Source organism: Mya arenaria, chromosome 9 (assembly GCF_026914265.1).
Source record: "Mya arenaria isolate MELC-2E11 chromosome 9, ASM2691426v1".
NCBI lineage: Eukaryota > Metazoa > Mollusca > Bivalvia > Myida > Myidae > Mya > Mya arenaria.
In genome coordinates, this window is record NC_069130.1 from 26,290,762 (window position 1) to 26,434,940 (window position 144,179).

Consider the following 144,179-nt stretch of genomic DNA (forward strand, 5'->3'; position numbering starts at 1 on the left):
CAAGCTTTAAAAATGCATATTCGCGATGTTCTTACATTACAATTTCTCAGATATCTAACAACACAAATCCTATTAAACGTTGGATTCAGCGCATTCCTGATGTTCCTACCAGTATACATAAATGCACTACATTTGGACCAAATGATAGAATATGTTGCACTTCCTTTACTCGGTGGCGGTTTGTTCGTCGGGACTCTTGCACCCTGCACCCAAGGAGAGCTGTGGTCATATGTGCTACAGGGTTAGTGGCAATGGGATCATTTATGGTTGTCACGACATTCGTACAGGGCCAAACTACACTTGTAACATTGTGTTTTCTGATTGGCGTTTCTGTTGGAACGATAGCTGGTACATTCTTTCCCATTACCGGTTTATTATTGAAACCTGAACATTTGGCAGTAGGATTCGGATACGTCTTGTTGTCCAATGGAATAGGTGATATAATTGGACCGCCCTTGGCAGGTAAATGCAGTGTGTGTGTGTGTGCGTGTGCGTGTGCGTGTGCGTGTGCGTGTGTGTGTGTGTACCACGTGATAAATGACGTCATATATGCTACGTCGTAAGACAATATTCTGCTTGAAAAACGAAGATTATAAACAAAGATATCTTTACTATTTATTTCTCATATCAAATGAAAAAATGGCGCAGTCTACGCCGCTTACGGAGCTCCGCCTTCGGTATTTTACTTGAGTTTGATAGAGAGTTTAGTTTCACTCGTAGCACTCTTTAATTATTATTTTGGAAACAGGTTTGTCGAAGTGTTTGAGGAAACGTATCACCTCATCAAACTTCGGTAATAAAACCAAGGCGTGCCTCTTTGAGCGGCATAGATCGCCCATTGTTTCATTTAAAATGGTGAAGAAAAAGAAAAGTGATCCTTGTTTTAAGTCATCATTCGAAGCAAAACATTGCCTTCCGACATAGCATTTGTGATGTGATGTATCACGTGGTGTACACACACTGAAATATGCATTTGGTATTTTTTATAACAGAAACTTTTAATGAGTCTCTAAGGCAACGTAATTATGGCGGAAGTTTATTTTAGATAAAGGTTATTCGATTATACTCGGTAAATGTGTAACTGGGTCACAAATTATGAAAAACGCAACCATGTGGATGTTTTCTTGGTACTTAAAATGTAAATACGTTAACCGACAGAGCTTAAATACACAGTTTGGTACTTTGAAAAAAAAATCAACACTATTTTGCAAGTTGTGCAAAATTCCATCAGATCTCTATGTAAAAAATGGTGTGAACTACTGACAGATTTGTTTATTGAATACTTACATATCTATTTTTCCCACTTACTTTAAGGCATAATATTTGACACCAGTGGCCAGATAACTAATTCTGTTTACTTTGCCGGAGCTGCCAACCTGTTCGGCGTCCTCTGGATAGCCCCTGAAATTATTTTCGGGTGTGTGTGACCTGTAGGTGAAGTGGATGAGATGCGTAACGAACTGAAATAATTAAATTTTATTTATATTAGTGCATTGTGTATAAAAATAGAAGGAATACATTGCAAGTTGTGACAATCAGCTGATTGTTTTGTTTTCTTTTTAAAATTAGATACTGGTTATAATGTATCTTACCTTTGTCGGTTTTTGTTATACTTTATTTGAAAACAACATGGCCCAGAGGGCAATAGTTCGCTCACCAGACATATGGTACTCTGGTCTGTTTTAAAACTATACTTCTTTGACTTGACCTAGTGTCCTACTTCTTCACCTAGGCCTAAACAATTATTGATTTGGAGAAGGATGTAACCATAACAAAACCATTTTTTGTCCCTATTCAAACTTGACATAGAGTGTTAGTGGGCAAAAAGGTTAAACAACTGCGGACTTGAACAAAAAATCAAGATGAGCTTAGCTATTTCATGTAGGACATCCATTTACAATTGTTTGACTGCGGATTTCATTCGGTCTAAATATGACATGCATGCCATAAGAAACCAACTTGCCAGAGCATTAAAACTATGATATACATCATGTGTTCATAAGCAAATTAAGTAGACCAAACTGTCCAATAATCAAACTTCACCTTATTGGTTTTAACATTCTGTGTAAGTTTTGTGTGAGAATTGTTATGTAAAAAAGTATGCTAAGAAGTGAACGTCGCGAAAAATTGCACCTTTTGGAAATCAAGGACAATAACTCTTGACATACCCGTCCAATTCGTCCCATTATGAAACCTGTCCAACCAAATACATTCCAAAAATGCTTAAAATTTGTGTAAAAATGAAGGAGCTAGAGTTTTAACAAGGTTAGATATGTATTCGTTTAAACCAAGGGCAAATAACTCGAGAATTACTAGTCAAACTTTGCCCATAATCAAGTTTGACAGCATGCTATGATCATGCGTATTAGTTTGAAGTATGATTAGAAATTGTGAATCAATGAAGGCGCTAGAGTTGTTACAATGTTTAATATGGCCCTTTTAAGGGCAGTTACTCTTGACATACTGGTCAGATTTTGACTGAGAGCTTGAGGCCCATGTCCACGTTTGATAAAGTTTGGCTCAGATTGGTTCAGAAATGTGGTTGCTATAGTGGATAAAAACTGACTAAGGACGATTTTAGAAAGACAAAAGGCGAGCACAATAGTTTACATTTAACCACATTGTGGTCGTAGTCTTTTACGAACCAAACTATTACAACTTGCATGTTGGTGTTTTAAATTATGGCCCAGTTACACAGAAGGTCGGTCCCCAATCGGTCATTTTACTCGCTGTTTTGATCGGTTGTCATGCGTGATTTTAGTTCTGGTTTTCTGTGTAACTGGCTATCGGCGATGGACAACTGTTCAATCGATTAAAAAAACATTTCATGTGTTGCTGGTAGGTGGCCAAAAGTTACTCAAACGGGGTTGGATCGGTGATAAGGATGTTTTCATCGATAAAAATGCTAAAATACTATCGGTTTTTATCGTTTGTAAATCGGAGCTAATCGGAGCTAAATCGGGCGTACCGCTGAATAATCAGTGTTTGATAGCTAGTCATCAGTGGTTTAACACTTTCCATCTGATATAGCCGGTGATTCACATGTGGTCATCTTTGTCCGATCGGCGATATCGGTAATTAATAGCTTGCATATCTCTTGATATAGGTTGCTGTCGGTTCTTTTATTAAAACAACATGTTTAAGTGATGAGAACCGATGATTTATTTGCAGTTGAGTACTTGACCGAATAACATCATGGAGAATGGCAGAGCCATCCAGCAATTCGGTGTCATATTGCAGCAGCAGGCAATTCTCAATGTCAGATATGCTATTAAACTCGTTCAGCAGCCCATAGCTGTTCATAGACGCCGCCGAAGAAGACAAAGGAGATGGTGGACCAGGCCCTGGTTAACCCAGGAGAGAAGGCTTCAATTTGGACAGTATAGCACCATTATTGCAGAGTTGCGGGAAGGGGACACCAACTCCTTCAAGAACTATATGAGGATGACACCGGAATGTTCGACGAGCTTCTGCAACGCCTCGCGCCCAGACTTCAGAAGTCGGACACCCACTGGAGAAAAGCCCTAGATCCCGGATTGAAGCTGGCGGTAACACTACGGCACCTAGCAGCAGGGGATTCCTACCCTTCCCTCTCTTATGATTTTAGGGTGGCTAGTTCAACAATTTCCCTCTTTATCCCAGAAGTCTGCGAGGCCATAGTACAATCATATAGCGAAGATGTCATCCCTATCCCCAATACACCTGAAGAATGGAGGCCAATAGCTGAAGAGTTTGAAAGGAGGTGGAATGTCCCTCATGCATGTGGAGCTCTTGATGGCAAACACATTGCTCTGAGGAAGCCCCGCAGATCCGGCTCTGAATACTACAACTATAAAGGATTTTTCTCAATTGTGCTCATGGCTCTTGTTGATGCCAACTACAGGTTTCTGTGGATAGACGTCGGAGGTCATGGGCACATGTCAGATGCCCAGATATATAACAATTCAGAGCTCAGTGAGATGCTAGAAGATGGAACCATTGGCTTACCACCTCCAGAACCTCTTCCAAATGATGACCGTGATATGCCTTACTTCATTCTTGGTGACGATGCTTTTGGGTTAAGGACCTATTTGATGAAGCCCTTTGGAAGACGCGGCCTGGAAAGGGAGAAGCTCATAACCAATTACCGGCTATCTAGAGGAAGAAGAGTGGTCGAAAATGCATTTGGCATCCTGGCGGCCAGATTCAGAGTGCTTCTCACAACTATGCAGCAAACACCGGAAATTGCTGCAACCATAGTTGAATCGTGTGTGTGCTTGCACAATCTAATGAGGATTAGGTATCCCGGCCTACAACAAGCTCAACTGGACCAAGAGGATGACCAGCATAACCTTGTTTCTGGAGCCTGGAGAACGAATGAGATGCTGACTGCAATCCAGCAAGTAAGGGGCCATAATCGTGACGCAACCGACGCCAAACAGCAGAGGGAGTACTTATCCAAGTACTTTAATAGTGCAGCCGGGTCTGTGCCTTGGCAAGACAGAATGGTAAACTAGCCACAAGATAGTTTATAGTGAGATGACAGGACAGAAACAATATTCATACCTGAAATGACATTTGATTGTAGAGATCTTTTATCATATTGTACTGTTTTGTTTGTAAGTTAACAGCTGAAACTGTTTTGTTTGCAAGTTAACAGCTGAAACTGTTTTGTGCTACTTGATTTTAATAATAAAAACACAATTTGCCATTTACGTTGTTCATAGATTGTTATATCATTTAACCTGAGCTACACTTATTTAATTAAGGAATGAAGATAAAAACTTTACGTTTTCATAGAGGTATGAAAAAAAACCTGATCACATACTATGAAACCGCAAAGCGGCTTCTTAGAATATGTGATTAGGGTGTTTTTCATACCTCGATGAAAACTAAAAAAAAATCCCTCCATTTTTTATAATTTAGCATTAATTATAGTGAATAATAAAACAATATGGTATGTTACAACGTTATTTGCAAGTCACGTTTTTCCAGCAGAACAACGTTGACGTCATCGCGCGTGCATTAATTTTGTTATGAGGTTATAAAAAAACATTCTCGATCAACACAGACAACCAATAGTGGTGAATACAAATACCTAAATTTTACAATTGTGTTATTAATTTGTGATTAATTGGGGAACTATTATAAAAACCAGGGGCCAAATAAACAGATAAAAATATACTCTCTGTACCTCAGTTTAATTGAAACAAATATATTGTTACGTGAAAAGCAAATTAAACAGTTTTCCATAAATGCAGTTACACCACCAATTACACAAACAGTCGTTCAAACATAAAAAGTACAACAAACAAAACTGCACTTCTTGTGGACTTCCTGTCCTCATGTTGTCATTCGTCTAAAGGTCTTCCGAGCCCTCCTCAGGCTGTGAGGAGACAGGGATACCAGCTGTCACCATGCTAGCTGTGAAAATGTCCTCAGGCAAGGTTTGTCGGGGAGCTGACTGTTCCTGTGACTGTGATTGTCCCTGGAGGTAACCTGGGTGTGTTTGGCGAATATAATCGCACCCCATAGAACCCCACACGCTGGCTTGAGGTGGGTTGCTGGTCCACTGTGAGGGATCAGGCTGCCACTGTGGTTGCTGGTATGACATGGGTCTGCCTATAACTGGAGCTTGAGGTTGGGGCGGAGCTTGAGTGTCACTGCGTGCATGGGCATTTCGCTGGACATCTTGCAGAACAGTCCAAATGCGGTTTGATGCCTCCATATACAGGTCCTCAGGCAGCTGTCTAAGAATGTTCGCACTCATGTCGGCAAAGTTTTGCCTCTGACGCTCCTGGGCGGTACTCTCTGGTCGGAGGTACCTTGCCAAATTGTCTCCTACCACCATTAGCTGCTGACTACAACGGACAAGAGCCTGGATACCCTCATCAGGCGCTGTATCGACTACCTTGGCTCTCTTGGGGTCACGCACAAGTGGAGGTCGCGTGCATGTGGCAGGGTCTGAAGACGCAGAGATAGGAGGAGTACTATTTGGTCGCTCTAACGAAGCATCAGCTGCAGAGACGTCCTCTTCGGCTTCTTGTGTGGGTACAACTCGGTTAGTCTGGCCCTCGTCATCAAGGTCAGGAAGTTGGACGTGAAGTCTGGCTGCTCTTTTCTGCCTAATCTGTAAAACAAAAGACAATACTTTTTTAATTTTACTTATCTGTAAAATTAAAGACAATACTTTTTAGTGTTATGTACATTTAAAAACAGGGGACCGGTGTGGCGCCCAGTGGTATGGTATCCGACTCTCAATCCCTTGGTCTCTCACCCATGTGGGTTTGAGCCTCGCAAGGGGTGAACATCTTTATGTGAGAAAGCCTTCCGGCTGACTTGCGGTAGGTCAGTGTTTTCACCAAGTTGTTTGTCTGTGCAACTCAGACGAGATTCTGGAGTCTTCCTCCACTTGTTATTAGCCGAGCGTCGCGCAATGACTGAAATACTGTCGAAGTTACGTAAAACCCAACACAAACAAAACAAAAGAGCAAACGTTTAAAAACAATGTTGGAAACTGAAAACAAATGTGAAATAAAACAAAATGTACACGTTAAAATAATGTTTATATTTTATATTTAATAACTTTTACTGAAAACAAATTGTTTCACTTACGCTGCAAACAGTTCGGGATTTCACTGCACCTATGTGCGGAAGCAGAAACTGGAAACGTTCCCACAGTCTCCTGGCCTTGTCAGTGACTCCTTCTACTTCAAAACCACTCCCAGATGGAGTGACCTTCTTGTTCTTGATTTCACTCAGCTTGGACCTTGTGGACTGATACCACTGTTTGATATCCTTGGCATCACGGCCTATAAGTTCGCTCAGCTCCTCCCACTTCCTCTCCCTGGATTGTGTATCCCTCCATTGGTCTCTGTGTTTGTCGTACAGGAAGTCATTGGCTAACAAGAACTCACGAATCTTGTCCTGATCTTCCTCGGAGATGATACTGAAAGTACACAACAAACAAAGCATTTGAAAATAATTACATAGGATGAGAACACATGCATTTTCCGTCATATCTCAACACGGGCTCGACATAATTTTTTAAATGGAATGATTAAGCAAATCACGAGCTTAACATGAATGAAAAAATGGTAGGAGTTGACATATTTTTTTAAAATTTATTTAAAATTAATTACAATGAATCAGTTTTATATTTTTAAATTAATTAGATATTGCTGAAGTGCATGTAATGCTACTAACACTATGCGATTTCTGGGCTTCTTGGTCTTTGACTTGGGTTTGGTGTTCTGAGTGACGTCTTCCTGTGTCTCTCCACCATCCGTACTGTCATGAACATCAGAGGCATCGTCATGAACAGAATCACAGGATTCTTTGCCGACTACTGTAGAATCATTCCCACTCATCATAGGAGAGACGTTACGAGGTTCAAGGACATTCACTGAGCAGTTCTCTGGGGAATGCTGCTGCTTGGATCCGCCACTACCGCTTCCGTCTTTAGCACCAACTGTACCACTGGCACCGTGGCAACAAGCACTTCCCCTGACGATGGATCTTTTTGTGATCTGTGGGACCTCATCAGAGGCAGTCATGGGGGTCTTGCATTTGTCGGATTTCTTAAATTTCTTTTTTGCAGGCATTGTCAGAGAAGTTAAGTCCAATGTGGCGCGGATTAAACTACTGCAGAAACTGGAGCAAAACTACTGGCGACTAGCCACCGATTAGTCACTCACAAAATCTGACTGGTCACCGATCAAAAGCGTCTGGCAACCGATCAACAGCCGATGAGTACGTATAAATACCGATTGGCCATTTACAAATTAAACCCACCGATGACACGATGGCGGCAATCGATCGATCACAGATTGAATCCCTATTAACCACCGATCAAAACCGACGAAATCCCGCATTTTGATTTTCATCTTTATTCTATCGGTGGTAAGTATTAGTTGATCGGTTGCCTATCGGTGGCTCATCGGTGATATCGGTTGTAGACAGGTTGTCAATCGGTAATTTGTAAACTAATTTCACCGATCGAGAATTTTAAACATGTTTAAAAATCCCAATCGGTTATTTTTCACCGATATAACTTATCTTTTCCCAATAGCAGTTGATAGGTGGAAAACAGGTGACCAATAGGTGATATCAATGTTAAATACGTTGTCATCGGTTCACTTCTAAAAAAAACCCGATCAATCACCGATGGCTGTGTGTAACTGGGGTGTTATAATTATGTCAACAAGAGCTGTCTTTGGACAGCACGCTCAATTAAATGAGGCTTTGTCTTAAAAATGATTACAATAATGATGTAATATGTGCCTGTAGAAAGCAATAAAAAGAGTCAAATTAAAATGTTAACTAGAAATGCTGCAATGCAACAAGAACTTCAGCCTTTATTGTGAGATTCAGTTTCAAATGTATTAAAACTGAAGTTATTCAGTACCAAGCATTTTCCTATTTTTAGTTACAGTGACCATGACCCTAGGGGCCCAAATATAATATGAAAAGGAAAGGAAATTTTGCCTTTAGACAGTTACTAAATGGTAAATAATATTTGACAGTTACCTATGTACATCTACATTTTAACTTTAAAAAGGTTTCCTTGACATTAAACAATCATTTGTTTTTATAAACAAGAATTTTAGCAAAACAATGTGGCGAACAGATCAAGAATCTAGGTTTAAGAAGTGACATTTCTAGAGGCTTACCATGTGTTCCAATATGTATGGAACTTAATGACAATGGTTTCATTGAATTTATACTGGCATATAGGGTAATTGTGCAATATATTTAACAGAACACTCAAAAGTACAATGAAACATTCAGGTTAGAAATAGAATGTAATTAGACAAAGTAGCCATAATTAACCAAGTCAGTATGGAAATTAACAACAGAACAAGGTAAGTAAAAAAAATATAGATTCAAAATAATAATATATGATTTGCATTCATTTCATTCAAGTTTAAAACAAACTTTTAATAATGAACTGAGCTCCATTGTTACTAAGCAAGGTGCTTTATTGCTCACATCAGAACCAGACACATTATTTGTTTCAATAATATGTTTACAAGATTTTATTCACTAAAATATGTGCCTAATTATTTACTTTTTACCTGTTATGCATTATTTGTTGAAAAGTCTTGCTGGCTAAGTTGTGATTTATGATGAGGAAACGATACCTCTATGAATAGCAATTTTTAAGGTTTTTAATATTTGACTTAGTGACTCCTGTTTCATATTACCTACATTCTTTGTTTAAGGAAAGCTTGGGAAGAGAATATGGCCTATAAAACTAGAATATAGTTTTTTTCTACTTGACCAAATTTCATTCATATAAAGTGGAACTTGAGGCCACTTTAATCAAACACATTTTGACCAATAAACAAGTTTCACCTAATCTTTTTTTAACGTTGACGAGAATAAATACTGAAAAATATCATGAAACTTAGATATATAGTTTCTGAAGCATTTACAGTTTCTATTATTAGAACAAACAACCTAGTACATGCTTTTTGTCCAACCTGAACAGTTATCAATCTCTACTAAGATTTCTTTGGTAAACATATTCTGGCCAGTATGAATAAAGACCAAAGAGAAATTGAGTCCCCATACTAAAGTGTTAACACGGTATGAAACTGTTAATAAAAATGAAGGACAGACCATGACCAATCACAATAGTTCAATATGAGCACTTTGTACTGTGTTGAGGTAAATGTTAAACATCCAACTCTATTTAAGGGTAATCTATTTTCAAATTTATAATGTATTTGGCTGTTAAAATTGGTATATCATTCCAATTTTAGTGAATCTTTATGTGACGGATGTCTTGTCCATTAAGTTGCCATCAATGAAGATTTTGAAGTCAGACTGTCTCTTGTTGGATGTGGGTTTTTTTCTGAAAGAAAAAGGAACATTAAGCAATACATAAACACAGTTCCATTGTTGGCTTCAAATATTGAACTATTAAGGAGCTTTACATTCATTTATGCCATTGGCTTTAATGTTAAAATTTGTTAGTTACCCCATATAATATTAGTATCATTTGAAAGGGCTTTGCATACTGATTACTTATATGTAAAATCAATGACAAGAACATATTTTCACCTTGAAAAGTTATTGCTGGCATACCAAAATCACATTATTGTTCATCAGCTACATTAAGTTTTTATCCATCTTGCAAAAGCTTTATGGTTGATTTTGAAATATGCTAGTTCTTATACATATTATATATCTTAATATTAAAAATTAGCCACACTTTTTGTGATATAGATTTTATATATATGCACATAAAAATATGTAACAAAAATACACAAATCTTAGTTTATTTTACATTGACAGATAGTTCATATAAACTTTGCTAAACACAGAAAGAAAATAATTGTTCCTATTACAGGATTTGAACCTGGACAATTAATTTTAATGTGAATGAGCATATTTGAGCATGATCAACTGTGCATTACAACAAAGGATAACATTGAAAACTAACAAAGGGCAACTTCTACAAAAAATACCTTGAGTTATGGTTTCTGTGCACTGCACTTCTGCTAAATGAGATCTATCTGTATATATTTGAAGTTTGAAATCAACACCTCAAAGACTTTTCAAGTTCTGCTGCAGACAAAAACTATGAAATATAACAAAGGGTTATTACAAAAAGAATTGTAAACAGAGTTATGGTCCCTTAACACTGCACTTCTCCTCAATAGGGATCTATCTGTATATGAAGTTTGAAGATAATACCTTGGGGATTTATGCTCAAGATTACATTCCGTGCACACACACACACACACGCGCACGCGCACGCGCACGCACACAAGCACACACACACACACACACACACACACACACACACACAATTACTGTATCCACTTGCCTTTTGGCAAGGGATAATCAATAGATTAGTCCTCATCATCAGGTTCTAAAACAAACATGATGAACATAATCATAGCATGCATAAAACATTTTACAGTTGTATCAAATCTGGAATAAAAACTGTACCTAGATGAATTTGTAACAGGTGGCGATCACTCATCCTGTTTCTTGTTTCCTGTTTCTCATTGTATCATTCCTGTCTCTCATTGTGTCTTATTAGATTTAGTACAACTCTGGCCTGGTCCACGATTGCAACAACTGAAAAACAACTGAACAATTAGCAAAAGAGAACATATACCTAATGTACATAATATACTGCTACTAAAAAATGACTCATACTGTCAAACACTTTTGTTTCCATGAAAAACTACAGCTTTCACCTATTGTAATAAGAGGTTTCACTGAGAGTGATGTTTGCTTTTAAGCATACAGTAACCAATTAGTAATAATTGCCAAGCACAAAATAAACATAAGAAAATAATTCTTAATATACCAAAAACAGAATAGTGTTTTGTTTAATTAAAGTAAAAAATGAAAAAAGTTATGAAGAGAAGTAAAAAATAAAAAAAAATATAAAAATAATAATCAAAGGTTTACACTCTTTGACTACCATACACAATTTAATGATTTGTATGCACGGCTATTTTTCTTATCACCTCCAATATGTGCATGAAGTTTGAAGTTAATACCTCAAAAACATAAAAAAGTGAAAGAAAAATAATCAAAGACCAACAACTCAAAAATACCATAAACAAAAATGTTTTTTGCACAGCACTTCTCCTCAACATATTTAATATGTGTTAGAAATCACAAAAGCAATTGGAATTATGGATAAAGAAGACTTGTTCAAATGAGCCCTAACCATCAAGCGGTAGTAGTATAATAGCAGAGACAAATCATATGTCTTTATATTTAATATATCAATGTATCATATATATGTTAATTGCTGATTATGATTAGAATCTCAAACAGTGGGCTGGGTGCGAAACTTTTGTCAAAAATTGTTGAATGTACATAAAACTATGGAACAAAGTTCTGTAGATCAAATGTAATTTAAACAGAATAATTATGTTAATTCTTATTTCTTGGCTTAACTCATATTTATATTGTTATACACAGAATTAATCCAAAGAGAACTTGCCATTCACTGACAAGATTTCCTCATTATACACAGGAGTATCTTCATACTTTTAGAATCTCTCCATTTTTCTTCTCCATGTGAACCGCAATACAGAACACATAAAAAAGGAAATCAAACAATTGCATTTTTCAAAACAATTTGTAGAGAAAAATAAAACATTACTTCAGACACATGCAGAATTATTTGCATTTATTTTAAGCAAGTTACAAGAGTAACTGTACCCTGTGCCATCTGAGTAAAATCTGCATGCAACAAACATGTGCATGCAAAATTGCATGGATTTTCATTTATTTGCTTAACAGTTTCAATTAAACCTAACAACCTGACCAAATACTTGAAATATCTTATACTTGAATACATTATGTTATACTAATAAATGACATTGAGTACATGTAAATATGTGTTAAAAATCTACCTTTCAAATCCAATGCTTTCTTTGCATCAAAACGTTTGTCTGTTTGCTCTTAAATTGGTCCCAAGAGTATCTGGTCTGAAATAAATATAAAATTCACCTACTTTTAAGCTAGAACTAGCTATAATACTAACTTGGCTGATCTTAGGAAAAATGAGTCTTAAAGCTGCACTCTCACAGATTGACTGTTTTGACATTATTATTATCTCAGAGAATCAATGCCTTAAATTTCTTAATGACAAGACATAAATCACAATAAAACAGATTTCATCTATTGAGAAATCTGCTCATTATTTCATTTTTCTGAAAGTGTTCGTAAAATTTAAGTCACAGAACAACAATTATGAAAGTACATATGAAAAACACTGATCTAATCTTTTTAAGCAGTTTAAATCATGGTTCGCAGACATATGCACTAGCATTGCATGCTGAAAAAAAATTGTCAGAATGGTAAATCTGTGAAAATGCAGCTTTAATAACAATCCCCAACAGTTGTCGAAGACAAGTCTTCCTCCCAAAGACTTGTTTAAAAGGGGCTGTACTCTGTTTAATGAAATAGTGAAAAAAGAAAATTGAAGAAAACTGACATAAACTTGGTATCTATGTGTACAATGCATTAAAACTTACTAACTGAAGTACCACCTAATTTACAATAAAAAAATCGCATTTTTTTCGTATTTTGCCATTAAAAAAGATTACTAGGTATGTCTAACTAGTAGAATTCAGTCCTTAAGTGTGATCGGCTAGTCAATGTTACTACGTAATATTATCAAGTTAGGTATATAGATTAAATATTCCAACTGTTTAGGGTAAGCCTCCATAGCACAGTGGATACAACACTGGACTGCAATTTTGGCGACACGGTTCCAACCCATTCTCCGACTTCATTTTTTTTTTACATTTTTTTTAACATTATGATATCAAAGAGTAAAACATTTTATTGAATAATTGTCCTGAAATTCATTACAGAACATAATAATAATTTGGTGCCAAGCTGGTGTACAGTCACTTTAAACACCCAACCCTGTTTATATTACAACTTCAGGAGTAGATTAATAAAAAAATATATAAAAGAATAAATACTGATTTAACGTTATTGAGGTGGTCAAAGTTTTCAGGCGATTTCATTTTTTTTTGTGGGGGGGGGGGGGGTCCCACCCATTTTCTGGATCCGCTAGTGTGGGTTACTCCCGTAAAATGAACTCAATTTAATTTGGTGCAAAGCTCTAATAAAAATTGGTGTATTCAATTAAATTCATATTACTAATTAGCGTAAACAAACCATTTCATTAGCAACTATCCCTGAACAACCTCTAAATGATCTTTATAGTGATTATTTTTATTTGCATGATAACTAAGAAAATATATAATAACACTTGAGTGTCCTGTATGGTATAGTCAATACTTACAACTTGCAGGAATCAGGAAGGAGTTCCATTCTACAAACTTAATACCATTCTTATTTGTCGTCTTCTTAACCGGATGCTTGAATTTTTGTAAACAAACCCATCGTTCCACTAGACTTTCTCGCTTAATATTTACGCTCGGTTGTGCATGTATCGAAGAAAATGAAGACCAGTCCAAAACATTGCGTCATTTAGTATTTAGCACGCGCGAGAGTGGTTCAAAACATCGAATTTGACCGACACTGAACAGAGGTAAATGGCTATTTTCTTTGAAAATATAACACTTTCTAGTTCAAAAGGTAATTGAATGTATGTCGATACGTAAATAATTAACAGTTTAACGAGTATATTTTATTGATAACAATTGGAGCTTATTTTTACCGGAAGTGACACAAAATAGAAGTTTTTTACCGATTTCAGGGGGCGGTCGAAAATAGGTTGTGGTCGAAAATACAGGTTGTTATAATTTAATGTAACCTTACTAAGAAAATATATTTGCTGTTAAACAATTTTATTACTATATTTACATTGTTATTGTATTTGTTTCCAAATAAACTTGATTACATAAACTTTTTGTATTTCATAAATATAATTTTGAGACAATATTATATCTTAATATAATCTCGTTATTAAAAGTACTCGGTGAGATATATTCGTTACACTGTAAGTAGGTCGTGGGGGGGTCGATTTGTTACTAACGGTTTAAGAAACAAGAGCTGTCGTAAGACAGCGCGCTCAACTACGCCGCTTTGACTTAGAAGTGAATACAATAACAATGTGATATGTGCCTGTCAACAGCAATAAAACAATCAAATTAAAAAGTAAACAAGAATCTCGAAGTGACAAAGCGGGTTTCAATGGTTCAATATTTTAACTGCTTTCTTCATTTTGTTTGTAACAGTGACCTTGATCATTTATAAGGACCCCAAAAACAATCCCATGGAAGTCCACCATAAACTCTGCCTACATATCAAGTTTGGTCACAGTATGTCAACCATAACTAAAACAGTAATCTAATTTAAGTAACAGTGACCTTGACCCTAGGAGGCAAAAAGGCAATCCAATGAAAGCTCTGCATAAACTTGTCCTATATACCAAGTTTGGTCACACTATGTCAACCCTTACTTGAGTTATTCAGTACTAACCATATTTCTATTTTTAGCAACAGTGACCTTGACCTAGACCATAACTCTTGGGGCCCAAAACACAATCTCAGGAAAGGTCTCTTTAAACTCTTCCTATATACCAAGTTTGGTCACAATATGTAGAACCTTACTTAAGTTATTAAATAACACTCTTTCTATTAATAGGAACCTTGACCTTGATCCTAGGGGCCTCAAACGCATTCGCATGAAAGGTCTCCATAAACTCTTCGTATATACCAAGCTTGGTCTCTTTATGTCAAACCTAGCTAAATTTATTCGATACATAAGGTGTCTTTGACGCTGCCCTCCCACCAGCCCGCCCGAACAATGACGCAAGTCATTCAAATAGCGTGTTTTGCCTTTATGAAAATGTGGTTAAGAATATAAAAAAGTGCCTGTCAAAAGAAATTAAAAGAAAAATTGAAAATAGAAATCAAGGGCCATAATTTGTATTTAGGGTTAAAATGGAATTACGTGACCTTATTGTAAGATAGTCGTCATTAATTGTGCGAAGTATTAAGTGCATTGAATGCAGGGTTTTATAGATACATAGATTTCTTTATTAAAATCTCAACTTGACCTAAAACTTTAACCTGCCCTAAAACTTTAACCTAAGTCAATCAGGAGCCATAACTTGTATTAAGGATAATATGGAGTTATGTAACCTATTGTGTGATAGTCCTGAACAACTGTGTGAAGTATTAAGTGAATTGAATGAAGGGTATATAAGTTATTAATAAATATCCCAACCTGTCGTAAAACTTTAACGTAAGTTCCTTAGTCAATCAGGGGCCATAACTTGTATAAAGGATAATATGGAGTTATCAAACATCATTATGTGATGGCCCTGAACAACTGTGTGAAGTGTTAAGTCAATTGAATGGAAGGTATTGGACTTATAAGTGAAAATCCCAACTTGCCCTAAAATTTTAACCGGACGCCGACGCCGACGCTGGGGCGAGTAGTAAAGCCCTCCTTACTCTTAAAATAGTCGAGCTAAAAATGCATAAAACATCATTTTTTTAACTTAAATATAGAATCTGCGATCTATTGTTTTGTCAGCAGTCTTATATAACTGGTTTCCATGCATTTTCGCAAAAATTAGCTCGTTCCAAGACAAAAAATAAAAAACAGTTGTAAAAACGTTCAATCTGTGAGAGTTCAGCTTCTCTTATAATAGTATTTCGTTGTTCATTAAAGGGTCTCTCTCATAGATTACAACTGGCACCAAATTGTGTTGTCCAGTAAAATAACATTAAAACACTTAAACAATTAATTGGACGGTGCATATTGTTCATCTCAGCCAACCATCCTAATATTTCATTTAACCAAATATCAGCACAGATCGGAAAATTCTCTTGAGCACCAGTGAGGGTGTTACCGCCCCACCCTTCCTCTCAGTATACATACATAACTATATAAATTTAGATTCCTATAATCAATACTTACACGACATAGGTGTGTCTTTGTCCAAAATACCAGAAATGTCTGTGACGTTTCCTGTGTGGTATTCAAAATGCAACTTAAGTAAATCTTATACATCATTGACTTCATTCACCGTTATTTATATCGAGCAATCAAATAAGCTACATCGTTCTTAGATTCAGTTAAGACCAATACTGAATACCACCCCTGATCCAATAACAATAAACAATTAAGAGTAGCACTGACAGTTCAACCATCATTAGATTGGTTAAATTCATCAATATCATAATATTAAAAAAGAAGATAAAACTCTGTTTGGTTTTAATTTCGCCATCTTTCTCCAAACTGTTTGCCTCTTTTTATTTTCCTTTGCTAAATGTGTTTTCATTTCTTCATATTTATGTAAATTGGATTACAAATCTACCTACATACTTTTTTCTGAGAAAAATTGACAAAAAATTAACCTTTAAGTTTACTTGCGGGCCAACTGGGGGGGGGGGACAGGCCCTATAGCCCCACCCCCCACTGAACGACCCGCCCATGGTCCACTTGGAAATAAAATAAATGAACAATATTTGCTTGCTTGGGTATATAAGTAAAAAACAACAACTGACAGTGGCATTATAAATCTGGGTACGTGAGCCCAGCTCAGATACACCCAACTGCAATTGACTAAATAATATGGTGATTTATAACCCATTTAGGAACATTGATCGTGAAATAAAATAAAAGATGAAGTTAATTTCAGTTTTTTATTGTGAAATAAAGAGAGAGTACTCGGACTTACAACCGGGAATTTACAGGAAGTAGGCGAAGATGTTATCTCCCTTGCTTGATTCGACGGAAATAAACGAAAGAAAATCCGAATCGTTAGCTCCGCCCATTCACCTTCGTTTCTTTCGGTGACATTTACCATATTAGGTATAGGCGAAATCGTCTATCCTTGTAATTCTGAACTTGTCAATTCACTTTTGTAAACTTGGACTTGTTGGACTGCAAATGTTCATTTTACGAATGCGAGTGTCGACTGTAGGATTGCAGTTTTACATATGCATGATTCGGCTTTCTAAATTACATCATCATATTGTTTAAGGCAAGTTAGACGATCTATGTTTTAGTGAGTTTATTCAGGGTAGATCTGACAAATATACATTTTGACTACTATAATGACAAATGACAAATCAATACGGAAAAACTGACGAATAGAAACAACAAATAGCACGTCTACATTGACAAATGTAAGAGATATTTAGTACGATTAAAAAGCACATTGTGTGAATGACACGTCTGGACTTTTGGCAACGAATAGCCTCCATACATCAGAACCTCTGCTGTCGACATTTATTCATCCTTTTTGGTATATCAAAACATTTGTATTACTTTTGGTAAATTTTATTTGGGAGTAAAAGTGCATCTTTAACTAGATCGTGTTCAACGCGTGCACAACGATCAAGGTAAAAACTAAATAGAGACACAACACATATTTTATAAATATTACACTGTCACTTTGTTAGCAGGGTAAGTGAAAACTCCGTAAACCGCTCAGGTTTTAAGCGAGTTTGTAAGGGCTCAACCTAACACTTTAACTGCTTTAGTTATACGGGCATACAGCAGGAAGATGTGCTATAATCATTCGTTGATACAACAATAATATGTGTTTTAGTTATGCGGGCGTACAGCCAAAAATGTGCTTTAGTCATACTTGCATTCAACAACAATACGTGCTTTAGTTATACGGGCAAACACCACTAAAATATGCTATAGTCATACGGGCAAACAACAAGAAGGCGAGCTTAAGTCATACGGGCATACAACAACAATATATGCTTATGTCATACCGGCATACAACAACAAGATGTGCTTAAGTCATACCGGCATACAACAACAAGATGTGCCTAAGTCATACGGGCATACAACAACAAGATATGCTTAGGTCATACCGGCATACAACAAGAAGATGTGCTTAAGTCATACCGGCATATAACAACAAGATGTGCTTAAGTCATACTGGCATACAACAACAAGGTGTGCTTAAGTCATACCGGCATACAACAACAATATGTGCTTTAGTCATACTTTCATTCAACAACAAGATGTGCTAAAGTCATACCGGCATACAACAAGAAGATGTGCTTTAGTCATACCGGCATACAACAACAAGATGTGCTTATGTCATACCGGCATACAACAACAAGATGTGCTTAAGTCATACCGGCATACAACAACAAGATGTGCTTAAGTCATACCGGCATACAACAAGAAGATGTGCTTTAGTCATACCGGCATACAACAACAAGATGTGCTTAAGTCATACCGGCATATAACAACAAGATGTGCTTAAGTCATACTGGCATACAACAACAAGGTGTGCTTAAGTCATACCGGCATACAACAACAATATGTGCTTTAGTCATACTTTCATTCAACAACAAGATGTGCTAAAGTCATACCGGCATACAACAACAAGATGTGCTTAAGTCATACGGGCATACAACAACAAGATGTGCTTAAGTCATACCGGCATACAACAACAAGATGTGCTTAAGTCATACCGGCATACAACAACAAGATGTGCTTAAGTCATACCGGCATACAACAACAAGATGTGCTTAAGTCATACCGGCATACAACAACAAGGTGTGCTTAAGTCATACCGGCATACAACAACAATATGTGCTTTAGTCATACTTTCATTCAAGAAAAAGATGTGCTTAAGTCATACCGGCTTACAACAACAAGATGTGCTAAAGTCATACTTTCATTTAACAACAAAATGTACTTAAGTCATACCGGCATACAACAGGAAGATGTGCTTTAGTCATACCGGCATACAACAACAAGATGTGTTTAAGTCATACCGGAATAGAACAACAAGATGTGCCTAAGTCATACGGGCATACAACAACAAGATATGCTTATACCGGCATACAACATGAAGATGTGCTTTAGTCATACCGGCATACAACAACAAGATAGGCTTTAGTCATACCGGCAAAGAACAACAAGATGTGCTTAAGTCATACCGGCAAACAACAATAAGATGTGCTTGAGTCATACGGGCATACCAACAAGATGAGCTTAAGTCATACGGGCATACAAAACAAGATGTGCTTAAGTTATACCGGCATACAACAACAAGATGTGCTTAAGTCATACGGGCATACAACAACAAGATGTGCTTTAGTCACACCGGCATACAACAACAAGATGTGCTTAGGTCATACCGGCAAACAACAACAAGATGTGCTTAGGTCATACCGGCATACAACAACAAGATGTGCTTAAGTCATACCGGCATACAACAACAAGATGTGCTTAAGTCATACCGGCATACAACAACAAGATGTGCTTAAGTCATACGGGCATTCAACAACAAGATGTGCTTTAGTCACACCGGCATAAACCAACAAGATGTGCTCATACGGGCATACAACAACAAGATGTGCTTGAGTCATACCGGCATACAACAACAAGATGTGCTTAAGTCATACCGGCATACAACAACAAGATGTACTTTAGTCATTCTTTCAATCAACAACAAGATGTGCTTAAGTCATACCGGTATACGACAACAAGATGTGCATAAGTCATACCGGCATACAACAACAAGATGTGCTTAAGTCATACTTTCATTCAACAACAAGATGTGTTTAAGTAATACCGGCATACAACAACAAGATGTGCTTGAGTCATACGGGCATTCAACAACAATATGTGCTTGAGTCATACGGACATACAGCAAAATTGGCCAAAAGGTCACAGTTTAGTTCATCTAAGGACAACATTGATATCTGTTTGCAAAACGACACAGCTGGTCTTTATTTCATTTATGTTGCTATAAAACATAAGTAAGGTCAAAAGGTCGCAGTTAAATCATCCAAGCACAACATTGATATTTGTTTTCAAAACTGTACACATGGTCCAAATTGTATTACTGGAACATAAAAAGAAAAGAAAAAAGGGGTCAAAAGGTCACAGGCAAGGTCATCCAAGGACAGCATTTGCATTTGTTTTCAAAACGGTACACATGGTCCAAATTTCATCGATGTAGCTTAAAAAAGTAAGAAGGTCAATGGGGGTGGGGCCAGTTTTAACCCAAAGGGGCATAATTCACAAAAATGGTAGAGGACCATATACTTGTGACCCCATAGTGGGGCTGGTTTTGACCATAGGGGCATGATTTGAATAAACATGAAAGAGAACTACTATATGACGGTACATACAAAATATCGAGGGTCTCGGCCTAGCAGTCTCAGATAAAAAAAAATCAAAGACTCCCCTTTAAAAATATTAAGGAAACTTTTGAACTCCAGGACGTGACCAGTTATGTCCCAAGGAGCGCGATTCGAGCAAACTTGGTGGAGAACCATTGTATGTACAACAAGATGTGCCTGAGTCATACGGGCATACAACAACAAGATATGCTTGAGTCATACGGGCATACAGCAACAAGATGTGCTTAAGTCATACCGGCATACAACAACAAGATGTACCTAAGTCATACGGGCATACAACAACAATATATGCTTAGGTCATACCGGCATACAACAAGAAGATGTGCTTTAGTCATACCGGCATACAACAACAATATGTGCTTAAGTCATACCGGCATAGAACAACAAGATGTGCTTAAGTCATACCGGCATACAACAACAAGGTGTGCTTAAGTCATACCGGCATACAACAACAATATGTGCTTTAGTCATACTTTCATTCAAGAAAAAGATGTGCTTAAGTCATACCGGCTTACAACAACAAGATGTGCTAAAGTCATACTTTCATTCAACAACAAAATGTACTTAAGTCATACCGGCATACAACAAGAAGATGTGCTTAGGTCATACCGGCATACAACAACAAGATGTGTTTAAGTCATACCGGCATAGAACAACATGATGTGCCTAAGTCATACGGGCATACAACAACAAGATATGCTTAGGTCATACCGGCATACAACAAGAAGATGTGCTTTAGTCATACCGGCATACAACAACAAGATAGGCTTTAGTCATACCGGCAAAGAACAACAAGATGTGCTTAAGTCATACCGGCAAACAACAATAAGATGTGCTTGAGTCATACGGGCATACCAACAAGATGAGCTTGAGTCATACGGGCATACAAAACAAGATGTGCTTAAGTTATACCGGCATACAACAACAAGATGTGCTTAAGTCATACGGACATGCAACAACCAGATGTGCTTATTTCATACGGGCATACACCAACAATATGTGCTTTAGTCACACCGGCATACAACAACAAGATGTGCTTAGGTCATACCGGCAAACAACAACAAGATGTGCTTAGGTCATACCGGCATACAACAACAAGATGTGCTTAAGTCATACCGGCATACAACAACAAGATGTGCTTAAGTCATACGGGCATACAACAACAATATGTGCTTAAGTCATACCGGCATAGAACAACAAGATGTGCTTAAGTCATACGGGCATTCAACAACAATATGTGCTTTAGTCACACCGGCATAAAACAACAAGATGTGCTTAGGTCATACCGGCAAACAACAACAAGATGTGCTTAGGTCATACCGGCATACAACAACAAGATGTGCTTAAGTCATACCGGCATACAACAACAAGATGTGCTTAAGTCATACGGGCATACAACAACAATATGTGCTTAAGTCATACCGGCATAGAACAACAAGATGTGCTTAAGTCATACGGGCATACAACAACAAGATGTGCTTAAGTCATACGGGCATACAACAACAAGATGTGCTTAAGTCATACGGGCATACAACAACAAGATGTGCTTTAGTCATACCGGCATACAACAACAAGATGTGCTTAAGTCATACCGGCATACAACAACAAGATGTACTTTAGTCATTATTTCATTCAACAACAAAATATGCTTGAGTCATACGGGCATACAGCAACAAGATGTGCTTAAGTCATACCGGCATACAACAACAATTTGTGCTTAAGTCATGCTTTCATTCAACAACAAGATGTGCTTAAGTAATATCGGCATACAACAACAAGATGTGCTTGAGTCATACCGGCATACAACAACAATATGTGCTTGAGTCATACGGGCATACAACAACAAGATGTACTTTAGTCATACTTTCATTCAACAACAAGATGTGCTTAAGTCATATCGGCATACAACAACAAGAGGTGCTTGAGTCATACGGGCATACAACAACAATATGTGCTTGAGTCATACGGGCATACAGCAAAATTGGCCAAAAGGTCACAGTTTAGTTCATCTAAGGACAACATTGATATCTGTTTGCAAAACGACACAGCTGGTCTATATTTCATTTATGTTGCTATGAAAAATAAGTAAGGTCAAAAGGTCGCAGTTAAATCATCCAAGCACAACATTGATATTTGTTTTCAAAACTGTACACATGGTCCAAATTGTATTACTGGAACAAAAAAAGAAAAGAAAAAAGGGGTCAAAAGGTCACAGGCAAGGTCATCCAAGGACAGCATTTGCATTTGTTTTCAAAACGGTACACATGGTCCAAATTTCATCGATGTAGCTTAAAAAAGTAAGAAGGTCAATGGGGGTGGGGCCAGTTTTAAGGGGCATAATTCACAAAAATGGTAGAGGACCATATACTTGTGACCCCATAGTGGGGCTGGTTTTGACCATAGGGGCATGATTTGAATAAACATGAAAGAGAACTACTATATGACGGTACATACAAAATATCAAGGGTCTCGGCCTAGCAGTCTCAGATAAAAAAAAAGATTTCAAAGACTCCCCTTTAAAAATATTAAGGAAACTTTTGATCTCCAGGACGTGACCAGTTATGTCCCAAGGAGCGCGATTCGAGCAAACTTGGTGGAGGACCATTGTATGTTGCTACATTCAAAATGTCAAGGGTCTGGGCTTAGCGGTTTCAGACAAAATGATTTTCAAAGTTGTTTTTATATAAAAGTCTTCGAAGCGGAGGATATGTAGTAGCAAGTGTTGACGGACGCCGGAAGGACGGACGCCGGTTTTCGAACGGTGGGCGATGGGAAAGGTCGGCCTAAGCACTACGTGTTCAGGTGAGCACTACGTGTTCATGTGAGCTAAGAAACTCCATAAAACAACATAGCCATCATGAAGTACTACTGTGATAAAGTGTTCATTCTACTGTGTCTATAAAAAGAGTTTCTATCATAATATAGGTCTGAGGCGTAAAACTCAAACATGTACAATGTATTGTGATATACCTTTTAGAGAGGTTGCTACATTGTTTTCTTTCTCAAAAATAATAAAATAATATGAACTAGGCGTCTCATACCAACACATTGTTTGAATTTGATAAGATAATAAAATTAACGTTCAAAGCTGCACTCTCACAGATTTAACATTTTTACAACTTTTATTTTTTGTCCTGGAAAGAGATTTTTTGCGTAAATTCCTGCAAGCCAGTGATATAAGACTGCTGACAAAAGATCAGATCGCAGATTTGCATATTTCCGTTCGAAAATTCATGTTTTATGGCTTAAGAAAAATGCATAAAACATTAATTTTTGAAGTTGAATATAAAAATCTGCGTTCTATTTTTTTTTGTCAGCAGTCTTGTATAACTGATTGCCATGGATTTTCGCAAACATTGGCTCGTTTCAAGACAAAAAATAAAACAGTTGTCAAAACGTTCAATCTGTGAGAGTGCTCAGAAAAATGTCATTATAAGCTTTCAGCTTCAAATTAAATTCTTAAATACTTGTATTGAAATACCAGGTACACGTTGTAATTTGAACCTCTTCATGAAATGAATTCTGTTTAAACCAAGCATGTACCATATCGGCGTTGCTGACGTTTTTGTATGTGAAAAAGTTGACAAAATCCTTGCTGTACAGCATGCGATATGACGTCACATACTCATTGTAGACTGGTGATCCTTGTGTTGTAATACCGCTTATTGATTGAATGTCACTAAACTTAACCTGCAAACAAACAAACATTATTACGATGAAAGAATTGTTACGACAAGATAGGTGCATGTAAAGTGTATTTAGTGGAATCAAAATGTTCTGTCTGCGATTTTTAAAGCTGCACTCTCACAGATTGAACGTTTTTACAACTCTTTTTTATTTTTTGTCTTGGAACGAGCCATTTTTGGCGAAAATCCATGGAAACCAGTTATATAAGACTGCTGACAAAAAATAGATTACCGATTATATTGTTTAAGTCCAAAAATTGATGTTTTATGCACTTTTCTTAAACCGTTAGTAACGGTTTAAGCCATAAAACATTAATATTCGAACGGAAATATGAAAATCTGCGATCTGATCTTTTATCAGCAATCTTTTATCATTGGTTTGCGCAAAAATTTGCTCTTTCCAAGACAAAAAATAAAAAAAAGTTGTAAAAATGGTATATCTGTGAGAGTGCAGCTTTAAAACAAATGGAGTAATGCCAAAGGTAAAAATGTAGTGAATAAGTTTCTCCAGATGAAAATCGAATACAGTAATTTTGCCACCGACGACCAGCCTTTTCTTCGAGCGCATTTTTTCATCCATTTTTCGCAACTTGTTTTCTTAGTTGTTACACAAACCATTTAAAACATTTAGAGCGCATTAACATATTGCATAAGGTGTATTTATTTTTGCAAATTAAATATTTCTTCAATTCCTGACACTCAGGAGTATGCATTCGGATTTCTTTATCTTACTAAACATTGGCGCTCACTCGTTGATAATTAGTATCTTCCAAGGCGGAGAGCGTAAGATATGTTCATTCCAATCCAATTGCGGAAAGTTGTACAGTTAATATACCAGATACCAGAAATATTTATGTTTGGTTTACCAGTATTTATAGTACAGTACTATAAATACTGGTAAACCAAACATAAATATTTCTGCGTAAACCTCCGCAGGAAGTTCTTTATTTTAAGACGCAGTCGTTTTAACCCCGATGTTATTCTCATTAAGGGCACATTTTTGGACATCATACAAACGGCTCATGCTGTCTGTAACGTCCGAAATGGCTGCATGAAGTAAAGAATATAAATGAGTGTATTAAGCACGGATAAACGGCTTTGCTTGGAATAATTATTGAACGTGTTAAATTGAATATGAAATAAATAATGTTTACTTTCTGAGATACCACCGCATTCATTTTTGTCTACACAGCTTCATGTTTATTCAATATAATGAAACTGTAGTCCCTTTTGAGCAAAAATAGGATTACTTTGAATAGAAATGTTTTCAAAACCAATAAACGTCTATTCTAATATATAAAACATATGTATTAATACCTTTCCTATTGTCAGTGTTACATATTATAAGTGTACAATTGGAGACATAAATGAAATATAAAACTAGTAACCTAGAAACTGAAGACGATGTGTTTGCTCTCAAAAGTGTTACAATGTGCCGAAAGAATACCGTTCATATATTAAGCACTTTCTTGGTTTCATTTTTGTCTGAGCATTATAGAAATCATGACGTTTCCTATGCAGCGGAATTTTTTAATAAGACTATTTAATTTGTTAACGAAAGATTTCGTCATTTTTATCCGCTACATATATAATACGACAGCAGTTCTTAGCTGTTTCAGGAACATATTAGATTGGGCGGTGTAACTGGCCTACGCCATTATTCCGAATGCGCAATGTGAACGTGCTTGGATTAACACTGACACATCTAGTTTCTTTGCAGACAAAACGATTTGTCTTTCGCTCACTGAACGCGCTTTTTGTTTGTCTGAAAGAAGCGAATGCTGATATTTTGTAACTACATGTAAGCCTCTTTCATAACTTACGTTTAAGAACAACATCATTTAATAAGCTTCATCATTGACATGTTCGGCCATTCCTTGTTCGTCCATACCCATGTAGCAGTTATGCGAGCTTTTGTTGTTGTAACTGGCGGACAAGCACGGGTTATTCCTGGCCAAACTCAGACAATGTGCAGTTGTGTAATAGACCGGTTTGTTTTACTCCAGGCATTGTGTAATAGACCGGTTTGTTTTACTCCAGGCATTGTGTAATAGACCGGTGTTTTACTCCAGGCATTGTGTAATAGACCGGTTTGTTTTACTCCAGGCATTGTGTAATAGATTCCGGTGTTTTACTACAGGCATTGTGTAATAGACCGGTTTGTTTTACTCCAGGCATTGTTTAATAGACCGGTGTTTTACTCCAGGCATTGTGTAATAGACCGGTGTTTTACTACAGGCAATGTGTAATAGACCGGTTTGTTTTACTCCAGGCATTGTGTAATAGACCGGTTTGTTTTACTCCAGGCATTGTGTAATAGACCGGTGTTTTACTCCAGGCATTGTGTAATAGACCGGTTTGTTTTACTCCAGGCATTGTTTAATAGACCGGTTTTTACTCCAGGCATTGTGTAATAGACCGGTGTTTTACTCCAGGTTCTTTTTGAAAAAGACCCTATATTTTACTCATTATTTTTGTAAAACACACCTTTATTTCAGGGTTTTAGAAAACTAACCAATGCACTATTTTTTTTATATAATCAATAACTCGAACACAAAGTATGAACAAAATTTATTAAGATTCCATTGGCAAAAATCATTTCAGTTCCAAACATATGAGAAGTGTAAAGAAAACTAACATTAAATCAAAAGTCATTACATATATATTGCCAAACAATTTTTTATACTAATTGTATATAACCTACCCATAAAGATAATAATATAAAGACATTAGAATTACTATAGAAATTAACAGTAAATTAAGTTTGATCAAAACATATTGTCTCAGATTCATATAAATTTTGTAATAGCCATTTTGGCACATTGGCACATATAAATTATTAAGAGCAGATATTAATGGGAAGATAGGGGCAATTCTATCAATGAAACGAAATATCAATACATCAGGATTTTCAGTTGAGAACTAAGGCAGTGTGAAAAATTGATATAATATTTTAACTTGTAATTTTAATTAAACCTACTAGTCAAATATTTCAAGTCTAATTTTCTTTTAAATACAACTCATTACCTGGATGAATTAACAATAAGAAAACTTAAACTAAGATACATTTGTTGATGAGTTGGTCGTGTGTTTACCCTAAAACATACCACACATTATACTATTCGGTTATGGGATTCATTAATAACAACCTTCACAACTATATCACAAATGAACACTACATTCCCATTCAATCCTTAAATGGACTCGCTCATGTTTTTGGACCAAAAATGAGTTTTCCTGGTTATACATCTGAAAACACTTATTTTACTGTTATTTTGCTCTAATATTGAATAGAAGAATTTTGGTTTTAGTGGGGTAAAGTCAAGTACAAAAAAGAGTATTGATGCCTTAATCCCTAGGCAACTAAGAATCATACAGAATTGATGGATATTTTTACCTTTTAACAACACAATGATAACATCACGTGATATGTCAAATCTACCAATCAAGCAACAACAAAGCTAAATTATTTACACTTTGAAAATTGTTGTCTTGAAAGCAATATTTGAACAAATATCAAAATTTCCTGAAGGCTTTCAGCTTTTAGTATCTTTGTTTTAACACTCATTATGATTTACCACACTTTTTTTAGTCATACAAAAAAGGTGCACTTTATAAAAACATAAGTGAGTCCATATAAGCTGTAAAACACAACAACTTATTAATTCCATTACACAAAGTTCAAGTTTTATTTAAGTCTTTATATAATGAATGGCACAAATGAAATAATTTTTTCCAGAAAAAGTAACAAAACGAAAAAGTAGTTCCATAATTTTACCACAAGAATGGAAAACTTTACAATGAAACACCTGCACCAGCTCAAGCACTTAACATGCATTTATATAAACTATCATCATAAAAAAATAATATCAACAAAACATGATAACATTTAACCTCATTCGCACATACATGTAACATATGAGTAAAGACAGAAAACATTGAGCACTTTTTTTCCAGACAAAGGATAAAAAAATAATTTTGGACCACACCTTTTGTATTGAAAAAATAAACACAATACACTTGTTTGAAAATATAACCAGACTTTGATCAAAACAAAAATAATATATTATTTCGGCACAAAAGATATTTAAAGTAAATGTAAACAATCACATGACACTGTAAACAAAGTTGCTTCATTCTCATATTTTTCTTGCAACATTGACATTAACACTCAGAACAGCAGAACAGATTACAGACATACACTTATATTAAAGGTGTATTGTGCCATAAGAATACATTAACACATTAATCATGAACAAAATTGTAAACATTTTTATGCAAATTCTATTACAACACAATTAATACAATTGAAAAACAACATCAAAACATTTAAATGTAAGATCTTAACAGAACTTCCTTAATAAAGTATTTTTTTGTCTACTGATGAGCCAGAACAATGAGAGATAAATGTTTAAAAAACATAACAAGAAACTTTGTGTGATTTTGAATATCAATTACAATACAATTACACATTTCCATGAAATCATGAGCACAACTTTACATGTTTTTATTTCAAAATCTCAATGGACATTCATGATTTGTTTGTCTCAAGTACCTTGCCCTAGCCTTGAAAAAAATAATTCATGGACTAATTTTATCTAACTTTCTGACACTCTTTGAAACAATCAAAATGCATTTCAAGTCCTACAATGTATATATACGCATTTTTATTATGCTTATTGATGAACTATCATGCAGTGAAAATACAAGTTTTGATATTTGCACCTCTGTTAAAGATTTTGTTTTCTTCACTATAGATTCTCGTGTTGCTTGACAAGTGCCGCTGAGTAAATGCCAACACATTAGGTCTGCTGTTTTTATCTCTTTAATCAAACAAGGAGAATAAGAATAACACTATTACAGCCAGAGTAATGGTCCTTGCTTAACATGAACAATTGTCTTTGGCAACAGGTATACATAGTTACATTTGAATATCTTGGAACTGTTTTTTTAATATTGACCAAGGTTGAAACATTTTCACTAAGATGCCACAAGTGAAACAATGTTTTTCTTACACTGCAATTAGACAATTTATCTGTTTTCATTAATGAGTGTTTTTCTTTTTTGAATGTCACACTTTTATGTGTTGTTGTTTTGCATGAAATTATTTTTAATTTCATTTTGGCATCGTCATTGTTAAAAAAATTCATTCGGGCTACTTGAAAAAATATCCTGTAAGATATACGACATTAGCTTGCATTACAGAACTAACTGTTCAACAACCAAACAAGAATCATAACATACAGAATATGCATTTAACACAGTTTTACTCTCATGTATCTTTAAAGAGGGTAGCAAGAGTGCCACAGAGCTCCCACACATGCTCATCTAGTTTTATTCCGCAAATCAAGGAGCATAACTTCAACATTATTACCGGGTAATTCCAGAATTATAGACCTTCGGCTTCCTTAACTCGTACCTATGGCAACATGTGTACCAACTTCAATTTGAGTATCTTCAGCTCTTTTTGCATTTTGTCCAAGATTAAAATATTTGCAGACAGCGACGACCTTAAGACTATGACAATACCTCAACAACTTATTAAGTAAAACAGTCAAACTTAAAATGACAAGAACCTGATGATATTTTAGAACATACTGTACAGCAATTAAGCCATTACCATGTCCGAGATACAATTATATGATCTACTACTAAAATATATATAACAACTAAACCTACGTAGCATTTGTGACAATTGCTACAACATCAATACTACTTAATATGAGATTCAAATTTTGCGAACAGTTCTTGTTTTCCTTTCCTATTTTTTTTCTAACACCAAGGTATTTTTTCTAATCTTAAACAAAGGTGTATTTTGATTTTATATAAGTATGAAGATGAAGTGGAGGAGTGCCTTTGTTATATTCATGCCATTTAACATTTTCCCAGCACTAAGGCGAGAAGTGCCATTCTAACGTACATCCCATTTTCAGCCTGTCTGAAGTAGGCTGCTCTTGGGTCTGTGTCAAAAACGGGGCTGAAATGAAACGTTATTCCCTATCATCTGTCATTCTATTGTAAACATAAAATAACAAGATTACCGGTATTAACATTATCAAAAAGTCCTTTTTATGGATACCACTGTGAGAATTTTTTGCATTGGAATTTCTAGTAAGACTATCAATCTGTGAATACTGTAAATACACATTGGATTCCAAGGGATTTGAATAGGGAGCTGGACTTAATACGGAAACTTTGCAATGTAAATGGGGAAACTGGCAGTATCGGCATAAAGGTCTTCTGGGTATTAACCATGCACCCCATTTTACAAACAGTATGTTCCCAATCACGTCAGGATAGACATCAATTTTAACAGTAAACAATTAAGTTTAAATGCAAAATTACCATTAATAGCAAATTAATCTTGAGTGATTCACAGCAAAATATGTCATTAGTTAAGCCAAAAGGCATATATTTGTGTATTAAAACAACATTTAACTACAAATCTAAGTATGAACATAATGTTAAGTTCATCAGGAATGATATTTAGATTATATAAATTGATCTAGCTCAACTGTAAAGACATCTTTAAGCTGATATGAAACCGAACACTTCAAACTGAATCCTAGCTGGGTAAAAACCAGTATTGGTATCTTTTATAGAGGCCCACACCCATGATAGGGCTCAAACACACCGAGGAGTCATTACAATAAAGATCTTACTTGTACATTCAAGTTATCTCAGTTTCATATTTTTCATCATTTTTTACTATGTTTCTATTTAATTGCATGAATTGAACTTAGCCAGTATTTAATTTCAAAACAAAGTTGAAGATAGAAACTAGAAATGTGTCCATAGGACACGGATGCCCCCACTTCGATTTTTTGTCACAGAAAATAAGCCATAATGATTATTCAGGATAATCTGAGGGCCCTAACTCCTAAATGATTAAAGCGATTTCCATGGCTATCGAACTTGATCAAGATATTATGGTCACAAACATGTGTTAAAAGTTTGGTGAGGATTGGACAAACAGTTTTCAAGAATTAGATCGGAAACAATCTTCGGGACGTATTTTTCAAGTCTTTTTTTGCAAATAAAGGGCCGTAACTCCTAAATGACAAAAGCGATTTCCATGGCTATCGAACTTGATCAAGATATTATGGTCACAATCATGTAAGTAAAGTTTGGTGAGGATTGGACACATACTTTTCAAGAATTAGATTGGAAACATATATTTTTGAAGTATTTTTGGCAAAAAAGGGCCGTAACTCCTAAATGACTAAAGCGATTTCCATGACTATCGAACTTGATCAAGATATTATGGTCACAAACATGTGTTTAAAGTTTGGTGAGGATTGGACAAACGGTTTTCAAGAATTAGATCGGAAACAATCTTCGGGACGTACGTACGTACGTACGTACGTACGGACAAGGGCAACCCTATATGCCGCCACTTTGTGGGGGCATAAAAAATACAATAAAATAGAGGTTAAACATCTACTAATCATGTTTAGTTAAGAATTTGGGCATGAAATTCACAAATTTCTTTTTAAGTGACATGCATAATTTAACTATTAGTTTACTAGTATACAGTTTGAGCAAAAATAAAGCGATTTCCATGGCTATCGAACTTGATCAAGATATTATGGTCACAAACATGTGTTAAAAGTTTGGTGAGGATTGGACAAACAGTTTTCAAGAATTAGATCGGAAACAATCTTCGGGACGTATTTTTCAAGTCTTTTTTTGCAAATAAAGGGCCGTAACTCCTAAATGACTAAAGCGATTTCCATGGCTATCGAACTTGATCAAGATATTATGGTCACAATCATGTATGTAAAGTTTGGTGAGGATTGGACACATACTTTTCAAGAATTAGATTGGAAACATATATTTTTGAAGTATTTTTGGCAAAAAAGGGCCGTAACTCCTAAATGACTAAAGTGATTTCCATGACTATCGAACTTGATCAAGATATTATGGTCACAAACATGTGTTTAAAGTTTGGTGAGGATTGGACAAACGGTTTTCAAGAATTAGATCGGAAACAATCTTCGGGAATTTTTGGCAAAAAAGGGCCGTAACTCCTAAATGACTAAAGCGATTTCCATGGCTATCGAACTTGATCAAGATATTATGGTCACAAACATGTGTTTAAAGTTTGGTGAGGATTGGACAAACGGTTTTCAAGAATTAGATCGGAAACAATCTTTGGGACGTACGTACGTACGTACGTACGTACGTACGTACGTACGTACGTACATACGTACGGACAAGGGCAACCCTATATGCCGCCACTTTGTGGGGGCATAAAAAATACAATAAAATAGAGGTTAAACATCTACTAATCATGTTTAGTTAAGAATTTGGGCATGAAATTCACAAATTTCTTTTTAAGTGACATGCATAATTTAACTATTAGTTTACTAGTATACAGTTTGAGCAAAAATAAAGCGATTTCCATGGCTATCGAACTTGATCAAGATATTATGGTCACAAACATGTGTTAAAAGTTTGGTGAGGATTGGACAAACAGTTTTCAAGAATTAGATCGGAAACAATCTTCGGGACGTATTTTTCAAGTCTTTTTTTGCAAATAAAGGGCCGTAACTCCTAAATGACTAAAGCGATTTCCATGGCTATCGAACTTGATCAAGATATTATGGTCACAATCATGTATGTAAAGTTTGGTGAGGATTGGACACATACTTTTCAAGAATTAGATTGGAAACATATATTTTTGAAGTATTTTTGGCAAAAAAGGGCCGTAACTCCTAAATGACTAAAGTGATTTCCATGACTATCGAACTTGATCAAAATATTATGGTCACAAACATGTGTTTAAAGTTTGGTGAGGATTGGACAAACGGTTTTCAAGAATTAGATCGGAAACAATCTTCGGGAATTTTTGGCAAAAAAGGGCCGTAACTCCTAAATGACTAAAGCGATTTCCATGGCTATCGAACTTGATCAAGATATTATGGTCACAAACATGTGTTTAAAGTTTGGTGAGGATTGGACAAACGGTTTTCAAGAATTAGATCGGAAACAATCTTCGGGACGTACGTACGTACGTACGTACGTACGGACAAGGGCAACCCTATATGCCGCCACTTTGTGGGGGCATAAAAAATCAACATGTTGGTAACATGGATGTTCCTACGTATTTGAGATTTTGGAAGTTGCATCTAAGATCCTGGAATTAAACAAGCCCCTTCAGCATGCTTCAATAAAGATCTTCATCGATTCCAGTCATTATTAGAAATCATCTTAGTGTTATTATTTTGCTAAATATTTGTGTGAATTGAACTTTAGTCAACATTGAAAATGAATACAAAGTTGAGAAAATATGAAAAATATGATGTATTGCCTTTTGCGACATTTATACAGATATAATATTATTGAAGTTAGGACTTAAAATCCTTTATTTGAACAGGCCAACTGATATTTATGGTCAGAGACAAACTCTTTTGCCAATGCTGTTTAACTGTGAAAACCAACCTGATTTCAAAGTTCCTTGGTAGAGGGTGCATGACCACCATGCGTTTCTTGGCTCTTGTCATGAGTTCAGGGGTCACAACGAACTGACCACACGCCTGAAATTAACACAAATCTTGCTGTCATTCAACCACCAATGTGACCAAAATAGAGATTATATTTTATTCATAAGAAATAGCACATCATTGTATAATTCCATGGATCACTGTGACCACCCCTGTCAAAACAACCTCCAACTTGTGACAAGGACACATGAGGCCCATCCATGTTATGTTAAATAGTAAAGCCTTTTGACTGTCAGGATATATTTACATGTATACCAAAATATAAAGTCAGACAAGAGCAATATATAGATAGATAGATAGATTTATATTCGTGCATATATATATGTCATAGTAACAAACCAAATATCTCATAAAGTTATAACACAGACTGATTAACAAAGTATTAGTGATGATATCTATACTAAAGCACAACATCATTAGAATGCTTTGGATACATACGTGCGTTAATAAAGATTTAATTCAATGTGACAAATATATAACACAGGATAACCCATTAAAGTTATTCAACTTATTTCCAATGGGGTCCTTATGACAAATATAATTATTTGCCAAGATCTCGGTTGTAAGCTGTTTAAATTAGGTTTTCTTATACAAAAATAACATGCATGTACTCTTGACCAGTTAAAAAATGATTAAATGTTTGTGATCAAACTTCTTTTACAGTTATAATGCAACCGACTGTTAAAACCATATGACACTTAAGCATAATATGACAAAAAACTGATATGCAAGATTAAATGAATAACAATTAATAAAATAGGAAATCTTCCATTTCTGCACATTTCATACCAACAATGAGATGTGATTTCACTTCTTTTTTAAAAGTATTCTTATTTTTCAATTCTTTTAACTTTATTGGAAGACTGTTCCAGTCCTGGATTGCTTGATAAAAGAAAGTATTTAATATAAAACTGTCAGCCTGTGGCACTTTAAAATTCCGAGCACTATGTCTACTGTTGTAAGAATGTGTGGATGAGATTAAAGTAAAATGTTCATGTAAGTATGATGGGCATTTGCTATTAAAGATTTTATGTACATGGTTTAGTCGTAGTTGCTTTATCCTATTTTCTATATTAAGCCATCCAATATCACTGAAAGCCGAGACTTTTAGGGAATTCTACAATCATAGCCATAAATGAATCTGACAACTTTGTTCTGAGTGACCTGTAATCTGTTCTTGAATTGTTTAGATATACCACTGTACCAAGATGTCGATGCATAGTCAAAATGACATTGTATTAAGGAGTTACAAAACAATCTTCTTAGATTCATATCTAAAAAACAATTTTGTCTATATAAAAAATTTTAACCTAGAATTAACTTTACTGACAATATTGTTAACAACAGATGCAGCACTGAGATCATTGTCCAGTATACTTCCAAGATATTTAACAGATTGTTTAGGTTTTATTATATGGCCATTGCAGTTTACATTGAAGCTATCAACTTTTGTTAGTTTCCTTTTAGACCCAAATAAAATACATTCTGTTTTTCCAAGATGCAAAGACAGTTTGTTGTCAACTAACCACTTACTACAGTTTTCAAGCTCCTTGCCGAGTACATAACTAATAACAGACGGATCTTTGTGTGAGAAAAGGATAGCACTATCATCTGCATATAGTATTAATTTACATTTTTCACTTATGCTTATACTCATATCATTGACAGCATAAAAACAGCAATGGTCCAAGTATGCTTCCTTGAGGAACACCACAAGAGATGAAGACATGAATTCAGACGTTGTATTATTTACATTGACAACTTGTTTACGTCCAGATAAATATGATAGAAACCACTCAATTGAATCCACACCAATTTCTTTTAACTTCTGACATAGAATTTTGTGATCTACGGTATCAAACGCCTTTTGAAGATCCAGCATAATCATTCCTGTATATAGACCTTTGGAATTTTGTTGTTTTATATGGTCAGTCAAATGAATTAGGAATATAATATAAGGAAGTAATACGGGTATAAAAGGGGTGCAACAAGAGTGTAAAATGGAAGTTATATGAGGTTAAAAGGGAGGTAATATGGGTGTAAAATATATTTACTTTGGGTGTTAAATGGACGTTATATGAGTGTAAAATGAAAATTCTGTGGGGATAAAAGGGCAGTAATACAGTATAAAATGGAAGAAAAAGGGAGGTAATATGAGTGTGAAACGAAGTAATATGGGGGTAAAATGGGTGTGGAATGTAAGTAATATTGGAGTAAATGGGTGATAATATGAGTGTAAATGGAAGTAATATGGTTGTGGAAAAGAGGTAATACGGTGTAGAAGTAAAGTTATACTTGTGTTAAAGGGAAATAACAACAGATTAAACGGCAGGTAATATGAGTGTACAAGGGAAATATTATGGCAATAATAGAATGTAAGAGAGCAGGTTACACATTCTATCAAATATTTGTAAAAGTAAGGTAGTATGAATGTGATATGGTAAAAGAGAGGTAAAATGATTGTAAAATGTGTTAATAAAATTGTCTAAGTGACGTTGAAAAGAGCGTTAAAGGGAGGGCATAGAAGTTAAAATATCTATTCACAATAGGAAAAAATCATTCCTTGTGTAGACTGGTCGAAAACATGACCTCAACATGCTGGGAATGTGAATAGAAATAACGTAAGTATCAAAGAGAGGTGATGTGAGTTATAAAGGGAAGCAATACCTGTTCATATTCATCTGTAGACGAGAACCTCTCCTTTTGTATACGGGTCATATACAGCACATCTGTTTCTACGAGAGCCTGTTCTAGGGAATTCATCTCCTGCTGATGGGTACCTGGGGGAAGAGGAATACAGTTCAAATTCTTGTTTTTATACAATGACTTGATATAACTATTTGGACTCATGTAGTCTCTTTTGAGGAAATGGTGACTATAAAGATATACTAATAAAACAAGAATGCACCAGAGCGAACAAATTACGGACACAACAGACCATGGACATTACTGACTAGACACAATGGACTAGACTTCCTTCCGTAATGACCATGGTCCGTAATATTCTGACACCAAGCAACAAAAATGCTCATTTGTCTTTTTAATAGAAAACAAGACGGAGGTATGGGCTTAAGTGTTTATATGAGGGTATAATCGCTGGCAACATGTGTACCAAATTATCATCAAATTTTTATGAGTAATGGCCAAGGTTGAAGTGTTCCATGCCAGCAACACCAAGGCTTTGGCAACTTACACTAACTCGTTTTCATTGAAAAACTGACCAGCTAGCTAACAAACGGCACAGTATGTTTTCTCAAAGATTTTTTTTCATACCATTACTACTCCTCATAATCACCCATTGCCCCCATTTAGCATCTATATAAATATGACAAAATTGGTCAAGAAATAAGGCAACAATTTTTTTATGGATCCATCTAAAACAAACGAAGGGATTACAGATTACTTTTCATTTAAACAATAGAGTTATCTTACTTGATTAAAGAAGAAGGTTAAATGGTTGGGAGCATGTGTGTAAAGTTTCAATGCAATGCATGATGTATTCGCTGAGGTATTGACTTAAAAGTGGTAACAAGCCAAACCTTAACCAGAATTTCTGTCTGAAAAAGGGGCCATTATTTGAATAAAATGCAAACTAGAGTTATCTTACTTGGTTAATTAAGTAGGTTGGATGGTTGAGTAACAATGTATAAAGTCTGAATGCAATACTTCAAGTAGTTGTTGAGATATTAACCTATGTGTGCTTACACGCAAAACCTTAAGCAGAATTTCTTATATAAAGGGCAATTATTTACATAAAATGCAAACAAGAGTTATCTTACTTGGTTAAATAAGTAGGTTGGATGGTTGATTAACATTGTAACGCGTCTCAATGCAATACCTCAAGTAGTTGCTGAGATATTAACCTATGTGTGCTTGCACGCAAAACCTTAACCAGAATTTCTAAGTCTAATAATAAAGGCCTATTATTTGCATTAAATGCAAATTAGAGTTTTCTAACTTGGTAAATTAAGTAGGTTGGATGGTTGAGTACCACTGTATAAAGTCTGAATGCAATACCTCAAGTAATTGCTGAGATATTAACCTATGTGTGCTTGCATGCAAAACCTTAACCAAGTTGTGACGCCGACGCTTGGGTGAGTAGTATAGCTCTCCATATTCTTCGAATAGTCGAGCTAAAAATCATACACTGGGCCTAAATCAACCACCTGATGTAAGGTTTAAGTATCATGCCCAAATATGTCTCTGAAGTGCTAAACAAAGCGCATGAGTGGTTCAGTGGTAGTGGTGTACAACTAGTGATGGCGTTATGATCATATATCATTGACTGAAATGCACTTCCAATTTATAATCCAAGAATCGATAACTGATTGTGGCTAACCATTTTAATTTTTGTTTATGACATTTGTCTCATTATCCAAGCTCTCAGGGTTTTGAGTTTTATTCCTACAAGGCCAATTATGCAACACTTTTCAAAATGGACACTAGTTCTCTTTTCTATTCAAGAAACAAATTTGAGTGTATTTCATAAAATATAAGTTGAAAGCAGGTACTATAAACCAAATGCTCAATTATCATCTAACCTTTCTGAGCGACAAAATCTACCACGTCCTGGGGCATCTTCAGGGACCTGGGTGAGACATAGTTCAACGTCACCCTGTAGTTGGTCAGCAGCCGAGCCAGTGAGTGGACAGTCCGGCCATTCTTCAGATCTCCCACCATTGTAATCTGAAGGCAAAAAGGTAACTTTATCATTATGGGTTTGGCAAAGTATAATTCTACATAATTATTCATATGGGCATATCAGGAGATATAAGTGCATATAAGAGATCATTAGATGTAGATCAATATCACCATAAAGTTTGAATGACTAGCAAGAAAGTGGACAGTGTGTCTTTTCATTAAATCACCTACTTTCAAACTGTATTAAACAAACACAAAATAGATTAAGTTAGTAGTATATAAATAATTTCCGCAGAGTTCAAGACTTCTAGATACATATTTATATAATGATCAAAACAAATTAACAGCATATTAGTGTACAAATAAAAATATATTAGCCATGATTTGGCACATTTTTAAACTGTGGAAACTGTGGCCACGAAGCTATTAATTGAACGGTGACCCCATCAATAAAGGGTAATATTTTCAAATCTGTATACTGGTTGACGGTACATTTCCGAACAGGGCACAAATCCCGAACACCAGCTAAAACACGCGTTTGTTTACTGTGATCGATTATTCGATGATCTAGATCAATACAAAGGCTTGCCTTGGTCACATTTGCGAAGTTTCATCTTGTTTTGTTGAGTATTTTTCTAAAAAAATGCCATTCAATGTTTATAACTTAAAGATCAAAATGTAGCACACCGGGGAATGACGTCGGAGGGCGCACGCGCATCTTTGGTTGTGCAGTTATGTTGACCTACATTTATGATATTTATAAATAGAAATCACTCTTTACATTTGAATTTCATGTTTTTAAAAACATCGGAAACAATAAATAACTTTGCAGCTAAGTGTTTATTTAATATAGCATGTACTTATTAATTATAATTGTATGACCATGTATTTTCGCTTTTCAAGTGTTCGGTATTTGTGCCCTCCGTAGCATAAATTTAAAGGTGATTTACTGTCTATAAAATGAACCATTTTCGACATAAAATTGATGAGATCGTGAATCTGTACTTTGACAGATGTTGTCACATTAACCAAAGATGTTTCATACGCAAATTTTAACTTGCTTCAACAAAAACTCTCCAAGATAATTGTGAAAAACCTCAAAAAGTGTTCGGATTTGTGACCTTAGCCAGTAAACAAATCATATTTTTTTTCTTTTGTTTGATTATCAATGTCAAATGAGTCCAACATAATAAAAATAGATGTTTTTTGTGTGCACCTATCTAGACTTTGTACTATTAACTCCTGTGATGGGTTATAACCTCTTTTGGAAGTAAAAACAAACTCCCACTAAAAACAACACAAAGTTAACAATTTCCTACTTACAGTGAGACCATTCACAGTGCCGATCTCTTCTCTGATGGTGAACACATCCAGCAGTGCCTGTGTTGGGTGTTCACCAGTCCCATCCCCGGCATTGATGATCGGCTTGAGGCAGTTATTGGCAGCTTGCTGTACTGCATCGGGCACCGGATGGCGGATCACCATGACATCACTATAACCGCTCATGGTCTGCACTGTGTCTGATAAAATAGGTCCGTACATAGATGGGACAATATCCAATCCTTTGTGCCAGTAATCCCTCTTGGATAAACCAGCTTGAGTTCTTACAAATATTTGGAATATTTTTTTCTTAGCAAATGCTGCTATGTAAAATCCAGAATTTAAGCAAGCCCGGAAGTAATTTTACCAGTGTAGGGCTTGCAGGCTTGTGCTAACTTCAGCAACTATTGTGCTTCCATGAGTAATAGAATGAACTACTGAGGAAATATTTTAACTTCTTAAAAGATGGTATCAATTATAAAATTCATCAAAAATGACCAGAATTTACCTAATTAATTAAAATGTAACTATCTTAGGAATTTTTTTATTTTATCTTTTTCCTTCTAAAATAAATAAAATCTATTCAGTGTTGCCTATCTAGTTTTTACTGATCACATTAAGAGTTATTAAACCTACCATCCAAAGACTCCCCTTTCTTTACAGATGACGAGCCCTCGTCAAAATGTATGACCGTGCCTCCGAGTCTCTGCATGGCGGCTGAGAAGGAACAACTGGTCCGTGTGCTCACCTCGAAGAACATGGAAGCCATGACTTTGCCCTGAAAAGGAATTTTGCTGACTGATAAGCATTGCGTGTTGTGCAAATAGCAATAGTTAGCCTTGATACACACACCTTTGCACAAAAACTGGGTTCAATTTTGGGTAACTGGACTGGCATTCACAAGACATCTTAATTCACTGATTCACTTGAAACAATTTCCCTTAAAATGTTAGTAGTGAAATTAAAATAAAAAGTATATTTTGGTAATAAACGTGTCATAATATTTAACAAAATAATTTGTATAATAAACTGGAGGTATTTCAGATATTATTAAGTTAAAATATCACATCACCAATGAGATATTTAACTTAGGAAAATGGCTTGATACAGATACAATTAATCAGCAGTTTTCTATACAATTAATCAACTGTTTTCTGTACAATTAATCAGCTTCTTTCTATACAATTTTTCAGCTTTTTTCTACGTAAATTATACAGCTGTTTTCTATACAATTAATCAGCTCTTTTGTATACTTTTTATACAAATAATCAGCATATTTCTATACAATTAATCAGCTTTTTTTCTATACAGTTCATCAGCTCATTTTCTTTACAATTATACAGCTGTTTTCTATACAATTAATCAGCTGTTTTCTAAACAATTAATCAGCCATTTTCTATAAAAACATCATTGGAAAAATTACTGTAGAAACAGGAATGCTTGATGGTTGTTTTTGTTTCCAGTCGAACAAGGGCATAACTCAACACTCATTCAAGCCAGAGTTATTGGTCTGGTTACACAACGGCATATGTTACTGTTAATATGTATACTAAGTTTGAGCATGACTGTTTCCAACTCAAGAAGGACATTTAACACTCAACATTCACACATGTGTTGTTTTGACCAATATCTGCGTCAAAGTTTTGCGAACAGACCTAGGCCTCACCAAAACACACCATCTCATCATGGTGAACCTTTATTGCAAGTTTATTGAAAAACCTATACTGCATGGCCAAGATACAGCCCTGACAAGGTTCATACCGGACAGATGCATTTCCTCACAAACACGTAACACCCATTGCGACAACTATGTCTCGCTCATAGCAGGAGGGCGAGACAACGAATTAAATTTAATAAAAAACTTTTTGTGTGGTGTCAAGGTAAGAACAATAACTATACCTGTTTTCATTTTGCTTTCTGTATGATAGCTAACATGGCACTCAAGCAAGATGATAAAAACTTACCCTAAGAATATAGTCCAGGGGCCTGTCTCTCAGTACTGCGGCACGGAAATGGTGGGCCAGGTTAAACAGCTGATGTAACTGAAATATATTGAGGTATAGTGAAAAACCTACAAAGAAAAGGTTGTTTAAAGTTTTTTAAATTTCCTGGACAATTCCAAAACATTTATTAAAATAATAAGAAGGCTTTGCTCTGATTTGTCTGAAAGTTCTATTTTAATGCTATCAACTTATATAACTGTGTCAAATAAGGTGTTTGTTTGTCCTAAAGTTGGCTTTTGAGCCAAATGTTCTGAACATAAATATTACATTTATTTTCAATTCATCTGAGTGAGTCAGTATTTTTTCCCAAATCAGGGGTTCCAGCATTGGACAAACAAATCAGGTGATGTAACAATTAGGTGTGAAAACAGATCAAAAGTCACAATCTTGAAGTCTATAAAAAATAGTTTTGAACATGAAGGCTTTAGGTTCTAAGAAGGGTTAAGCCTTAGACCCTTGTTGAATTGTTTCAAAAACTTTTTATATCCATTTGGACAATGTCCTTCCAATTATTTGTCCAGCCAAAAATAATCTTTACAACTACCATAAACAATAATCTGTAGTTGAAAGCTCTTGATTCTCATTTCAGAAATAATCCTGAACTTTAGCATCATCACACAATTAAACATTATTCAACATTTGGGGACCACTTTTTCCATCCTAAGATTAATGCTTGCGGAGTAAAGTCCTGTTTATATAATTCCGATGCAAATCACAACTTGAATCAAAGTTTTATCATTTGTCATAGGGAATTATTCACTGTGATCTGGATTCATTACCTGGTCCCTCAAGAATGAGCTGACAGTTAACACATGGTGTCCGGTGAGTCCGGGGGTGATGTGTGGCAGGGCCTCCCTTGTGTGCATGGCATGTTGAGGGGACAGCCCCATATCACGTAGCGCTGGGTCAACCCGCTGTCTGGACAGCTCCAGCTGGTCACCTCGCCCAGACTCTGGGGTTATGAAAGGAATAGAGATATTTAAAATGACTACTTAATGTTAAATTTCAAATTAAAGCTTTGTAAGGTATGAAATAAAGGTCTGCACATGATAATATAATTACATACTTTTATATGTGATATCATTGTTACATTATTTGCAGGTGGTATCATGTGATACCATTATTACATAACTCGCAAGAGAACTATTTATTACATAAATTGCAAGAGAAACATTTATTACATAAATTGCATGAGATATCATTAAAACATAATTTGCATGTGATATCATGTGATACCATTATAACATAATTTGCATGAGAAACCATTATTACATAATTTGTATGTGATATCATTATCACATAATTAGCATGTTATACCATTATTTAATTTACATAATTTGCATGTGATATCATGTTATACCATTATTACATAATTTGCATGAGATATCATTATTACAAAATTTGCATGTGAAATCATTATTACATAATTTACATGTGATATCATTATTACAAAATTTGCATGTGATATTATTACAAAAATTGCATGTTATATCATTATTACAAAATTTGCATGTAATTCCATTATTACATAATTTTCATGTGATATCATTATTACATAATTTGCATGTGATATCATTATTACAAAAATTGCAAGTGATATCATTATTACATAATTTACATGTGATATCATTATGTAATTTACATAATTTGCATGTGATATCATTATTAGATAATTTGCAATCATAAAAATATCAATGTAATACTATCAATACCATCTTGCAGGTGACATTTTGAACTGTGTTTGCATGTTATAATACCAAATTTTTCATTTGATATTATCATATTTTATTTGTTATGAGTATCTGATTAATATTTAACAGTAGAATTTGAAACACATTTTAATCAGTGTTATTTAAATGCAAAACAAATTATCAAATTCAAGTGCATTCAAAAACAATTGAAAATATATTTCATATTTACCAAATAAGGCATGCTGATTAGCAAAAGCAAGCTTTTAGCATTTAACATTCATTTAACTTTGTTAACAAGAAAACCTTTTGTTGGCGAGTTTGAGAAGTCAGACCCGTGCCTGAATGGAGCTATGAAGGAATAAAAGCATGAAAGGAACATGAATTACGATGAGTAGATTCCAGTTAAGCGATTCAGTTCATAGCAAGTAGATTTTCATTAATTGGATATGTCTCCTGTCCAGAGTTCCTTCATTGTCGAACACAATCTTATACCCATTTGAATTAAAAGGGTCACAATGACCATGACCTTTGGCATGCTGATTGCAAAATCAATTGGGGTCGATCTGTTCTTGATAGACTGAGCAGATTAATTTTGTACAGCGGTTACTTCCCTTTGCTGTACAGTCATAACTGTTACCATGCATATCTCATGATGGCGTTAAACCACTGTGCCTTCCTCCACATGATTATAATATTACCTCTGGCAACATGTGTACTTTTGAATATCATATTCAGTTCGTGCATTTTTTAAGATATGGCCAAAAAACAAAGTTATAGCACACTACTATACCATTAATACAACACTTCAATATTTCAAATGAGTTTTACAAACCCTGCACACATATATTATAGCACATATGTTACATAATGTACAACACAAGCATGTAATATACTTCAAACAAAGGGGAAACATCGGAAAACCTATACATTGCATATTAAAGAGTTTATCTAGCATTATATGCAATTGTATTATCCTTAGGATACATAAATTATTTGTCAGATTTTCATCCTCGTCTGTACCCTCTTTTTTCCGCCGTCCTTTTAATTTTATTGACTAAAAAAATGTTGAACTAGGGGTCTGTATTAACGTATCGGTCTATGTTGAACTAGGGGTCTGTATTAACGTATCGGTCCATGTTGAACTAGGGGTCTGTATTAACGTATCGGTCTATGTTGAACTAGGGGTCTGTATTAACGTATCGGTCTATGTTGAACTAGGGGTCTGTATTAACGTATCGGTCCATGTTGAACTAGGGGTCTGTATTAACGTATCGGTCTATGTTGAACTAGGGGTCTGTATTAACGTATTGGTCCATGTTGAACTAGGGGTCTGTATTAACGTATCGGTCTATGTTGAACTAGGGGTCTGTATTAACGTATCGGTCTATGTTGAACTAGGGGTCTGTATTAACGTATCGGTCCATGTTGAACTAGGGGTCTGTATTAACGTATCGGTCCATGTTGAACTAGGGGTCTGTATTAACGTATCGGTCTATGTTGAACTAGGGGTCTGTATTAACGTATCGGTCCATGTTGAACTAGGGGTCTGTATTAACGTATCGGTCTATGTTGAACTAGGGGTCTGTATTAACGTATCGGTCCATGTTGAACTAGGGGTCTGTATTAACGTATCGGTCCATGTTGAACTAGGGGTCTGTATTAACGTATCGGTCTATGTTGAACTAGGGGTCTGTATTAACGTATCGGTCTATGTTGAACTAGGGGTCTGTATTAACGTATCGGTCTATGTTGAACTAGGGGTCTGTATTAACGTATCGGTCCATGTTGAACTAGGGGTCTGTATTAACTTATCGGTCCATGTTGAACTAGGGGTCTGTATTAACGTATCGGTCCATGTTGAACTAGGGGTCTGTATTAACGTATCGGTCCATGTTGAACTAGGGGTCTGTATTAACGTATCGGTCCATGTTGAACTAGGGGTCTGTATTAACGTATCGGTCCATGTTGAACTAGGGGTCTGTATTAACGTATCGGTCTATGTTGAACTAGGGGTCTGTATTAACGTATCGGTCTATGTTGAACTAGGGGTCTGTATTAACGTATCGGTCCATGTTGAACTAGGGGTCTGTATTAACGTATCGGTCCATGTTGAACTAGGGGTCTGTATTAACGTATCGGTCCATGTTGAACTAGGGGTCTGTATTAACGTATCGGTCTATGTTGAACTAGGGGTCTGTATTAACGTATCGGTCTATGTTGAACTAGGGGTCTGTATTAACGTATCGGTCTATGTTGAACTAGGGGTCTGTATTAACGTATCGGTCCATGTTGAACTAGGGGTCTGTATTAACGTATCGGTCCATGTTGAACTAGGGGTCTGTATTAACGTATCGGTCTATGTTGAACTAGGGGTCTGTATTAACGTATCGGTCTATGTTGAACTAGGGGTCTGTATTAACGTATCGGTCTATGTTGAACTAGGGGTCTGTATTAACGTATCGGTCCATGTTGAACTAGGGGTCTGTATTAACGTATCGGTCTATGTTGAACTAGGGGTCTGTATTAACGTATCGGTCTATGTTGAACTAGGGGTCTGTATTAACGTATCGGTCTATGTTGAACTAGGGGTCTGTATTAACGTATCGGTCTATGTTGAACTAGGGGTCTGTATTAACGTATCGGTCCATGTTGAACTAGGGGTCTGCATTAACGTATCGGTCCATGTTGAACTAGGGGTCTGTATTAACGTATCGGTCCATGTTGAACTAGGGGTCTGTATTAACGTATCGGTCTATGTTGAACTAGGGGTCTGTATTAACGTATCGGTCTATGTTGAACTAGGGGTCTGTATTAACGTATCGGTCCATGTTGAACTAGGGGTCTGTATTAACGTATCGGTCTATGTTGAACTAGGGGTCTGTATTAACGTATCGGTCCATGTTGAACTAGGGGTCTGTATTAACGTATCGGTCCATGTTGAACTAGGGGTCTGTATTAACGTATCGGTCCATGTTGAACTAGGGGTCTGTATTAACGTATCGGTCCAGTCTGGAAACGGCATTTATTCATACCTACAGTGTCGATGTATAATTTTCACAGGTAAAAAACAGACTTGTTTTGATCGTGTGCATGGTTCCTGTTCTAGAAACACATGTTTATGGTCCCTTATGCAATAAGAAAGAGAATGAAAACATAATCAACAGTTAAACTGTCATATAAGAAGTATAATAAATAAAATGCCCCCCCCCCCCCCTATCCCATTTAAAAAAAAATTTGGATGAAAATCTAGCAATTAATTTATAATGGCCTTATATACAGAAAAAAAGAAGGTTATAATTATAATGTAGCACCATAAGATATGCCAGTCAGTCATCAATTAATGAACACTGAAATCACAAACCCAAAAGCTCAAGGGAAGAATATGAGTACATTCAACAGGTAACTGGGTTGCGATAAAAAAATCTGCCCAGAGGTCGTGCTCTGAAGCCAGTTAACATGGCTTGCCATTTTACCGACCATGCAGCTCAGTCGAGTGTTCGATTTTTTAATACGCTCCACAACATGTGAATGATACTTTTTCTTGCATACCTAAAACTGGTGATTTACATTATATGCTGTTTTTATACATTTCTTGAAATGACATAGGCGCCATAGTTTACTGATAGCAACGTCATTACATGCAGTCAAAGTCAACATCAGATCATTTTTCACAAAAATTATTCTTGAAACGTTTTAAAATAACTAAAAATGATAACTATATATTCCAACAGAGTCCTTTAAAAATTACACACTTAATCAAGTATCATAATCAATAAAACTATTATACTGAAAAGGCGTGCTGTTGAACACAAGTCTTATCCAGGGTCAGAGGAAGGCAGAGGTTTCCAGGCCCAGTTAGAACGCAAAAACACATAATATTATTTCGTATGCAGAAAAACATTTCTAAGCTGGTAACATTCTAGCTGATGAGAATTCTGGCATATGGGGAAGACAAGGTTATTAAAAGGCCACAATGGTCCACTCCATCTCACCTCTGTTGAGCATGATCTTTGCTGTTAAATGTACAGTACGTTTTAAATACGTTTATAATGACACAGTTGAGAAACAGTGGCTCGAGCTCTTTTAGAAAACAAGAGCCGTCATAAGACAGCGCCCTCGACTACGCCGCTTTGACTTAGAGGTGAATACAATAACGATGTAATATTACCATGTTTGGTCTCTTTGTGTCAAACCTAACTAAAATTATTCGATACATAAGGTGACTTTGATGCTGCCCTCCCACCAGCCCGCCCGAACAATGACGCAAGTCATTCAAATAACTTGATTTCCCATTATGAAAATGTGGTAAAGAATATAAAAATATGCCTTTCAAAAGAAATTAAAAAAAAAAAAAAAAAAAAATCAAGGGCCACAATTTGTATTTAGGGTAAAATGGAGTTATGTTTCTTGTTGTAAGATGGTCGTACATAATTTTGAATTTTATTAAGTGCATTGAATGAACGGTATAGAAGTTTTTTTTATTAAAATCCCAACTTTTTTTTTTAATTCAAATTTATATTACAGTAATATGTTGTGCAGAAGAACATCAATATGTACATTTCTTAAAGAAAAAGATAATTGATTAGATGGATATTCGAAAACTTATTAGCTATTCATTTATCAAAAAAGGGCAATTGAGCATTTCACAATAAATTTTTCATAATCATTGGATAACTAAATAATATGAAAAAATTTGAAATATGTAGAACATAGTTTATCATAGTTTATTCTGTGTTTTTTTTTATATAAGAAAAGAGAATTATGAACACAAAAATGGGGGATTTGGGCAGGTGATGATTAAGACTGATTAATATTAGAACGGATGTAAAACCATTTATTATCATGCTGCTTCCTTTTATCATTTATCAAGGCAATTTCTTTCTCTATATTATGTCTAATTATCATGAATTTCCTGTACTGAGTGAATTGAGGCATTGTTTTTCTATACTTTGAACCGAACCTTAACTTTTACTTGCCTAAAACTTTAACCTAAGTCAATCAGGGGCCATAACTTATATTAAGGATATGGAGTTATGTAACCTCATTGGGTAACGGTCCTGAACAATTGTGTGAAGTATTAAGTCAATTGAATGAAGGGTATAGAAGTAATTAATAAATATCCCAACCTGCCCTAAAACTTTAACCTAAGTTTCATAGTCAATCAGGGGCCATAATTTGTATAAAAGATAATATGGAGTTATCTAATCTCATTATGTGATGGCTCTGAACAACTGTGTGAAGTAATAAGTCAATTGATGGGGTATTGCACTTATAAGTGAAAATCCCAACTTGCCCTAAAACTTTAACCTGCCCGAAAACTTTAACCTAAGTCAATCAGGGGCCATAACTTGTATTAAGGATAATATGGGGTTATGTAACCTCATTGTGTGATGGTCCTGAACAACTGTGTGAAGTATTAAGTCAATTGAACAAAGGATATAGAAGTTATTAATAAATATCCCAACCTGACCTAAAACTTTAACCTAAGTTCCATAGTCAATCAGGGGCCATAATCTGTGTAAAGAATAATATGGAGTTATCTATCCTCATCATGTGATGGCCCTGAACAACTGTGTGAAGTATTAAGTCAATTGAATGAAGGGTTTTGGACTTATAAGTGAAAATCCCAACCTGCCCTAAAACTTTAACCGGACGCCGATGCCAGGGCGAGTAGTATAGTCCACCTATTCTTCGAATAGTCGAGCTAAAAAACAGCCATGGAAACTTCCGAGCAAGAACTAAAAAGCAGACATCATGATAACAAGAGGGCCATGATGGCCCTAAAACGCTCATCTTAGCAAAGGGCCACAACTCAGAGATGTTTTTTAATGCAAAACAGGAAGTTGGCCAGATGGTTGTTGTTGTTGATCAATGTGACCCCTTGTTGTATTTTTGTAGAAGGTTACCTAAGGAGCTTCCTGTAAAGTTTCATTGAATTTGGACTGGTAGTTTTAAAGGAGACCTTTTTTAAAGCAAAACAGGAAGTCGGACATTTTGTTGTTGTTGTTGTTGATCAATCGTGACTCCTTGTTGTATTTTTGTAGAGGGTCCCCCAAGGAAGCTTCCTGTAAAGTTTCATTGAATGTGGACTGGTAGTTTCAGAGGAGATGTTTTTTAAAGCAAAACAGGAAGTCGGCTATTTTGTTTATCAATCATGACCCCTTGATGTATTTTTGTAGAGGGTCACCCAAGGAAGCTTCCTGTAAACTTTCATTGAATTTGGAGCGGTAGTTTCAGAGGCGATATTTTTTAAAGCAAAACAGGAAGTCGGCCATTTTGTTGTTGTTGCTGATCAATCGTGACCTCTTGTTGTATTTTTGTAGAGGGTCACCCAAGGAAGCTTCCTGTAAAGTTTCATTGAATTTGGACTGGTAGTTTCAGAGGAGATGCTTTTTAAAGCAAAACAGGAAGTCGGCCATTTTGTTGTTGTTGTTGTTGTTGTTGATCAATCGTGACCTCTTGTTGTATTTTTGTAGAGGGTCACCCAAGGAAGCTTCCTGTAAAGTTTCATTGAATTTGGACTGGTAGTTTAAGAGATGTTTTTTAAAGCAAAACAGGAAGTCGGCCATTTTGTTGTTGTTGTTGTTGTTGATCAATCGTGACCTCTTGTTTTATTTTTGTAGAAGGTCACCCAAGGAAGCTTCCTGTGAAGTTTGATTGAATTTGGCCAGGTAGTTATAGAGGAGATGTTTTTTAAGCAATTGTTGACGGACAGACTGACGGACGGACGGACGGACGCCTGACAAAGACCGATCACAATAGCTCACCTTGAGCACTTCGTGCTCTGGTGAGCTAAAAAGTAGGAATGATTACATTCCCCAATTTCTCAAATAAGCCCTCCTAATCATTATATAAGGTAAAATAACAAGTCATTCTTACTTTCTATCAATATCCACTCTTTTGCTCTAGTTCGGAAATGTCATAAGGACATTTTTCTATACAGCTCCTCAAAGAGCTTAAGCCAGTGTTTCGCACCCGTGAATGAAGGATCACATGATTTAAATGAAACAGTCGAACTAGCACTGAGCTATGTTACAAACCACAAACTGAACTCATTTTCTTACCTGTACTATTATGAACATTTTCCTATCAGCTATTAACAATTATCAGTTGACTATTAATCCACTGTATTTGAAAGTTTATGGAAAACCATAATAAACTAAGCTAATAAAAGAGCACATCAATTACTGTTGTTTTGTATTTAAGAGTGGGAATGATAAAGTAGTATAGGTGTCCACCACTCCCACTAGAGGTTGTGGGTTTGGGCCCAACCCGGGTGAGAGTGGTCTAGTGGTATAGGTGTCCACCTCTCACCCTAGAGGTTATGGGTTTGGGCCCAACCCGGGTGAGAGTGGTCTAGTGGTATAGGTGTCCACCTCTCACCCTAGAGGTTATGGGTTTGGGCCCAACCCGGAAGAGAGTGGTCTAGTGGTATAGGTGTCCACCTCTCACCCTAGAGATTATGGGTAGGAGCCCCACCAAGGGTACTTTCTCAAGGCCTCTCAAAAAGGACACAGTGCTGGTTTCTGCCAGGGAACAGACTTGAGAGTGATTTGTCTTCACAATCAAGCAAAATTAAATTAGTAAATTCAACCAAACAATAATTATTACCCGTTAAGTGCATTTTTTGTCTTTGGCAACAAAGTTTCATTTATAAATTTGGTGATTATTTTTTAAGATGTGGCCAAAGACAAAAAACATTACACACTGATGATGCCAACAACGACACCAAGGCTTTCATTATACCTTTCCTGTTCTTCAAAAAAGGCAAAAAGCTTCTAAATAAACTACACATTATACAACACCACTGAGGCATGCACTTTATTCCAGCAAATACCTTTTTATTTCATGCCATATTTCAAAGTAATTCTTCATTTGTCCCCATACTGGCTTATTTCACCAAATACAGACAACATTACATACTACATGTTTACACCAGCTCTGCAAAGCATTTTTCAGTTCAAATAGTGTATACTTGAACCTAACACACATTGTATAGTAAAACAATGGTATAAAATGAGGAACATTAACTACCAGCAACCTATTAAGCTATGAACAAATTTAATGTCAAGTTTAGTGTATGTTTTTATTTATTTATTTATTTAAAATCATAGTCAATTTTAAGTTCATGTCATGATAAGTTGCAGTTTTAAACCATCTTTGAATAATAATCAAGCATGAAATCGAGCAAGTTTTGCCACCAAAATTGACTTGAAAGTTTTGATACTGAAATTGACTTTCCCCTTAATTTGTTTTATCCACAATGTCACTATATAACATGTGATTTTCTGAAAATATTCTGATATATTTATAATATATTATATTTTATACCCTCGCCTGGGCTTACCAATGGAATCATTCGGGGCAATAGTGGAGAAATCGTAGAAGTCCTGCTGATTAGCTATTGGATAGTAATTCAAAAGAAGCTGATTACGTCATGTACGATAACAAAAGCAATATATATGATGAACAAATTTGTTGTACAACCAAAGACGAAAGGAAGGAAATTATGAGACTAAGACAAACTACTGTAGTACAATAGTCTAATAGTGCAAGTATAACATCTCATGTTATAGTTAATTGCTGGGCTCACAAACTGAGTTATTGAAATAAAACATGTGCGCTATGTTTAAGTGTATAATTTCAAACACAAGGGTAGCTGGTGATGTAACTGTTTTGTACCATGTATCAATGAAAACATCCTTACATGCATAGAAGTTTATAGTGTTGTATATTATGATTTTGTAACCCGACTCTTTAATACATCTCTCAAAAGTTTTTCACATATTCATATAAAAGAAGCATTTGTAACCTCTCTATAATACACCTCTCAAAAGTAGAACACACATTCACATTCATGTACAAGAAGCAATTTGTTGTGTGTCTATTTTGGTTAAATTATTATAAAATTACAAAGAATGGTAAAAGCCAACAACAACAGAGTGAAAACTAAGACTACCAGTAAATACCACTGAATTTTACAATAGAAAATATGCTAGGATAGAAAATGGTGTGAAAGTTAGTTTAAGGTCGAATTCATTTTAAAACTGACAAGTTCAAGATCTTTTTGAAATCAACCTGAAATTGCCTTGGAAAAAACTTTTAAAAACATATCTTGATTTATTATGTCTTGTATGCAGGCAATAATTTGAATCATACACTACAGAATGACTGCCTATTCCCCACAGTAAAATTCAGTATACAAGTGAAATATCACCAACGATTAACTCTTTCCTTCATAGATAAGCCATTTTTCTCCTCTATCGGCACAGATATGCTTATTAACTTAGCTACACATAGTCCCATAGGTAGGCTTTTTTACTCCAAATTAAGCTAATTATAATGAGGGGATTAACTAGCAGCGGCTATTGTGGACACTTCTCTATGAAGTAAAGAGTTAAAAGATATCATGGTTTGTTTACAATAGAACACTGTAAATATATGAATAACTTTGATATGTTACTATAATAAATGTGAGTATAGAATATATATCAATCGACCTACCATTGAGGCTGTAGTAGTCCATCTGCCTCTGGGATCGAGACTGGTGAGGGAAAATCACGCGCTCTACAGGGGCTCTCTTCACAGGGCTCATGGGCTCTGATGGGGGTAGGGATGGAATGGCTGGAATACTTATGGTCAGCTGCTCAGAATGGCCGAGCTGGCTCAGCTGGCCAAGTTTTCCTGACCGCACATCCTGACCAAAGCCCGGCTTGGCTAGAACCTGTGGGTTTGTAGGATGAAATGTTAAGTACTATAAAAATGGAAGTTATTGGGCAAAAATTGTCACAGCATAAGTGATGAATTAGTTTAGAAAGATCTTGTATAAATCAAGAGGAAAACAATGGTTAAATTCGTAAGTAAATGAATTTCAGCATATATCTAATAAAAATTAAACATGTAGTATTTACTAAATAGATTAAACAAGTCTAGTTTATATCTCATTCTGAAAAAAATTACAACATGTTATTAATCACTCTCAATGGAACATTGTTACGACAGAATGGCATTCTATTATGGGTGAGAATATGGAGGTATTCCACTTGTCCAGCATGTTGACTACACCAAACTCACATACACTCAGGCTGGGAAACCAGGGAAGCCTTGCCAAGATGTGAGTGCCTGTACTACTGTGCTTACAGGACAACACTAAACAAGTGCACTGACTGACCTCTCCATCAATGTAGGCCACCTCGCCTCTCAACACGACCCTGCGTACCATGCCCTTCACACTACGGCCCTGCAAATGGCAGAAAAGAATTAAAACATTCAGTCCCGTTTAAAAAGATGCAAAATGGTTTCATCTAATAATGTCAGTGTTTACTGACAGCCTTGATCTTCAAATGAAGTACATGCTTTTGCTTGAGCTCAATCTAAAATCCATGATACTTTGCCACTAAAAACTCTGACAAAAATAACTGATAATGCCCAAATGGTGTTTACATCTCACCTGGAATGGAGTCCACTGTGCCTTGCTGAAGGTCATGGCAGGGGGGATAATCCAGGTTGTCTCAAGGTCTACCTCAATGTACGTGTCCGGCTGCTCCGGGAGGTTGAAGATCTTGCGAGGATTCGTGTACAGGCGATCAACGATGTCCTGGTTATAGAACAAGGGGAAAGCATTGAAAAGTATAATTTGTCTACAGCATCATTTATAATAATTGTTAATAAGGACAATTGAAGTAATTAAGTTATTCATAAAAAATAATATTTCCTAACCCTTTGAGCCAAATTTGTTTTAACCTTAAGGCACATTACAAATTTGTCCAAACAACCACAATAAATCAACATGTAAAATCACTATAGGGATTGCATTACTCCTTAAAATGCTTGCTGAAATCATTAGAAACTTTATTTTGAAAATGTAGATAAATGCTCCCGATATATGTTTAATCACCTCAATTGTCAGCCTGCCCTCAGCTACTGCAGTCAGTAGTAGCGGTAACATTGTCTCAAGGCCGGGGAATCCTGGAGGTGGATTCTCCGAACACTTTTCTTCAACTGTGTGAGGGGCTGTAGGTAGAGAGGGCCCGAGTGGTCATTCAAAATGTGATTTTATAATAAAGTTTTCAAGAACTAATAAAAATACCGTAAATGACTGGGTATTAGACGCACTTTTTTCCCTCAGATTTTGATGCAAAAAAATGCCTGCGTATAATACCCAGTAACAATTTTTTGAACTTTTTTTCTGAGGTCAATTTCAAGCCGAGTGTTTGTTTAGATTTATGTAGAAAGGGATGTTACTCGCGTCATATTGATCGAGTATATACGGGTTAAAACGGCAGTTGAAGATCGGGATACGGTATATCGTAAGACGTTTATAATTTCAACAAAAATATTTTTCGATTAAAGTTACCGTAATTCACCTAATTTAATTAATAATTTATTTTGCGTACATAATTTTCGGACACCCAAAGGACATCAATCATAACTTTCATAGTTACCAAGTTTCACAGACGAAGATTATTGATTTTTATCTTTACAATGCCTGGCTAGATTACCTAACCGTATACACCACTGTGACAATTTATTTAGTTACTACCCATCCTAAACGATTTATTGCCTGTTGAAAAGGAAGTGTGATATATTTATTTGAGGATTAAACAAACAACAAGGGCAATCAAGGGATTAAGAAAACATCGACATGGCATGTAAAACGATCTGCCAATAAGCTTTCAAACTTGTACCACACTTATAGACTATATGAAGCAATAATGGTACAGTTATACATTAATCCTGCATAGCAATGTCCATGCTCTCCACGAGATCCTCGTGGGTATAACTGTAAGTTATGTGACGTCACACAGTGTGACTCTTTGATCTGAAGCCGATAGAATGTGTTTATTCAGTTCAGTGCATGTATAAAATGGTGTTTTAATTAACTTCAAGAAGGATTTACACTTATAGGCGTAATAAATAAGTTTATGACCATTGATTACTACGGATAAATTAATAAGTGGTAAAAAGCAAACATGAAGAAAAAAGGCAGGTTAAACAAACATGTAAATAAAATGTAAAAATGATAATTTTCTATGTATTCGGAGAGCGAAAAAAATAATTAATTTATAGTGTCCGAACTCTTGTCAATTACGGTATTCAATATTATTTTGAAAAATAAATTGAATTAAACAATAATCAAACTTACATATAAAAAAGCAAAGTTGGGCACTGTCAAAATATTTTTTGCATAACATAACTTCATTCTCGACAGTATGGTTGTATGGTTTTAAAGATAACCATCGCCATTTTCACGAAAAAAAATTTTTTTGTCACTGTCAACAAACATGGTGGCTGAAAATGCCGGACGATTTTGACATTTTTTCTATGCGTCTTTTAACCAAAAACAGATTAAAAGTTTTTTTCTCGGATTTTTCACAGATTTTTTTCCCTGCGTCTAATACCCCCTATCGTCTTATACCCAGTCATTTACGGTAAGCCTTGGGGAATGTGATTTTCTCTTGGTAAATGCTTAATACAAATTACTTCATAAATACTAAATGACCTGGATGCATAAAAAACGTCGCTACATATTAAATGCACATAATTAACAAGGCTGTTAATTTATGATGTCATGTCAAAAGTGATTACACTTGTTACATATTTAAAGTAAATAATGACATTTTTAAATAGTGGCAAATTCATTTAAGATATAAAAAGCCCACGTCCATTCACTTTATCTCTAAGCTGGTGCTGATAATTGCATATATTTATCCATTTTTATTTAATTAAGCCCTCTAATGAGGAACAACAGTATTGATTTCTACACAGAAAGCATACTTGTGTAATTCAACTTACATCCATCTTACCAATAACGGCACAATATTTGTTTTAATATTGAACTTACATTTGGAGATAATTTCTCAAAAGTTCTCTTAAATATAACATCTTTAAATCAATTTCAAATTTAATCTGAAAAACTTTATTTTAACCTATTTACAAAGAAAATGATTTAGTTGGTTACATTATTAATACAAATATCTTTTTAGAAATTTCCTTAAATATTGTCACTCCTTTAAAGTTGACCATTAAGCAGTTAATGTTGAAACATAAAAAGTCAAATAAGATTTATCTCCAAATTAATCAGCTTAGCTTCAGCTAAAACAGGTTTAAGACTGTATGTGCTATCAGCTTCTAGACTTAAGTTAAACAGCCCTAAATTCTTACCATGGTCAGTAGCAAAAATATCAATGATGGCAAGGTTTTCCCACAATGCATCCTGGTCCTCTCTGGAAACCAGCGGTGGCTTGACCCTCCCGCGACCTTGACCCACATGTTCAAGGTCATCTGAGGTGAGGAAGAGATGGTGAGGAGCCACCTCGCATGTCACTGGGAGACCTCTCTCCTTGGCAGCCTTAATGACCAGTATCTAAAAGGACAAATGGATAAATATTTAATTTGAATGGACAAATGGGCAAAATTCAAATGTGAAAGGAGAAATGGGCAAATCTTTTTTTTCAAAGGACAAATGTGCAAAATTCAAATTTGAAAGGACAAATGGGCAAAAATCAAATCTGAAAGGACAAATGTGCAAAATTAAATTTAAAAGGGATAATGGGCAAAATTCAAATTTGAATCAACAAATTGGCAAAATTCAAATTTGATAAGACAAATTGGCAAAATTTAAACAAAAAGAGGGTGCTTATGACTTTAATCTTTGAAAGTACATGCAAATTATCATTAAAGCGCAATATATAGGTAATATAAATGTCAATCTCACATATTGTCTTCTAAAGTATGATTCAAACAAAATTTACCACCGTTAATATATATAAGAGAATTACAGTAAAGGGGCACAGCACTCTTTTGGCCTCTCAAAGGACCCCAGAAAGTAGACTTGAAAGTGATGTATATCTACTTAAAGCTGTCTTCAAAATCCACCTATTAGGATACATTGGTATGAACTAAACTCTTATCTAAATCCCACCTCTTCTTTCCTAGCCACATGGCACACATGGACTGGTCTCTTGAAGAGCTCCGCCATCAATATCACTGCTGCTGTATGGGTACCTTCAGCATGCGCACACAGCGTAAACTGCCTCGGCCAGTGCTCAAAGTGCTAACAAATAAATCAAAAATTTATAATCGCAGGGCTAGAATCATGAAATAAAAGTAAGAAGCCAATAGTATAAAACATGCTTAAGTTGTCTACAGGTTATCCTTTGGTTAGTTTGCACATTAAAATGATTTGTTTGGTAAATAGTCATTACTGGATAAATATTGACCAATCAATCTTTTCAGCTTCGTAACCATTGACCAAACCAAACAGTTAACCAATCTCATACAATTGGCTGCTGAAGCGTTTAATTTTCTACCTATCTGTCTGCAACAAAATATTATGATGCCAATTTAAGACTTACTCTGCCTGGTAACTTGTAGACTGGAATTGATTTGCGGGAATGTTCAAAGACATTCATGGATTATGCAACTTTGTGCTAGTATGAATTTAATATTGAAGAAGTATAATCCTTATGTCTGAAAATTGTATTGTTGCAGCCAGAGTCATGTTATACATACAAATGTTTGCTACAAGAACTTCATAGACCATAATTTTAATGACAAATATCTCTATGAAGTTACAATTATTTCAAGAAGTCTTAGAATAAAAGTTGGTAACAGCTCCTACCTTCATCCATACAGAGACATCATCAAGCTTCAAGGTCGTGAAAGTCTCGTTCAGATACATCTTGAGGGCAGCTGCAGCTCCACCTTAAGTACATGTTTCATCTCATTCAATACCATTCAAATTTCTGCAACCAAATTTGTTACATTCTTTTCATCCCTAATAGTTTTCAACAACTTATACTGCAACAACATTTTGAATATTAACTTTCAAAATCTTGTTACAACACTTTAATGGCTTTTTCATGATTTAACTGGTGTTCACCACTCAAAACCAGCCCAATATACATGCAGTATTCCAGAACCTGGCCCAATATATGTTCAGTATACCGGTACCCAGTCCAATATACGTGTACTTGTCCAATAAATACCAGTATCCGGTACAGTGAGTATACATGTGGTAAAGTAGTACTACATCCTGTCTACTTGTAGTATACACCAAGTGTATGTGTGATATACCTGTAGTATACCAGTACCTGGTACAATTTATGTGTTGTATACCAGCATCAATAAACATGAATTTACCAAGTTCCATATGAATATCTTGAGCTGTTTTTGAGTTATGGCCAAGGTTCAAGTTTTGGTGTTATGACGACAACGCCAACGATGATGACAACACCCAATGCCGACAATTATTAAATGACACAATGCCATGTCAATAAGTCATCTTTTTCTCTTTAAAAATCAGATATGCTAAGAAAGAAGCCTAGACTAACTTGGACTTTAAATACAAGTTGTACCATTAGCGCTTTAATTTTGTTTTTAATCCCAGGCAACTATGATGACATACTTTCTGCTTATGTCATATTTACTACAAGACCTATTACAGCTTGTTGCAGTCACCATGTTGATGGCTTCTTACCAATACTCGGCAGTTTGGCGTAGTTATCCTTGCTGGCCCCAACGTACACCCCATAATCACAACGGGCTCCTGCTTTAGCCAATTTCTGAAAACATGAAAACGAGTAACCAGAGTTGTAGTTAAATTATAGATTTTTTATCTTTTAAGCTCTAAAGCTGAAGCCATGACAAGCCTTCAGTTGGTAAATATATTTGCTGCCTCCTTCACTTTTATGTTCCCTTGGTAAATAGTATCTTATATGTATAATCCATTATAACATATAGAAAGGCATGTCCTAAATTTAACAAAACATGCCTTATGTTCAAACTTTTCATTGACCACTGAGATGGAGAGTGGTCTAGAGGTTATGGGTTAAATCTTCACTAGCGCTACGTCCATTAATTTAGACTCTAAAAAAGGACACCTGGGGCCATATTCAATAAACATCTTAGAATTTACTTTATTAAGTAAAAACATGAAATCTGGCTATTTTGATTGGACTATAAGATTGATTGGCTAATAAAAACACTCCGATTGTGCTCCGATTAAGGCTTTTCTAAGATGCTATTTTAATAAGAACTGTTTTATACCCAGGAAACAGCCTGGAGAGTGATTCATATAAGCCTTTGGCTGTTTTCACATTCAAGGTAAAACAAATATATATACTTTAAACATAATATATAACCTGAGTTAGGGCAAATGCAGCCTCATCCACTGTAGGTGGGTTAGTGTTGGGCATGGCAAGGATCATGGTTACCCCACCCGCCAGCGCAGCAGCAGTACAGGAACTCCAATCTTCCTTGTGAGTGGCCCCTGGTTCACGTACATGCACATGGACATCAATCAGACCTGTGGGGAGGGAATATAGTGTAGACAAGTATAATTCCAGTGGATAGGTAAGTGACTTTGACAGCTGCATTCACTGTAAAACATTTTAGTCCTCCTTATGATTAAGCCCCTGGTACTTACATACAGATTATCACCTGTGTTCAGTTGACCAATCTTGTTGAGTTGGAATAGAGGGGTTTCTTTCAACAGCATTCATAATCTGATGAACGCAACATTTTTAAAATTATAACCTCTGGGAGTAGATAAACAATATTAGAATTTGGTCAAATGACAATCCATTGCCATAAAATGTGACATTGATGAAACAAGTGAGATCATTGACGCTGCCGACATTTTAGATACTTGTAATCAGTAAGCAATATCAACCTTTTCACTTGAAACTAAAGGACGAATAATATTAAAAATTAGTTCTAAAAAACTTATGAAATATACCATATTGTTTTTTATTTAAAGAAATTTGCATAAACACATAAGGATACTAATGAGATGATCGTTGATCTTCATAAATCTTTTAGAACCTACAAGTCATTTAAAACTTGTATGTTTTCTGCTTTTAAAAACACAGTTAAAACCTTGTTATTAGTAATTGATATTTATCATAAATTTCAGGGCTTGAATTTAGCAATTGCATTGGCAAAATGTGAGTCGAAAATGGAAAATGTGTGTTGAATTTAAAGACACTCGCAAAAATTTCTCGAAAGAGATATCAACATACTGTGAAATCATTAATGTTCGTGGGGCATTAATGTTCGTGGTTTTGGTGGGTTGGGTGATCCACGAATTCAAGATCCCACGAAATATTGACCCTTTATTCCATTTTTCAATTGCCATGTTACGTACATACTCTAGTTTATTCGTTACAGTGGCCGCAGTATACATCGTAAATATCCACCTAACTGTATATCTTACTATCATTGTTGTGTTAATATATTATATCTGCCTTTAACAATTACTAGTAATAAACCAAATCATTTTAATGTGTTCTTATGAACAAAATGACAGAAGCACGTGCCTAAACATTTGCTGTTCATGAAAATCTCCATGTTTACAAGATGTGAGTGATGAGTGTCGGTTCTCAGTTTTTTTCTTTAATGAAATAAATAGTCAATTACATTGGAGGCTACTGAGCACCGAATGTGACAATGTACAAAACAATGCGTTCAATATAATTATTACGGTAAACAAAAACGTGTGAACAAATATTGAAATGAGATGATATTCAAAAGTCATTTAATTTGTAAATATCAGTTATCTCTAGGGATTGTTTACTCAAATATATGGACCTTCTCGGTGTTTTCACAGTTTGCAAAATTCTTAATTGGCATTCAATGGCTTCGCCTATCTGTATTTAGGATCAGGGTGTATCTTCTTTTATGACCTTAATTTCTAATTAAATTGATAATTGACATGGATATTATGCACTAATTGGCATGTCGTACCACTTAAGCGAGTGTCATAAACAGAGTGATGTAAATCACGGGCCAACGCTTGCAGATAATGCATTCGATCTAGGATGATCAAATCTAGATTATTTTTTTTTCAAAAATGAAAAACCAAGAATTCAAGTACCCACGAAATTGTTATTTTTCGGCAAACCACGAAATTTCATGGCAACGAATATAAATGATTTCACAGTAATTGATGATCGTTTCTTGCACAATAGATGTAAAACTAATTTTAGAAATGCCGACTTTCCTTTCCAAAACACAGAAAGTGGTGACCAAGATTAACATTCTGCACAGGTACTTGTTACTATGTGGCACGTACTCGTTACTATGTTTACAGTTTTGCAGACTGTTCATTTCCATTTTTGGCGGAGGTATTTAGCGATAAACGTATCAAGACCCAGTCTGTACAATGATGACAAGCAAAGAGATAACAAATGTTTTTACGTGTGGTGGTTTAAAATCGCTGACTGCTAATGGCGATAATCAATCAGTTCAAAAAAAATATCTTAAACATTCAATCCATACAATATATTTTTTTAGCAACTACAAAGGGTTGACTTAAACAAGAGCCGTCGTAAGACAGGGCGCTCGACTTCGCCGCTTTGACTTAGAAGTGAATACAATACCAATGTAATATAACCAAGTTTGGTCTATTTATGTCAAACCTAACTAAAATTATTCAATGCATAAGGTGACCTTGATGCTGCCCTCCCACCACCCGAAAAATGACGCAAGTCATTCAAATAACTTGGATTTCCCATAATGAAAATGTGGTAAAGAATATAAAAATATGCCTTTCAAGAAATTAAAATAAAATTAAAAAAAAAAAAAAAAAAAAAATAAATTCAATGGCCATATAGTATAGCCCTCCTTGATTCCCTTGGTAAAAAACTGGTTAAGAATGTAAAAATGTGCCTGTCAAAAGAAATTAAAAAAAAAAAAAAAAAAAAAAAAATTCAAGGGACATAATTTGTATTTAGGGTTGAAATGGAGTTATGTTTCTTGTTGTAAGATGGTCGTAAATAATTTTGAATTTTATTAAGTGCATTGAATGAAAGGTATAGAAGTTTTTTTAATAAAATCCCAACTTGCCCTTAACTTTTCCTTGCCTAAAACTTTAACCTAAGTCAATCAGGGGCCATAACTTGTATTAAGGATATGGAGTTATGTAACCTTATTGGGTGATGGTCCTGAACAATTATGTGAAGTATTAAGTCAATTAAATAAAGGGTATAGAAGTTATTATTAATATCCCAACCTGCCCTAAAACTTTAACCTTAGTATAACAGTCAATCAAGGGCCATAATTTGTATAAAAGATAATATGGAGTTATCTAACCTCATTATGTGATGGCTCTGAACAACTGTGTGAAGTATTAAGTCAATTGAATGAATGGTATTGGAGTTTTAAGTGAAAATCCCAACTTGCCCTAAAACTTTAACCTATCAATCAGGGGCCATAACTTGTATTAAGGATAATATGGAGTTATGCAACTTCATTGTGTGATGGTACTGAACAACTGTGTGAAGTATTAAGTCAATTGAACAAAGGGTATAGAAGTTATTTATAAATATCCCAACCTGCCCTAAAACTTTAACCTGAGTTTCATAGTCAATCAGGGGCCATAATCTATGTAAAGAATAATATGGAGTTATCTAACCTCATCATGTGATGGCCCTGAACAACTGCGTGAAGTATTAACTCAATTGAATGAAAAATATTGGCCTTATAAGTGAAAATCCCAACTTGCCCTAAAACTTTAACCGGACGCCGACGCCGGGGCGAGTAGTATAGCCCACCTATTCTTCGAATAGTTGAGCTAAAAATGTGAGTGAGTTTCAGGTTTGCGAGTTGAAAATTTAAGCACTCGTAAAATTTTCCAGTATCAAAAAAAATTAAATTCAAGCCCTGTAAATGCAATATTAAGCAAGTAGTTTAAGGTTTATATCTCAAAAATTATGCTTGTTATATACATGTGTATATTGATTATAAATATGCATATTACTTTAACCTACCAGGCAGTCTGATGACCTTCTGAGAGGCGATACAGTCAATGTGTGTCTTCATTAGTGGGTCTGTTTTCAGCCTACGTAATGCCTACAGCGAGAAGAGGATAGCATCAAGCATCAACACAGCATAACTCTTGTCAACTTTGATACATGCTATTTAGTCTCAAGACACCAGGCCCCGATTTCTTGAAAACAATAAGGGTAACAAGTTTAACTGGCTTTCTTAAACTTGATTTAACAGAACAATTTCATGTTTTTATGGTTGTTTTTAATATCATTTTCAAGTGTCACAACCTCTTTAAAAGGAGAATATTACAAAATTCATAAAAATCAAAATTAGTGTGCTAAGCTTGATCCTGTTATGAAGAATTGTTCGAGAAATTGGGTCTGATTAAGAGGTTGTTCCAAAGCTGATGTAACTGCAGATAAAGATAAAAGCAATAACAGTTGGTCAGAGAGAAGCCTTGATGATGGTAAAACATGACATAATCAGCATTTTGGATTTTTTTTCAAACAGACTATATCATGACAATGAGAATAAAACTGTGATATGTTAAGTATTAATCGGGTAATAAAAGAAAGTTAAACTGAGACTTAAAAGCATTAACATCACACATTTCACTCATATTAGTATAAGGGCTATTCAAGTAAAACATAAAACCCCCCGGGGGGAAGGCAATTAATTAAATAGTATATGGGTGGGTGTCTTTTTTCGCTAATTTGGACCCTGAAAGGGTAAATTTGCTTCTGAAGGGGGGTTATATATTTTAACAGCGCCTTCCCCTGGGGTAATATGTTTAAATGGAATAGCCCTAGTTTATTTAACATGATTATTTAAGATTAAAATGTGAAACCTAAGTTACATATTAACATACCTCAACAAACATTTTCGTACACTTCACATCAGTAATGAGTGGCACCGAATAATCTATGGCCATTCTGCGGGTCTTGTATCCCTGGGTGACGAAGGACGATGCCCGCTGGCAATTGTGCCTCAGGGGCAGATTGATAACCAGGTCAAACTTGTTCTCCGAGAGATAGTCGGCAATTGTCTGCTGGTTACCATTGGTCTTCGAGCTGTCAGTGGTATCGTTGTCATCATACGGCCAGTCTATTGAGTTGATCTGGGAAATAAAATAACATTAAACTAACGGAAAATCTGTTAATCTTATCTATGTTTTTTGCCCATGGAATGCATTGTGACAAGAGGAAAGCTTAATAGCATGGTTACTTACCAACTTCTACAATACAGGTTATCCTTAGAATTAATGTTACAAGATACGAGAATCTTTATTTAAAGTTGGGTATATGCTAACAGGAAGAATTAGCTCAATAACTATTTTCCAACATGAATTACAAACATACAAAACAAACCAAAACAAAACAAAAGTGTAAAATGGAACCAAATTCATCATCATCATTATCAATCATCATCACCATCATGTCATGATCATTGTCGCTGTTGCCGCAGCCACTGCCATCATCATGATCATCATGATCATCATGATAATTATCATAAACTGCATTACACATTGCACTGTCAACTACTATAACTTACAGTGAAGCCATGTTCGTTGTAGAAGTCTGCTGTGCCCATGCTCCCGTACAACACATAGCCCATGTCCACCAGCGCCCTTAGAGTTGGAATCAATTCCGTCTTGTGCTGGAAGCATAGCATAAGGTGATTTTGCATAATCAAATATTAAATTTTCTCAATAATATTTTCAAATAAGAAATCATTTAAATCATATGTTTATTTTTCAAACAAAAAAGTTGTCAAACAAATCATTTAACAGTCATACATTTTCCACTCATATGTACATTGCATTTAAATATATTTTACTTAACCACTTTTTTAATAATATGATGAATTCATCAAAAATACAGAAATCTATGACATAAAATCACAGAAATTAAAAAGGTGAAAACAAGCTGGTACCAATGCTCATCTGATTTCTATCTCAACAGTTTTCATAATTGCCAGAGCTATAAGTCCAGTATACCACGTGATAAATTGCGTCATAAATGCTACGTCGGAAGGCAATATTTTGCTTCGAATGAATACTTTAAACAAAGATAACTTCACTATTTCTTCACCATTTTAAATGAAACATAGCGCAGTCTATGCTGCTTATGGAGTCCTGCCTTTGGTCTTAACCAGAGTTTCATTGAGAGTTAGTTTCTTAAAACACTTCAACAATTCTTTCACAATACGGCCGTCCATTTTCAAAAAACAGACAAGCAAAAAATTCATATTCAAGGTATACCTTATAACTGCCAATGGAGATGAGGATATTCTTCTGGGGTATTTTGAAGCCAGTGGCCATCTGGGCCTTAAGGTAGGCCTCATATCTGTCTTCTCCAAAACATGCTACCTCTCCAGTACTCGCCATCTCGACTCCAAGCAGGACATCAGCACCTTGAAGCCGGGAGAAGGAAAACACTGGCACCTGGAAACAATACACAGTGCTAATGGATATCAACTTATAATTGCTTCCAAAGAAAGATTTCAAATAACGTACATGTATAACTTTCGTTTAATGGCCACCACATGCATAGAATGTCCAACAGATAGTATGAATAAAAACATATTGGACTATTTATATCATTTACATAGAGGGTATAACTAAGGTGGTCATTTAATATGGAAATTATTAACGAATTTGTCGAAAATATATCATAAAAATGAGCCTTTGCAAGTTTTAATCAATATTAGGAAACAACTTTAACAAATTTTGTATTGAATGACTGTGAATATGATATTCTATTTATATTATAAACACTTACAACTGGTTTTATCTTACTGCTGAGTTGTATCTGGCCTTACCTTACATGCGACACGTCCACACCCATACAGCACGTTAACTGGTTCCACACTCTCTCCCATTATAACCCTGGTTGCCATGGCGATAAAGTCATGGTCCAGTGCCTTGGAGACAAATGGGAATGACCTTGACACTCGAACATTGCATTCTATGACCTTGAGCTGGTTGTCCTGAAATCAGTGATACACAAGAATTTGATTTTGTTGTTGTAAATGAAACACACTTTAACATGAACATGTATGTTGAAATGCTCTCACATCATGTTCCATGGTATTATGTCACTGTACTGGCCAACATTAAAGTGTTAATGCATTTGGCTTAATGAATCTTTTTTCAGCTGTTTTTAACCAGGCCTCTCACTCTGCTTTAGGGGACAGAGGTTGATTCTCTTTGACAGTGTTCAAACAGTCTAATGGCAGTAGCTTTGGAATTAAAACTTTGCCAGTCACTTTTCATCAAAATATTTCCACACTTCCATAGTTTAGAATAATTTGAAAGTAACTAGCTTGAGGGGGGAATTTAAACTCTCATGGGTGAATAAACAATTTTAAATGATGGAATGGAGCTAATATTCAGACTTCATTACAGTAGATTGAGAGGCCTGTGATTTAACAACAGGTACAGCAACTGTATGACCAATGTAAAATGAACAGGCCTAAGCTTTTTACTACTGCTTGTCATCAAAAGCCTTGCTAGTATATATAATATTCAATTTCAGCAAGGTTTGAAAGCATTTTACCTGTGTAGGGCTAGCTGGCTTGTGCTATCACTGTATCCTGCACACTAATTTACAAGTACCTCCTTACCTTGGCAATCAGCTGAATGTTGAAAGGCCCGTTCACCTCTAGGGCTCGGCCAATGGCACAGCAGATAAGGCGAATCTTAGCCACTGTTTCCTCATTCAGGTCCTGCGGCGGGGTCACCAGAGTTGCGTCCCCTGAGTGGACACCAGCGTTTTCCACGTGTTCTGAGACAGCCATACACACTACCTCCCCGTCACATGCAACTGCATCAACATCAATTTCCTAGGTAGGAGAGATAGAACACATCTAAGAAATACAAACATCCAGACCGCCTTTTCAGCTATTGAATACAGTAATCAATATTTTCCATAAATGCATTATTTAGTAAGTAGTTAAAGGTTTATCACTCAAAATTTATGTTTGTTATACAAGTGTATCACTGTATGTATTGTTTTTGAATAAGAGTGTAACTTTAAATGTTCTATGACTGATTGTAGAACATATTATTTGTAACAGACAAAATAAATTAAGGCAATTAAACATGTTTTTAGATAAAATCCTTAATGTTCCCCTTCAACATGGTATAAAGGCTTTAAACCAGTTAAATAAAAAAAAATTAGAAATTATCTCCAGACTAAGACTGTAACTTACCTTGGCGTCCAGGATGAACTTTGATATGACCACTGGATGGTCCTTGGACACCATGCTGGCCTGTGACAGATAGTTCTCCAGATCTGAGTGGCTGTTGGCCACGTTCATCGCCGCTCCGCTAAGCACGTATGATGGCCGGACCAGACACGGGTAACCAACATCGTCAGAAAACTGCTTGGCACTCTGGAAACAATTAAATTGACTTCTTTTATTTTCATATTCTGCAGCACCTATATACTTGTTGTTGTTTTTTATTGTGAAGCTACAGCAGTGTTTTATTTACATTTATTTCATACAGGTGAAGTTTACATCTAAAATATTGTATAATTAAACAAAATGTTCACGCCAAGTCACTCAATTTTTTTTGGTTCCATATTCACATAGATTCTTTTTATGCAAGCGCAAATCTACTTCAACAACTATAACCAAAGAAAATGTATGTTAATATCGGCCATATTTAAATAGCACTTTTAATGAAAACTATTGTCATTTTTATTTAAAAAATACTTTTTATGAATGAAATTAAGTTGCACGGTATCAATGTTAGACAGTTGATTGTATTACCTGTCACTGCTTGAGTAATTATACATAACACCGGACATTACTGTGTGCCTGGATTGCGGGTCAAGTGTGATATGGAGTTAATGGAAGCAGCTCAAAGTGATACAACCACACAGATCAACCAACTTACATAATGTTCATAATCTTTAATTTATGAATTTTTCTAATATCCCAATATACAATAAGAAATTGTTCCAAAAACAGATTTGGATAATTCATTGAAGTGTTAAACATGTGGCAAAAAAGTTTAAATGTAACTCACTATATACTTTACTTTCTTTTTGGGTTCTTTAAAATTAGTGCTTAAACATAACAGTTTTCCAACATATATCAGAAGTTCACTCAAGGGCTACAACTAATGTTTTATCCAAAAATAATTCAAGGGCATTACCTCCCTTCAAAAATCTACCTGAATACCATCCATACCTCTATAGTGGAGAGCTCCTTCCACAGGGGCTGGCTGATTCCCATGTTGTCCAACATCCGGGAAAACTTGAAGCGATTCTCTGCATTATCCACACACTCTGGTGACGTACCAAGGATCCGGGCCTGAACAGAATAACACATCATAAGTTCAATTGATGCAACAACACTGTTTACCGACAAATATGACTTCACTATGGCATACTATTAATTCCCACAAAACAGGAACTTTTTTGGAAACATATGTACTGTCTTTGGATGAAATTAAACAGAATAACACAATTAGTTGGTAATAAAACAGAAAGACAGACTCCACAATTGCCATATTGCATGTGCTGACATATCTTTCAGGCTTGTAATTGTAACTATGTACTGCAGACAAGACTGCTGAGGAAGGATCCTAAAACTGTTGTTGTGTTATTTTTCTAGTCAATTAAGGCACAAAACTCAACAATTGCATGGCAACACTTATAAAACAATAAGTTATTGGAAATTCTTTAGGTCTGGCCAAATTTGTTTTAAGTTTCTGCATGACATCGACACTAATGCATTTTTTCTATGACGCTGAAACTGGCAACAACACCACTGCAATGAAAGTAACAACTTTTTTTCTTCAAAAAGGGGCAAGCTTAATTATAACAAGAGTTGTCTGACCTTGTTTCTCTGCAGGGGCATGGCGATGTTGTTAGGTAGTTGTCCTCCTACTGAGAGAATAATTCCCTCTGGATTCTCGAGCAAGTAGATGTCCATCACAGTCTGAAATTATCAGGATCAGTGAATAAGAAATGAAAGCCAAATTATACATAGTACTCCATGAGCTTAAAGACCCAACTGGGGTATAAAAGGGAGGTAATGGCAGGTGGGTGTTTTCCCCTGTTTTTTGAAAGCATTTCAAATCAGGGAAGCATTTTTCAAAATTTTAACCTTAAATCAAATTATTGCAACCCATAAAATTTTAGGCATGTAGTTTGAAAGTGTGTCCATCAATATGTATACATATATCATAGTTATATGTTAAAACATGGTCTTGATAATAAGATGCATATCTTCAATTTCAAAATTTTAATATTGTAGGAGGAGCTAATAAACTGGCTTGATCATGTGATCTTCTGTTTGTAAACATGAGCACATGTAATACAGGTCTATCTAGAATCAGATTTTCAATAATGTAAATGGCATGCATATAAACTTACTGAGTTCAGCTGTATTTTTTCTCACAACAGGGACAATAAAATTCCAGTGAATATAACACAGTGATATCATTATGATAATGCCAGCTGTATTTGGGTATTTTGATCAGACCAATTCAAGTACACATCTTGGCATTATTTCTCTTTGTATTCTGAATACTGTCACATCAACATTGTCCCTTGCATTAGTCTAGCTGTCTGTTTTAAATACATTTGATTGTTTCATGCACTGTGATCTAACATTGACCAGAACTTTTTATATCTCACTCTGCAAACTGTTCTATTTTGTTCATGTGTTGACTCTACACCGAGCCTTGCCTGTTCATGTGTAATATGTCACACATATTGAACATAAACACTCTGTACATGTTCCATCTTAAATATCATTTTCATTAGTTTCTCATTTTCCTGTATATTAAAATATTATTTTTAGGGATGGAAACCGGATACCAAATTGGTATCCTGATATTCGTATCAAGTATTCGAATACTATCCGGATACTTGTATCAAAATGTTTTCATAATAAGTAAATTTCCTAGTATATGTCACCCACCTTCTGTTATTTGAGATAATTGTCCATTTAATTTATAATTCGTCATATGGCAATTTCACTTTTTCATTCATTCTTTCTCAGTCTTAATCATTTATAATGTTATAATCAAATCTAAACAACTCATTTTAAGTCATAAAACTCATGATGAATACCACATAAACACCTCGCGAATTTGATAGTCACTTCGGTCGAGGTGGTTGCTTGGTTACTGCCACGTGCCACGAGTTTGTTATTTATCAGCAGGTTTCATGTTAAATAGCGCTTTGATTATTTGATAGTCGATTGTAATTTTATTTCATTACATTGTTTGATTTAATGGAATACCTACAATTTCTGCGGTGTTTTGTAATGAAGGATATAATTGCGGAAAAGATAAGAAGACAAATTCTTTATTTACATGCGTGTACTTATTTATTTATCAATAAACTAAACATGTTTACATATCGTAGGAAAAATAAAATACACTAGGCATATATCCGTAGTCGTGATACAGGAATAACGATTAAAACAAGATGCAAAATGATGGAAATTTGATTGAAAAGTGAAAAGATAAACAAATTTGTTTTTGTATTTGTTGTTCAGATAGCAATAATTTCTTCATGCATATTGAACAAAAATATGATTGGTCATTAATAGCTTTGATTGCACGACCCTTAACTTGTGATTGGACGATCAATTCCTACGGATTAATGATCAATCCGTTTAATATCAACTAGTGCCAATAAGTGTCAATTAAGCACATCTGAGATCATAAAACAACACTTGTCATTGTAAACAAGATTATAGAACTTCACATGGTGCTGCACAAGGACACAATATCACGCCTTGTGCAAACACCCAATTAGCAGACGATTTGTGACACATACCCGCTTCGCGACAGACACTGTTGATCACCTGAAATATTTCATCTGAAAAGTTTTATAACAATTGCTAAGTCTCTGCTAAGCTATTTCATTGAAAATTAAATTCTTAACGAATATTCAAATACCCATTTTGGTATCCGAATACTTGCGTGATATCCGGATATCCGGATACTCGGATATTCGCTTCCATCCCTAATTATTTTCCAAAATGCTCCTTCTGATGTCGAATGCAATCCCAGCTGATGTTCATACTCTAAATTATTATGTAACACATCCTGTTGTTTTGACTGTTCATTCACATCCATTTATTTGTAAATTTTAACAAAATCCCAATTATTGTGATTGAATAATGCTTTATGGTTAATTTTTGCTCCTTGTTTAATAAAATTGACAGATCAAACTGCTTATTTCCATCCATATTCAATGTGATGATATCCAAAAGAATGACTGTGAAAGCAATAAAATGGAGCCAAAATCATCCCGCCAGAAATAAACTTTCCTATTGAAATATAATAGGGTAGGTCGCTTATACACAAATTATTTTTTAGAGTAATTATGAAAAGTTGTGTCAATATAAATTAACCATTCTTTGAAAATGTTCAAGAACATAGATTGTAGATTTGAGTGTTACGTTTTAAAGCAATAAAAACACTTTATATTAAAATGCAATTTTACTTAAAAAGAAATACCACCCATTCAATATATGAACTGTTCCAATTTGCATGGGTCAGTTGGTCAGGGCTAAAGACTTCGCATTTTGGAACATTTCTAGGCCAAAGTTGTAAACACTTTCTTATATAAATAATCTGTTAATTGAGCCTTACAACATCTGAAATCATTCCAACAAAGTAGCTACTCACTCAGATATGGGTTATGTTTGTTTACATTCTTGGGCTATAAATACTTAACAGGTACTGACCCTAACTGATAAGCCACTCCTCTTCTATAGCTCATTTACATCCGATAGTCTGATCGGATGTTGGGTCTTTAAGATAATATTAGCTCTAAAAATGACCCGTCAAATTCTTAAACCTAGTATGGGCTTGCAAGATTAAGGTCCCCAGTTCTAGAAAATTTCTCAGCTTAATTAGAAACTTATTTCAGTTCACAAAATGACTTTCCTACACTTTATTTCACAAAATAAACAAGAAATGCTGCAAAGTGACAACACCAGGTTTTAAATGATAAACATAAAAAGTTCAGCCCAAACCCAATCCATTAACTCTTCCTATATGCCAAGTTTGGCCACAATATGTCAACCCTAACAAAAAGATATTCAGTTTCAACGTTTTTTTTCTATTTTTAGTTACAGTGACCTAAACATTAAATGCAGCTTCTTATCTTTATATACAACTAAATATTAAATTTTCACGAACTAACAAGTTCTAAAATTGATCCAAATGACCAGACAAATTATTACTGATTATTGATTGTGGTTTTAGACTGATTTTCAATCCCTTGCTTACACAGTCCATGTACTAAGCAACAAAACTTGAAAGCTTCATAAAAAAAAAGCAAATTCACCTCATTTATCACATATATATTCAACTGCCAAGCAGCTAGATAATTAATCTTTCAAACAAAGAACTAAAAAAACCTTTGTAAGCCTTACCTCAAAAGAGATTTCCTCGAAGTACAATCTGTCGCACATGTCGTAGTCTGTACTGACCGTCTCTGGGTTACAGTTCACCATGATCGTCTTGTGCCCCATCTGAAAAAACAAGCTAGTTTTGATGTGTTTGTTACAAGTATGACAATCTGTCTGTGCCCATTGGCAGCATTATATATATATGGCTTAAACTCACCGTGATTCCATCACGGGTATAAAATCATTCCAACAAGGGTGATTCATGCATAATTATGTAATACTGCAATACCATTTATCACATTCTTTGTATGTAAAACTACTTATTTTAAAGGTTCACACTAACTATACCTTTCTGAGTTCCCGTATGCAGTTGACAGCGCACCAGTCAAACTCCACACTGCTGCCGATACGATACACACCGCTTCCCAGGACCATCACATGACCTGTACACAGAACAAATGGACTTGTACATCTAACAAGACTACTTCAGGCAAACCCCAACACAAGTGAGTAGTCTGCCTTTGTTAAAATGGGAATAACTCAACAAATATAAACACCAGAGTTAATGTGTTAGCTTCACATATTGTTGATATGTACTATATGTACCAAGTTTTGTATGAATACCTAGATAGTTTTCGTTTATGGCCTGGAAAGTCAAGGCTCAATACCTAGACTTGTCTTCTTTGAAAACAGACAGCTAACAAAGAGTCAGCCTAAAGCTCATTAATTTAATGTAGGATGATAAATCTCCAGACTTTTCATTCTTGGTTTTCTTACCAATTAAATACACATATACATCATTAAATTTAACAAAATCAATGAACTAATTTTTGATAACATTGATGTCTTTTTTACCTCATACAATTGTTTGTCTTGGTCCATAACATGCAGTCCAAAACAGACACTCACTGACCCATCTATGCTATCTACTGGAATAGGTCTATAATGCTTTACAATTCAGAAAATTCTTTGCCCCTTATTTGACAATAAATACTTACCCCCATAGAATGGAAGGTCATGATCCATGGCGTTGTATGTCAGATAGAGATAGTTGGTCTGGGCCGGCCACTCAGCAGCCACTGTGTCGATCTGTTTCACGTAGGGGAGAATTGCCATCCCTCGCCGTATCTTACGCACTACTTGACTTGTACTAGGGTTAGAAACATAACAGTTTTGATATACAATACTACTATCTTGGGCCTGTGGTATTTTGTTTAACACATTCCTTATCTCTTGAATATAACAAAGAGATCATTTAATGAGCCTTTTAACAAAATGTCATTCTTGAATAAATTAAGAGACAACAGTCGGACCGCATGTCATTTCTGTAGAATATATATGCATTTGTTTTAGCAAAAACTAAAAGATGTTTTAAAGTTTAAATATGCAGATTATAAAAAAGCAAAAAATAATAAAAGATTCAGATTTCTTACTGGATATTTATTTGTACCAAACAATGAGCTTGCAGAGTAAATGTGAATGTTTCATGTCAGTTAATTTCCTGCAAACAAGAAGCATAACTCAACAATTATAAAAGCCAGAGTGGTGGGCCTTGCTGTACATCTGCGTATTGTCTCCAGAAACATTTCTACCCCCGTTTTAGTTGAATATCATTACGTTTTTTTGTGTTAATTAGCCAAGCTTCAAGTTTTTTCACAATGAGGCTGATGATGACAACGACATCAATGCTATCATAATACACTACTTTTTACTATTTGAAAAACAGACAAGATAATATCAATAAAAAACAATTTTTTAATACTATTTGTCACAATGTCTCACCTTTCCACATGTTTAGCAATCTGCTCATCGCAAAACCCGAGCTGCTTGGCGGACAACATTAGTGGCGCTGGGATCTTATTGGTCTTAAAGATTATAAAAGTAAACTTATTGATGTCACAACAATATGTTTTTCACTAATTTATCAATTAACGCCTATAAAATTGATATTTTTCCTAAAATTAGTATTAAGGAAACTAAAATTTGGTGAAATTTGGTATATAAGATCAGGCTGTATTTCACACATGATCACAGAAAAATCTATTCTCACACTTTGCTATGCTGATAGCGAAAATATTTTCTTCAGTGATCACTCATTCAAATTAATTTTGACCTTAAAACGCTCCAAAATTAAACATCCTCTATTTCTTACACTTTTTTAACCAAAAATACTAACCGCCCCTTTAAATTCTGCCATTGTCTGTTGAAGGTCGGTGATGTTTTTGAACTTGTGAAGGAACCATCGGTCAATCTTGGTCAGCTCGTACAAGCGGTCAATGGAGTAGCCGCAACGTAAGGCAAGGGCTAGGATTAAGATTCGCTTATCTGTTGGCTCCTGTAGCTCCTATAATAATTATACACAAGATTTGATCACGGAAGTTATCAAATATCTGGAACATTCATGTAATTTAACATCTAAAATCAGAAATATCATGGACATCACCAATTATGGCTTTTTCACTTTTATTTTCCAAATTTCCCCCAAAAAATAATTTTAAAATTGCACAATAAAATTTCGCAAAATTGAGCATTTTGGGTTGCAAAGATGATATGAACTCAGTAGCTACAGTTTTAGGATAAATTAAGAACACCAGACAATATGAGTTTCTCATTTAACAAAATAAATGTCTGTGGGTTTTTTTCTTCACTTATAAATATCATTTATCAATAATAGTTTCAGAAATGAAAACTCCACAAAATGTCCAGCTAAAACAAAGAGGAATTTTGACAGTTTAAACTGTAAACACTGCTTTAAAACATGGAATGAATCAAAGAAAGTAATTAACAAGAAGAAATATTATGATAGCATGCTTTTCTGATGACTAGTATCGCATCTCATTTGGTGGATAAACATACATCCGTCCCCGACAAACTGAAAATGATGCAGGATATCAGCAACCATCTTTTCATAACATCCGGTATGTACCAACCTTTGCCTCAAATTCTTCTCCGTGTGGTTCAAACCCAAGTAGGTTTTCATCCATCATCCGTAACGCCTTCTGAAAGGCTTCCTCAAACTTCCGGCCAATAGCCATCACCTCTCCAACACTCTTCATGGAACTACCAATCTGCAATGTGTACAATGTATTCTAGCATGGCTGCGGAATTGTTCACCATAATCGTGTAGTATATGTAGTATGCATTAGTGAACAGTGGTAGCATTGTACGACGTCAACTTTTTTTTTTTTAAGCAATGTCATTTTCATACACTGTGTAAATAAATCTGCTTTATTACCCACACTTTTGGCTTCAAAGATTAGATTATTGTGATGTCAAAACTATGCTCTGACTAGCTGTATATCACTTGTTTTAACTCAAACTAGGCTTAAATCAATCGTATATGTCTCAAAGTATAAAAAACAATCAAACCTTATCAGATATTGGTTACTCATGTTCATAATGTTACTCATAAGAATGATCCCTAACAACACCCACTACATACATATATCCATCATAGTTTCCATGGAGCCTTGCCATTTAGGCTTGATCTCATTTCATATTGCTACATACTTATGTATGTACACATATAACATTTTACAATGTAACATGTACAACATGGTACATTGCTACATGTATAGCATTCTCTGAACACTTATTATAAATAACGTGATCTGCATTGTACAGCTACCATTAGGAATCAACAAACCATGATCTTTTATTTTTACCATGCTTTGCTAAAGTCTCAACCAGCAGGTTTTCTTTGTAACATGCAATTTTTCCTTTCTTACATGTTCATTGGCAATTTCATATTTGTGTTCATCATTCTTGCATATTGTTTACCATAAAAAATTCTCTTTTATATACATGTGTTCACCAATCTTTTGTATTGTTTCCCTTAACAAGATCTTTATTATATACATGTGTTCACCATGCTTGTTTATTGTTTACCATAAAAAATTTCTCCATTACCTACATGTGTTTATCATTCTTGTATATTGTTAACCATACCATTTACTATACCCACCTTACAAGATACACGTGAAAACTTCTTCAGATCCCATCTTGGAATCTTTACTACACAATAATCCAGACTCGGCTCAAAACAGGCAGTTGTGGAGTCCGTGACGGAGTTTTTCAGTTCTGGTAGTGGCATGTTAAGGGAGAGCTTTGCCGCTACATAAGCCAGAGGGTAGCCTGTGGCCTTGCTGGCTAAGGCCGAACTCCTTGACAGTCGTGCATTTACTTCTATGATGAAATACTGAAAAATATATGGACTTCTGAAAGAACAATCTTCAGAGAAGGGTTTTCTGATTAACACAATGAAATCTTTCTTTCTTCATGAAAATAGTACTCTATTATAAAACTATTTTTTTCAAAATCTAAGCAAATATTCTGACTCCCAAATTTATACTCCGACTATTAAAAATTTACATGACTGTTTAAGAGTATAGACAGCTTCTAAATTGGTAAAAATACTTCACAGACTACAATGTAGAATAGGGGTTTTAGCCAGGTTTAAAAAGGGACAGGGTGCTGCAGAACAGGAGTAGGGCCCTAATGGAGAAAACAGCACATTGTGTCAGCTCTATTTTACAGAAAATGTTAGGAAATGTGCTAAACAGAAGTAATATAAAAATTCAACTCCCAAAAATGTCGAGTCTGTATGTATAAGTATTTAAATCTATAAAGGCAGAAGTATGCACATTCTGGTCTCCAGCTTGGCAAAAGGGTGCTACCAAAAAAGAGCAGGGTGCAGCACCGTTATATAACTCATCAGCTAAAACCCTATAGTGGAACTACTATAAGCCTACCTCCTGAGACTCAGGGTTGAGCGCATACTGTATGTTACACTCTCCAACAACCTTCAGGTGGCGTATGACCTTGATGGCTGTGGACCGTAGAATGTTGTATTCCACATTGGTGAGCGTCTGACTGGGAGCCACCACAATTGACTCTCCAGTGTGGATTCCCAGGGGGTCGACATTTTCCATGTTACACACCTGTCAAAAAAAGGGTAAATACTGTTTCCGAGAAATACAACACAGTGAAAGCAATTTCCTGCACTGTTGGTCAGCAGTGTCCACAAAGGTCAATGTCTGACTTAGAGTCATCTGTGTAAAATCCCGTTTTTCCAAGACCTACACCTTTCAACAATGAAATCATGTTTGATGAATTAAGATCTGGAAACTGGTTTCTTTTGCCATAAAATACTTGTTTAAGAAACAGACAGAAAATCGAGATGATATTATTAAAATTTGGAAGATTAACTATTTGTAAATAAATGATCTACTTAATACCAATGTCATACAGTAACTGCTATTGTATTTGTATCTGACCAATTCTTTTAATTCCATGTGTATTCAACATGTTAGAATAGAATAGCCCCAAATGCATATGTTAGGACCTGCACACACCATGATTGATACAGAAAGCATCCCTGACCATTGAGTGTTCCATGCATGTTTATGCAATAAATAGATAAAAACTTGCACTCACAGTGATACAGTTGTCATAGGCGTCCCTGACCACCTCATATTCAACCTCCTTCCAGCCCTTCAGTGACTTGTCAACCAACACTTGGCTGGTGTGGGCGAACGCTGCTGTGGCCAGGCTTATCAGCTCCTCTTCATTATCAGCAAATCCCGAGCCCAGACCGCCAAGAGCAAAGGCTGCCCTTACCAGGACCGGATATCCAAGCCTTCCTGCAGCCTCAACAGCCTAAGAAAAAATAGGGCATGAAAGAATAATCTCTATTCAAAAGTTAGTCACTCAAGTAACAATATATTTGAAGGTGATTAAAGGCAAATTGATGAATGATAATTGATTCTGTTATCAATTAAATTCTTCCAGACTTATATAATTTAGATTTTACATCCGAAATGTTGAAAACAAGTGCTGTAAATAGACAAGCAAAGGGAAAAAGACATGGGCGAGAAACAGTTATGTGAGGGAAATAGACACATGAAGTAAACAAGAGCTGTCACAGTATGTGACGAATGCCCCCGAATGTGACATTGACCTACGAACAAGGTCAGTACATGAAAAGTTGATCTTGCCTTTACGTGTCAAATACATATGGCAAGTTATTTTAAATTGCCTCTAAACATAAAAAATACCACCCATACTTGACAACCTACACTGTTATGTCCTTATATTCAGAATTCCCTTGTGAATAAACACTTAGTGTATCTTTCACCTTAGAGGTAGGGACATGGGTCTTGCACACGACACGTCGTCTTCGTATGTGGAACACATGTAGCAAGTGATTTTAAAATCTGTCCATACAAGGGAAAGTAACAGCCCGGACACGACAACCTAAACTCTATGTCCTTATATGCAGCATTCCATTGTGAATAAACACTAAGTGTGACCTTGACCTTTGAGGTAGGGACACGGGTCTTGCACGCGACACGTCGTCTTGGTATGTGGAACACATGTGGCAAGTTATTTTAAAATCTGTCCATACAAGGGAAAGTTACAGCCCGGACACGACAACCTATACTCTATGTCCTTATATGCAGCACTCCATTGTGAATAAACACTAAGTGTGACCTTGACCTTTGAGGCAGGGACACGGGTCTTGCACACGACACGTCGTCTTGGTATGTGGAACACATGTGGCAAGTAATTTAAAATCTGTCCATACAAGGGAAAGTTACAGCCCGGACACGACAACCTATACTCTATGTCCTTATATGCAGCACTCCATTGTGAATAAACACCAAGTGTGACCTTGACCTTTGAGGTAGGGACACGGGTCTTGCACGCGACACGTCGTCTTGGTATGTGGAACACATGTGGCAAGTTATTTTAAAATCTGTCCATACAAGAGAAAGTTACAGCCCGTACATGACAACCTATACTCTATGTCCTTATATGCAGCATTCCATTGTGAATAAACACTAAGTGTGACCTTGACCTTTGAAGTAGGGACACGGGTCTTGCACGCAACACGTTGTCTTGGTATGTGGAACACATGTGGCAAGTTATTTTAAAATCTGTCCATACAAGGGAAAGTTACAGCCCGGACACGACAACCTATACTCTATGTCCTTATATGCAGCACTCCATTGTGAATAAACACCAAGTGTGACCTTGATCTTTGAGGTAGGGACACGGGTCTTGCACGCGACACGTCGTCTTGGTATGTGGAACACATGTGGCAAGTTATTTTAAAATCTGTCCATACAGGAGAAAGTTACAGCCCGGACATGACAACCTATACTCTATGTCCTTATATGCAGCACTCCATTGTGAATAAACACTAAGTGTGACCTTGACCTTTGAGGTAGGGACACGAGTCTTGCACGCCACACGTTGTCTTGGTATGTGGAACACATGTGGCAAGTTATTTTAAAATCTGTCCATACAAGGGAAAGTTATAGAGCCGGCCGGCCGGACGGACGGACGGACGGTGCGATTTTAATATGCCCACCTTCGGGGGCATAAAAAAACAATAGACACATGAAGTAAAAAAAACAAGTGTGGGAAATGGATAAGTGAGGGAAATAGACCAGTGCAGGAAAATGACATCTTCTGCAAATAGATATGCGAGGTAAATAGACACATACAGAAAATAGACCAGTGCGAGCAATAGAAAAGTGAGGGAAATAGTCAAGTGAGTAAAATAGACAAGAGCAGGAAGTAGACCAGTTATGAAATAGACCAGTGAGGGAAATAGACCAGTGCAGGATATAGACATGTGAGGGAAATAGACCAGTGACGGAAATTGACCAGTATGGCCGTTAGAGATATAGACCAGTACAGGATAGACTTTTGCAAGAAATAGACAGTTAATAGACAAGGAGATGTTTCTAATAAAATGCAAGCTTGCAGACTATTGTCTATACAATCTGTGCAAGCTATTGGTTAATATTACTTCCTGGTTATAAGGGTTATTAACTCACAAATTATTGTAAGGGTTGTTATGTATTCCCCTCTGAAAAGTTTTCTCACATCATTACAGTCTTCCTCAAATAATAAAGTTCAAACTGGAAATTTCATTCCCATTTAAGTCAGCCATTTTTAACCATAAACAGTAGGGAGTCAGACAGACACTGTTTTTACACAGGAGTCTGAATGACAACCAATATTGTAGAATCCAGGGCATCGTTGTCAATATAGATATTAAAGCTTGAGATTCTATATAACAAGGCATAACCATTTTGGGGCTAATAACTAATACAGAAAAAAATATAGTAAGAACATTTATAGTACAGATACTGGGAGCAACTTTCCAGGTGCCCCCAACCACCTACAAGCAGCGTTAAATTTTATGACTAAGATTTCTTATTGAAACAGGACCCCTAGTCTTACTCATTGATTCCAGTGGTTGAAGAAAAAGACTAATTCATCATCCTACATAAAGGAGAAATATTTCAATAACATTACCAAATATAATCACTGGGCAGTATAAAGAAAGATTAAACCTCAAATGCAATTTTAGAGCCAAGATGCAGATGGTAAACCGCATTATAACAGGGTTTGAATATAACTTTGAGGAGCACTCGCAAAATTTTGCGAGTGCTTTTTGAGGCAACTCGCAAAATGAAAAATCAACTTGCAATTTTATTATTTGCTTTATTCCCTATAATATTGTCTAATTTAAGTAGAAATTTACACCTAAGACATATTATGAATATAAAAACGTATCGATCTTGAGTAACTAAACTACTAGAACTTGTTGATGTTATTCTTTTTGGGGAGTACGAAAAGACTCATCAGATGCTAGCCGCTTCTTGATTACAAAGCTGTCCAATAATTTGACATTGTTCACCCTCGCCATCGGGTAATATCCATTCGGCAAGCACGGTACAGATTTCATTAAGTCTATAAGTATTAAAAGCAATAACATTATAAATTTAAAATAAATGAAAGAAACAGTAAAATTAATGTAGCCATGATGCTCTGGACCATGAAATATATCGATTGACGAAGTCTATTCACTTTGGCAGTTGGGCGGAGATATATCAAAGGTTTACATATAGTGCGTGAACGCGCTAAATTTAGCCAATGATTAAGCTAGGTGATTACGTCATTTGTATTCACTTTGTATTATGCACGCCTTGGGAAAGATTCGAGATAAAACTCGGCCTTTTCCGTATTTGTTCTATTTTTGAAAACTTACTAGAGCATGACTCCGTACTGTCTTTTTTATACTGGTAGTGTAAACATGCCACTTACAGGGTGTTTACACTCGACTACGCAGCGGAGTTAAGTTCATATTTATTCTACTTTCCTTTTAACATTTTGTGGTCTAGAAAAAGCCACTCGCAGAATTTTGCGAGCTTGAATAGAAGTCACTCGCAATTTGCAAATGTCGCTCGCATTTTGCAAGTATGCGAGTCTAAATTCGAACCCTGATTATAAATTCAGTTTTTCTTTTATATGTACAAGGTGTCTTGAGGACACTGAAGCTCAAAAATCAAGGAGTCCTAGGGCCACTATTACAAACAGTCTGAAGTGTTGAGTTAAAACATTTACTGAATTTCATAACTATTTGAAATTGTATATTAATTTTTGCAAAACAAATGGAAAAAAGATGATTTTTTTTGTAATTTGCTTTTCTGAGACTTATAACTGGTCGTAATCATGATCCCAGGCCAAAATTGAGGAATCTAAAGACTCCCTTTAGAGTCGATCGCTGGAAGGTTATGGCCCCTTTGTCTTCACCTATAAAAAAAGCTTGCTGTATAAACATTCTTGTCTCATCTCTAGTTACCTGTTCCACACTGTATGCAGCCTCACTTGGGGCCACATGCTCATTTATTTCAGCCATCTTCTCTGAAAACACCTTCCTGTCCTCTGTCCACTCAATTGACTTCACCTGAAGTAGAAAAGTATCTAGTCAGATGCTTTTTCAACTGTTTTATACAGGGGAACAGATAAACTGTTTCTTGGGGTGTTTACCTCATTAATTCTGGTAATAAAGCAATAGTTTCAGAATCTAAGGTTTACGAAAAGAAAAGAAATTTTAAAACAGAAATAATGTGTTGAAAATTACACACAAACTATTCCGAAAACCCAATTCACATTTGACAAAAATCCAATTGAAATTTAACAATATTAAACTCCTGAAAAACCTTATCTACAGCTCTGTTCATATGGTGTATACCCAGAGGATAATAAACAACAGTCATTATTAAGAAGTTCATTAGAACACAGTATCTCTTGCTGCTATACCTTTACCTAATTGTTATATCTCAGCCTTACTCCATTTTTTAACATATACATGTTTATTCAAATGCATGGTTAAGCATCAATTAATAAAATTGTACCATTTTGCAAGTGTTTTTGTATGAACTTGTGCAACTTAACCATACTGTTATCATACTTTCGTGTGATAAATTACAACCCTCATACCTGAAAGTTGTCTTAGACAACATGGTACAAAATAGTAACATTACCCACAACTCTTGTGGGTACAGTTTCAATAACTTGGATTGTGGGTAAACTATTACTTCTGTCATTGGTAGTTTCAACATTTCAAACATTCCCATAATTTTATCATTAAAAGCTCAGCTCCATATGATAATGATATGTAAAATATGCTTGTTATTTATCAGTATGTCATATATTTGTTATTCATAGCAATTCTATACATATTGAAATTGAATCAATACAATACAGTTTGAACTTGAAGACATGTTTTAAACAAGAGATGTTTGTCAAACATTATGCCCCCCTGAGTGCCATGTTGTCAGGATTATATGGACAATTAAATGAAATATGCATGGACCGAAATGACAGCTGATTTGTCACTGACAATGGATGCCGTTGAGGCAGTTTTAAAATAAGGACCATTCAATGGGTGAGGATAGTGTGTTATGACCATGACCTTTGACTTTATGACCTCAAAATCCATAGGAATCATCAGCTGGGCACCAAAAACCTAATTGTCAAGTTTGAGGGCCATGGGTGCAGGCATTGACAAGTTATCACACAGACAAGCTTTTTTCGTTCAAGGTCACCATGACCGTGACCTTTGACCCGATGACCCCTAAAATTATAAGGTGTCATCTACAGGTCAGATGTAACTCCAAGTCAAGTTTGAGGGCCATGGGTACAGGCATTGTCGAGTTATCAATCAAAACATTTTTGCATTCAAGGTCACTGTAAACTTGACCTTTGACCCGATGACTCCTTAAGTCAATACAGGTCACCTATTGGTCAGGCCCAACTTCCATGTCAAGTTTGATGATCATAGGTTCAGGCTTTGTTGAGATATTGTTGACTTTTTTGCATTAAAGGTTTCTGTGACCTTGACCTTGGCCCAATGACCCCTAAAGTCAAGAGGGGTCATCTACTAGTCAGGCCCAACCTTCATGTCATGTTTGATGACCATAGGTCCAGGAATTGTCGAGTTTGCTTTCAAGGTCACTATGACCTTGACCTTTGTCTCCTAAAATCACTAGGGGTCATCTACTGGTCGGGCCCAACCTTCATGTCCAGTTTGAGGGCCATGGGTGCAGGCATTGTTGAGTTATCACAAGGACAACCTTTTATCATTCAAGGTCACTGTGACCTTGACCTTTGGCCCAATGACCCCTAAAATCAATAGGGGCCATCTACTGGTCAGGCCCAACACCCAAGTCAATTTTGAGGGCCATGGGTGTAGGCATTGTCAAATTATCACTCGGACAAGCCTTTACCATTCAAGGTCACTGTGACCTTGCCCTTTAAACAGATAACCCCCAAAAACAAAAGAGGCCATCTACTGGTCAGGCCCAACCTCCAAGTCAAGTTTGACAGCCATGGGTGCAGGCATTCTTGAGTTATCACACAGACAACCTTTTACAATTCAAGGTCACTGTGACCTTGACCTTTGGCCCAATGACCCTCAAAAACATTAGGGGTCATCTATTGGTCATGCCCAACCTCCAAGTCAAGTGTGAGGGCCATGGTTGCAGGCATTGTCAAGTTATCACTCGGACAACCTTTTATCATTTAAGGTCACTGTGACCTTGACCTTTGGCTTGATGACCCCTAAAATCAATAGGGGCCATCTACTGGTCAGGCCCAATCTTCATGTCAAGTTTGGTGACCATCTGTCCAGGCACTGTTGAGTTAACACTCGGACAAGATTTGGTCTAAAAAAGGAAAAGACAAGTAAATTACATGGGTGCAGGCATTGTCAAGTTATCACATGGACAACCTTTTACCATTCAAGGACACTGTGACCTTGACCTTTGGCTCTATGACCCCTCTGACAAGCCTTTACCAGATTCACCTTTAAACAGATAACCCCCAAAAACAAAAGAGGTCATCTACTGGTCAGATCCCAACCTCCAAGTAGATGGCCCATATTGATTTAAGGGGGTCATCGAGCCAAAGGTCAAGGTCACAGTGACCTTGAATGGTAAAAGGTTGTCCATGTGATAACTTGACAATGCCTGCACCCATGGCCCTCAAACTTGACTTGGAGGTTGGGCCTGACCAGTAGATGGCCCCTATTGATTTTAGGGGTCATCGAGCCAAAGGTCAAGGTCACAGTGACCTTGAATGATAAAAGGTTGTCCGAGTGATAACTTGAGGTCAAGCCTTTACGGACAAGCCTTTACCAGATTGACCTTTAAACAGATAACCCCCAAAAACAAAAGAGGCCATCTACTGGTCAGATCCCAACCTCCAAGTCAAGTTTGACAACCATGGGTGCAGGCATTGTCAAGTTATCACTCGGACAACCTTTTATCATTCAAGGTCACTGTGACCTTGATCTTTGCAGGCATTGTCAAGTTATCACATAATCAACCTTTTACCATTCAAGGACACTGTGACCTTGACCTTTGGCTCGATGACCCCTAAAATCAATAGGGGCCATCTACTGGTCAGGCCCAACCTCCAAGTCAAGTTTGAGGGCCATGGGTGCAGGCATTGTCAAGTTATCACATGGACAACCTTTTACCATTCAAGGACACTGTGACCTTGACCCGATGACCCCTAAAAACAATAGGGGTCATCTACTGGTCAGGCCCAACCTCCAAGTTTAGGGGCCATGGATGCAGGCATTGTAAAGTTATCACATGGACAACCTTTTACCATTCAAGGTCACTGTGACCTTGACCATTGGCCTGATGACCCCCAAATACAATAGGGGTCATCTACCGATCAGGCCAAACTTCCATATCAAGTTTGATGATCATAGGTCTAGGCATTGTTGTGTTATCACTGGGACAAGCTTTAAAATTCTCTTACCATTCAAGGTCACTGTGACCTTGACCTTTGACCCAATGAGCCCTAAAATCAATAGGGGTCATTCACTGGTCAGGCTCAACCTTCATGTCAAGTTTGGAGACCATCTGTCCAGGCACTGTTGAGTTATCACTCGGACAAGATTTGGTCTACCGACGGACGGACCGACCGACCGACATGTGCAAAGCAATATACCCCTCTTCTTCGAAGGGGGGCTTAATAATAGATGATAGAAAATTTTAAAATGTTCTTTACCTGTGTGCCAAGAACTCGGACATTGTATTTGTCGAGTATTCCCGAGTTGGTGAGCTGTATGCCACAGTTGAGGGCAGTCTGACCCCCAAATGTCAGCAATATACCGTCTGGACGCTCACTCTGTATCACCTGATAGAAACAGAAAACCATCAAATGTCAGCAATATACCGTCTGGACGCTCACTCTGTATCACCTGATAGAAACAGAAAACCATCAAATGTCTGCAATTTCCGTCTGGATGCTCCTTCTGTATCACCTGATAGAAACAGAAAACCATCAAATGTCTGCAATTTCCGTCTGGACGCTCACTCTGTATCACCTGATAGAAACAGAAAACCATCAAATGTCAGCAATATACCGTCTGGATGCTCACTCTGTATCACCTGATAGAAACAGAAAACCATCAAATGTCAGCAATATACCGTCTGGACGCTCACTCTGTATCACCTGATAGAAACAGAAAACCATCAAATGTCAGCAATTTCCGTCTGGATGCTCACTCTGTATCACCTGATAGAAACAGAAAACCATCAAATGTCAGCAATATACCGTCTGGATGCTCACTCTGTATCACCTGATAGAAACAGAAAACCATCAAATGTCATTAAGTACACAATTTTCAAATGACCTCCAATCTTCAAAACAAAATTGATTTGAAAGATAAAAGATTTTTTATACATCTCATAAGTTTGATTTTAAGTCACTCAAAGAGGACTTAAAATGGCATGGTCTGTATTAAAAAAGTTGGTATTATTTCCCTATGTTCTGACAGCACATGCACTATACTCTTATGCAACATTCAATTATAAACCTGTAAGCTTGAGCTTGACCTTTGAGATATGGACTTAAGTCTTACATGCGACATATCATCTTTATATACCAAACACAAGTGCCAATTTATTTTAAAACTCCCTCTGTGCATGACAAAGTAACAGCCAGGACACGACCAACTATATTCTATATGCATATAAGCAGCATTGTATAAAGATAAACCACTAACTTTCACCTTGACCTTTGAGGTAGGAATGTGGCTCTAGCTAACAACAAGTCATGTACCAAACACATGTGCACAATAATTCTAAGATCCCTCACTGCAATATTACAGCATGGACACAAAAAATAAGATAGATGGAATAAAAAAAACACGCTAATAAATACTTGGACAGGAACTAACCTGAGCGACATAGTCATGTGTTATAGGGAGGAAGTATGTTTTCTCTGCCATGCCCTTGGATGTCTGCACGGTGGCGATGTTGGGGTTGATCAGGACTGTCTGTATCCCTTCCTCCTTCAGGGCCTTCAATGCCTGCCAGAGAAATCAAAACTTGAATGTTTACATGATACAGGTAGGAAAAAGACAAGTAAATTACATAAAACTTATTTCTTTACCTTTGGCCCCATTTTCTCAAAGAATCTTGAGTCTTCCATCAAGGATGAAGCTTAGGTCATTTTTTTTTTTTGGTGAAATTTCATTCTTTTAAAGGAAATTATTTGAAAGATAATAAATAAACAATATAGAATGTTTATAAAATCAAGTTAAAGCAAGTAATTTGGTTGAATAAAAAAATTACACTTAAACCTGTTACACTTATTAACATATTTCAAGTCCTTGGGGCTGTGGCTACATGTGTACCATTATTTATGATCTTATGATCTATTTAGCAATCTGAATTCAGTACTACCCCAACCCACCAATTTTCAAGGGTAGTCAAACTTGCCTACCTGCCATTACACAGTCTACCTGAGCTAAGAAGTACACTTTGTGGCTTCTGTGTGTTCAATAAGCGTATGGACAATATTGCCTACAATTTATTCAGCAGTCAGTTCTTCCACTCAACTGTGATCCAGCTCACTTGGCATATAGTCAGTCCACCTGAGCCGAGTACTTTACAGGGCTTCTAGTAGATAATCTCCAACAAGGGTAAGGAGCATACTGTATACAATGTATTCAGCAATCTGTACTTCCACCCACCTGTGATCCAGCCCAGCTTGGCCAATAGTCAGCCCTGACATGGATACAGATCATATGATATACAAAGTATTCAGCAGTCAGCACTTCCACCCACCTGTGATCCAGAGTAGTCAAACTCCCCTGCCTGACCTATTGAAAGTCCGCCGGAGCCGAGGAGTAGTACTTTACGGGGCTTCTGGGTAATTATCTCCGACAAGGGTATGGGGCTCCGTAACACTCCATTAAGACGATCCTTCACAGAGGGGCTGATATAAGGAAATACAATTAGTTAGTCTTGAACATTTGACATTTCATACATTAAATATTTGAACTTTGAACATTTGACCTCTAAATTCATAAGAAGTTAAATATTTTGCTTTTTAAAACAAGAATTATTGGTTTTATCTGTTAATAAAATGAATGATTAATTACCCAAGCGCAATGACTCACAATAATGACCACATTACAAGATCACATATCTCCAAAAACATATTTCATTGATATTTGCTTTATAGTAAATTTTTCGGCCCTTTTTAGGGCAAAAATTCAGCTCCATTCCCCTTCTGAAAAAAGAGTCAAGCACAGACATGCTTATAACCTGACCTGTATCTCATCAGTTTATGGCCTCTAACTTGATCGAGAAACACATCAAAGAGATGTTCAAGGTCACGGGGACCAGCCATGTGTTCTGGGTGAAACTGTACACTGAAATAACAAGTTTGATTATCATGTTTAGCTGAAAAAGTTATTAACTTAAATTTTGAAAGAACACTGACATAACCAAATAATTTTAACCAAAGAAAATTTACATTCATGACCAAACATTTTATCCATTATCTTCATTGACTGCAAGTCACTACTAATCTTCACGATTTGTTCCAGCATATTTTTGTGATTATAAAAATATTCTCTCTTAAAACTGTTCTATGAAGCAAATGAATACCTGAACACTGGTTTAGTCTCATGAACAATGCCTTCATTTGTCTTATCGTTGGCATTCACAAAGAGCTCTGACCAGCCTTTGGGGAGGTTTGTGGCATCGACAGCGAACCCATGGTTCTGTGTGGTGATGTAGCAGCGAATTGAGCCGCTGTACATGCATGGCTGGTTGTGGCCTCGGTTTCCAAACCTGGAATGGTAGAACATTGCTAAATTGTTAGCCATACAATATATAGTGTATTTACATCTGAACAGTGACATGGCCAAGACATAATTGTGTGGTTTTGGTTTCTTCTTGGCCAAAAACAGGTAGGTAGGTAGACTTAATTTTATTATTAGGCTTTATGTAAGAACGCTAGGTTCATTATTGGGGAATGGCATAAAGTAATCTTCAGTATCAAGCTTTTGAAACATATATTAAAACACACACACACATTTTATTTTATTTTGTAGTTACAGTTTGGCAACCCGAATCAGAAGAATTTGACATTTTGTCATCCTATAAAAGATATCATTCATAATATTAAAACAACAACGTAAACTACCTTTAAAGATTCATGGACCTTACAAACACATCATAACAATAAGCGCCGCCATTCTATTGTTTGTCACAGGAAACTATGACATCATCATATTTCCCTCTTATGTCATATTAACTATTACACCTTTTTCTTTTCGTTGCCATTCATGTATGAAAAAAATATTTTATCACTAACATTTTTAGACATTTAAAAAACTCATTGGTAAATCGTGAATTCTTACCAATTGATTATCACCCAGCAATGATTATTGGATTATGTTCGATGATCACTACTTATTAGTTCTAATATTGACTGGCAGACTGCATTTTATACAAGTGACCTTCTAATTGTCCGAGCCCACAATATACTTACAGACAATGCGAATGTCCGTCGGACAGTCGGACATGTCCGGTATATATCCATGTTGACCGACGAAACTTTTGGGTCAATACTAAACTGCTGACCGATTAGCTGACCATATAGAAATAGAAGAGAGTTGCTGACCAATTGCTGACCATATAGACAAAGAAGGAAAACCAATGTAACGTATAGGGAAACTCGATATTGGAAAGTTACTGTCCAATTTCTTAGCTGACCAATGTAACGTATAGAGAAACCCGATATTTATATATACATATTAAGTGACTTTTATTCAGGCAATTGCGCTTGTACAAAAGTACAAAAGATGACAAAAAAATATATGAGTCAAATATTAAAACTCTTTTGCAATGTGAAACGAAAGAACTACAAAAACGATCAGTGGAAGGCGGAAAAAACAAACAAGAGGCCTAAAAGGGCCTATGCTCTACTGGCATGGTTTTTGTGGTCATATCAATCCAGAGCATGTATGTATGGGTAAAAGGCAACAGACATATAGTTTATGTTTTGTGTTTGGGTTACCTGAAAACGTAGCACGTTCAACATCTGAGCCCAGAAAGTATTTTAAGCAGATAAGTTGCATGAACTATTTTAATATGTGCCAAGTAAAAGTCATCTGACCAAAAAAAAATGCTCTCAAAACTGTACTCATAGTAAAAATTTCTGTAGTTTTAAAAGTTAAAAAAAGTTGGTCAAAGTCAAGGGCATCCTAGGACAACATTGATCAATTTGAACAAACATTCACAATCAATTGTGCTGAGATGGATGCACGAACACACAAAAGGATTTTCAAACCTTTCCAGATTTATGTTTACCAAACCTGTGAACCCTGGGTGTGGCCAGTAATGACACCAGGTGCATAACTTAAACATTCACAACCAATTTTGTTAAGATGAATGCGCAAACTACAGAACTTAAAGCTAAAAAATGGCCTTTGGGCTTTCAACAAGAACAAGGCAGAGTAATTCACAAAATCAGCTGCAGAAGCAAAAAGCAAATTGTCTCTCAAAATCCTAGACTTGCAAATTGTCTCCCTTAACTCTAGACTTGAATTTACATGTACATGTAAACTTGGCTAAAAATAGAATTCGCTCATGCAGACCTGGCTAAAAATAGAAAGCATTTCTTTGAAACTTTCATGGCCCATAATCTAGGCATTCATGGGCGGATCTGGCTGGTTTTCGAAAGGAACCGAGCTCTAATTGATATCTAGATACTGTACAAGTTTCATCGAGATACAACCAAAACTGAAGACTGTATCGTGTTCACAACCAATTGTTTACACAATAGCATTTTTTTTATACTATCAAGGGCCATAATCTAGGCATGCATGGGCGGATCTGGCTGGTTTTCGAAAGGAACTCAGCTCTAATGGATATCTAGATACTGTACAAGTTTCATCAAGATACAATCAAAACTGAAGACTGTATCATGTTCACAAGCAATTGTTTACAGACGCACGAACGCACGACCGCACGTACACATTACCATCGCATAAGCTCTTCTGGCCTTTGGCCAGTAGAGCTAAAATTCATTTCAATAGAAAATTATTGTGTGTGTAATTTACCTGCATGCTTAGGTGATCAAGTACAGTGTAACAAGTGTTCCCAATGGTTTCATAAACATTGCGTAAAAGCACCAGTCGATATATCACATGTAGATGTTGAATTCATATGCCAAAATTGTTCTAAATGATTTCAAAACATCAAGCAGCCAGTCAATCAATCATTCAATCAATCAATCAGTCAACAAATCAATCCTTGTTTAACTGAAGCTTTCATTATTCATTCAGCAAGCACACTGTAACATATGCTTTGTTCACTTATTCACTAGCACACTCATTCAATCAATCACACAATCACTCAATCAATCAATCAATCACTACTCACTAGCTCATTCACTCAAAAAAAAATGGGCCATGGTAAGAGCGCCTCCACGTGGTGTGGCCTGGATGTAGATAGTTTTCTTTCTATCTTTTACTGATAAAAAGACATCTATCTGCAACGAAACGCTCTTGGAATAACAAAAAAATAATATTCGTCAATTCAATTAATTATTTCATATAACATTAACACATTTAAAACACTGAAAACAAACATAACAAACAGAAAAACTTAAAAAATAAAAATCCTTCTTTGTTTATATGGTCATCAATTCGTCAGCAAATTTCTTCTATTCCTATATGGTCAGCTAATCGGTCAGCAGTTTAGCACGACGCAAACTTTTGTTTTGGTCGGTCACAATGTCCGGTGAAAAATTAAAGTCAGCACCGTTTTATTTTCGGAAAATTTACTTTCAGTTTCTAAATAAATGTTCAGAGTTATTTTTAACTATTATATCATGATTATTCAGCGTGTTAATCCGTGTATCACTATTTCGACATGTTTTCGTAAAAGCCGATAAAACGCGTACAGTATGGTTCCGATTTCAGCTCGTACTCTACTGTTACGTTGTGTACACACCGGTCTTACTGTCTATTTTTGAGACCGGTGTGTACACATTGCTACTGTTATACTTTTATTTTACGGAAATGTTCGGAAATTACAAAATTCCGTATGTATTTATTTTCGGCGAAGTGGTTCCCGGCAATCGTGTTAATTTAAATAGGGATTTAAATATGATGATTAATATACCGAGCTGACTTTTTTTCCGAGATCTCTACTTTCGTTTTTGCATAAATGTTGTGCCTGAGTTTGACTTGTAGTACAATTCGTTTTATAACCGTACTGTATCTTTAATTTAGAGATGAATTAGAAGAGTAAGACCTAGCTGTTCCATGGGTAGACAAACCAGATATGAGTTTTTTTTGGGAGGCAAGGGAAGAAAAAAAATATGACATAAGATCAGAAAAATGATTTTTTTTACATGATGTTTGGGTTTTTTCGTAATTTATTATAGTACTGTAGGACAAATCTAACCAAAAAGATCTAAACCTGTTATAATGGGGAATTAAAAAACTTATTTAAAAAAGAGGCTTAAAATCAAGGTTTAGGCTGATGTAACTGAATACTGTTTGTAACATTGCGACAAGTAAAAATTTGGTGCGACAGGTAAACTTTCAGTGTTTACCTGTCACAATGTCCTGTGAAGAAGAAAAAGTTTTCACGTTGTCTGTACTTACCATATATATATATATATGTTATGAATAGTCTGGGTACCGATGATAGACCTCCTGTATACTTGCCCAACCAATACTAACATATCATTTCAATACATCTTGTTTGGGTTTTTTTTTTTTAATTTAAATGATTAAATTTGCAGTTTTGTGCACACCACAGTACTTACGGCATCTTGTAAGTACTAGCCCCTATGGCCAGGGACAGAAGCTGATGTCCAAGGCAGATTCCAAATATGGGTTTCATGTTGTCATTGGCAACCAGAGCGCGCAGATGATCAATAGTCTCCTGGCACATCTCAGGGTTCCCAGGGCCGTTGCTTAGGAATAATCCATCATACTCTGAAAATAAAGCAGTTTGGATTTTTTTCCACTTTTATGGAATGGTTGCGGGCCATTCAATATGGCAAAAAAACGTTTTATTGGCAAAAAGGGGAATTTACGAACATGATTCTTATAATGTTCAATTCTATTTCAAATCTTTTATTCAACAAACCTATTGACAAATTAATGACTATATTGCTTCAATTGTTATATATGTTTAGAGGTCAACAATGCTCTCATCCCAAAAACAATTATTAAAAGGGGTTTTTAACTGGGCAGGGGGAAAATATATACTGTTCAGGAGGGGAATGGACTGAATATTCTGGGCCAACACCATAAGCAGATATGCATCCAGCCAGCGTTGTCTTTCTACATTTGGATTATTCGGCCAGGGCCTTGAGAAACAGTATTTTAGAGGGTTTTTACTAAATAAGGGTATTTTGCAAGTTTTTTTTAATGCAAATTGATGTAATAAACATGTATCAAGACACAGTCAGTACACAATGCAAATAGCAAATGCCCACCTTTCATGTCGATTGGGTAGTTCCAGGGAAGGATTGTCACTGAGGCCCCTCTCTCACACAGACAGCGTATCTGGTTGTACTTTATTCCACAGTCCATTGCAGCTATCTTCACATCACCTTTGGCATTGTAAGTCATAGGCTCCTGAAATCAAATTGGCCATCTACTTTTAGAACCCCACAGTACATGCTCATCAACAAAACCTGACCCTATGTCGCTAAAATCAGCAAAATAAATTATTCCTGCAATGTACACTTAGTGTACTTTCTCGGGCTAAAATGGGGTCCAAATTAAGCACCTTCACATAAGCAAAATTCGTAATTCTAAAGTTTTATAATATTTCAACAATTTTTTGTTGATGGTTTTGAGCATGGACCTTGAAAATTCCTTTTGATAAATTGTTATTTTATAAGCCTAGTTTCCAGCCATTTTGAATAACCATTGGCTATGACTTTCCAAATTTAGTATCAGTATTTTTCCAAGGGCTTTGGTCCCACTCACAAAATATTGGTAGAAATACAGTCAACTGACATTCAAACATCGTTAAATACAATTATAGGAAGTACTTCATTCTTTTTAAAGTTCCGATATTGTATATGTATTTTATGCAATATGTTTATGTATTTAGATAAAAATGCATATCGGGAAGTGGAATCATTGTGTGTGAAGGTTAGAAAAACTCCCTGTCTTGCTTGAGTAACATACAAAGTATAAAACTCAGTTGTGATGGCAGTGTAGCTGTTGCATTATACCATGTGTTTGTAATACTTAAATGAAGGTGTTGTCATTTGATAACATTTACATGCAATATACGGCTGTTGCTTTTACAATTCTCAACGACAGAGACCAAGATCAGGATTGTTATTTTATTATTTATGTATGTGTGGTGTACTATTTAACAACTTTTGCCATTTTCACGATTCAATAAAACTCGACAAATCAAATATTGTGGCTGCTGATTTGGACATCTTTTCACTGTGCTATATCTTTGGTATAAAGAATTAAGGTTTTTAAAACGATTTTTCACATATTTTTTTGCCTGCGTCCTATCTATGCTAGCGTCATAGTATAATATGGTCACTCCTACCTTAATGGATACTTCGTCCACAAGATTGAGCAAATTTGGGTCCATAAACTCCACTTCTTCTGAACTGGCTCCCTCTTGTATCACCTTCCCAAGCAGTGTACCAGTCTCTCGGATCTTCTTCGTCAGACTGCGTGTATCAATGCCTTAAGAAAGATTGTCAATTAAATCGATCAACTTAGTTCTATATTTCTTTACACACTGAGGTAGGAGAAGGGGCAATGAATGAAAATACCCAGCAGTCATTGATATTAGTCTTGGATAGACAAGCCCAAATTGAGCTAATTCTTACAAAAGTGCATGTTAACAAAAATTTATAATCCCGAAACCATTATCTAGTTTCCGGCTCGTGAATTTGTGCTAATTATGACCACTGGTCCAGTGAAAGTTCTTTATTATCAAAATATCAAATATAACACTAGATGAGAAGGGTTTTTTCAATTTTAAAAATGAGAGATCACCCTTCTGGATAACGTTATAATTATGTCATTAATCTTAACCCTATGTTATGTCAAGAAACTTGCTAGGGTTAAAGGCTGAAGTGAGCCAAGTTTCTTATGTATGGACTCAAAAAGCCATTCAGTCAGTTTACCATATATCCCAGGTATTTTATGTTCTTTCAGCCAATTGGACAGCGACTTTGCAGCACTCCAATGACTGTATTTCTCGGTGACATCCCCAACAATCAGGGCAGCCACGTGGATATGGTCAGACTCAAACCAGCGAATGAGGCCGTATTCATCAACCTCCTCCTCAGGTATGCCATAATTTCCGATAAGTGGGTATGTGAGAACTAAGATCTGATTTTTGTACGAGGGGTCTGTCAGAGATTCAGCATAGCCAACCATTCCAGTCTGGAACACTGAAAGTTCATAAAAAAAAGATTACTTAAATGTCCCTTGAAATTGTTGAAACTGTTCAACAAGACTTCAGAAAGTACAGGTACTGACTGTCACACCTGTATCCAATAGCCAATCATTCTAGTCTGGAACACTGACAAGAAAGTACATGTAGATGTTCATAAGAAAGATAATTTAATTTAAAACATGTTTGAAACTATTCAACAAGACTGCAAAAGGTACAGGTACACCATCACATATATTTTGATATGGATTGAGGCATTAGGAAGCAGTTGAATTTATTCTTATATTACAACGGACACCATGCTTTTGTTGTATGATATCGGACCCCATATTTTTGTTGAAATTTAAGTTGAAAAGGTGCCATAAACTCTATCGAAAAGAAATGGTTTGTAATCAAAGTCATACTAGAACTGTTTTTTTGTGTTTTCAAACTATTTAACTTAGTTAACCATTGCATGAGTTAGCTCAATACCTAACAGACTGACCCACCAACTCATCTGCAAGACAAGCTCACTTTAATATCCCCCCCCCCCAACTTTATAACTTTATTTTGGTGGAATAAAAAGGGATTGTGTTAGGATTATGAATTTCAATACTTTTTTTAATAGCGTACTTCCGCATATTTTCAGTAATACTGAGAGTATGTATAACAGGAGTTCTCCACATATTGTGTGACTGGGTTTGTAAGGGATTAGTCCATATAAACAGCCACTTCAGAGTCCTTGATAATTTTTTATTTAGCGACTCTATACGTCCATATCCCAATTGTTGTTTTCCTAGCCAAGAATGACAGGCACCTGCTAGATGTTTCCTAAATGGTGATTCTTTGTTGACAGGAGTCAATCTAATTTAGACTAATTATTGGTGTTTCATTAAACACTTTTATTTAAAAGTGAAGAGAAAGGTATTGGCTAAAAATAATTAATGTGTAAATATTGTGGAGTTAGGTGAACAATATATTCACCATTGGTATGAAACAGTCGACTTGTGGCGTTTACGGAACAAAATGAATATCCAAATGTTAAGAACAGTTCCCTACACGCGCATTATTGGCGCTTAGTAAGGGATAGACCATGAAAAAGGCTGTAGTGTACAATTAACAAACAACATTTACCAACTTCTCCAGGAACACTGAGCTCAGCGCCGAATGATGTGCCTTCAAACACATCACCATTCTCCAAAACGAGCTTCGCTTTACCCATCTTTGTTAAGCTTCGACAATAATTCGATGATGTTTACATGTATTAACACGTGGTTATCTCGCGGAAAAAAACACCACGCTCGCTACACTGAAACGACAACAACAGCACAAGTGAGGTATTTTATAGATACATTTCAATTTCAAAAAATGGAAGATTGATTTTATTTATCTTCAGACGAAATGTAACGTTACATTAAATAGGAACGAATGTTTTCAAACTAAATGCGACGCATGTCGCAACAGCCATGAGAAAGTGAAAAATGGCCAATTTGGAAACAAGGGGAGTCACAATGAGTCGAATAAGTCAACCAAAAAGGAGTCGGTATGAAATGCATACAACAAAGAAATAGTCTAACGCATACAAAATATGCGGAGAAGGGTTTTCACATTTGCATACAACATACACAAAGAAGGATGTTGAGAAACGCATACAACATAGAATAAGAACAAAAATATTGACAGTGAAAATTTATTGTTTAAATCAATAAATCATTATGTTTATGAGTTTAGTCAAGTGAAAAATAGTTAATTCACTTTATTTTTGAATTTTGCTTTTAGAATTATTAAAACCTAATTGATTGTTTTTTTAACTTTTTGTTTTGTTTGAATAGGGAAAAGAACCTTATTTCAAATCATTAAAATTGGTTTAACGGTTTAATATCTAGATTTATAAAAGAACAATTATTATTTATTTTATGAAAACTTTGCAATTGGGGAAAGTATAGACACGGAACAACAATAATCAAAGCGCTGATAGCGCTGTATGAACAGGGTTTAATACGGGTTTTCACCATTATGATCTACAGTACGATCATGTGTGTATTAATAAGGTGCTGATATGTTGCACAGTGACACTAAGAGTCCCCGTGTAAAACAACCACAGGGGCCGCTCCAGGTTTATTGAAGCATGATGGTAAATAAAAAGATAATGTTTTATTGACAATTAAATTAATGTCGCTGTGTAAGAAGGCAAACAAGGATGGAGAATGTAACCAATCCAAACAGAACTCCATCATGTGGTGTTACATATATATATATATATATATATATATATATATATATATATATATATATATATATATATATATATATATATATATATAAACTAATCAAACTGTACTCATTAGAAAGAGTTTGTCTATGTTTGCCTTGTTATTCACAAAAATACTTCGAAAATACAACAGAGAAATAGTTTCTTAATTAAAATGATGAAAATTTAAATAATTTCAAACATTTGCAGATGAAACACCTAAATAAGTTATTAAATCCTCGATATTTTCTCATATTTACACCAAATCAGCAACAATAGAAATCGATTCATTTCAAAAATTTCCATTTTCAAAAATAATTGCACAAACATCCGTCTATACGTACACTCTCTATATATATTTATACATCATCAAGTTAGCATAAAATCTTTAATTTCAAAACTTTTTTTCCTTCATTGTCTATAATGTCACCAACTCTCTTCTATTTCTATATCGTCAGGTAAGTCATCAGCACTTTAGCACGTTTGTTATTCCCACGTGGGCTATCACGTGATGTTCTAAGCAGGGGAAACTGTTATGATCATTGAGATCAATGAGACCATTGAACTTTCTAGGTCATTCCAGGTTTTAAGATGAGAATACATATGTAATTCCTAAGCTAACAAACACAGTGTTCCTCAATATCTCTATATTCAACATTATTGAATGTAGATATAATATCGTTGCGTCCTGAAAATATAAATATAAACAATCATAAGATAATGAATAATAACATGTTTATAAGTTAACATCGTAAACAGTCTAATATCTTATATGATTTAATCATGTGCAGTGGCAGATTAAATTAAATGGCTAAAGCATATAAAACACACATATAATACAAGCGATTACAACAACAACAACACAGTACATCATAAAACAAATCATTGACATGGAACTTACTGATTTATGGAATCAAACACTCCTACTCTCTCGTACTCCCATGGTGACTTCTGTTATCCATGTATGTTATCATCTGTAACTAAACCCATATATATTAGTATATGGAAAGAGGCTAAAAGAATATCACGGAACTGCCATTTTCAGTTTAAATACAAAATCTGCTGATGTCGTAAAAACTAAATAAATGCAGCTGAATGAAATAATGATCATTTCAATCCATTGCTAACCCAAAACAAACACAAAAGACTACAAATGCAAATCAATACTAACCATCAGAACATCAGATTCCAAGTGAAACAATCAAGTTTTCTAAAACAAAGTAAAACAAACATCTCTGTAGACTTAAGATGTGCACGACGATCAATCAAGCTTGGATTTCCCGCTTCTTCTTTACAAGGGCAAGGGAGAGAAACCTGATTAACTTACTGCATTATCTCATTACAGGATTATCTCTCTTCGACTGTAAATTCACTTGGCTTCATCATTGTGTCACGTGATTGAATGATGCGCTTAGAGTGGATAGTAATTCTTTGTTTACGTTTCGATGTTCAAAACTAAGTAAATGCAGCTGAATGAAATAATGATCATTTCAATCCATTGCTAACCCAAAACAAACACTAAAGACTACAAATGCAAATCAATACTTACCATCAGAACATCAGATTCCAAGTGAAACAATCAAGTTTTCTAAAACAAAGTAAAACAAACATCTCTGTAGACTTAAGATGTGCACGACGATCAATCAAGCTTGGAGTTCCCGCTTCTTCTTTACAAGGGCAAGGGAGAGAAACCTGATTAACTTACTGCATTATCTCATTACAGGATTATCTCTCTTCGACTGTAAATTCACTTGGCTTCATCATTGTGTCACGTGATTGAATGATGCGCTTAGAGTGGATAGTAATTCTTTGTTTACGTTTCGATGTTCATTCATTTTTTTGGTGCAGGGATACAACTTTAATGTTATCTTTATCTAAGTTCAACAGATTAAATTATTTGAATAGATATTGCGTTATGATTTCTTCTTGCTTTGTCAAATCTACCTCGGTTAGTTGAAACATAGCTTGTAATTTATATAGTCTGCACTTTCTCAAACTATATTTTTGGTGGTAAATAGGCTGGCGACATTTGTAACTATTAATAGGAATTTTCTGTTGTGAGTGTCGAGTTTGTGGCTACACTGAACAGGGCTGAAAACAACCCTGTTCAACAAAATAGAAATTTAAGATTACCTAGCTGAAGAAGCATGAGGATTATAAAACCAAACACAGAATTTCTAACTTTCATTTCGTCATAAGATGAAATACTAAACCATTCTTTGGTAGTTGTAAAAATGTCTGAATTGATGATTTGTATTGTAAAAGGTGAAAATAGGATTTATAAGTTCTTACCATTATTGCAAAATAAGAAATATAGATAATTGTTAATATATTTTGTAAAAGGATAAACCTCAGATGTTAAATTTGTTTAAAAGTTTAACTTTAAATGCAAAAAAAATAATTGATCTTTCCGTATCCAATACATTCATCAGTACAAACAATCCCAAATATATAAAATGATCCTTTTAAAATAATAAATTGAAAGGAAAAATGAGTAAAAAGGATAGGTATATATATTTCGTGTAGTTAATTTGGTTGTTCTGTTAGATTAAATTTGTAGTTATTGCATATTATATTGATTGCAATATTTGTGATTGGAATAAATTTAAAAAAATTTTTTTATAAGCAATGGCTTTAGTGATAGGACATAGTCAGACAAAATATTTGTCAGAGTGCTTGGATAAATCGTGTTATAGTGTTTTCTTTCCAATAAAATGAGTTAGTGCTGCAAATCAGATCACATTACACGAATATTTAGAGGAGTAACTGGTCTGTCTGCCAACAAGGAGTTTCATATAACAAATAACAAATATACGATTTTCTGGAGCAATTAAACATGAATGATTCAAAATCGTAAAGTTGTGTGTTTCCCATATGTGTAGAATCTGTAAAAACTTTTATTTCGTTTATTGATTTTTATCTTCTTCTGATCTGTGTATCTTACTCAGCTTCTGTGTATTGATCTTAATCTTTATTGACCTATATGCTGTATACGAATTATAGATCCTACGAATTATAGACCAATTACTTTACTAAGCTGTATAGGAAAACTTTTTACCTCCGTCTTAAATTCGAGACTACAGAAATTCGGTGACAAATACGATCTAATTAATCAATACCAGGCCGGTTTTAGACAGGGTTATTCTACTGTTGATAACATGTTTGTGTTAAATTGTATAATTGAACTGTTACAAAAGCATAAAAAAAAATATTCTGTGCTTTTATAGACCTCAAAGGTGCATTTGATACTATAAATAGATCTTTACTATGGTCCAAGCTAATGTCATACAATATCAACGGCCTGTTTTTGGATGTTGTGAAATCGATGTATAATCATGCAAAATCGTGTGTGTCTGTTAATGGAAATCATTCAACCTACTTTCCGTGCTCCATTGGTGTACGCCAGGGCGAGAATTTATCGCCATTATTGTTTTCTTATTATCTAGATGATCTGCATGAATATTTTCGAAATAGTACAGTTTTGTACGGTGTCAGTAGTAATACTCACCCATTAGATAATAATTTGGTCGCCTATCTGAAATTATTTGTACTTTTGTATGCAGATGACACTGTCATCATATCCGAATCAGCTGATGATCTTCAAAATGCTATTGACCTTTATGAACAATACTGTGACCTATGGAAACTGACTGTCAACACTTCTAAAACCAAAATTCTAGTTATTCAGAAAGGCAGAAGACGTGATTATCAATTTCTGTATAAAGGCAATTCATTGGACGTGGTCGATAGTTTTAAATATTTAGGATTAGTATTTAGCAACAGTGGCTCTTTTTATAAAGCTAAGGTTGAAATATCAAAGCAGGCACTTAAAGCTATGTACTGCCTTCTAAGCAAATGTAAGCATTTAGCTCTGCCGATTGATATGCAAATAGATCTGTTCAATAAAATGATCAAACCTATACTTCTCTATGGTTGTGAATGCTGGGGATATGGCAATAATGAAATTTTAGAAAGAGTTCAACTTAAATTTTTGAAATATATTTTATGTGTTAAGTCAAGCACCGCGTCTTGCATAGTATACGGTGAAACAGGCGTCAAACCGTTATCAATTGACATAGAGACTAGAATGATTTCATATTGGACAAAACTTGTATCACCATTGTACCCAAAATTAGCAACAACTATGTATACGATAATGTTAAGTAATTATATCTTTGATGTAAACATACGTAGCAATACTTTTTTATGGATTTCTTTTGTCAAAAAAATATTCATAAAATGTGGTCTTAATAATATATGGGATTCACATATATTTCCAAATCATAAATGGTTGACTTGCAATGTTAAACAGAAACTCATAGATTTGTTTTTAAATGAATGGTATAGCATTGTTAACACTTCCAGTAAATGCAACAACTATAAATTGTTTAAGAACGAGTTCGGAATTGAGAACTATCTAAAAACTTCACCTTACAAATTGTTAAAGTTTATGATTAAATTTCGAACCAGAAACCATCGTCTTCCTATTGAGACAGGAAGCTGGATTGGACTTGATATGTCATCGAGGAAGTGTCCTTTGTGTCAAGCAAACAGTAGCATTGGAGACGAATATCACTATCTACTTGAATGTAAAGCTTTAACCAATAGCAGAAAGCGATTTATTGATAAAAAATACTATATCAATCCAAATGTCATCAAATTTAAATCTCTAATGTGTATGTGTAACACTCAAATGTCGAAATACAAAAAGTTGTGTAAATTTGTGAAGGAAATAGTAAAACTGTTCTAAATGTTAATATATTTGTACTGTACAATAACACATGTATCCGATACTCTATAACTCTCGACATATTCATATAAAGCATTGTATAACATATGTCTCTCCCGTTTTATTTGCTTTGTACCTCTCTTTGAATGTTAACTTTTTACAACAGCCTCGTTGCTATTATGTATTTCTTTTTCACATGCTCATGCTGTCATGTCACATGAACTGAGTTGTTTGAAATAAAACTTGGAAACTTGGTCTTGTGACAATCCTTTGATTTCATTTATTGACTTCCTTATTATAAACACCCCAAAATTCTGAGACAATACTCCTATTATCCATGATAGCAGGTGCTATGCAATCGTTTGTTTGTTCTTTATTCACACATCGTTAATTTAAGGGATGCCATAAAGATAGGTGTTAGGTGACAAATGAAAAATATATAATGAATCATGATTATGTCATAAATGAATAATGATTATGTCATTTGGACACCTTATGGCAGACAATACACATAAGTAATCTCCAATAACTGGTATTTTACTGGACGAGTGACCCTTAATTTTTTGGATAAGTGACCCCATCCAATCTGTATATAGTACACAGCTTCTGTGTATTGATCTTAATCTTTATTGAAGTTGATGATTTTGTAAATCTAGACAACTCATTAAGTTTAACGCCAAAGAAAACACAAAATTCCGGGAAAGCAAAAAACACCTTTTTTTACTCTGCATTAACGCGAAAATTACTAATTAAACATCAAGGACTCCAAAGCAGGAAAAAAAAGATTTTTTTTAATTAAAGTTTGAGGCAAATTGAATTCATAAAATCCCTAAAATAGAACCATTACCAGAAAAAGAAAAATGTGAGAGCTTTGTATATCTTGAAAATATAAGAAATTATAATGAACCAATTTCAGAAATGTTTCTTACTGGTCAACCTTAATTTGACTGTTAATGACAAAAACTTAACAAAAAGCTTTCTTTGAAACATATGGAAGCAGCACATATTTTGTATAGAAAACATTTACTTAGTACGTAATACTATATAATGTCTCCCACTTTTCGATGAGGATGAAGAACGGTGGAAATATAATTTTAAAATGGACCCAACAATTTCGCCTGCATGTCAAATTCACCACACCCGTAAAGACCAGCAAGTATTGTGTTAACACACCTTCAGATAATTCAACAACCACTGAGGAATTTCTGTGTTTTTCATGCAATATTTAAGTAAAAAATTACTCAGTATAGTAAACAAATAAATGTACATTTATCATGTGTAAACTCTACCACATGCTTCTCTGTTGTATTCATCATTTTGTATATAATATATTTATGCAAATGTGTTGTCCATTTTGGATACAATTTATAATTGTTACATATAATTTAAAATAATTCTTGAAAATACATGTATGTAAGTACCAGGTGCTTTACTATACTTATGAGAAATTATTTATATCTATTTATTTTACAAGTTTCTGATGTATTGTAATCAGTGTGACATGATATGTTTCTGTTTCATAAATGTACTTATATAGTATACACAATAAATACAATCTTTATTTCATCCAATTGCAAAGTTTTCATAAACTTTGTGTTTCCTTCAAGCTATTAAACTAATTTTAATGATTTCATATAAAGTTCTTTTCCCTATTCAAACAAAACAAAAAGTTTGAAAAATAAATCAATTATGTTTTAGTCTTAAAAGCAAAATTCAAAAATAAAGTGAATAAACTATTTCAATGTCAATATTTTTGTTCTTATTATATATTGTATGCGTTTCTCAACATCATTCTTTGTGTATGTTGTATGCAAATGTGAAAACCCTTCTTTGTCCATGTTGTATGCATTACTCTATTTCTTTGTTGTATGCATTTCATCCAAAAAGGGTATGACTAAAGTGCGAAAAGTACGTTGGCACTGAGGTGGCATCTGCAACACTTAATTTATATTGTGGCCACAACTTAGTACATTGAGGCTACGACATAGGTTAAGTAATACCCTGCTCTGTTTCTGGATCAGCATATAATGGCCGCAATGTTGTATTCTTAATACAAATACAAATACATTGGTATAGCGCAAAAAGTATTGTTCAATATTCGATTGCGCTTCACACAGTTCATGCGCTATTTTACACAAGGCTATATACAGTCATTTACACATAAAATCTGGTAGGCTCTTTAATTATAAAACAGTCCAAACAAATAAGTTTTCAGTTCCTTTCTAAAAGTAGGTGCACTTTTAATGTGTTTTATGTCTCTAGGAAGAGCATTCCGCCATTTTGGCTCAACCACAGCAAGTGATCTGTCAGCAATTCTGGTTCTGGTTCTTGGAACAATAAATTGAATGTCATCAGAAGATCTTAGTCTGTATTTTCCCTTAACACGGTTTAACAAAGACCTCAAATAAGATGGAGCTGTTCCCTGCACAATCAATATGGAACACAATGACAAGAATTTTAAACATAATTCTTGCCCTCACAGCTAGGTAGCCAGTGAAGGGATTTGAGGACTTCGGTAGTTGGGTGACCGTATGATGTGTTGGTCACAACTCTTGCTGCTTGTTCTGAACTTTCTGAAGTCTGTTAATCTGACAGGCAGGGATTTCCGTAAATAATCCATTGCAAAAGTCAATATGAGAATGAATAAGCCCGTTCACCATTATCTCTGTTGATTTTTGTGAAAGGTGTACTTAACCAATAAGTAGAAGTTCTTGCAACGCCGACTGTTGAAAAGATGGCACAAATTGGTTGGCTCAAGACGCCAGATATGGCTATGAACCTTGTGTTGGTTGATAACGTGCCTTGTTTTCTAAATGTCTTGATGTTTCACCCCCCCCCCCCCCCTCTCCCCGGTCAAATAGAGTGAAAAGAAGCAATCGCCGCTTTTTAGTACCACTTTGAACAGCATTTTAGTGAAAGCAAGTGCACGGCCTGTAAACGCCAGCTCCACCACTTTACGGTAGTGCAAAGAAAAAGAGCTGTCGACACTTCCGTGGTGGAGCTGTGCCCTATGTTTACATGAACAAACGTGAGTATGATTTATATTTTATTTTACTGACATATTTCGAAAATCGGAGAATGTGGTACCGTGTTAGAACACTTCTACTATAGGCTGGTTACTATTTCAGTTCAATATTGTGCAAACTGTGGTGTCAGGAGCTTTTCTCCCGAATCGAACTTGTGCATATTTTGAGATCTGATTGAATAGCAAGTACATTTCGGTGCTTACACACCCCTTAAGAACATTTTCACGCATGCAAACATAACTGTTATGTATAGTACTTATGCCGGAACACAACAAAACTGATAAGCACTTCTTCAAAAGGTAAAATGCACATATTTATAAAAGTGGTGGCGCTGTTGCCCTAGTGGTGGCGCTATCGAGTATGTTTTGCGCTCGAAGTAATATAAAAAGTTAACGCTTTTGGAATGAATACAACAGTTGCTATGTTTATCATTCATTGAACATTATGCTGGTTATGCATACTACTTGCGGAAACAAAACTCTACGCGAACTACCTTAACCTTACTGAAAACTATTTCGAAAACAAACGGCTACGTGCTGTTAATTTTACCATATAAATATAAGTATCTATCATGTGTGTCCGGTACGGATAGAAAATCCGACCCGAGTGCACGCGCGTAAGCCGGTAAAGAGGTTTGCCGAGTTACCGGCCACGTAGCGTGACCGATTTTTCTTTCCGTACCGGAAAAACATGATTGATATTTTTTCTTGCATATCTAAAATTATCAATTTGTGGAAGAATTGAGGTAAAAAACGCACTTTTGTACATTTTACCAAAAAGCGCGTGAAACGTTGTTTACTGATGTCATAAAGCGCAGTAATTTTAAATCACTATTGATGTCAAATAGTAACTATTTAAATCGCGTTATTACGATTATTCATTATCCATTTAAATTAATTGCATACTTATAATTGATTGCGCTTTATTGAAATGAAATAATGTACTTTTCATAAACCATACAATAAAAGAAATAAGAAGTAGCGCGTTGTGGCCCATAACTCATCTTACATGGTGGTGTAAGATGCGTTTTTCCAGCACTGGTCAAATGACCGGGAACACACGTCCGGTATGCAAGAATACCTCTCTCATAACCGGACCCACATGATAGATACTTATATTTATATGGTAAAATTAACAACACCTAGCCATTTATTTTTTGAAATAGTTTTCAGTAAGGTTAAGGTAGTTCGCGTAGAGTAGTTCGCGTAGAGTTTTGTTTCCGCAAGTAGTATGCATAACCAGCATAATGTTCAATGAATAATAAACATAGCAACTTTTGTATTAATTCCAAAAGCGTTTATATTTTGTATTACTTCAAGCGCAAAACATACTCGATAGCGCTACCACTAGGGCAACAGCGCCACCACTTTTATAAATATGTGCATTTTTCCTTTTTAAGAAGTGCTTATCAGTTTTGTTGTGTTCCGGCATAAGTACTATACATAACAGTTATGTTTGCATGCGTGAGAATGTTCTTACGGGGTGTGTAAGCATCTAAATGTACTTGCTATGCAATCAGATCACAAAATATGCACAAGTTCGATTCGGGAGAAAAGCTCCTGACACCACAGTTTGCACAATATTGAAACGAAATAGTAACCAGCCTATAGTAAAAGTGTTCTAACACGGTACCACATTCTCCGATTTTCGAAATATGTCCGCTAAATGAAATTATCAATTGAAATATAAATCATACTCACGTTTGTTTGTGTAAACATAGTCCACAGCTCCACCACGGAAGTGTCGACAGCTGTTTTTCTTTGCACCACCGTAAAGTGGTGGAGCTGGCGTTTAGAGGCCGTGAAGTGGGAACCACGGTATGTGGTGTAATTAATCTGTATACCACCTTAATAATAATTGCTGAACTCACTGAGTATGGTGTGACGTTTCGCAGTGTATTCTATTAGCGAATATGTGGTTTATTTTTCTTTCGATAGCCTCCCACAAAGAAGAGATGCCTTTGTCAGCAGCCTGACACATGTATTTCAATAGTTCACATACATTATCGTATTAAATTAATGCCGCGGAATAATATTTGCAAATAATATATACGAATACTAAAAAGTATCAATTGTCATCTCCACTAATGGGTGTTTAGGTTTATTAAGAAGATCATCATTGCCCCTATATGTACAGACAACGCAAATGGATGGTTATTTGATCGCATTGGTCGCGCTCATTATGGTCAATCTGTAACATTAAATGTAACGAACACAATTTAATTATTTTGTAAGTGTGCCAAAATTCGTGTTTTTGAGTAATTGCATGTAATACAAATGTACTTAATTAAATAATAATAATAATAATAATAATAATAATAATAATAATAATAATAATAAAATAATAATAATAATAATAATAATAATAATAATAATAATAATATCTTTATTTTAACTTAATATCGTATATAATGTCATATGTTCCGGATTTCTCAGAGACTGTCTCATTTTAATAAGAAACAAGGAACCACCCAGCAATCATTTTATATCGGCCCGACATCGGCATTTACATCGGGCCGATGTCGGATGTGCAACACGGCTCGAGATTGGGCCGATGTCGGCATATTTTTAATAGCCGACATTTAGCCAGCATGATGCCGATATCCTTCCTATTTCGTCTCTATTCTTATACAGATGGATTGTCATGCTCAATGACAATAGAACAAGATAGTTAAAACACAAGATTTTGTCTTGGTTCTGAGAGAAAAAATAATAATGCAGAGAAAATCAACCGTAAACCTACATGCATATTATATACTCACAAATTACTACATAATAAAATAAGCTATTTCATCTTATATTTTTTTTATTATTATTATCATTGCTATAGATATTTAAACAATTGTCACAGAATGTGGATAATACCCCTGAACAGTTTATCAAAATGTTCAAGTTCAAATACAAAAACATGCCATAATACACACAGGCTGTTACTGTATAAATAAACAAACAAACAAAATAAGACTTGAAATAAAAGTTATTTCATTGAACAATACTTAAGGTAACGCTACTGCATTAAACATTAAACGTTTTTAACATAATATTGTTTTGTTTTTTTCATCCCGGTGTTCCAAGGATGCACTCAGATATTTGCGTCTGCCTCATTTCCCTCCCACCATCTCTGTCCGATGCTGTCTTCATCCAGGCGGCATTTTTCGCTCGCACCTCTGTTGTGAGAAACGACGGAATTTCACGACACCCTCTGTCATAATTGCATGTACTGTTAATACATAGGCGAGAAAGGTCTTTTCCAGGATATGGATATTTACATAATTAATTTTCAAGGAAGTTGGTATTCTTAATTTTAATTGGGTTTTTGTTAAATGTGATTTTTTTTTGTGTTGTTTGTATAAAATTTGCCTACATCCCTTCGCATATTTCTGGGGGGATTATAAATTGAACTGTGCTTGAAACAAAGGTTAATAGCGGTATATACCTGTAGAGATGGTGTAACTGTTTGGGGATCTTATAGTAACTGTTGTGATGCCTGCAGAACAGTCCTGCCACTGTCACCTTTGAATGCCTTGGTGGTGTTGTCACTGACATTTATTCATCCTCATCTGATTAAACACGCTTCCTCTGAAATGCATCACATTTTGTTACAGTTACAAATGCATTAGTGGGTTATCCTGATCATTCTCTCCTTTAGGTAAATTTAAAGGTTGGTATAGTCAACTTGCTTTTCTTAAGTGTGAAATAGTCAAATACCCTAAATCACCTGCTTTTTATCAGTACTTTCGATCTTAATTCATTAACAGATGTATCATAAATTAACTTGCTTCACAATAAATATACATATGCATCCTGACAGACTGATTGTAACAAACATATTATGAATATGAACACGTTCAATATAAATGGTAATGCACTAGTCAATCGTATCCACGGCCCCCCAGATCCGGGGGTATACCGGGGAAAAGGGCCGGGTGACTGCGGTGGTTTTGTCATATCGCCAAAATTAGCCGGTATTGGTCTTTATATAGAGTCTCTGGGGTGTGGGGGCATTTGACCGGGGTTTAACCATCAATTTGTCACAGCAGGGCGGGGATTTTACCCGGGGTTGGCTTGACCGAAAGTCAAAGTCCCGGCTATTCCCTAGACCTGGGGGGGGGGGGGGGGGCGTGGTTACAATTGACTGGTGCATTACAATTGGTACGTAAAGACATACGTCCCCTATAATTGCCTTTATTCTTCTATTTCAGTGTCTCGATTTGCAGTTGTCCGCTCTCTGCAACTTTGATCGATCTTTCCACAATATACGATACTGTAAATTACAATGTCTCAATTATGATTCATAATTGATAACAAATGTTCTTTTTAAATTTGTCTACAATGGAAGCAGATAAATTAATCGTTCAAACCCAACCAAATCATCAATGTAATACTTTGCTTTTGTGTGCACATGCTACTTAAATGTAGATTTTAATCAAACTCATAAAACAACAAACTTACAAAGAGAACTAGTCACGAAAATATGTTACACGAATTCCTTTTCAACATATTCACTCGAAATAAAAGTATTTATATCACTTTTGAGAATAAAACAATAGATTAACAGAATAGTACTATAATAATTCCTTATATTCATACTTTCAACAACGATTCAAAGATTACTTACCATTGATAAATAACCAAAAGTATGATTTGACTTGCATCATCTTTTTGAAATGGCACAAATACCGCAGTGAATATAAAACAAAATAATTTCGTAGATAAAAATCAAATAAATATGAACTGAATCTATTAATTACAGAATTAATTAAAAATAACCATATAAACTTAAATTGGTTTTATTATTTAATGATAATGAATTTAAATTTTTATTAATCGCCAGGGGAATGAACTGCTAGTGAAAGTTGCCGAGTATACATCGGGCCAATATCGGACCGATATCGCGATATTTATAAAATGTTTTTTGTCCATAAAAAACAAAAGCTATTGTTTATGTTATAATGTTTAAACATTCGAATTAAAATCATATAGTATTATTACAAATACAATGTTTCAGTCAATATGCCCATGTCATTAAACTGTCCACCGAACTGACCTTTTATACCAAGATAAGTAATAAATGCCTCAATACTTATATACATTTTCACTAACACTAGTTAATTAAATCTATTATAAACATAATGAGTTCCTCAAAAAAATGGCTTATTTTTTCATAAAAAAAATGGAGAATAAGACTGATTTACGTACGGCTTTTGTCAAGAGCTTTCTTACCTTATTAAGTTTATTTGAAGCAACAAATGGAAACACACGTGGCCGTTTGCTGAGCTTGACTTAATCTCGTTCATGTTTATAAAACGATAGACGAACATATCTCCAATGGAGTGCAAACCATATATACTACACATATACACATACACTCATTTATTACGAATGATTTTATATTTAAAATATGAAATATATATAAATAAAACACAGCATATTTGAATCCATTCACCGCACAAATAGCTCTTAAAGAACAAAAAAGCATGTAAACAGTACTCTATTTAAATGGAAAATACAATACTAATGCAAAAGCGTGCCAAATAGCATTCCTTTTAAGTCCATTTCCACAATTAAACCTCACTCATAGAAGATTAAACTAGGCCTTTAATTTATCTTTGCTCCTAATCGACTGTTGAATGATACTATATTGAAATGTTCCTTTACCTGTGTACCATTTAAATTCTAAATAACTACTTTACCCAAACTTACCAATGAGACTATTACTGTCTTTAAGATCATTACACCCGTAATTAATGAAGTAAATAGATATGAAGACATGTGTAATAATAAAAAATGGTGCTAAAATACAAGTTGGAAGTTTCTGCACATACATGTACATAACAATAATCATACTAGTTTTGTGCGGTTCCCAATACGAATGGCACTTGTTTTTACCCTAAAAAGCATTTTCCTCGTGAATCTCAAAAACTTTCTTATGTGCTTTCAATCTCTCAACTTCCGCATTTTACGGTCACAAGAAAAGGTCATATAATCTAAGAGCTCGTGATGCTTTTTTTTTGAAAGGACACTATTTTTTAAGAAACAGGCAGGAGTGTTGTATTATCAAGCTAGATGTATTACAATCGCATTGGACACTTCAGAAACGGTTTAACTTCCCGTCTTTTCGTCACATCATATTACGGATCTGTTGGAGAAAGAAAAGGAAGAGAAAGAGGAGGGGAGAAAGATTGGAGACAAAGGAGAGGGACAAAAGAAAGGAGGATAAAGTGGGGAAGAAAAAGAGGGGAGAAAGATAGGAGAGTAAGAGGAGGGAAAGGAGATAGGAGGAGAAAGAGGAGGGGAGAAAGACTTGAGGGCAAGGAGGAAAAGTAGATAGGAGAATAAAGAGGAGGGGAGAAAGATTGGAGAGTAAGGGGTGGGAAAGGAGGTAGGAGGAGAAAGAGCAGGGCAAAAAGAGTGGAGGGCAAGGGGAGCAAAAGAAGTTATGAGAATAAGGAGGGGAAGAAAAAGAGGGGAGAAAGAGGAGGGGAGAAAGATTGGAGAGTAATGAGAGGGAAATGAGATAGGAGGAGAAAGAAGAGGGGAGAAAGAGTGGAGGGCAAGGGGAGCAAAAGAAGATAGGAGAATAGAGAGGGGAAGAAAAAGAGAGGAGAAAGAGCGGAGAGGGGAGATAGATGGGGCAGGGAGATATGAGTTGAGAGGGAATTCAGAGAGTGGAGAAAGAGAGGGGGGAGTGGATGGGGTAAAGAAATAGTTGGAGGTATGGGAGAGATACAGGCGAAAGTTTAAAGTGACAGGGGAAGAAGAGCGAGAAATGAGATAAAATGCGGAAGTTGAGAGATTGAAAGCACCTAAGGAAGTTTTTTTACATTTAAGAGGAAAGGGGGGATGGTGTGTTAAAGAAAGAGAACTTGTGGGATGGGAGAAAAAGATAATAAAGTAATCAAAATTTGATAGATCTCGAAACATGTGCGACCACAAACACATGTAACGATGTTGGCTCAAAGAGCCAGAAGGAAAAACAGAAGAGAGGTGACAGATCTCGTACCATGCACGACCACACGTACGAACGGTGGCTCTGAGAGCCGGGTCGAGAACCAGCACCGCTAGTTCCCGTACAAATTCATCCAAGATTTTGAAACCCTGGGATTATGTCCTAATACACAACTTGAAGGTTTAAATGGCAGATTTTTATTACATTTCCGTGGAAATGTTATTTGTATAAATTCATAAAGTGGTACGAAAAAAAAACTACATGTTATAATATTATATTTTAAGAGCTCTATACTGGATTGACAATTCTTAAAAAATGAGTGAATTGCCTTATTTTAGCGATTTAGTATTATTTTTATGCCTTCCTTTTATTGCATATTCAGACTATTTATATTATTATTTAATATTCTATAAATAACTGGATTATTATAATATCAATGATATACAGTAACGCCTTTGGCCATCACAATGAAAGCTGCGAAAATATGGCCATGAATTAAAATATGACTGTAAGTTGTGTACCGGCAAGAAATGATAGATTAACTCTTGAAACATGAAGAGTTTTGAAACAGTGCCGTATCAGTGCGATATGGAGGCACCACGCCGCCGCATTACACTATGCGGCAGAAATATATCTGCATTCAGATCGCGTAACAGTGCCACGCATAAAGCATTAATTTGAAATACTTTAACACTGTATGAAGATGTTCGTTTATTTTTTATTTATTGTTTTGGGCAAAGAATTGATACAAACATGAAGGAAATAAAATAAAATATGGTGGCCGAGAAACTATACAATGAATTTGCTTAGCCTAAAGAAGAAAAAAAAACATCATTAAAGGAAAACGGAATTGATATTTGTAATGAAATGTCCTAAGGTCATTATGATTCGAAATTGGAAGCCAAAATTGTGAATTTTATTTCACTTAATATCTAGCCATCTTAATAACGTAGACTGGTTGTGTAAAACTCCGGCCATTCCTGTATATAATCCTACCATGCAAAAGGTTATCAGTCTCGCTTAGCCTGAATCGGAAGCTTTTCGTGATGATCTAATCGTACGGTGGTAACCCTGGAGAAGCACGGCTTTCTCGTTATCGCAGGTGAATCATGGCTTCCTAGTTATCGTAGGTGAATCACGGCTTCCTTGTTATCAGAGGTGAATCACGGCTTCCTTGTTATCTTAGCGGCCTACGCGTTATTATAGGTGAATCACGTCTTCCGCGCTATCTTAAGTGAATCGCGGCTTACGCGTTATTATGGGCAAATCACGTCTTCCGCGTTATCTTAAGTGAACCGCGGCTTACGCGTTATTATAGGCGAATCACGTCTTCCGCGTTATCTTAAGTGAATCGCGGCTTAGGCCACTCCTTTTTTATTTTTTGGTTTACAAGAATTTTTGAAAAAAATGTCCACCGGGTGGTCGAAAAAAAAAAAAAAAAAAAAAGGAAAAAAGTCACAAAACATACTCTTAAAGGGTGAAAATCAGAGAACAACATAAAAACGTTAAAAATCATTTACCTGACATTTTAATTTTTTTTACTGCTATTAATGCATGTTTTAATACAGTCAAAAGTTTCAAAGTTCTAATTAAACACACAGTTTAAATCTTACATACTGTGCATATAAAACATCAATGAAATTGACTATAAAACATGTTTACATGTATAAACTACATTTTTTATCAAAGATACAGTGAATATCACTCAGCAAGACATTTGTTTAGCTTTAAGGGTATGCTAAAGCAAAAGTGAATGCAGAACACTTAAAAACTGACAAATATTAAATTGAAAACAAGAAAGGAGAAGGCGAATTTTACGCATTAAAAAACACAAACAGTGCACTGTATTAAAACAATACATTACATTTTCTAAATATTGTTTCAGTTTTTTCAATATTGGAAAAAGTCAATAAAGTGAAATAATTACCAATTTTATAAATAAGGATGTAACATTTTATGAAGACATTTGAGCTTTAATATTGTGAAAACAATTCCTGAAAAACTAAAAACCAAACTAGACCTAGATTTGAGTTTTACCGTGCGGGGTCCTAGTTGTGTGTAGCCCGATCCATGCTAAGTCCGGATATTTTCGGACAGGGATATTTACCATGGGATGTTCACCAAATCCATTTCAAATTCAAATCTTGCAGCAAATTACCACATCAGTACATAAAAATCACATAGCAAAATAAAAAATCTAGCATGTGACTCAACTTTATGTACCCATGATAGCAACAGAGAAATCCATAATTATATATCAGATTTTTCATCTTCTCCCAACTCCACTATTCTGTGTATACATGCGTTCACAGGGCATCTATACTTCATGCTTGTTTATTTTCATTTTAAAGAGTATTCCTTGGTTACAACAACAAATCTCATTTATAGTGAAATATCAAGTTCATTTCAAATTGAAATGGACTTATTCAAGATAGTTTTCCGTGTTGTTTTATCTAAAATGTCATTGATACATGTGTTCAACTCTTTCATTGTTTTTACTCTACTATTAATCCAAACATGAATAAACATGTAATCTAGATTAAACACAAGCTTTACACTGACTCAATGACAAGTATTTTCAAACCACTTTGTGATTTAAAATCCATAAACACCACCGACCGAACTTGTGAAACTAGGTCACTTTTTTATCTATAAACAACAATATTTTCATGACCTAAATTGGAGGGGAAAACAACAACCACGTGTCAGTTATTGTTTGTGTCGGCTGTTGAATTTGCCAATGTTTATTGCTATTGTTATTTTAAAAACTCCTGCATATCTTAATTAATTATTTCATACAAAGAATGACTGCTATCGCCAATTCCGCCATTGCCAACGGCGCTGCCATTACAGTTGACTGGCTCACATGGTAGTACTATAAATTGGAGAATACGAATACGGAACAACAAACCAGTCGAGATCTTCTGCATTCGTACTCATATATGTTCGTTTTTCTTTCATTTCGCACCAAAATCAATACGTTCGTAAAAATAATTTTGAAAAAAAAGTGAAATTCATTTTTTATTTTTTTTGTAGTTTTCGGAAAATTAGACCCGCCGGTTTTGTAAACCAATTTATATAAAAGTAGTGGCCTTACGCGTTCTTATGGGCGAATCACGTCTTCCGCGTTATCTTAGGTGAATCGCGGCCTACGCGTTATTATAGGTGATTATTGCATATGTTACTATATATAGTAACTTTAAAGTTACTATTAGTAACATTTTAGGCCGAAAATGGGTCATTACGAACCGGGTTCATTCGCCGTAATGGCAGTGTTCAAATTATAATTGACACACCTCGAGGTGTGCCAAAAATTCATAATGAGACTACTTCCGGTAAAACGCGAACCTGAACTGGTAACGGCAGAATTCGACGTAATTAGCAACGCAAACATGGCCGGACAAAGGTTGCTTGCATGGCAAGCCCCTATTTCACGAGTAATTAAAATTACAAATAATATCGATGTTAACGAAATCTTACCTTACAGTATGCTTATACCTGATACATCTTTTGTACCATCATTTCCACTGCCATTTTCAATATGTCATGTGTAATCCACGACCAAATGATACATAAACCCAAGCAGTGGCGTTTTGCATCACATGATCGTACCTTACATTTATATTAATCCAAGTTCTGCATTGACAGTTGTCAAGAATATGTCATCGATATATTTTAGTCATCCATTTTTGTTGTTTTAAAACTGCTAAATAATACAAGTTGACGTAGTATTCATTAAAACACAAACACGTGGTGGTGTGATTTTGATGTTGCTTAAACATTACTATAGGTATATAGCATATCTATGTTTTAAATGACCTTACCCAGTGTGTGTATACCACGTGATAAATTACGTCATATATGCTTAGTCGGAAGGCAATATTTTGCTGAAAATAAAAACTTAAATTAAAGACAACTTTTCGCTTACTACACCAAATTAAATGAAACAAAGGCCAGTCTATGCCACTTAAAGAGCCCCACCTTTGTTTTATAACCGGAGTTTGATAAGGTAATTAGTTTCATCAAACACTTCGACAAACCTGTTTCCAAAACAATGTTTTGACAGTGCTCCGTCAGACGGCCGTATCGTGAAAAGGTTTATCGAAGTGTTATAAGAAATTAAACTCACAATCAAAATTTGGTAAAAGACCGTAGGCGGGGCTCCGTAAGCGACTGCGCTATGTTTAATTTAAAATGGTAAAGAAAATGAAAAGTTATCATTGTTTTTTTAAGTCTTCAATCGAAGCAAAACATTGCCTTCCGACGTAGCATTTATGACGCAATTTGTCACGTGGTATACACACACTGTTACCTTAAGTTAGGAAATATCTTAAATTTATCTAGTATTTATCCTTCCACACCAAACAATTTTGACCCAGAAAACAATGACTCTGATGACGTCACGAATACAATAGCTACGTCATAGGTCAATCGGTGCGATATTTGATAATTGTCCAATTAAACAATCAATGAATACTTATTGTAGAGTAAAGGAAATGTTTCGTTTCTCTTAAAAATTGAAATAAAAATAAACATATGCAATAAAACGGTTAAAAAAACGGCGCCGGTGGCCCTCGGACCATTGCAGACCAGGTGTGCCATTATGGGCAGACGGCACACCGGCGCCGTATATTAGTAGTTTTTAATATTTAGGATTAGTATTTAGCAACAGTGGCTCTTTTTATAAAGTTAAGGTTGAAATATCAAAGCAGGCACTTAAAGCTATGTACTGCCTTCTAAGCAAATGTAAGCATTTAGCCCTGCCGATTGATATGCAAATAGATATGTTCAATAAAATGATCAAACCTATACTTCTATATGGTTGTGAATGCTGGGGATATGGCAATAATGAAATTTTAGAAAGAGTTCAGCTTAAATTTCTGAAATATACTTTATGTGTTAAGTCAAGCACCGCGTCTTGCATAGTATACGGTGAAACAGGCGTCAAACCGTTATCAATTGACATAGAGACTAGAATGATTTCATATTGGACAAAACTTGTATCACCATTGTACCCAAAATTAGTAACAACTATGTATACGATCATGTTAAGTAATTATATTTTTGATGTAAACATACGTAGCAATACTTTTTTATGGATTTCTTTTGTCAAAAAAATATTCATAAAATGTGGTCTTAATAATATATTGGATTCACATATATTTCTAAATCATAAATGGTTGACTTGCAATGTTAAACAGAAACTCATAGATTTGTTTTTAAATGAATGGTATAGCATTGTTAACACTTCCAGTAAATGCAACAACTATAAATAGAGTTCGGAATTGAGAACTATCTTAAAACTTCACCTTACAAATTGTTAAAGTGTATGATTAAATTTCGAACCAGAAACCATCGTCTTCCTATTGAGACAGGAAGCTGGATTGGACTTGATATGTCATCGAGGAAGTGTCCTTTGTGTCAAGCAAACAGTAGCATTGGAGACGAATATCACTATCTACTTGAATGTAAAGCTTTAACCAATAGCAGAAAGCGATTTATTGATAAAAAATACTATATCAATCCGAATGTCATCAAATTTAAATCTCTAATGTGTATGTGTAACACTCAAATTTCGAAATACAAAAAGTTGTGTAAATTTGTAAAGGAAATAGTAAAACTGTTCTAAATGTTAATATATTTGTACTGTACAATAACACATGTATCCGATACTCTGTAACTCACGACATATTCATATAAAGCATTGTATAACATATGTCTCTCCCGTTTTATTTGCCTTGTACTTCTCTTTGAATGTTAACTTTTTACAACAGCCTCGTTGTTATTATGTATTTCTTTTTCACATGCTCATGCTGTCATGTTACATGAACTGAGTTGTTTGAAAATAAACTTGGAAACTTGGAAACCTCTAAATCACGCCTTCCGCGTTATCTTAGGTGAATCGCGGCTTACGCGTTATTATAGGCGAATCACGGCTTCCTCGCTAAATAGGGACCCTTCTTTCACGTGTAATAGTACACATACATCGATAAGGAACAACAATCAACGCTTTTTCATCGTTATTAAAGAGTGACATAAATTAACCAAATTTGGAATGAACCTAGGTTCTTAAAATTACCAGAATGAACCAGTAAGCAATTTGCTGATCTACCTCCAAAACTGGCGATCTTCACTCTGAAAACAATAACAATACCTTTGATTGACCAAATCACGGTATCGGATGAGAATTACACGAAAGAGAAGGGTATAAAATCGTTGTTTTAAAGAATAAAGTGCATTGAGTGCACGGACATGTTTTTCATCTAAAACAATGGTAATACTCACCGAATCGAGGACGTTTTTCACCCCAAGCAATGACTAGGAAATCTGGACGCACCTAACATTACTGCCCTTGATAACGCTGCATTTACTATCAATGTAGTTATGTAACATTAGGCTATGGCACACTCGAATTGATTAAAATAATAAAAAGCGGTGTCGACCCATTGATGCATATTTTATCGATGGTTTGTTTTAACATCTAGACCAATTTGTTTGTGCGTTTATATCGCACTTAGCTATATTACAACTTGAAAGATATTCCAGATACAAGCTGTCTACCACTTGGCGGCCATTACGCGGCCATTTTGAATATTTCTGATGCTTTCAGTCCATAATGAACTAACCGCTCTGTATAAATCAATATAAAACTTCTTTTTGAAGTAGTTCGACTTTTAAAATCAATTGTCATTTAGCTGTCGTAAGCTTCGATAATAGCATAGCATAGAACTGTCTCTAATGATGAGAAATAAATACATTAAGCACCTTTAAGTTATACGAATGGGCATTTTTTCCAGCTCTATGCCAAGAGCAACGGTTATCGGGTCAAAACAACCGAGTTGCCAGAGACGTTTCGTCTTCAAAGGATCGGTCCTGAAAAGTCCACTTTTGATATCAAAACGTTCTTCAAAAATACGGTGAGTGACCTTAAAATAGTCTTTGTTGTAAGTATCCAATGTTACAATAATCAGTCATTCGATCGAATGACCCTTTGGATGGCTTAGGTTTTCTTTGGTTTTCGTTTTTAGATACTTTCTGCTATGTTTGATTACGATTTTAGACTGATGCCGTTGATCGTATTAACGCATTTTGTTTTAAATTAGTCACATTATTTAAACTAATATAAATAAAGAAAACGGATGTTCGAGAAACTCAATACTTCAAATGGATTATTATGTCACGTTTCGAAAAAGCGGGAGTATATTCCTTTGCACATGTCGGTCCGTCGGTCGGTAGGTCGGTCGGAGGACAAAACCTTGTCCGATTGATAACTAGTGTACTCTTAGGTCTTCAAACTTCTTAGGGAGGTTGAGCCTGACTTGCATATGACGCCTATTGATTTTAGATCAGTAGGTCAAAGGTCGGTCGTGGTGACCTTGAACACAAAAAAAACTTGTCCGATTGATAACTAGAGTATGCTTGGGTCTACGGTCTTCACATATTGCCGGGAGGTTGGTCCTGACCAGCAAATAACCCATATTGATTTCGAGGTCAGTAGGGCAAAGATCGCAGTCATGGTGACCTTGAACACAAATAGGTTATCCAATTAGTTACTAGACGATTTGTTGTCCTACCGGCCTTAAACTTGGCGGGGGTGTTGGTAATAACAACCCCGATTGATTTTGAGGAGAGTAGGTCAAAGGTCACGGTCAAAGTGTGCTTCAACACAGAAAGTTGTACAAATCTTAGCTAAAGCTTGGTCCTATACGGTCTACAAGCTTAGTAGGGGTTTTGACCATGTCCTGCAGATGATCCCTATTGATTTTAATTCAGCAGGTCATAATCCACTGTGGCCTTCACTCTGATCTGAAGCACAAAAACCTTGTCCGATCAAATTAAAGAGAATGCCTGGACCTACGGTCCTCAAATTTAATGGAGAGGACGGTTATGACCTGTAGATCTCTATTGAGCCAGATTACATTATACATGTGCTAACTATGACACCATATCTTTGGCAGTTATGTTATTCCAGAATGTCAATTTTACTTCCGTGCGACATTTTGTTTGTCTTAACAATCTCACCATCTCTTGCCTTCTGATAATGGCTTTAGGTCCGACAAGGCCAAATTGGGGGCATTTGTCACGAGAATGTCAGCTCTTGTTTTGACTTTATTCTTGCGATTTATCAGTATTGTGCATTATATTTCTCACGCGAATATAATTATAATGTATGTATTTAATATAACCAGTATGCAATACTATGCATACAACTTAAGTATCGTAATAATAAGAAAGTTTCTTTTTTGTTTATTTTAATTATTTGTTTGAACATTAACCGACAGGACCCACTTGCTCCGAGTACCTCTGGTGTATCGCTGGAAAATATAGAAACAAAAAATGCAACATGTTGTTAAAGATGTCACACGTATTTAACATACATTTCGCCTTTTATTATACGCTTTCCGGTCTTTTATAGAGATAATTCAGTGAAATAAAAACTGATATTTCACTATTCTTCTATCCAAAGAAGACACCAGCGTCTAATTCAGCGTCTACAGGGCTTGGACACAGTATATATATGGTTCGCGTCAGGAGAAAACCTGCATTAATGACATTTTTTACGAAATTATTCTTTTTTCCTTATTTAGAACAAGTAATTATTTCTGAACTTAACCATATGAGTTTTATTTGTATGCGCCTATGTTTTCTTACACAAAAACGCATTCAAATGAAGAAACCGTATAGCATTTTCGTGAACGTTCTCTGTTCTGCAACGTCACGTTTACCGTGTTAGATGTTTGGATTTTTTTCTTTTAATCAGGCAGAAAAAAACAAAAAATTAAAATGTTTATCTATCATTCCATTACTATCGTTAAAGAATTGCACATTCAGTTGAAGTTCGATACATGTCAGTATGACGTCACTTGGGTTGCTAGGCAACTGTATATATTATATATATATCAACGACGTCATTTTCGAAAAGACGTTTCGTGTGCATACAATCTGACGCCTTATTCTTTTAAAATTCAATTTAAGATCAGTTTAGGCATATTATAATGAAATCAGTGTAATATAACAACATATTTCATCTCGTAAATATATTGTACTCGTGACAACACCACTCGTGAACTATAACTTTTGGTGCTCAGTCGGTGATCTTACACTGAGCAAACAATTATCCTCTATTAATTCAAGCATAATTGAAAATATGTATCAACTTGTCAATCATTAAAGGTCTCGCTCATGTGTTTGGACCAAAATTAGCTTTTCCGCTAATGCATATGACTGCAAACACTTATTTTATCATTATTTTACTCTATGATATCGAACTTGCAGAAAAATATGCAATTATAGTATTACTTTTTTTGTTTTAATGGGGTGCGAATTCACGCCGGTCAAGTCAAGCCGACGCCTTCATCACTTGGCCACCAGAACTTATACAAAAAAATATGTATGTTTTGATCTTTTATAAATACATTAATAACATCACGTGATAACGTCAATTAACCAATCACGCAACAATAAAGCTGTAATAAAGTGACCATTAGCATTAGTAACGCTTATGAAAATTGTGGTCTTCAAAGACGATTTTAAGCATATTAATCAACATTTGCTAAAGGGTTTCAGCTTTTGGTATCTTAGTTTAAACTCCTAATGATTTGCCACTCTTTTGATTTGCCACACCCTATTTCGTCATACAAAAAGGTGCATTTTACAAAAGCATGAGCGAGTGCTTTTAACGACAATTCTTTTTATCATAATAGTCAGATTCACAAATGAATTAAGAATTAGAAGAGTATTTACAGAACTGACAGATGAATGGATTTCTGCTCACAACAACATGCTGCAGTGTGTCCCCTGTGCACTGTACTTGTTTCCATTTGCCGTAATAAGGGGCGCCGGGAATCAGAACGGCACAATCTCCACCACTTCCGGTACCAGTAAAAACGGGATCACGGGTATTCCAGTTGGAGTAACTTGTGAGTTTACCTGCATATGTGTAAGTTAACTGTTGTCGTTTATTGTCATATATGTATAATATATCATTACATACTCTACCAAAAGCTTATGGTACGTATCCGGGTTATAAATGTTAAACGCGTTTTCACGCGTATATTACTGAACAACGTTCGTATACCAACGACGGAAATGGGAACAACTTCCGCCACACGACGAGCTTGTTTTGAAGTAAAATGACCGAGGTGCTCCGAATACCTCATCGAGAAATCCAGACGACGTAGAACCTCATCGAGAAGTCCCGACGACAGAATACTTCAGCGGGAAGTTCCGACGACGGATTACCTCATAGAGAAATCCCGACGACGGAATACCTCATAGAGAAGTGCCGACGACGGAGTACATCAGCGAGAAGTCCCGACGACGGTGTACTTCAGCGAGAAGTCCCGACGACGGTGTACTTCAGTGAGAGGTCCCGACGACGGAGTACCTTATCGAGAAGTCCCGACGACAGAATACCTCATAGAGAAGTCCCAACACTTATTATGTTAGCCGGAAAAAACGAGTAACAACGTTTTGAAGATGCATCGTTATGACCCCATTTCGCTCCACATGTTGTGTCGTATGGTTTGCCTATTAATAGCATTTTAAGTTATTGCATTTTAATATATTACATGGCTCAAATGTTTTCCGTTCTTTGATTAAAGCGTGGGCGAAAACTGAATCCTGCAAGTAACGTGTATACCTGATGTCCATTCCCAATACCCTTGATCTTGCAGGTCATGCAGTCCTATCCAGCAAGGGGCGGTGAAAAGGAATGAAAATAGCCACTTGTAGATGTAATTCTAAAATATAAAGAAAACACCTTTCATATCGCTTTATGGATAAAAGATGTGCATCAAATGACAATAAGCTGCTGTAATTATTGAACGTTTCTAATCATTTGGAACCGAAGGGTCATACCATTTGAAATGAAATAGTTGGACGAACAATACTTGAGCACAAAGGAAACCTCGAATATATATTACCTCTTTAAGTTAACAATAAAATTAGTAACGGTTCGATATCAGTTCAAGCTTGATCAAGATTATACTGGATCGATATTTTGATCCAGAGTATACTGGATCGATATTGCAATTGGCTATCGTTACAAAAAGAGTCCATTTTTACTCCATGGTCGTCATCTGCACGATAACCAGTTGGTTATTCACCACTTTCATTGAAATGGAATGATTGGCTATCTACCTTATTTAGGTTTACAACCCTGTATGAACTATATGTATATGTTATACGAGTAATAAAGACATGTTGCCGATGAAACCGATCGCTAAATCTCTTCTTTATCGGTCGGGTAACCCCGTACCAGTTCGTTGCAATGTATTTCAAGATAGGATGGCCATATTGAAAACAGATACCGAACATACCATACTATATACGAATAAATCTATGTACAAGGAACGGTACCAGGCATGGTACATATCATAAGATAAATAAACACAATGTATGTATCACGAACGGTACATATAATACCATATAAGGATACGTCTATATATCCGGAGCGGTACATATACCATACCATATTAGGAAACGTTTATGTACTAGGAACGGTACCAGGAGCGGTACACATCATACCATATGCGCTATGTACCAGGAGCGGTACACATCATACCATATGCGCTATGTACCAGGAGCGGTACACATCATACCATATGCGCTATGTACCAGGAGCGGTTTATATCATACAATATAAGGATACATCTATTAACCAGGCAAAAAACATAGCATGATGTTTATCTCAATGTTTAACCTATAACATAGTTGACATGTAAAACCAATTGCCGTACCCATCACGGAAATTGCCCGGAAGTTGTGATTCCTTCCGTACCTGTAATCCTGTCCCGCTGACATGCACCAAATGTCCTCCCTTCCCCCGGCAGTCCAGTTCCGCCTGTTGCCAAGTAACTGGTGTCGGTACTAGCTGATAGCAATATTCGCCATACTGGGTGAGGGATCCGCCCTCCTGGTTCGTGTATAGTCGTAAAATTGGCGGACACAGGCTGTCATCCCCTGGAGTATGTTTAGAGTGTGGCTCATTATTACTCAGTTTTTAAAAAAAGAAGAAGTGGTACAGTCGATGCCGGTAATGCTTAAACACTTTATGATTATCGATGGAAGGTAATAATTGGTGAAAAGGTTTAAGAATTAATAAAACAATATATACATATTGATGATATAGAAATAATTAAAACCTGTGACTGAAGGTTCCGTTGTCGTCGTTGTAGTTGGTCTAGTGGTTGTTGTTGTAGTTGATGTTGTTGTGGTAGGAGTTGTTGTTGTGGTTGACGTCGTCGTCGGAGTTGTAGTTGTTGTTGTTGGTATCGTTGTGGTTGTTGGAGTTGTTGTGGTTGTTGGAGTTGTTGTAGTTGGCGTAGTTGTTGTAGTTGGCGTCGTTGTCGGAGTTGTTGACGTGGTTGTCGGAATAGTTGTAGTTGTTGGCGTCGTCGAAGTTGTTGTCGTTGTTGCTGTTGTAGTCGGTGCTATGGTTGGTGTCGTTGTGTGCTTTGTGTGGTCTTTGATAGTGGTTGTACCTTTTGTAACTGTTTAAAACGAACATTTATTTTAATAACAAAAATATGTTCTTTCAGTTACCCCTGGAATGCATAAAAAATGTTCGAAATAATACATCGTTCTCAAATATTTAAGAAATATGTAATAATTTGTTTTATTCCATTTAATACTGTGTCGTATAAAAAAACTCACTAAACGTTTACAATAATATTCTTCGTACATGTTTTAAAAGAGTATTTAGAAATTATCTCAGTTCAACTATTTTTATAAGCTTTTTATTTATTTCTTTCGCCACTCTCCTTGCTACTCAGAATGTAAGCTTTATGTACCTCTGATTAGCTTTGCTTAAAGATGCACTCTTACTCCAAAATAAGTTATACCCCATCAAATACAACTGTTTTAATTTACCGAAAAGTATGAATAAGTATCGAAAACAATGGTTCTTTTGAAGGATACCGTGTTAAATTTTAAAGAAAGGTGCAGAAAACACGGTATTTCTGACTCATGAGAGGATAGTTGAACAGTGTAAATCTTTTAGCATTCACCAGTCATTTAATATTTGTGCGTTTTAAGCTATTAAACACACGGTTACAATCTTTTTATCAGTTATTAATATTTTCCATAATGCATTATTTAGTAAGTATGTAAGGGTTTATCACTCAAAATGTATGTTTGTTATATATGTGTATACATGTGTGTGTATATTGATTTTAAATACTAGTGTCACTTAAACATTGTATGGAGCGCCCCAGTTACAATTTATGCAACATGTTTTTATGTCTAATTGAAATTCTATTATGTTTATTAGCATGCTATTGTCTAATTTACCGACATGTTATTATCTCCAACTAGCATGCTATTATGTATAACAGACACGTTATTATTTCTAAACTAAATGTTATTATGTCTAATTAGAATGTACTTATGTCTAGCATACATGTTATTATATCAGACTGACGTGTTATTATGTCTAACTAGCATGTTATGATGTCTAACTGACGCGTTATTATGTCTTAACTAAATGTTATTATGTCTAATTAGCATGTACTTATGTCTATATCATACATGTTATTATATCATACTGACGTGTTATTATGTCTAACTAGCATGTTATGATGTCTAACTGACGCGTTATTATGTCTTAACTAAATGTTATTATGTCTAATTAGCATGTACTTATGTCTATATCATACATGTTATTATATCATACTGACGTTTTATTATGTCTAACTACTTGTTATTATGTCCAGTGATATGTTATATTGTTAAATTTTCAAATCTTTTTCCTTCTACTTTTAAGTGCCTTGTTGAAAATTTTCACTAATAAGTTTTATGAAAGGCCCATGGCCCGGATTACTCGAAACATCTTAAGCCCCTTATAACATGATTAAGCTATGCTCACTGTTTTGTTATTTTCGGTAATATTTCCAATCTTAAGAGCTTCCGGACTGTAAAAAAATAATATCTTATGATACTCACCATAAACTATTCTTTATTTAATTAAATCAGGATTAAAAAAGAAATTTGACGATATGAAGTAAGGTATTTAATTTTTTTAGGCTTCTATGAACACCAATTTTTGCTTCGAGTGACTTAGAGTGACTAAATAAGCTTACTGATATCAAACGTTGGAGGATCGCCAGGGCAGGTCTGCTCAGAAGACAATGCATCCCGTTCTACGTACGTAATCTGCAATTTTGGCAATAGTATGTGTTAGAACTCACCATCTGTACAAATTTTACTACAGTTAAATGACATCAGAACCATATGACAAGAAGGAGGTACAGTTAAAAAACATCAGGACATCACTTCCCTATGACCAGAAGTGGGTATAGTTAAATAACATAAGGATATCACTGCCCTATGTCCAGAAGGATACATAGTTAAATAATATCAGGATATCACTACCCTATGACCAGAAGGATATATAGTTAAATAGCATCAGGACATCACTGTCCTATGACCAGAAGGAAGTATAGTTAAATAATATCAAGACATCACTGCCCTATGACCAGAATGGGGTATAGTTAAATGATATCAGGACATTATTGCCTTATGACCAGAAGGATACATAGTTAAATAGCATCAGGACATCACCTCCCTATGACCAGAAGTGGGTATAGTTAAATGACATCAGGACATTACTGCCCTATGACCAGAAGGGGGTATAGTTAAATAACACCGGGACTTTACTGCCCTATGACCAGAAGGGGGTATAGTTAAATAACATCAGGACATCACTGCCCTATGACCAGAAGGGGGTATAGTTAAATAACATCAGGACATCACTGCCCTATGACCAGAAGGGGGTATAGTTAAATAACATCAGGACATCACTTCCCTATGACCAGAAGGGGGTATAGTTAAATAACATCAGGACATCACTGCCCTATGACCAGAAGGGGGTATAGTTAAATGACATCAGGACATTACTGCCCTATGACCAGAAGGGGGTATAGTTAAATAACACCGGGACTTTACTGCCCTATGACCAGAAGGGGTGGAAGTTAAATAACATCAGGGCATCACTGCTTTATGACCAGATGTGGGTATAGTTAAATAACATCAGGGCATTACTGCCCTATGACCAGAAGGGGGGGGGGGTAAATGACATCAGGACATCACTGCCCTATGACCAGAAGGAGGTATAGTTAAATAACATCAGGGCATCACTGCCCTATGACCAGAAGTGGGTATAGTTAAATAACACCAAGACATCACTGCCCTATGACCAGAAGGGGGTATAGTTAAATAACATCAATACATCACTGCCCTATGACCAGAAGGGGGTATAGTTAAGTAACATCAGGACATCACTGCCCTGTGATAAGAAGTGGGTATAGTTAAATAATATCAAGACATCACTGCCCTATGACCAGAAGGAGGTATAGTTAAATAATATCAAGACATCACTGCCCTATAACCAGAAGGAGGTATAGTTAAATAATATCAAGACATCACTGCCCTATGACCAGAAGGAGGTATAGTTAAATAATATCAAGACATCACTGCCCTATGACCAGAAGGAGGTATAGTTAAATAATATCAAGACATCACTACCCTATGACCAGAAGGGGGGGGGGGGTAAATAACATCAGGATATCACTGCCCTATGACCAGAAGGAGGTATAGTTAAATAACATCAGGACATCACATCCCTATGACCAGAAGGAGGTATAGTTAAATAATATCAAGACATCACTACCCTATGACCAGAAGGAGGTATAGTTAAATAATATCAAGACATCACTACCCTATGACCAGAAGGAGGTATAGTTAAATAATATCAAGACATCACTACCCTATGACCAGAAGGAGGTATAGTTAAATAATATCAAGACATCACTACCCTATGACCAGAAGGAGGTATAGTTAAATAATATCAAGACATCACTGCCCTATGACCAGAAGGAGGTATAGTTAGATAATATCAAGACATCACTACCCTATGACCAGAAGGGGGTATAGTTAAATAATATCAAGACATCACTGCCCTATGACCAGAAGGAGGTATAGTTAAATAATATCAAGACATCACTACCGTATGACCAGAAGGACGTATAGTTAAATAATATCAAGACATCACTACCCTATGACCAGAAGGAGGTTTAGTTAAATAATATCAAGACATCACTGCCCTATGACCAGATCGAGGTATAGTTAAATAATATCAAGACATCACTGCCCTATGACCAGAAGGGGTATAGTTAAATAATATCAAGACATCACTGCCCTATGACCAGAAGTGGGTATAGTTAAATAACATCAGGACATCACTGCCCTATGACCAGAAGGAGGTATAGTTAAATTACACCGGGACATCACTGCCCTATGACCAGACGGGGGTATAGTTAAATGACACCGGGACATCACTTCCCTATGACCAGAAGGGGGTATAGTTAAATAACACCGGGACATCACTTCCCTATGACCAGAAGGAGGTATAGTTAAAGAACATCAGGACATCACTTCCATATGACCAGAAGTGGGTATAGTTAAATAACATCAGGACATCACTGCCCTATGACCAGAAGGAGGTATAGTTAAATGACATCAGGACATTACTGCCCTATAACCAGAAGGGGGTATAGTTAAATAACACCGGGACTTTACTGGCCTATGACCAGAAGGGGTGGAAGTTAAATAACATCAGGGCATCACTGCCCTATGACCAGATGTGGGTATAGTTAAATAACATCAGGGCATTACTGCCCTATGACCAGATGTGGGTATAGTTAAATAACATCAGGGCATTACTGCCCTATGACCAGATGTGGGTATAGTTAAATAACATCAGGGCATTACTGCCCTATGACCAGAAGGGGGGGGGGTTAAATGACATCAGGACATCACTGCCCTATGACCAGAAGGAGGTATAGTTAAATAACATCAGGGCATCACTGCCCTATGACCAGAAGTGGGTATAGTTAAATAACACCAAGACATCACTGCCCTATGACCAGAAGGGGGTATAGTTAAATAACATCAATATATCACTGCCCTATGACCAGAAGGGGGTATAGTTAAGTAACATCAGGACATCACTGCCCTGTGATAAGAAGTGGGTATAGTTAAATAATATCAAGACATCACTGCCCCTATGACCAGAAGGAGGTATAGTTAAATAATATCAAGACATCACTACCCTATAACCAGAAGGAGGTATAGTTAAATAATATCAAGACATCACTGCCCTATGACCAGAAGGAGGTATAGTTAAATAACACCGGGACATCACTGCCCTATGACCAGAAGGAGGTATAGTTAAATAATATCAAGACATCACTACCCTATGACCAGAAGGAGGTATAGTTAAATAATATCAAGACATCACTACCCTATGACCAGAAGGGGGGGGGGGTAAATAACATCAGGATATCACTGCCCTATGACCAGAAGAAGGTATAGTTAAATAACATCAGGACATCACATCCCTATGACCAGAAGGAGGTATAGTTAAATAACATCAGGACATCACTGTCCTATGACCAGAAGGAGGTAAAGTTAAATAATATCAAGACATCACTGCCCTATGACCAGAAGGAGGTATAGTTAAATAATATCAAGACATCACTACCCTATGACCAGAAGGAGGTATAGTTAAATAATATCAAGACATCACTACCCTATGACCAGAAGGAGGTATAGTTAAATAATATCAAGACATCACTGCCCTATGACCAGAAGGAGGTATAGTTAAATAATATCAAGACATCACTACCCTATGACCAGAAGGAGGTATAGTTAAATAATATCAAGACATCACTGCCCTATGACCAGAAGGAGGTATAGTTAAATAATATCAAGACATCACTACCCTATGACCAGAAGGAGGTATAGTTAAATAATATCAAGACATCACTACCCTATGACCAGAAGGGGGGGGGTAAATAACATCAGGATATCACTGCCCTATGACCAGAAGGAGGTATAGTTAAATAACATCAGGACATCACATCCCTATGACCAGAAGGAGGTATAGTTAAATAATATCAAGACATCACTACCCTATGACCAGAAGGAGGTATAGTTAAATAATATCAAGACATCACTGCCCTATGACCAGAAGGAGGTATAGTTAAATAACATCAAGACATCACATCCCTATGACCAGAAGGAGGTATAGTTAAATAATATCAAGACATCACTACCCTATGACCAGAAGGAGGTATAGTTAAATAATATCAAGACATCACTGCCCTATGACCAGAAGGAGGTATAGTTAAATAATATCAAGACATCACTACCCTATGACCAGAAGGGGGTATAGTTAAATAATATCAAGACATCACTGCCCTATGACCAGAAGGAGGTATAGTTAAATAATATCAAGACATCACTACCCTATGACCAGAAGGAGGTATAGTTAAATAATATCAAGACATCACTACCCTATGACCAGAAGGAGGTTTAGTTAAATAATATCAAGACATCACTGCCCTATGACCAGACGGGGGTATAGTTAAATGACACCGGGACATCACTTCCCTATGACCAGAAGGGGGTATAGTTAAATAACACCGGGACATCACTTCCCTATGACCAGAAGGAGGTATAGTTAAAGAACATCAGGACATCACTTCCATATGACCAGAAGTGGGTATAGTTAAATAACATCAGGACATCACTGCCCTATGACCAGAAGGAGGTATAGTTAAATGACATCAGGACATTACTGCCCTATAACCAGAAGGGGGTATAGTTAAATAACACCGGGACTTTACTGGCCTATGACCAGAAGGGGTGGAAGTTAAATAACATCAGGGCATCACTGCCCTATGACCAGATGTGGGTATAGTTAAATAACATCAGGGCATTACTGCCCTATGACCAGATGTGGGTATAGTTAAATAACATCAGGGCATTACTGCCCTATGACCAGATGTGGGTATAGTTAAATAACATCAGGGCATTACTGCCCTATGACCAGAAGGGGGGGGGGGTTAAATGACATCAGGACATCACTGCCCTATGACCAGAAGGAGGTATAGTTAAATAACATCAGGGCATCACTGCCCTATGACCAGAAGTGGGTATAGTTAAATAACACCAAGACATCACTGCCCTATGACCAGAAGGGGGTATAGTTAAATAACATCAATATATCACTGCCCTATGACCAGAAGGGGGTATAGTTAAGTAACATCAGGACATCACTGCCCTGTGATAAGAAGTGGGTATAGTTAAATAATATCAAGACATCACTGCCCCTATGACCAGAAGGAGGTATAGTTAAATAATATCAAGACATCACTACCCTATAACCAGAAGGAGGTATAGTTAAATAATATCAAGACATCACTGCCCTATGACCAGAAGGAGGTATAGTTAAATAATATCAAGACATCACTGCCCTATGACCAGAAGGAGGTATAGTTAAATAACATCAGGACATCACTGCCCTATGACCAGAAGAAGGTATAGTTAAATAATATCAAGACATGACTGCCCTATGATCAGAAGGAGGTATAGTTAAATAATATCAAGACATCACTACCCTATGACCAGAAGGGGGGGGGGGTAAATAACATCAGGATATCACTGCCCTATGACCAGAAGGAGATATAGTTAAATAACATCAGGACATCACTGCCCTATGACCAGAAGGAGGTATAGTTAAATAACATCAGGACATCACTACCCTATGACCAGAAGGAGGTAAAGTTAAATAATATCAAGACATCACTGCCCTATGACCAGAAGGAGGTATAGTTAAATACTATCAAGACATCACTACCCTATGACCAGAAGGAGGTATAGTTAAATAATATCAAGACATCACTACCCTATGACCAGAAGGAGGTATAGTTAAATAATATCAAGACATCACTGCCCTATGACCAGAAGGAGGTATAGTTAAATAATATCAAGACATCACTACCCTATGACCAGAAGGAGGTATAGTTAAATAATATCAAGACATCACTGCCCTATGACCAGAAGGAGGTATAGTTAAATAATATCAAGACATCACTACCCTATGACCAGAAGGGGGTATAGTTAAATAATATCAAGACATCACTGCCCTATGACCAGAAGGAGGTATAGTTAAATAATATCAAGACATCACTGCCCTATGACCAGAAGGAGGTATAGTTAAATAATATCAAGACATCACTGCCCTATGACCAGATGGAGGTATAGTTAAATAATATCAAGACATCACTGCCCTATGACCAGAAGGGGGTATAGTTAAATAATATCAAGACATCACTGCCCTATGACCAGAAGGAGGCATAGTTAAATAATATCAAGACACCACTGCCCTGTGACCAGAAGTGGGTATAGTTAAATAACATCAGAAAATCACTGCCCTATGACCAGAAGGAGGTATAGTTAAATAACACCGGGACATCACTGCCCTATGACCAGACGGGGGTATAGTTAAATAACACCGGGACATCACTGCCCTATGACCAGAAGGGGGTATAGTTAAATAACACCGGGACATCACTTCCCTATGACCAGAAGGAGGTATAGTTAAATAACATCAGGACATCACTTCCATATGACCAGAAGTGGGTATAGTTAAATAACATCAGGACATCACTTCCCTATGACCAGAAGTGGGTATAGTTCATTAACAGCAGGACATCACTTCCCTATGACCAGAAGTGGGTATAGTTAAATAACATCAGGACACCACTGCCCTATGACCAGAAGGGTGTATAGTTAAATAACACCGGGACATCACTTCCCTTTGACCAGAAGTGAATAGGCACACATAGACCACGCTCGCATCAAACTATAAAACTTAACCGATTAATGATGAGATTGCCGCCTTGTAACTGTCAGTGGATCTCGAGTTCATTAGAACACCAGTCGCCAAGATGTCGCCAAGGGGCTTAAACTACTTAACATGGCCATAATTTTCCCCACTTCAATATAATAAAACCTTATTAGAGCCATTATCGGCTTGAACAAAAGTGATAATCACATTAAAATTTACATATACAAACTTAAAGTAATTTAAAATATTTCACGACGGGATACAGACATCACCTTCAAACGATCGGAGCAATAGTGTTCACTCTTAAAAAGTTAAGTAAATGGAAGGCTGCCATTTGACATACCTCGCCTTAGCAAGATATAAGATTAAGAAATGTATTCGTAGCGTTTCATAATAAATGCATCATTGTAAACACAGGAGAAAATATAATTTAACAATAAATAATATACATGCTTTCGACTATTCTACGAGGTATCTGTTTGTTTATTTGAGTTTATCAAGGTCTGCCCGCGCCCATTGGCTGCATTATGGCTTGACCCCGCCGTGACGCCATCACGATTTAAATTGTGTTTAAATGCCATGAGTGAAATGAGATAGAAGTGACAGCAATTCGCTGTCAAATCCAGACATTGGAAGACTTGAAGAAACAGAATGAGATACAAGAGATCCGGGTGCGATACCCTAGCTCTTTGCGAAGAGACCTCTTGGTTCTTTAAAGTGCTCGGTGTAATGCACCGATACACGGGATACAACTTTCCTGGGTTGAACCAGTACTGAGTACACCACTTTTCCAAGCACTACCCTTTAAATGCCGAGCGCCAGGCAAGGGAGCTACTTGTACCAACTTTTAATGTCTTTCGGTATGACGCGGCCCGGGATCGAACCCACGACATCCCGCTGCGTAGGCGGACGCCTTAACCTCTAGGCCACGGAGACGAGGTATCCGTTGCTGTTGTTGAGTTTATAAAGGTCTGCCCGCGCCCTATAATGGCTGCATTATGGCTTGACCCAACTCTACGAGGTATCAAAATACGAGGTATCAAAACGAACACTCGTTAACGAGGTGGCTTCAGCTGACACACGGGTCTGCCGGAAAAATGGAAATTAAACATGATGATTACCTGATGTTCAAATGCAATGGGTATCCATCCTTGCGCGGATGCTAGATTCAGGCGTTCTTTACAGTCGAACTCATAGAGGTAACCCACAGGTTTTGCCGAGTGGCTGTGCTGAAAATGGTTTAAATTTCAAATGTGTATGTTCATTGGTTATTTCGTGAATGAACAATACATAAAATCAGAACATATTCATTATCGTCCACCACAGTGATGATGCTATGCGTAACACAATTTTATCATTATCAAGCCTCTGACGAATGATATTTTATGAACATATTATAATAAGAGTTTTTGGGGGGGCATCACAATCCCACCCCCTTGCCTTTTGAAAGTGAAAAGAAAGCTCGTTGATGGTTCTTAAAATCTGTTTCTTAGTATTTGAACGGTACTTTATACTGTTACAGCTCTACGTAGTCAACTTAGAAAGATGCCACAATAAATTTCGCGATTTTATTAAAAATGATGCCCCGAAGTAAATGTCAAATTTCCCATCATTTTTTTTATCAAAAATTCAATGAAAATGCACTAGTTTTCCTATACAAAGTATAAATTGAAAGGAAAAGTTTCCGAAAATGTAGCACGAAAATGTGTTTTTTCTTGTGGAGTTTATAAGGCTCAATCAAGCAGAGATTCCTATTATCATATATCTGCATTGAATTATGCGCCTCTAACGGAAGTCTTATCTAAATTGTGTCAATATAAATTGAGGCTATTTGCAAATAAAGAAGATGAACTATGCACCTGCGGGTATACTGGTCGTTCCACGGCATAGTTGCACACACACGCGTAGTCAGCTAGAACAGTAGTCAGTTGAAGGCAAATATTCACCAAAACGACTATTGGTATTGATACCTTTTGAAACGTTGTGTACCTTGAAATAATAAATAATAAATATAAGAACGGCAGTCCTGTTTGCTTACCAAGTAAGACACAGGCATAGTGATAAGATACATGTGTATCGTAAATGCACTTTTATGATGATAATACGTACATTTCGATTGCATGTTGTTTTGTTCTTTTTATAGTGAACGTAGTTAAAGAATTTTTTGTTTGTCTATTTGTTGTTATTTGACAAAAAGTAACACATTTATTTATGAATCATCTCTTACCCTCTTTGTTCAAGTAACAACCTCTCTTAGTATCTCAGATATTGTCCGGTAATAAAGTAATTCCATCTAGATGAACAACAGTATACATGTGAATATATACAAAACTTTAAAGGACAATTTTACTTACATGTTTAGTTTATTCCTGTTATCAGAGTATAATTGTAAACATTGTCCCTATTTGCACCTAGATAAGGTTCTTACATAGGACTTGACGAACATGATAAGACGTAAAAAATGTGTGTTCCCGGATTCACAAAAGTCGCATGACCGATATTTTCGTATTGCCACCGATGACATTTTTTTCTTACCGTATATTTTTCTCTCTTTTGGGTACATTTTTGGTAGTTTCTCTTGTAACGGCATTAACATCCACATGTTCTGTTTTAAAGTGCTCTCAGACCCAGACAAAATGGCGACGGTCTCTTGTGAGAAAATAATATACAGAACAAGCGTTTCCGTAAAAATGAAATCCCGGTCTACTGACTCTATTTATTTTGGGATTAAATGATATATTCAAGAACTCATTTTATTAGCCCGCAAGTTTCCAAAAGTAATAAGAAGTATGTTTTGGTGCTTAAAATCGGTGTTGCAAATTTACCAACACTGTTGTTATATTTTTGCAAACGGGTTGCAAATACTTGATGACAATAGGTACACATTGGTGAAAATGTCGATATTCACATTTAATGGCTATTTTTCAGGAATGTGGAAGAAAAAATGAATGTGGCCGCATATCTTCCCATATTTGTTTAAAACACATACTTTATATGTGAAACGCTAAATGTAGGTAAAAATAAAGGGTTCGGCCTACTGCTAGTAGAACGTAGAACTAATTCATTGTTTTCACTTTAAATAATATCAGTATTTTACTGTAGGTTTCGTTTTTAAAGTGGCACTCTTATTCAAAATCAATACATACACATGTAAAAACAGTTTTGAATGATCAACCTTTAATGCTTACTAATCAATGCATTTATGGAAAATATTAATTACTGATAATAAGATTATAACCGTGTATTTAATAGCAGAAAGCGCAAAAATATTAAATGATTGCTTTATTATATGCTCACAGATTTACTGTGGTGTACTATCGTCTCATAAGGTAAAAATACCGTGTTTATGCTCATTTCTTTCAAATTAAACTCGGTATCCTTCATGAGAACCACTGTTTTCGACATTTATTCATCCTTTTTGAAATATCAAAACAAAATTATTTATTGTGGTAAACCTTATCTGGGAGTAAAAATGCATCTTTAATTAAACTTTAGCTGGGTTAACTAAAGTAAATGCCACTTTATCACATACATACACAAATTTTACCGTAAAATAAATGTGGAAATGAATTAAATTCAAGATACGATTTAGCGTCACGTTCATTTGTTTATACTCGTAATATGTGAGGTAACCAATCACTAATAATGTGTGTCTAACAGTATACACAAAAAGCCACGCGACTCATGCATATTTCGCACTTTCACTATACCCCGCGCATAATGCTCACCGCGCTCGTTTCTATTGTTTTCCCCGCGTTCCACCGCGTCGAGTCAACGCTATGCGCGACATTGCGAATACTTAATTAACGGTTATTAAGGTAGCTTTCACTTATCTGAATGCTTTTTGTTTGTTCCTCGTCCTATAAATATAATTCTAGTCAGTTTCATTAAACTCATACAAACTCGACCCGTAATCTACAAATCACTTGCTTTATACTCATAACGTAGTTTGATCCAAGTTTTCTATTGCCACCTTATTCGCACTTATCACAATCTCAAATGCCCTCGAATGATAACTTTTTAAATGAAAATTAAATTTTGTTTTAGTAATTTTGATACTTACATAAACGTACAATACTCTCTGTTCTTCCAGCCAAGACGCGTAATAAACGAACGGAGCTACTAGAAGAAACTCTTCCTAAAGGCATAAAAAACCTTTTGCAGGTATATTTTAGTATCAATTTACTTATTAATAAATGCTTTTACAAACACTCAATATTCCAGGGACCTAATTATCAAGTTTGGTTGATTAGCTTGGTTACCCTCGCAATCGGATAAAATAGTCGGACTTTTAATTCCATACATATCAATATTTTACCGGGGTACATGTAAATCGATTCATGTCACCCCTGCATATTTCCATCACTTTTTAGAAAGCTTTAACATATGTTTACGGCCTCATTCGAATTATGATAAAAATAAATATTGAAACTTGACCCTATTCAGCCCCGTCTTGATGTCTAACATCCAAAATCGTCTTGTCATCTATGGCATTGCTTTTAAAATTGGTAATACGTATCTACACAGTACTTACAAAGGATAGTCTTCGGAAATATCATACTTAAGTGAAAAGGCAATACATAAACGGCTGTTGCAAACCTTTCATAACAAGTGTAGAGCGAAGCATTATCCGCATTATCAAGCACCGACTTCTCACCGCACACTACGGTATGTGGGTGAATGATATTATAGCGGCCAATAACAGTAGATATCACATGCTAATTGACACATCTATTCCTGTGTGAATACTGTGCTCCAGTAAGGTGGTCTCTGGGTACGATCTCTTTGCTGTACAAAAATTGAGCGAACATGACTCGCCTGACACTCATCATGCACCTTATACATGCTACATGTATCACAAGACGCTCAATATCCCCATCCGCCAACGTTTATTTTCCTTTGCTTACGGGCTCAACAAGATAGTCATGTTTCATCATCGGTGACAGTCACTCTTAAGCTCCGAGCATCTTTGATTAAGTTCTTAGATTTGTAAAAGGCCATATTTGGTAACACAATATACAAATATATGAAAGAATTGCTACAAATAGGAATAAAGATTTTATGATTAGCCAGAGTTTATCGTTTTTTAAACATTAATCTCTAGCAAGTTATGCACTACTAGACGATCAGATTTTGATTTTCTTTTTTATTTAAAAATAAAACCCAGATCCACGTCTTTATGAAACATATAGGAAAACACTGTTGCCTCGGGCCAGGCATTCTCATTCATCAAGGGTTTGATAATGATAATCTAACATAATGTCGTACGCATAGCACAGTAGCATCGCTCTCTTGTATGAGCATGGCACCAGGTTGACAGACAGGCGGGCGTTATATATCACGGCAACTATCGCACCGGTACCACCATTTAATATTCAACCGGATTGTCTTGATTTGCTCATGTTATCGACATTAGCTGTCTACGTCGGCGTACGTTGATGGTGAAGGTTTGGAGTTCCCCCAGTGTTAAGTATACATGCAAGTTTGTTTGCAGCAAATTGGCGATGCAAGATGTAACAGTAAACCATGTAAAATGACAAATGACTTAAAGAGTCAAACAAAAGTTTATGAGCGTATATGAAATTATCCTCGCATTTCCTGCATACATTTCCTTAGTATTCTGTAGCATACATGCTAACATTTGTGTTATAGAGTGGATTTAAACCTAAATAATAATAAAATAACAACTGTTTATACTTGTTTATTTACTACAAATAACAGTGAATGTGACTCATTTTATATTTACGTAAGAACAAATGTTTACCTCGCAAAAACGGCAAACTTTGAACGCGTTTACATTTACACACGAACAATGCGTGTTGTTTTATTCATCCGTCAACAATCCATGAAATCAAGGTATTATATATAAGAAAAACCCCAACAACTTTGCGTTGCACATGAGATACAACAATATAAATAATGCAAATACTTAACAATAAATCAATACGTAGAACGTTTATCATCGAACATTGTCTTTCCTATTTATCTTAAATTGTCCTTACAGCAAAAATATCCTGAATCACAGACAATCACCATTTTGTTGCTTGATAGCCATAATATCATGTTTTTCATAAGTATTACGCTAAAGGGGCGCTAAAAAGCATGTCAAACCAAATCAATATCACACCAAATCCTCACTCCTGTCTTAACTGAGAACCTCATTTTAATCATGAGTATAAATAATGTAGAAGGTAAATTCAGTTTAAATTGAGTACTCCATTGCTCATTAGAGTTATTACATATTGAATGCCCCCACACCCATAAGTCCGCTAGTGCTTGCCTCATTGGATTAGTCAGTGAAACACACGTGTCAATGCTCCTGTATATATGCAGTCAGCTTATCAATATCAACTTAATGTCGACAAAAAACTTTTATAAACAACTTTATTACACTCAAACATAACTAGGTACTATTTATACTATTCGTTCGACAAGTACGAGTTATGTCGTAGACCCTTGCTCTAAATGAAGAATTGAAGAAAAAGTATATAATTGGATTTGCGAAGTTGTTAGCAAAATACATCCTTGATAAAAGGTAAATTATCGTATACATATTGACCGAGGCAGGTGAACTTCCGTTGAAAGCAGCCAGTATTGTACCCATTATTGTTGGAATAACAGCCGAAAGCACAAACACAACAGACATGAGCGCCATCATTTTTGTAGTTTTAAGTGTCCTTTTCCGCGATCTTTGAAAAGCAGCTGTATCGGCATGTTCACTTCCAGCCGAATGCATTACCCTCCGGTTTTCCCTCAATTTTACAGCCACTTTTCCATAGCACGTAGATGTAACGATGCAACATAATATTGCTATGAAGAGAAACAGCGTGTATGCAACAGTCTGAACTAGCTTTGTACTCTTTTTAAATTGACAATACCCGTCCGAGCTGTTTGAATTGATGACAAATGAAGTGCTAGCCAACCCGAGAGATATAACAATTACTCCTCCTCCAAGGTACTTGGCATGAGGGGCCGAAATGATGTCTCGTTGTCCTGCCATTTTTCTGGCTCGCTCAACAGCAACGATGGCCATGATCATGGTAGACGATAGAAAACATGTTAATGAAGTCGTGAAGTGAATGGGACAAAATATTGAAGGCACAAATGTGTTCCACACATAGGTATTGATTGCAATAAATGCTGGGGCGCAGATCAATAAGGAAGCCAAATCACAAAGCGCCAGGTAAAATATCATCCATTCAATAACGGACCGCTCTCGTAATCCGCGATGGATGTAAACAACAAGCGAATTTCCAGGTACACCGAATACAAATGCAAGACAAATCCACACTGTCAATAAATGTTTACTCCATTCAGGTACTCGTTGAACAAGAGTTAAAACTACTTGTACATCACTTTTGTGTCCCATCGTTTCATTAACTTGTCCTCTCGTTTCATGCATGTTGTCCACTTGGCGAGGACAGCGTCTCTGTATTCCAATGGTCAGTGATGGAAGTTAAACCGCCTTTGCCTATCGTATTTGCTTCAACGATGACCAATGGTGCTAACGCATGTGGCTCCGTCTCATTGTGTGCCTGTATATTGCGTTTGTATTCATTTTCAATACAATGTATTTATGACCTAAGGGTTAGAAGGTCGCTGAATATTGAGTTCGCATATCATAGCTTTTCTAGCTCAATATACAATATGCAATGTGTTAATGAAAACGAATCATAAATAGAATGATTGTGCTTACCGGTCATTGTATAACCATGAAGGAATCAAAACTTATCATTTCCTGGAAAAGACTTCTTTAAATAGCTTATTCAGTGTTTTTGTTTAATGTATTTTTGTCTTTGGTAATTTTGTTTCGACTAACTCATATTTCACAAGGAAGGGAAACAAACAAATGCAATGATATAATGATTGGACAGCGCGATACATACAAACACGGCGGGTTAAAGTTTAATATAAATATTTGAAAATTCACACTTCCAAATTCTTCATTATTACCTTTTGATTAAAACATGTATAGATATTTCGATTAGTTTTGCTTCATAATGAGAAACCAACAACATTACATCAACAACATTATATACATATATAGAGTAATAAGTAGAAATATTAGGAACGTGCATTAAATGTTTGACTTATCATGAACAAGTTGCCAACTAGTATTGGACAGAACCATCGCATATATCTAGACACATTATGTCACACATGTAGCATGCATTCTTACACAGGACTGAGTTGGAACATAAATTAGTGTCAACAGTGCTACATATTGATTAAGGCTTTGACAAAGCGTTTATGATGCCAATGGGGGTTGTCTAAATGAAAACAAAATCAAATAACAACTTTAAACATAGTAAAAAACGCTTCAATCATTAAACTTGGAATCATCCGGACGTTACACATACTAAAAGCCTTGTATACAGCCCGTGTAAAAATATCGCTACACGCTTCAGGCTGCTCGGGGCTGCCAGAAAACTAAAATCGAAAAGTGGACTAAAGTGTTGTTTTTAGTTCACACAAAAAGAATAGTGTAAATGTTGAAAAAGTATTTATTTTAGTAGTTTGCGTCATTAAAAAGTGTTTTGCAAACGAACTATTTTGAATGATTTTTTTTCATTTATTTTCGGCTTTGAATACATGAATTTGTGAATTTTTCGTGTTGTTAGAACAGACAATATTCATCATATAACGCTTTGATGCGTGGTGTAGTAAGGGGAAACTAAATTACAGCTTAAATGGCAAAATGAAGTGTTTTAATTTTGAAGACGCGCTTTTTTTACAAAAAAACGACGGGAAACTTCGCACGATTTCGTCTTAGCAGAGCGATAAAAATCGAGTGAAATTCTAGCAAGAATACGTTAAATAATTAGTGTTCTGTAACATTTTACATCTAATCTTTGCTTTAAAGTCATTAAACTTGGAATCATCCGATTATTTTTTTTATTTTTATTATTAAATATTCCACATTACACAACACAATCACACGTAATGTAAAACATATGGTGTTTATCATGTAATGCTTATTTAAGACGTGAAAGTGGTGCCCATACAGAAAAGAGTAGACATTTTTATATTCTTAAACAATCTGATAAAAAAGAAAGGAAAGGACAAAAAGGCGAAATCAATTTTCAACTAAAACAATAAAATATTAAGTAAATAAATCATTTATAAACTACGAAAATGTAGAAGAAGAAAAAAATACTGTACTAGAGGGTGTTGCATAATGTAATTTTTCTTTTAATACATGCCATTTTTGCTCGTGGACTGTTAATTTGTCATTCATGAATGCAATTTCATGTTCGATTTTGAATCGCAAACCTATGTAGTTTTTGAAAGCTGTAAAAGTTGGAGTAATATCTCTAATAAAGTCTGCATAAAGTATATAAAATATTTCATCAACACAAGAAATTAATGAGACGACTAAAATTCGATTTTTGAAAAAATCCAAAACTTATGATTTTAATATTTAGACAAATTTGGATATTTATTGACAAGAACAGGTTATTAAGATTGTTCCACAAATTTTGTACCAGTCTACATTCCCAAAAAAGATGTTCCATTGTCTCTATATATTCTGAACAGAATTGGCATAAACTGGAGTTTGTGAGCTTGCATTGATATAGGTATCTGTTTGTTGGTATAAGTCTATAAATGTATTTGTACTGGAAGGTTCTTATTGTTGTATCAATGGTGCATATTAATGGCAAAGTAAATATTTTATTCCACATATTTGTCTCGAGATTTGCTCCTAGAATTTGATTCCATTTATCTTCTTTACCATGGTTTGCTTTAAGGGATTATATTTGTATAGTATACAGAATTTTATTCGGTTTTTGCTTAGTATTTTCAACCTTTTGAACAAGTGAGACTATGTCATGATTTACAACTGATTCCTCTTTCAATTTATGTTTTATCTTACTTGGTATACTAGCCGTTAGCTGGTAATACTTGAGGAAATCAGAATTGCCTATGGTATAAAGATGTTTTATCTCGTCAAATGTATGGAATTATTTTGATCTGTTATTAAAGATATGTTGGACAATTTAATACCATTTTCATACCATTTATTATAGTATAAACTTTGTTCATTTACCTTTATGTCGGAGTTATTCCATAATATTGTTTTACTTAAACAATTATTTCCAATATATTTGCTTATTTCAGACCATGATAAGAGTACTTAAGCTTAAAATTTATATTTATGTGCAATGATGTTTATTGTTTTTTCGTCGAGATTACTTTCGAAAACTAACCTGCCTCCAAATTTATGTAAAGCGTCATTATAAAAAGTTTTGTATTGATGCTTATTTGTTTCATCCAGTAGTCTCTTCACCCATCACGCTTTGATCGATTTATTTCACATATAAATATTTGGAACTCTAAGGCCACCATCTTTAAAATCGTTCATTAGTACTTTCCTTTTTATCTTGTCGGGTTTATTATTCCAAATGAACTTAAAAATTGAAGTGTTAATGTCATCAAGGATGTGTTTAGGTGGTAAAGGTAGAACTGTCATGGGATATATAAGTTTTGGAAGCGCTAATGTTTTAACTACTGTAACTTTTCCCAAAAGTGTCAGTTTTCTGTGTTGCCAACTTTTGAGACAATTCTTGAAACTTTGTAGCTTTGGAACAAGATTATTTTGAATCATATTGCTATTGTTCTTGTTAAAAACAATTCCAAGTGTTTTGGCTTCATGACAGTCGTTTTGAAACTTATAACCATCTAAGTATGCAATATATGATGATTTTAAACTCACTACTCTTAAGATTGTAGATTTTGATGAATTTAATTGTAAGTCAGATATTTTTCCAAAGTTATCATCATTTTTATCAAAGTTTCGAAAAATGTTTTGGACCCATCATTAATATATGTAGCATCGTCAGCAAAAAGAGATTGTTTTATTTCATTGTTATAAAGTTG

At 35.6% G+C, this 144,179-nt stretch overlaps 3 protein-coding genes and 1 long non-coding RNA gene across 8 annotated transcripts; 2 read left to right on the forward strand and 2 right to left on the reverse strand.

The window, feature by feature from the left end:
* Positions 1-3,455: 3,455 nt before the first annotated feature.
* Positions 3,456-4,496, forward strand: LOC128245891 (putative nuclease HARBI1). The gene has a single exon (XM_052964110.1). It carries the CDS (start codon positions 3,456-3,458, stop codon positions 4,494-4,496), a length of 1,041 nt encoding a protein of 346 aa, XP_052820070.1.
* Positions 4,497-26,821: 22,325 nt separating this feature from the next.
* Positions 26,822-97,153, reverse strand: LOC128203694 (CAD protein-like). Of its 5 annotated transcripts, XM_052905217.1 has the most exons (49): positions 97,066-97,153; positions 96,787-96,961; positions 95,402-95,671; positions 94,813-94,955; positions 93,728-93,869; positions 93,050-93,221; positions 88,870-89,055; positions 88,530-88,631; positions 88,042-88,192; positions 87,150-87,281; positions 85,976-86,104; positions 82,251-82,355; positions 78,026-78,247; positions 77,341-77,529; positions 76,554-76,787; positions 75,520-75,657; positions 74,766-74,933; positions 74,372-74,454; positions 73,588-73,739; positions 72,938-73,032; positions 72,614-72,712; positions 69,050-69,151; positions 68,399-68,521; positions 67,412-67,594; positions 66,824-67,042; positions 66,020-66,187; positions 65,460-65,642; positions 64,751-64,855; positions 64,068-64,316; positions 63,199-63,280; positions 59,572-59,735; positions 58,908-58,992; positions 58,050-58,132; positions 57,351-57,482; positions 56,591-56,792; positions 54,324-54,439; positions 53,877-54,023; positions 53,598-53,666; positions 52,931-53,150; positions 51,774-51,827; positions 47,419-47,439; positions 42,515-42,687; positions 41,697-41,774; positions 40,369-40,510; positions 39,736-39,932; positions 38,313-38,457; positions 36,439-36,551; positions 33,710-33,804; positions 26,822-30,242 (listed from the first exon to the last, which is right to left on the reverse strand). In XM_052905217.1, the coding sequence occupies exons 2-49, from the start codon at positions 96,872-96,874 to the stop codon at positions 30,140-30,142; spliced, it is 6,753 nt and encodes a 2,250-aa protein (XP_052761177.1). In that variant the 5' UTR covers positions 96,875-96,961; positions 97,066-97,153; the 3' UTR covers positions 26,822-30,139. The 5 variants fall into 5 exon arrangements, with proteins under 5 accessions (XP_052761177.1, XP_052761179.1, XP_052761178.1 ...); XM_052905219.1 differs by lacking the exons at positions 51,774-51,827; positions 97,066-97,153 and having other exon boundaries at positions 96,787-96,923; XM_052905218.1 differs by lacking the exons at positions 47,419-47,439; positions 97,066-97,153 and having other exon boundaries at positions 96,787-96,923.
* LOC128203695 (uncharacterized) lies at positions 92,193-96,933 on the forward strand. Its single transcript, XR_008256011.1, has 3 exons — positions 92,193-92,317; positions 95,433-95,566; positions 96,799-96,933. It is a non-coding gene; the product is annotated as an uncharacterized LOC128203695 (long non-coding RNA).
* Positions 97,154-120,837: 23,684 nt separating the features above from the next.
* Positions 120,838-135,696, reverse strand: LOC128203399 (aggrecan core protein-like). Its single transcript, XM_052904804.1, has 9 exons — positions 135,656-135,696; positions 135,161-135,290; positions 134,423-134,530; positions 126,688-126,760; positions 124,753-125,100; positions 124,389-124,570; positions 123,249-123,348; positions 122,351-122,536; positions 120,838-120,921 (listed from the first exon to the last, which is right to left on the reverse strand). Coding segments are annotated over exons 1-9 (1,173 nt in total). The 5' UTR covers positions 135,658-135,696; the 3' UTR covers positions 120,838-120,877.
* Between the last annotated feature and the right edge of the window lie 8,483 nt (positions 135,697-144,179).

Coding starts and splice junctions, on each gene's coding strand:
- LOC128245891 (XM_052964110.1), top strand. CDS start 3,456: ATGTTCGACGAGCTTCTGCAACGCCTCGCGCCCAGACTTCAGAAGTCG.
- LOC128203399 (XM_052904804.1), bottom strand. Junction 126,761..134,422: donor CCATTGCATTTGAACATCAG/GTAATCATCATG, acceptor CCAAAATTGCAG/ATTACGTACGTAGAACGGGA. Junction 122,537..123,248: donor GTATTGGGAATGGACATCAG/GTATACACGTTA, acceptor ACACATATGCAG/GTAAACTCACAAGTTACTCC.
- LOC128203694 (XM_052905217.1), bottom strand. CDS start 96,874: ATGGGTAAAGCGAAGCTCGTTTTGGAGAATGGTGATGTGTTTGAAGGC. Junction 73,033..73,587: donor TGACCTTCCATTCTATGGGG/GTAAGTATTTAT, acceptor TTCTGTGTACAG/GTCATGTGATGGTCCTGGGA. Junction 54,440..56,590: donor TATTTTTGCTACTGACCATG/GTAAGAATTTAG, acceptor CTCTACCTACAG/CCCCTCACACAGTTGAAGAA.